Below are 144,179 nucleotides of genomic sequence, written 5' to 3'. Positions count from 1 at the left end.
ACAAAAAGAAAGGAAGTATAATGTCCGAGTTTCTAACTTTCACTGAAATGGAGGTTCAGACAAGCCAGTTAAACCTCAGAGACCCTGACATTCTCAGCGAATAGCCCAGCATCCTTATTATAATCCTCAGGTCCTCCTCATTGGTATTCTGTCTGAGGAACTGGATCTGAGGTCCAGATTGATATCCTGACATTTAAATCTTACCCCGTGACATTTTCTCGATGCTCTGTGTAGCTATAAGGTCGTCTCAAGGGTGCGGAAGTGGCTGGGGTGGGGCGGAGCACCAATCATGTGGTCCTGGTCCTGACTGAGCATATCTGCTGCTGGTCTGTGGATTCACTAAAGATATTAAGAAATACGAGGGACTACTGAAGAAAGTGCCTCTTCAGCTCTGACATGAACTACAGCTTGGCCTGGTGGGAAAGAATGCTGAGTCAGTGTCAGATCTGTATTCTGACTTCTTCCCTGAGAAGGTTGCATGGCCTTGAACTGACTTGCCTCACTGGTCAGCAGGTCATTTTGAGAACCGATGAAAAATACATAAAAAAGTACTTTAATATTTGAGGTCACCGAAGCCACTTAATTATTTCTCATTGATACATTGTTGTTCATTCTCTCAGTAGTGTTTAACTCTTTGTGACCCCATGGGCTGCAGCATGCCAGACTTCCCGGTCCTTCAGTCTCCCAGAGCTTGCTCAAACTTATGTCCATTGAGTCGGTGATGCCATCCAACCTTCTCATCCTCTGTCGCCCCCTTCTTCTCCTGCCCTTCTCCTTTCCCAGCATCAGGGTCTTTCCCAGTGAGTCAGCTCTTCGCATAAGGTTATTGATGTGCACATAGTTGATTTATAATGTTGTGTTAATTTCTGCTATACAGCAAAGTGACTCAGTTATACACATACATACATTCTTTTTTTAAATATTCTTTTTTCCATTGTGGTTGATTATAGGATACTGAAGATAGCCCCCTGTGCTATACAGTAGGATCTTGATGTGTATCCATTCTACATATAGTAGCTTCCACCTGCTAACTCCAAGCTCCCTCTCCACCCCTCCCCCAAACCCCTCTTCTTGGCAACCACGTCTGGTCTCTGTGTTGTGAATCCAAAGCCCTTTAAATGATCACAGTGGAAACAGTTCCCCTGCTCGCAAACCACCTGCCGTATGCTTTGGAGCTGTGCCTCGGTCAGAATTGCTTCTCCTGACAAGAGGCCTCTTTTGTGGTCACTTGCTGATTCACTTTGGTGAAACTGGAGGCATCAGAATTACCCCTCTGGCCTCCTGTAGAAACTGGTCCTGGATTCTCAGCCCCTGCCTCTGTCCAGCTATAACACTGATTCATCCCTGAGGACAGGTGATCTGATGGTTGGTCTCCACCCAGGGCCTTCTCGTGAAGGACCTGCAGTTCATGGAGTGGACATATCACAGAGGGCTCACTCTGTTTGTGATTCTCTTCTGTGGAGGCTTGAAGGGCCCCGTGGTGGTCTTCTGATCATCAAAGTCCAGGCTAGGATTGGATGCTCCCTGATTCCAGGACCACATCTCCTATAACTCTGCATCTCAAGTGTGTGAGTCGGGGCTGGCCTTAGCATAATAGAAGCTCTTCTCTGGTTTACCTAACAGTCCCAGGGAGGATGGTGGGGTCTCTTAGGAGCCTAGGCTGAATGAAGCAAGATCTATCATCCTTACCACATGGCCACAGCTGCCATGGTTGTTCCCATTCCAGCCAACTAGAAGGGAGAAAGGGCAGGAGGAGAGCGAGGCCTGAGAGAGGCACACCTTCATCTTCACATCCCCTGGGCTAGAGCCAGGCCTGAGGCCTCGGTCCCCGGAGGGAGGCCGGGGAACGCAGCCCACTGGTGTGCGCAGGAGGGAGATGCAGTATGTCCCGAGGAGCAGCTCTTTGCTATGTCTGGGGTCCAGTGGAGATTAGGTCCCCAACAGATGCTGCTGAATGAGTGGTTCCAGTCAAGAATTTAAGAAGTTTCTCTTTTTTGTAAATATTTTTTTAGATATTTATTTATCTGCAGTGGGTCTTAATTGCAGCACAAAGGATCTTTAGTTGCAGCATGCAAGATTTAGTCCCTTGATCAGAGATTGAACTTGGGCCTCTGCACTGGGGATGCAGTCTTAGCTGGTCTTAGGCCTGGACCACCAGGGAAGTCTTAAGAACCTAAGAAGTTTCTGCAGTGCCAGCAGGAATGTGATATTCAAGATATCCATCCAATGTTGTTGGTTTTCTGCCCACAGATCCTGTGTATCTCACCAGCCACAAAAGTATTTCATTTAACCCTTATTGCATTTGGGGCACTGAGCTACACATTAGAGATCTCTTTCGAATAACACCAGGTTCCTGCCTTCAAGGGCGCTTACAGCCTATGTTACTAAGTGTATCTGGTGTCTTTATACTAAAGTAGCTACATGGTCAGGGGCTTCCCAGGTGGCAGTAGTGGTAAAGAACCCTCCTGCCAATGCAGAAAACAGAAGAGACTTGGGTTTGATCCCCAGGTCAGATACCCTGGAGTAGGGCATGGCAACCCACTCCAGAATTCTTGTCTGAAGAATCCTGTGACAGAGGAACCTGGCGGGCTACAGTCCACGGGCTCACAAAGAGTTGGACATGACTGAAATGACTTAGCACACACACATTCAGCTACATTGTCATGAAAGAGCAGATACTCTTATAACCAGAGTTGCAGTTCCTCAATGAATGGATTCATCTAAAATCCTTTAAACAAAGAACCATATGTTGAAGCCCTCAATGGAATATCAATCAACATTTTTTTCTGAGATCTGCACCCCTGATTGAAAATGCATATGCACAAGTGGCCTTTTTAGAAAATTACATATCTTACAAAACAAGCAATCCAATCTTGCCCCTCCTCACAATGGAAAAGCAGAGAGGACAGCTAATCCAAGTGAAAAATAGGAGGATTTTAGTCTAATGAGAATGCCGAGCTGGATCAATTACAGACAAGTGAGCAAAGTTAGTTCTTGGGGTTTTCTTATTTCTATTTTGGGAAAGAGAATATCTTCACGTTTTCTTGCTGCCTTGTGAGGATCAGAAACGGCTCTTAATGCACTTGAATGTAATTGTGAGCCCATCTTACAGGATGTTTCCACTTAAAAAAAGATCTATTCTCAGGAACAGTGAAGACTTGAAATTTGAGAGTCCTGTGGAGAAGCAATACACAGAGGTGGAAACCCGGATGACAGAGACGGTATAGGATGAGGTCACCCAGAACATCGCCTCTCTGCACAGACACCCCTTTGGGTTGTTGTTGCTGTTCAGTCGCTCAGTCGTGTCTGACTCTTTGCGACCCCATGGACTGCAGCACACCAGGACTTCCTGTCCTTTACTATCTCCCTGAGTTTGCTCTAACTCATGTGCATCGTGTCAGTGATGCCATCCAACCATCTCATCCTCTGTGGTCCCCTTCTCCTCCTGCCCTCGATCTTTCCCAGCATCAGGGTCTTTTCCCATGAGTCAGCTCTTCACATCAGGTGGCCAAAGGATTAGAGCTTCAGGTTTAGCATCAGTCCTTTCAGTGAATATTCAGGGTTGATTTCCTTTAAGATTGGCTGGTTTGATCTCCTTTCTGTCCAAGAGGCTCTCAAGAGTTTTCTCTGGTACTACAGTTCAGCACAAAGCTTAATTTAGCCAAGAACTTGAAGGCTGATGGAAGAGAATTCCACAATCTCAGCTATACTCGCTAAGCTTTATTAAGAATAAAGCTGGTTCACATTTACACCTTCCTTGGCATCCATCTTAGAATATACAACTGCCCATCTAGCTGGTCAGTTGTAGGAGCTGGTTTAGAACTTCCCCTTTTAACTTTGGCCTGTACAAGACAATACAAGACTGGGCAGACACCTAAAATTTTTGGATCTCCTCCTCACCAAAATAGTTTTTTCTCTTTGCTTTTAAATCAGGGAGCCAGTTCAGCTTTGCCCAAGGATTATAAATTGTTACACCTCATTTTCATAACAAATTTACTTCCTTGGCTGGAGGAGAGGGACAGTAAGTAGGGAAAGAGTATTTCGTGTATAAACTGCATAATATTCTAGCATCCGAGAAATGTGTTGGCCAGAACTGAGCGTGAAGCCAAGTATAATAAACTATTTCAGGACCCTGGTGTAAAGGAAGTCCTGAATAAAAGTTGTTGAGTGACCGAATAATTTGAAGATCTTTGGAAATTTAAGTAATTTTTCCTTAGAATTCTGGGAAGAAGCTTGTAAGACATTCAGAACGTCTCATTCTCTTAAAAAAAAAAAAAAAAAGATATCTCAGCATTTGCATGTTTTCTGATGATACCCTAAGTGGTTAAGCATTGATGATAGATGCTATTCATCAGGGTTTATTTACTCATAAGTTGTTGCCATAGAAACAACTAAATTAGATACTGAAGTCTTCTATTGCCAGGAATTCATCATCCCTTGGAAGTTTTAGAAACAACCCATCTAAATAATATCAGTGCTAGTTATATTCAGGCAAATTGCACTACTCACTCCCCACAGTTCCATTTTCTTGACAATTCATGCATTTACATGTAGAATTCTGCCTAAAGAAGGCTACCCCTTTTCTTCATTGCTTTCATAAATAAACTATGTACTAAAGCTCTCTCATTTCACTCTCATGACCATTCAAAGACATCACATCAAGGTCAGCAAATAAATGTGGATCATTAATTCATACTTTTCTCTATGGTTATATTATTGTTGAATGTTCCATATCTTTGATGAGAATATAAATTACACAAAATATGAAATTTATATCTTTCCATTTGAAGCATTCCTAGAACAGAATCATCAGCAACATGTGTGCAAATACCTTGCCTATCAAATTAGGTAAAGTTTAAGACACCATCCCCATGGTTGGTGAGGATACAAAGAAACTAGGACTTTCTTACAGAGTTAGGAGCTGCTGGGCTGCACCACAGCCTCGGAAAGAGTCCAGAGTCAGCCCCAGAGACATCAACAGTTTAATGAGTGGGGGATCTGAAGCAGGGATACTCATCTGAAGCAAGGTCCTGGAGCGACGCCCCACCATGTGTGGCAGACAGCAGGCAGGACGTGGCAGCGGTCTTCCCTCTCAGAGGGAGAGGGAGGTTACAAGTTATACAGGGAGTTGACATCAGGTTGGCTCACAGGTTGCCAGGGAAACCAGGAGAGAAGTCCTCCCCGTTTGATAAACTATCATAGTAAAGATATTCTGATCTAGAGATTAAAACAATCTCTAGCTGAGATCAAGGGTAAGTGTGTAGGCATTTACTGATTAGGCTTAATGATGAAGAGGGATCAGCCAGGAGAGTGGAGTACAGAAGACACAGGGACTGGCCCAGTAGGGGGCTATACAGAGAGCAAGAGAACAGCCATCTTGAGTGGCCTGGTCATACAAGAGTGTACATCTTTACAGATCTTCAGAGAATGACTTTGTATAAAAAAAACTTTGAAGCATGTAAATTTGGAAGAATTTTACTTCTAGGAATTATCCTATATGAGGAACCATGAATCTGCACACAGATTTTAGCTGGTTTCTACAAAATAGTGAAAAATGAAAAATACAAAACATTTAACAGCTGGGAGGGAAACCTTAGGTGTCATTTTCAGGGACTCTGAAGAACTCTGTTCTTTACATCTCAGCACAGAAAAGAATTCTGTGAGAGGCAAAGTGATAGATAAGTGATAGATAAAAAGTGACTTTTTAGACTAGGTTTACAAGTGGATGGGTGAGAAATGCCATGCCATGCCCTGAGAACTCAGCGGCATGTTTTATAATCAGAGCAGAGAAGGGGAGAAGACCTTCTTTGTCTTTCTTGAGCAAACACCATTCTCCCATCATCAGCTCCTCCTCCAGGTTGAGCAGAGTTTTCTTGTCCCTACATGGTCAAGCTAGGTCCACAAATTGTCGTTTTTCATGTTTTCATGTGTGCAGAGAACATATCCTAAGGATCTTTAACTGCTGAGCTCTCAGGGCAGGCTGTGGGTCCCACGCAGCCACCGTTTTCTTGTTCTGGGGCAGGTCTTGTGCTTCTGCTGCCTGGTTTTGTTGCTAAGTAAGCCTGCTTGGTTTTGTGGTTAAGGAAACCTGTTCTCTTAGTAATCATTAACTTATAGGGGTCTCTCATATTTTTCATCCTTACAGTCCCCTTTGGGGATTAACTATTTAATCACCTACTTTGTCCCTTTACGCTGTCCCTATCAGAGGGTTAGGATAAAATGTAGCAATCCACAGAATGGAACAATTAAAAAATATCCATCAATTAAAAAACAATTCTAAATACATAATGTCATGGAAAATTTCATCAAATATTCATTGCAAAACATAGGTCTCAAACAGTATGATTCTATTTCTGAGAAAAAATTTTCTCTAAGACTAAGATATTCAATAAAATGTTAATAGTACTTGATCTTGTAGGATTCTCAAGGATTTTGATTACTTGCTTTTTTCTTGAATTTTCTATGAAAAAATGGAATTTGCATGTAATTCACATAACTCTTAATTAAACAATTTAAATAAAAATATGCATTCCCAATGGAAGTGAAAAGTTGGATGGAAGATAGTGCTGTGGGTCTGTCTCCTGGTGAGAGATACCCTGGGGACAAGAGGGGCCAAGGTAGACTGGACTAGAGTCTCCTGAAGTCTTAGACTTTGAATCTATACATACGGCTCTGTTGGGTCTATTTGAAGTTTAAATGTGGTTAGTGAAAAATGCTGTCTGATTTTTTAGAGGAAACAGTATATATCTGTATGTGTGAATGTGCATGCCCCAGAGTTAGTGTTAATATTTTAATTGTATAAAGGATTAATTTATTGAAATGTATTTTCTGCCCTTGATGTGTGCTGGCTTAGCAGCAGCTAATTCATTTTTTAAGATGCCAAGACTGAATTTTCCTAAGGGAGGATGGGCCTGCATCTTCAAAAGTGTCAACTTCTAACTACAGAGATTTTAAAAGAAAAAGGGCTGTGATGCTTTTAGTGTTTATCTAAAAGCATTTGTTTTGCATTTCAAGTAACTAAGAGATTCACACTGCCTCTTCCCACCCCTTTTTTCCTATTGATGGCTAAGGAACATGAAACCCCCAAAGTATTCCAGAGAGAGAGAGAGAGAAGTGGAACTTATTTGCCATAAACCTTTCAAATGCAGAGGAAAAGGCTGTGTTTGGGGATAAAACAAGAGCAGAGACTGCCCATGTGGTCACGCCTCACCAAACCAGGCAAAGACCACAGGAATGGGTGCATTTTACCTGTCCACGATCATTTTGACTCATTGGAAAAGACCCTGGTGCTGGAAAAGATTGAAGGCAAAAGGAGAAGGGGACGGCAGAGGAGGAGATGGTTAGGTAGCATCACTGACTCAATGGACATCAATTTGAGCAAACCCCAGGAGACAGTGAAGGACAGGGGAGCCTGGTGTGCTGCAGTCCACGGGGTCCCAAAAAGAGTCAGACACGACTGAGGGACCGGACAATGACAACAGCATTCCTGCTTCCATGACTGCCCGCCCCAGTCCCTGAATTTGCAATAGTGAAGCCCGAATTAAAGAGACCTGCTGGGCCAGTGCAGATGCTGGAGTCCCACAGGAGGGAGGGAAGGAGGGCGTTTGTGAACAAGATTCCCACCATCCCGGAGAGAGAGGATTCCTTGGGGAGCTGCCTAACCCGCCCCTGCTCACTGACACATTACTCCAGCCACCTGGTGAAGACTTCCATGTGCTGCTACAGACTTTGCAAACTTGAAATTCTGGTGCGTGTTGTAAAGTTACCTTGTGGAAGGTGTGAACCAGTTAAAATTGCTCACACCAAAACAGAGCATTATCATAAAAAAAAAAAAAATTGGTTCATACAGTAGGTAAGACAGAGGAGCTTGGTGTGCTACAACCCATGGGGTCACAAACAGCTGGGCACAGCTTAGAGACTAAACAATAACCAAAGCTCCTTTCGTGTTTATGGTTTTATCCAACTATTTTCCCAAAGTGTCTGGTTTTGTCCCTTGTAGGTTCACTCTTGCGGTGATAGTCTCTTGGTTATTGATTTGTAAACTTTTCTTATATAAGAAGAATATTAACTTTTGTCCCTTTTGTTATAAATAATGAACCATTGATCTTTCAACCATGAACTCTGAGATAGTTTGGTCAGAAATGATTACTATTGAGCTGTTTATGTTTTTAAACATATCCAGCAGGGGTTTCCTTTAAGAGTTTTTGGTTTGGTAGTTATACTCAAAAATTTATCTTACTCTAAAATTATAGAATTATTCACTTAAACTTTCCCCTGATGGTTTCATGGTTTTATCTTTTTGAATACGTAAGTTCAGTTTGTTACTGTCAATGGGCATGAGTTAGTTTAGAATCTAAACTTTTTATTTTTCCTTAAATGATTTTTTAATTTTCCTAATACTGGATTTCTTTCTCATTTTCTTGTTGATTTAAATTCATATGGATGTTTGGGCCTATTAGAGGTCCTTCTGTTTGTTTGAGTATTAATAGTGTGTGCACTAAGTCATCTCAGTTCAGTTCAGTTGAATTGCTCAGTCGTGTCCGACTCTTTGTGACCCCATGAACCGCAGCATGCCAGGCCTCCCTGTCCATCACCAACTCCCGGAGCCTACCCAAACTCACGTCTATTGAGTCGGTGATGCCATCCAACCATCTCATCCTCTGTCGTCCCCTTCTCCTCCTGCCCTCAATCTTTCCCAGCATCAGGGTCTTTTCAAATGAGTCAGCTCTTCGCATCAGGTGGCCAAAGTATTGGAGTTTCAGCTTCAACATCAGTCCTTCCAATGAATATCCAGGACTGATCTCCTTTAGGATGGACTGGTTGGATCTCCTTGCAGTCCAAGGGACTCTCAAGAGTCTTCTCCAGCACCACCAGTCAAAAGCATCAATTATTCAGTGCTCAGCCTTCTTTATAATCCAACTCTCACATCCATACATGGCCACTGGAAAAATCATAGCCTTGACTAGACAGACTTTTGTTGGCAAAGTAATGTCTCTGCTTTTGAATATGCTGTCTAGGTTGGTCATAACTTTCCTTCCAAGGAGTAAGTCGTGCCCAGCTCTTTGTGACCCTGTGGCTGTAGTCCACCAGGCTCCTCTGTCCATGGGATTTTCCAGGCAAGACTACTGGAGTGGGTTGCCATGCCCTCCGTCAGTGCATCTTCCAGACCCAGGGATCGAACCCACGTCTCTTTATGTCTCTTGCATTGGCAGGTGGGTTCTTTACCATTAGCACCACCTGGGAAACCCCATTAATAGTACTGTAGCTCTCCGATTATTTTAGAGATTGTTACAGCATGCCCCAATCACTGCTTTTCTGTTTTGAAATTTGTTTGACTGTTATGTTTTCTTCCAACTTAAATTTAAATTTATATGATCTTTACTTGTTTTCAAGAAGGGCCCTGTTTAGTATATGCTGCTGCTGCTGCTGCTGAGTCACTTCAGTCGTGTCCGACTCTGTGCGACCCCATAGACGGCAGCCCACCAGGCTCGCCCGTCCCTGGGATTCTCCAGGCAAGAACACTGGAGTGGGTAATAGGTGCTAAACAGAATAATGCGCCCCCAACTCCAAAAAATGTCCGTGTAAATCTTCAGAGCCTGTGAACACAGTAACTTACATGGCAAAAGGCTTTTTGTAGATGAAATCAAGTTAAAATCTAGATACAGAGAGATTATGGATTGTTTTGGGGGACGCAATGTAATCACAAGGGTCTTTTTAGATGGAAAAGAGGCAGACAAGGAGAGTCAGAGCAACTGTAATGACAAAAGATGATCAGAGAGATATAACTTTGCTGGCTTTGACGGGGGCAGGGGGGGGGTGGAAAAATCACAAGACCTGGAGTGCAGATGAGTTCTAGGAATTTGAAAATGCAAGGAAAAGGAATCTTCTCTAGACACTCCAGAAGGAATGCAGCCCTGCTGACACCTTGATTTTAGGTCTTGTGATTTATAGGACTGAAAAAGAGGAAATCTGTGTTGTTTTGGCCACTGAGTTTGCAGTAACTTGTTAAAGCAGCAATAGGAAGCTAAAACAATAGGAAGCTAAAACAATATACCTTCTTGCTGTTCAGTCCCTAAGTCATGTCTGACTCATTGCAACCCCATGGACTGCAGCATGCTAGGCTTCCCTGTCCTTCACTATCTCCCGGAGTTTGCTCAAACTCATGTCCATTGAGTCGGTGATGCCATCCAACCATCTCATCCTCTGTCATCCCCTTTTCCTCCTGCTCTCAATCTTTCCCAGGATCAGAGTCTTTTCCAATGAATCAGCTCTTCACATCAGGTGGCCGAAGGATTGGCGCTTCAGCTTTAGCATCAGTCCTTCCAATGAATATTCTTTCTCAATTCTGTATCTGAGAATTTATATGTTACTCTCAAAAATAAGCAATAGCTTAAGTTATAGAATACTTGGGTTATAATACTTTGCTTTCAAAATTGTAGATATTGATGTGTTGGTTTTTAGCACTTTGTATCAGGAAAGATAAGGTTGATGCTAATCTGACTATGTGATCACTTTTCAAATGTTTTTCTGGATGCACAAAATAAATGCTCTTTACTCTTGAAATACATCATCACTGGGTGTGGATCTCCTTTCATTTATTTTTCTTGGTGTTAGTGGGCCTTACAATTTGAGGATTTGCAACTATCTTCAGCTAAGAGATTTCTTGTATTATTTCTATGAGAATTGCTTCTATGCTCTCAACATTTTCTGCTTCTAAGAACTTCTTTTATGTTTAGAGTTGATTTCTTATCTCTATTGTTTAAATTTTATTTTATAATGAACTGCTATAGTATTTTATTACAGTTTAGCTCTGATTAACCATGTCTTCCTATACTTTTCAGGGCAAAATGAAGCAAGAAACCACAGAAATAAGAAGCACATAGAGATCACGATTCATGAATTCATAGTACAGATGCTGCAATTTAAGAGATATTAGGCTATTCTCTTACTTTTATACCATCTAAAATTCACTTCATATTTGTGTTATTTTGTATGGACTTATTTCTTATATTTAATTAATATGATTACTAGAAAACTAATTTCATAATTTGCATTTAATAGCTAAGTGAAAACAAAGATAAATATGATAAAGCTGATTGAGCTATTTTTGCTTTCTGCTTTGGGAACTTCCACCTAAAAGCATTTATAATAAATCATATGTTCAAGTAAAAAGTGAAAGTGTTAGTCATTTTCAGTTATGTTCGACTCTTTGTGACCCCATTGACTGTATCCCACCAAATTTTTCTGTCCATGGGGTACCCCGGGCAAGAATCCTGGAGTTGGTTGCCATTCCCTCCTCCAGGGGATCTTCCTGACCCAAGGATGGAACACAGGTATCCTGCACTGAGCCACAAAGGAAGCCGTGTCTAAATACACAGCCAAATGAAGGGAGATAGTTAGAAACGAAGACCACCAAAGGTATCAGGACTTCCACAGAAAGGACTCACAAAAGGCTTCTTTATATTACAGAGGTCTTCATTACAAAGACAGTGTTGATATGACTCCTGACTTCCCAGGTGGTGCTAGTGGTAAAGACCTGCCAGCCAACGCAGGAGAACTAAGAGACTCGGGTTCAATCCCTGGGCTGGGAAGATCCCCTGGAGAAGGAAATGGCAGCCCACTCCAGTATTCTTGCCTGGAGAATCCCATGACAGAGGAGCCTGGTGGGCTACAGTCCACGGGGCTACAAAGAGTAAGACACGACTGAGCGACTTAGCACACAGCACACCAACAAGAACAACCAGCCCATGCCTAAGCTTGTTTTGAACCAGACTTAAACACTTACATGATCAGCAGTGTGACTTTCTCGATTCAAATGGTTGCAATTTCTCATCTGGCTTATTATGAGAGACCACTACATGAAAAATTGGTGAATGATTTCAATAGGCAGTTCACCAAAGAAGACAGACCATGACCATTAAGCTCATGAAAAGATGCTCAACATCATTAGTGCTCAAGACAATGAAAATTGAAGCCACAAAAAACCACTTCAGACTCAAAAGTGAAAAATACTGACAGCACTCGATGCTGACCAGTCTGTGAAGGAACTGGAATTCTGACATGCCACTGGTGAGAGTGTAAATCAATACAACCACTTTGTAGAACTGCGCAGCTTCTTACAAAGTTGAACATAAACTTGCCCTGTTTCAGCGAATCCTCTCCTAGGTATTTACCCAAGAGAAATGAAAACATATGTCTCCAAGAATCCTTGCACAAGGATCTTCATAGCAACTTTATTTATTACAGCCCAAACCTGGAAAAAATCCAAATGTTCATTAGCAAGAGAAATGACAAACAGATTGTTGTTTATTCATACAATGGAATATGTCTCAGCAATGGAAAGAAATAAGCCACTGATGAATTGTGAAGACATATGGTGAGCAGAAGAAGCCAGACAGTTACTTACTGTATAGTTCCATTTAGATGAAGTTCGAGTACAAGCAAAATTAATTTATGATGAGAGTAATCAGGATGGTTTCCTCTGGAGCAGGGATTGACTAGAAAGGAATACAAAAGAACTTACTAGGGTTTTGGAATTCTTTTCTATCCACTTGTAGGTCAAAACTCATAGACCCCCAAACACTAAAGACTTGTGCATTTCCTTGCAGTTCAGTAAAAATAAAGACATTTATACAGAACACACTGTTTAATTTATTGTTTATATTTTTTTGGCAATTTTACTCTGTACTTAGCAAAACTTTTCAAGGCGCAGACTCAGATTTTTCTGAAATACAAATCTTTTTCTCTCATATATTATTACTTCTTTCCCATGGATTCAGACCTCTTCCGCAGAAAATCCAATTTCCCATACAGCTTTCACAGTCTCCAGTGTTTGATTTTTTTTTTTTTTTGTCCTTCTCATTTGCATTCCGTGAGAACTTCTCAGTTGGTTCTTCACATCACAGATGTTGATTCTTTTTACTGCTTTGATGTACAGATTTTAATTCTGAAATTTTATCTAGAGTCTCTAATAAAACTCTCTCAGTGCAGGCAGCTCCTATTCTATTTCTCTTGCTGAGACAGAAGCTAAAAGTACAGGCTTTGAAATCTGACTCTTGTTTGTCAATATGGGCTTCAGACTGTATGTGTAACTTTGGGCAAGTTAATTCAATTTAATAAGGCTCTTCTTTTCCTCATCTGCAAAATGAGGACCTTAGTTGTAACAACTTCACAGTGTTCTTGTAACAATTTGGTAGATGATTCTTGTACAACAGCACAACTCAAGGCACAGAACACTGAATAGCTACTAGCCTTCACCATTATCTGAAGCATCAGCATGGCTACCTTTCTCCTGGCAACCACGTTTTGGTCCCAAGCTATTAACTACTCACTTAATATGTGTTTAACACATTGGTTGACACATGATAGCTGTCCAGTGAACATCTGTTGACAAAAATAGATAAATTTGCTCCTTCACTTTACCATATACCCTTATATTATACTGTAGAGTTACCAAGTTTGGTTGTCAGTGAAACTCAATAAAGTAATGCAAAATCTATTCCTGAAACAAGTTTCACAATAACGAAACGATTTCTTTACCCAGGAAAATATAGTGACCATGTTGACTTGACAGTGCTTGAATAATTAACCCATCAGGGATGGAAGACAAATTCCACGTTACATTTTTTTTCAGACATATATACATTTTAACAGTACCACATTAGAATTAATTGTCATGAGATTGGGTGGTGGGAAGCTTTGTGTCAATAAGTTATTAAAATTTTATTTCTTTCTTTCAGATTTTTTATATTTTCCAGCTCATTTCATTTTTTTTTATTAAATCTCAAAATAAATGGTTGAAGACATAATAAAGAAAGGCCCCTCATATCGTAAAGTTTAAGTAAATCCCAATCTCAAAAGGACAGGTACATCTCAGGTTTTAATTTTCAAATTCCAACTCAAATATCCAGTTGTGAGCTTTCGTCTCTGTGGGCAGGAGAAATCAAGATCTCTCCCTATAGACTGATCCATCAGTTGAAGCCCAAAGCATTGATTGGCCAACACCTTTACAAGCTCTCATCTTTACACCCTAAGTGCCAATAACCCCAACACTTGGTCTGCTTGGCAGTGTCTACTGAAGGCCAAGCTTTGGTGGGGCCCACTGGGGTCTTTCCAGTTCCTGCTGACTACCGTATGTACCATCACCAGCTAGCCAAAGCTAACGTTGGCACTCAGGATTGTCCACACCTCTACCACACCAGGGTCTTTCTCTCCTGGAGCAGAGGAGACCGTCCTCAAGGACACATTTACCAGCACCACCTTCACCTCCGACATGTTGCCAACTCCATTGCTGTGTCCACGTGGTCAGGATCATACCTTCTGTCTTCCTTCCATAGAGTCCTGAGCAGCAGATTCCATTCCTGTATCTTGAAAGCATCTCTCTATCCTTGGCACCTCCCCAGTGATTCATCCATCTGATGCAAAGGATTTCCTTTTCCCCACCAGCCCAGTACAGTGCCAGAAGTGTGGAACAGATACTTACCAGGGATGATTTTGTCACGGCTTCCCTAAGCCCTAAGCAGCTCTGATCACTGGGTATACCAGTTATCTATTGCTGCATATGGAATATCCCCCAAATTTATTAACTCACTTTCTGAGGGTCAGAAAGCCAGGAAAAGCTTGGCTGGGTGGTTTTGGCTCAGGATAGCATCCCTCCACTTCCCGCACCATGTGGCTGTTGCAGGAGGATTCAATTTCTTGCTGTGTGGACCTCTTCTTGGGGTTCTTATGACATGGCTTCCCCTAAAGGAAGAGATGTAAGAGATAGGTGAGCACACCCAAAATGGAAGCCACAGAGTCTTCTATATCTCATCTCTGAAATTACATCCCTTGACTTTTGCCATATTCTGTTTATTAGGTATGAGTTATTGAGTCCAACCCATACTCACAGGAAGGATAATTAAGCTCCATTTTGTGAAGAGAGGAATATCTCGAATTTTTGGACACATTTTAAAAATCACCATCTTGGGTTAACACATGTATCTCCTCAGCTGTATGAAAATACTGCCACGTGAACTCATAATGTGTGCCTGCTAAGTTGCTTCGGTCGTGTCCAACTCTTTGCAGCCCTGTGGACTGTAGTCTGCCAAATTCCTCTGTCCATGGACTTCTTCAAGCAAGAATACTGGAAAGGATTGCCATGCCTTCCTTTAGGAGATCTTCCTGACCCAGGGATTGAACCCATGTCCTCTGTAGCTTCTGCATCACAGGTGGATTCTTTACCACTGAGCCACCAAGGAAGCCCCACAACGTGTGAGCTTATGTCATATCCTAGAATGTGAGATTCTTGCGTGGAAAAACCCACTCCTCAGAGCTGGCCCTTCCCAGAGGGGGTCCACTGCTTTTTCAGCCTGTGATCCATTTGGGGTCCTCTTTAACATTATACTAATGGGTCCCTGATAGTAGAACTAAATAATTATTTCAGTGCAAAAGGGAGAGACCATGAAAAAGACCAAGAACCAGGCAAAAATAGTGTATTGCTCCAGCGACATAATGGATTAGCTCTTGGTCTACAGAGTGATTCATCGCCCTGTCATGGCCTCACTGATCTGGAAAGAAAGTCAAGTCTCTAAACTGTCTAGAAAGTGAGCTGTTTTGGATGCGGGTCAAACCCAGAAGAGACAGGCTGTCCTGACAAGTCTGAGGAGCAGTTGAAAGGATTGTACAGCAAATCTCAGAGTTTTGATGGGGACTAGAGCAGCTGGAGTGTTTTTGAAAAATGAACACAATTTAAAGTATTCCTATTTTCGAATGTCTTCTTCCTGTTGAAACGATTCTTTCCTGGTCATCATAACGTGCTGTATGGAGTCTTGCTCCTCTCATCAGGAGCATCAATTCATGGTTTTATTAGATACATCCTGGGAGACGTCCTAACCCGCCTTGCAGTTGCTAGGATAAAGTAAATAGGGTTAATAAAAGAGATGGTTTATATGAAGTATGTCTGGGCTTCCCTGGTGGCTCAGTGGTAAAGAATCTACCTGCAATGCGGAAGTCGCTGGAGATGCAGGTTCTATCTCTGCGTTGGGAAGATCCCCTGGAGGAGGGCATGGCAATCCACTCCAGTATTCCTGCCTGGAGAATTCCATGGACAGAGGAGCCTTTTGGGCTACAGTCCATGAGATCATAGAGTTAGACACGACTGAAGTGACTTAGCAGGCGCAGACGCACATGAAGTATGTCCAGGGGTTGCTGTGGAGAAATGTTTCCTAAAGCATGTTCCACAGAACACTGGTCCCATGCATTACTCCGTGAGTAGAAAATTGTTTGGTACAATAAACACATGAAACATTGCATAAAGCATCTTCTCTTAGAAATGTTTGATCTCATTACCATATTAAGGCATATGGTTACTCTAACAGCAAAAAAACTCCTTCTCCTCTTCTTTGTTATTGTTATTACTGTCATTAAACTTTGTTTTAACCCAGTATTTCTCAAAAATTTTTTTTCAATGAAACCACCTTATCTGTGGAATACATGGAACTGCATATTAAAAAAAATGCATATGTTTAAATTCATTTTGAACTGATTACATTGTTGTCAGAAAACATGCTCTGTCAGATGTGGAATGTTTTTGTTTTGAGATTTTCTTTTGGGCCTACAACATGTTCAATTTTTGTAGATATTCCATCTGTACATGAGAAGAATGCCTATTTCCTCCTTGTTGAATGCTAGGAAGAATGTATATTTCCCCAATGCTGAATGCTTTTGAGCTGGGTTTATTAACCAGCATTGAATAGATGTTATACACCTGTACTAATGTTTCTGCCTTTCTGACATATCAGTAATTGAGAAGGATATGTTGAAATCTTCATCCCTGGTGTAGAGTGTGTCCATTTCTTCTGGTAGTTCTACCTATTATTGCCTTATATATTTTGTAACTATTTCAGTTCAGTTCAGTTGCTCAGTCATGTCCGACTCTTTGCGACTCCAGAAATCGCAGCACGCCAGGCCTCCCTGTCCATCACCAACTCCCGAAGTTCACTCAGACTCACATCCATCGAGTCGATGATGCCATCCAGCCATCTTATCCTCTGCTGTCTCCTTCTCCTCCTGCCCCCAATCTCTCCCATCATCAGAGTCTTTTCCAATGAGTCAACTCTTCCCATGAGGTGGCCAAAGTACTGGAGTTTCAGCTTTAGCATCATTCCTTCCAAAAAATCCCAGGGCTGATCTCCTTTAGAATGGACTGGTTGGATCTCCTTGCAGTCCAAGGGACTCTCAAGAGTCTTCTCCAACACCACAGTTCAAAAGCATCAATTCTTTGGCGCTCAGCCTTCTTCACAATCCAACTCTCACATCCATACATGACCACAGGAAAAACCATAGCCTTGACTAGACGAGCCTTTGTTGGCAAAGTAATGTCTCTGCTTTTGAACATGCTATCTAGGTTGGTCATCACTTTCCTTCCAAGGAGTAAGCATCTTTTAATTTCATGGCTGCAGTCACCATCTGTAGTGATTTTGGAGCCCAGAAAAATAAAGTCTGACACTGTTTCCCCATCTATTTCCCATGAAGTGATGGAACCGGATGCCATGATCTTCGTTTTCTGAATGTTGAGCTTTAAGCCAACTTTTTCACTCTCCACTTTCACTTTCATCAAGAGGCTTTTGAGTTCCTCTTCACTTTCTGCCATAAGGGTGGTGTCATCTGTATATCTGAGGTTATTGATATTTCTCCCGGCAATCTTGATTCCAGCTTGCGTTTCTTCCAGTCCAACATTTCTCATGATGTACTCTGCATAGAAGTTAAATAAACAGCATGACAATATACAGCCTTGACGAACTCCTTTTCCTATTTGGAACCAGTCTGTTGTTCCATGTCCAGTTCTAACTGTTGCTTCCTGACCTGCATACAAATTTCTCAAGAGGCAGATCAGGTGGTCTGGTATTCCCATCTCTTTCAGAATTTTCTACAGTTTATTGTGATCCACACAGTCAAAGGCTTTGGCATAGTCAATAAAGCAGTAAGTCTCATTTAAATAGGCCATAGTAGATTTTGTTTACTTACTGAAACACTTTGTATTTTCAATGGAAAGTTTATTTTTATCTTCTGTGATTATTATGTATGAAGGCTTCTTTTTCCTCTTTCCTCTTCCTCTTCTCCTTCTTCTCCCCTCCCTCACTTTCTTCTTTCATTTTTCCCCTCTTCCAGTTTGAAAGTGCTACTCTTTACTATGTTTTTAGCAGTAATATTTTTAATTCAGGCCTATGAACTTCACATCTGGAGAATTTATTCTGTAGTTTGTTGCTTGCTGCTTCACTCACAGTGGCTTATTTCTTTGCCTTTATGTAACTGATTCTGAATTTATTTTCATGTGCACATAATCTGAGGCAATCCCAGGGATTTCTGTTGGAGATGTTTTTGTCCAAAGAGGACGCTTGGCAGGGAGCTAAGGGCATCACCACTTGGGACCTTGTACCTTCCCACTCACCACTCCTTCCTGAGTCCCAGGCTTGCTCTGCCTCCCTCCCCAATCTTGCAGAATGAATTTCACTGAAAAGAAGCTGAGAACATGAGGGGAGGGGGAAGTCAGTTGTTTCATTGACCAAATCTCCCCCAGTGTGTTCAGTGGTTATAGTGGGTTTTCCAAGACTTTGATGGATTTGGTGCTCAGATGACTTTGCATCTTGGCTAAGACATGATGAGTGAATTACTGTTTTCCTAAGAAAGCCACACTTTCAAGAAGAGCCTGAAAGAATGGGGGGGAAAAGCCATATGTATGGTGAAACCTTCTTTATGTGTGATGATGTATTAACAGGATGACTCACAAACTATGTTTTTTCCAGGAATGTTCCTCAAAGAAGCCAATATCCAGTGGAAAGTCTCAACAGTTTCAATGTGGATTTAAAATAAAGATGTTAAACTAACCATTATCTAACCACTCAAGAGGATCTCAAAAATTTATTATAAATCACTTTAATCTGGGAGACAATGTTATGCTCAATGCATGTTTAAATTCAATCACAACAGATTTAACAATACGTCACAAGATGAAATAACCTAATGTAATTTCTGTTTATGCTGAGTAGCTTGATAAGAAAGACCATTTTCCCCCCTATTTGAATAATGAACACAGGAGAGATGAGAAATTAAATAGCAACCTTAATTTTGTCATTCTTGCTAAATTTAAGTGTGTTTCTTAATGAACCAAGTTCAGACATGAGAGTGGCAAAATCAAATAAACCCACATCACGGATTGAAGCCTGTAATCTGATCTCAGCTTTGCCACAGCCTTCTCACGTGACTTAGGAAAGTGGCCTCTGTTTCCGGATACCAGCCGAAGAATGGCAAGATTGTTATGATAAGTATGCATTGATTATTACACATAAGGAGTGATCAAGAATGATCCAAAACCTTTAATTTTATACCTGATGAAATCCAGACTTTAAAAAGTAGAGAGAGTGATTTGTTCAAAGTTTCTCAGCTAGTGTTAACCAAATCTTGCAGTGGTTGAGGCTATTTTGTTGAAAGAAAGAAAGGGAGAATGAACAGAGAGAGGGAAGCACAGCAGCCATCTTGTGATCATGAGACTGAAAGGCACAGGCTGATGATGAAAAAGCATGATAATGAAAATAGCCTGGATTCTCTGAAGCAGCCATAATATTCTTGGATGTCTTACCCTCCATCTTTTCATTACCTGAAAAAAATTCACCCAAGCCTCTACTAAACAGATTTCATTTATTGTATCTAAACAGAATTTCTAATTGATATCTAAAGTCTGCCTTGTGTAGACATGTGTTTGTTATACTGTTTTAAAGATCACTATATGTGGTCGGTCAATTAGTATTTTATTTATAGTGCAGAATAATGGTTAGGAGGCAATTGGCATTCCCATGGTGGTGCAGTGAATGATCTCAAAATCCTTTTCTCATGTTAACTCTGCTTGAGAATTTTTCCAAGAAAAAATCCTATCATAGTTAAAACTTATGTATAAATATATTTATTACAAAGCCGCTTAAGTCACTAAATTTTTGGAAACAGTTTAATATGTAAAGATAAGACAGTATGGTGTCTCAGTAGAGTGGAATGGGCTATAGTCATTAAGCACTGTGCTTTCAAAAGAGGTTCCTAATGGCAAAGAAAGATGCATGTGTTGCATTATTAAGTCAAACATACACAGTGCAAACTATGGTTTTAATGTGATGACAACTGTTACTGAGCAAACTTGGGTCCGCTCGCCCACACCCTGTAGAACCAATCTACTGACTCTGGTTGTGGTGAAGAGAAGTGCAGGGGTTACTGCATGTGCCAAGCAAGGCGTCCAGAGCTTCAAAGGCCCAAACTCCCCGAAGGCTTTCAGGGACAGATTTTCAAAGACAAGGAGGGACTTGTATTATGTATCAGTTCAGTTCAGTCGCTCAGTCGTGTCCAACTCTTTGCGACCCCGTGGACTGCAGCACGCCAGGCTTTCCTGTCCATCACCAACTCCCCAGAGTTTGCTCAAACTCATGTCCTTTGGGCCAGTGATGCCATCCAACCATTGCATCCTCTGTCATTTCCTTATGTATTATGCATAATCAGCTCATAGACGTTCTTCTGATTGGTTGTTGGTGAGGTAATTAGGAGTCAACTTTATCAGCCTTCTAGCTCCAACCACCCTGGGGTCTAGGTCCTGGTAATCAGCATACAGTTAACTTCTTCCATATGGTAGGGGGTTCCAGTAGCTGCAAAACAGCTCAGAGGATAATGTTCAGAATATTATCGATAGCCCTAGAGGAGGAACCAAAAGTCCTAGACTTTGTTTAATGGCTCAGCTACTATTATTTTGTTTTGCTTAACTTTTTCTTTCTTTCTGCATTTTCTCATTTCTCTGATTAAATTTACTCTTTGGAACTTGAAGAGGGCTTAGGAGGCTGAAATTTTTCTACAGACAAGAGGTAGGGAACGTGATTTGGGGAGGGGGTAGTCTGTCCTCACAAGGCCCCATAGGTTTCTGCTCAATTACACAACCGTGTTAAAATTCACGAGACAAGTCATGAAAAATATAAAACTCACTGTCATCGGTTGGTGCATATGTGCCTGTTTTATAGTTCTTCTTTATGTTTTCCTATATTTTGCAAATTGTTTACAATAAGCGCAATTAGAAGGAAAAAGATCATTTTGTCCTTAAGATAGTTTCAATTTCTTCTTCATTTTTTTTCCTCCAGAAGTTCATCTTTAACAAAAACTCTCTAAATCGGTCTTAAACAGGGTAAAATGGACTGTTTTGCAACACATTTGGGAATTCAGAAGGGCACAAACTCTAAGAAGGGCACTAGTTAAGTCCTACACAACACTCACTATCCAGCCTTGCCTAAATAAGCAAGTGTCTTACTAGAGATCACAGCCAGTTTAAGCACCTGGGCCCAGATCCCTGTGTAGCCCCCTGAGACGTCAGAATCCCATCTAGTCCCATCTGCTTCCATCTCCCTTGCCTTCTGGTCTTCAGCAGAGCAGCTCTTTAGCACCCATCACCCTGGGTCTCTTGGACATTGTGGGTCTTGCTCCATCAAGTTTCACCTCCTGACTGTAAATAATGATGCTCTCCTTCCTGGTGCCAACTTCTTGGTCAATGGCTCCAAGTAACCCCAGCCTCTCTCATTCTCTCCCTGGGGCATATACTGGCTGTTTCATGGGTTTTTCACCAGCACAGAGGGTTTGGGGATGCTCATGGCTCTTGCTGGGATCATATCTAGAAGGCAATTTCACACAGATGTACAGAGAAGAAGCAGGGACTGGATGATCCCTGTGGTGGTGATGGTGGGGGAAGGGTTTACTGCAGAGCAGAGTCAACCTCAGGGCACTGACATATGAACTTGGACTTGAATTTGACATATGAACTTGGTGTGATGAGAGCTCACCTGCTGTATGTTACGTCTGCCTGGTTTATACATGGAAACTATCTCAGATTTTTCTTCCTCCCTTTGACCTGAAGACAGGAGATGCCACCGCATTTAAAAAAAAACGATGCCAGGCAATAGCAAGTTTACTCCTTAATCGTTTTTGAACTGACAGCTCATCCCTCACTTATTTAAAAGGTTCGGCCCTGACAAGTAAAAGACATTCAATAGTGAGAAACATTTCTAATAACGGGAAATGGAGAGTGAATCACATACCAGGGCCCCTAGGCTGATTGGCCATAGAAGCCTCAGAAGCATGTTTCAACTTTGTTATTCATTCAAACTGTCACTGTTCATCCCTTTTGTACCAATTCCAACTCCTATGTTTCAGGTTGATTGTTCTGATGCAGAAGGCTGGCCAGAACCAATAAGAGGCCTGACTTTGGATTCAGATGCCTGCTAAGGCTGGCCCGAAACACCATACTTTTGAGGCTTATTCACAAGTGAAACATACTTGGGGAAGCGACTTATGGAGAAGCACATTTCAGTGGCGATTAGGATTACAGGCTAACTTTGGTCAACTGGTTTCAACACATACCAAGGCAATAGACTTTCTAGAAGTATCATTTTCAGTATATTCACTTACCCCAGCGTCTGCCTTTGGCCATGGTTCCTCGTCCTAGAAAAGCTGTGGTGAAAAGGTTTCCTCAAGGGGTTGGAAGTGGGAAATGTGAGGACTCTGAGAGGTCACGGGATCTGAGAGAGAGAGTCATCAGTCCAAATGGTTCATCAGAGCGCGTTCAGCCTCCAGGGGGAACCGTGCCTCTTTTCTGTGAATCCTCTGTACCTCTTGGCCTCCAAGTCTTCCCAAGAGCCCATCTTCTGATCTAAGACTGGGTAGCACATGCCTGTAACCAAGGAAATAAAGCAGAGTTAATTAAACCACCACTAGAGGAAGTCTTTGTCAAGTGTGAGTCCATAGTTAACAAAACACTGCACTCAGTATGGCCAGCTTGGCTTAGAAACTGTAGATAGAAAACACTCCACATGAAAATCCAGAATGATTAGCTCTGGATGGTGATTTTTATGATATTTTATATTTATTTATTTGTTTGTTTATTTTGATGTAGACCACTTCTAGGGCTTCCCAGTTTGCACTAGTGGTAAAGAATCTGCCCTCAATGCGGACAGTTTGATCCCTGGGTTGGGGAGATCCCCTGGATAAGGAAATGGCAACCCACTCCAGTATTCTTGCCTTGAGAACACCATGGAAAGAGGAGCCTGGCGTGTTATGGTCCATGGGGTCTCAAAGAGTCAGACACGATTTAGCAACTTAGCAGGCACACACACAGATCATTCTTAAAGTCTTTATTGAATTTGTCACAATATTGATTCTGTTTTGGTTTTTTGACCGCAAGGCACGTGGGGCCTTAGCTTCCCGACCAGGGATCCCAGCATTGGCCGGTGTCCTAACCACTGGGCTGTCTGGAAAGTCCCTCTGATTTTGAAAATTGATCTGTGTTTGTTAACTATGTACAATACAATTAAAACACCAAATTCTTTAAAAAGGAGAAAACCTTATGGAAACTCACATCACATATGGAAACTCACATATGCAAAATAGATTGCCAAGGGGAATTTGCTGTGTGGCTCAGGAAACTCAAACAGGGGCTCTGTATCAACCTAGAGGGACGGGAGGGAGGTTCAAAAGGGAGGGGATATATGTATACCTATGGCTGACGCGTGCTGAGGTTTGACAGAAAACAACAAAATTCTGTAAAGCAATTATCCTTCAATTAGAAAATAAACGAATTTTTTTTTTAAAGGAGAAAACCAGGGCTTCCCTGGTGACTCAGTGGTAAAGAATCTCCCTTCCAGTGCATGGGACATGAGTTCAATCCCTGGTCCAGAAGATCCACATGCTGAGGGGAAACTAAGCCTGTGTGCCACAGCTGTTGCACCTGTGTCCCAGAGCCTGTGCTCTGCAACAAGAGAAGCCCCTGCAGTGAGAAGCCCGTGCACCGTGACTAGAGAGAGCCCCCGATCCTCGCGACTAGAGAGAGCCCCTGATCCTCGCAACTACAGGAAAGCCCGTGCAGCAATGAAGACCCAGCACAGCCAAAAATAAGTAAAGAAATGAAATTGTAGAAAAGGAGACAACCAAAAGAGAAAAGAATGCTTCCAGATCACCACTATCGACTTCTGTGCCAGAGCACACGCACGGCCCAAGCAACTGGCTGGATGCCTGAACGATCAAAAGCTCTCCCAGTTCCAGAACTGCATTTGTTCAGAAGGACAAAGGTGGCTCTCATCCCATCTGCGATGATTTGCCTCGGCTTGGCTTCAATTCCGCTTCAGGGCAATAGTGGGGAAAGCAGAGGTCTACAGCAGAGAGGAGGAAAGAGGGAAACACCAGAGGTCCTGGGGGGGGGGGGTCCAGTGACCATCTGACACCCCTAAATGATCACAGGGATGTTAAAGCTGCCATGTCGCAGGTGAAGGGGTGATGACAGCTTGGTGGCCACGAGCCTGCCACCTCTCACGACAACAGGCAGCTCTGCACTTAGTGGGCACCATGGGGAAGCTTTCTGTGAAATCCTGGCCCCATCAAAGAGCCAAGGATGAAGCTCTGAGTCCAGGGTCACCCCCAGCTTTCAGGCCCTGAGCTGACTGGTAATGTCCAATTTTTCCTCATCCCCACTGCCCCCCAACCTCCACCTTCCTTGGACTGACCTGGAGCCCCTTCTTGAAGGACTTTGTCAGAACCTACAGCGACCTCTGGCAGAGTCTAGCTGAATGCCTACCAGTCTGTAAGTCGAGGCTGTTCAAGCAAAGAACTTGGTCTGACAAGTTGGGCAAGGATCCTCAAGCCAAGATAACTCAGCACCATAGCAGAAAGAGAGACTAGTGGGTCCTGGCAGACCCAGAAGGCCTGCCTTCCTCTGAAGTAATATTTCTTCAAAAGGAAGAAAAAGAACAAGCATAGAGAAAACGCGATTTGTGCTGTCAATCAGATTCAAGAAAGATAACACTTAATAAATTATAAGAAATCTCTCTTAAAAGTGCTAAAATACAAAACAAGGAGTGATGGTGTGAAATGGGCAGCCTGATTCTGAACTGGAAGCTTGAGCATCACTGTGGAAAGTGAACCTGGTCTGGCTCCCTTATGATGTGTGGCACTGAGGCTGCTTTTATGAGCTGTGTCTCTGTGGCAAGTACAATCCACTTACTTTACTGTAATGCATGAGATACAAACGTCTGCTTGCTTTTGAAAGGAGAGCATAGTGTGCAGTGATGAGCAAGGTAACTTCTGTTTGGTGTTTCTGAAATTCAGAAAAACCCCTCCCAGCCCTCATCTCTCAATCAGTGGTTCCCCCCAGGAAAATGCCAACATGTGACTACCTTATTTCCTTTGATTCCTTCCTGTGCCCATCACCCACCGAGCACACCCCCTGTGCAGGAAGAGGTTGGATGAAGAAATCGCTGAGGGATGAGTGGATCCCATGTTGCTTCTGCTCATTCCCTACTCACCGGCATCACTCAGGTGGACTTCCCACCCTCTTTTCAACATCATCTTGCCCTTGACGCTCATTATTCTCTTTTGAACACACATTTGTATTCCAGGGGGGCATCCCAGGTGGCACTACTGGTAAAGAATCCACCTGCTAATACAGAAAACCTAAGAGAACCTGGGTCAGGAAGATCCCCTGGAGGAGGGCCTGGCAACCCACTCCAGTATTCTTTTCTGGAGAATCCCATGGACAGAGGAACCTGGAGGGCTACAGTCCATTGGGTCGCAAAGAGCTGGACAAGACAGAAGCGATTTAGCACTCACTCACGCAGTGTTCTGGGAGAAGAGAGGGCAGGGAGGGAGTAGTAGAATTCCTAAGTCACATGTTCAGAGATTTGAAATGAACTTGCAACAGGATCTGTAATCCCAAGGGATGGTCAGGTGTGGACAGACAGACTAGCCTGCTCACAGCACTGGGTTAGGGAAGACAAGCAGCCCTCCCCCAGTGCCTCCAGCCTCCCCTCCTCTCCCAGCCCTGGGGAACCACATCCTGCCGAGAAAAAAAAAAATCCCATTGTTTTAGTCTAGCCTCATTCTTGGCAGACGAACATGTGAAAATAGACGTGTCAGTCATTTTCATGATTTCCAGGGTGGCTGCCAAGTTACCAGCAGGACCGCGCATGGGAACGACGCGGTAAGCAAGCACCTGCTGGCCCCCATTAACGTCCCGTGTGGGGGCTGCAGCTCTGCCAACTCATCAGAAGACCTTATCTGTTCGTATTATAACACGTGAAATTCATGTTTTCATTGTGAAAGGAAAAGAAAAACACAGATAAGCCCCCTTGATTTTATGGTTTCTGTATTCTTCTGAATGTGCATATCTAATGGCAGGAATGTATGATGGGGGTTGGTGACACATTTCAGCCTCACAGTTCAAGCCTGTGCTCGTCAATCTTCACCAGAGCAGACAGCTTGGCCAATCTGACAGTCATCCTCCTCTCTGCCCGTCAGGTTTTAAATCAGTAAAAATCTTGGGTGGGGATTTGCTACTATCATCTCCATTTTACAGATGAAAACTCTGAGGCCCCGAGAGGTTTTTGCTGGGGTTTTGAAGCCTGTAAGTAGTGGGGTCAGAGTGCAGGCAGGGTGTACCAGGGGCCTGCCTTGCTGAGATGGTTCACATGCCATCCCAGGCATTCAAGGGTAAAGTGATTAGCAGAAATGAAGAAACAAACAAAATAAACAGGATGTCCATTTAAATTTGAATGTCACATGGACGACTAATTTTTTTGGTTATAACCATGTCCTGTGAAATCTTGTGGACATATTTTTCCTTTAACATTCTTGTTGTTTATCTGAAGTTCAAATTTAACTGGGCATCCTATATTTTGTCCAGCAGCCCTAAGTGAGAGAAGGGTTGGTAGTGGATTGTCAGTTCTGGGGCCCAGAAGTCTGGTGGTTCCGCTTGCCAGAGTCGGACACGGGGCTCAGCCAGGAGGTTCGTCTCATCCTGACCCTGGTTTGGATCCCTAGAGAGACATTGGTGTGAAGGAAAGTGCTCATGGCCACTACACAGATGGGCTTGCACACACACACACACACACACACACACACACACCCTGGGTCCTCTGCCTGGGATGCCAGTGCATCAGTAGCAGGCTCCATGACTGACAGGGTTTCAGCCCTCTGCTGAGCACAAGGGAAGCAAAATCAAGTTAGGGGACTTTGGAGAACCCAGGCTGCTGTGTAGCCCATCCTCCAAGATCCTACGTCATGTTTTAATTTAATTTTTGTTTTAATTTTCTTTTTTTGGCTGCACTGCACGGTATGTGTGATCTTAGATTCCCAACCAGGGATCAAACCCGTGTCCCCTGTTGGGGAAGCACAGTCTTAACCACTGGGCCACCAGGAAAGTCCCTGAGACCCCACACTTTAAATTGGGACCTAGCATACTTCCTTCACAGGCATATTTACCTCTGAACCTGAAGCATTTCTCAGAAGTCAGTGGTTTTTTTCTCTCTGGTCCTGTCAACACTGTATTTGCAGAAATGCCCCACAGGTTCTGGGAGGTGGCTAATTTTTAACTCCATTCTGCAATTAGGGCATGTAGTGTTTGCATGTACCTATGGACACACAACAAAGGGATACAGAAGGATGCTTGTTTCAAAAATGACTCAAGGCAACTTATGTCAGTTCAGTTCAGTTCAGTTCAGTTGCTCAGTCGTGTCCGACTCTTTGTGACCCCATGAATCGCAGCACGCCAGGCCTCCCTGTCCATCACCATCTCCCAGAGTTCACTCAGACTCACGTCCATTGAGTCGGTGATGCCATCCAGCCATCTCATTCTCTGTCGTCCCCTTCTCCTCCTGCCCCCAATCCCTCCCAGCATCAGAGTCTTTCCCAACTTATGTAGTGGTTGTTAAGTGTGAGTCATGGCCCACCATCTTGCTCAGAAAAGCCATGTCACGTGTCATCAACTGGACTATAAGATTCTTAAACACAAGGACAGATGTCAGTCATCTAATGCCCAGTTTAGAGCCTTGCATACATTTATTTATTTTTCCACTAGTTTATTTGTGAAATCTGATTAAGCAAATACTGTTGGGTCAAACTAATTTATACTGCCCTAGGCAATGGTATTCCTCAGCCAATTAGCTGGATGATTAATAAGTATAACACGTAATTGAATACGAAGTCCCTCTTCACCGTTCCCCAAACAGATGAGGTTTCATTGTTTATTGTTATCGATGGAAAAAATTGAGCTACCTTGGCTAAATAAAAGAGGCTACAGATGGCATTGCCCTTTAACTACACAAAGTAGCCTGTTATATATGTTCACTGCATGCCAATTGTTCTCTTTCATATTTGGTGGAGAAACATTTATTAAAAACATTAAAGTAAACATCAACAAAGTAGCAATTTATACTTAACAGTAAAATTTGGTTTGGAGCACAGTCAGGATCCTGGGTCTGCTTGGGGCTTAGTAGAAATGTATTTGAGGCTAACATATGTACTTCTAGAACTTTCAAAGATACACTGAGTGAAAGAAAGATTAGGACATGATTATCAAGCAGCTGCAAAATCAAAATGATTAGGTTTGCTACAGCATACAATATAAAGAAAAAAATATATGTAACAAATGTAAACCAGGATTGTCTTCATGGTTAAATGTTAACAATTTTTCTGAGAGAGCTTTGGACTTAACCGGTTTAGCAGTTAATTATTGATACTCAGAAGAAAGACTTGTTTGAACAAAGAATCCAGAGTCACTCATTCAAAACAGAAGCATTGATAGGAATTGCATTAGCAGTGCTGGAGCTGCTCAAGTAGGGCGGCCTGGTGACCCCAGCCAAGGTCAAAGGGGAAAACTGTGTCCACAGCATTTGGTGCCAAACACCACCGGGAGTGGCCCTTACAGAGCCAATCAGAGACACCTCTCTATGCCAGACTATTTGGACAGACACTTGAGAAGCCATGATGTTTCTTGCTGAGGAGAGGAGACTCTGAATGCAAAGCAAACGTTGCTGTTAGAAGCAACGCCAGCCCACCAGCCATAGACCACGTGGGGATCGGAGGAGAGGAACGTTGGTCCAGGTGCTGAGGTTTGTTCCTAATCTGGTTGTTCCATGTGTGGATATTACTGACCTTCAATTATACTGGGCAAAGAACTCTGCGTTCAGTAGGGGTACTTGTGTGTGTGTATAATATCATATATATACACACATACATATTTAGGCTAGATAGGCACAGATACTCATCTGTGATAAAATTCATTTGGAAAAAGTCTTTATCTGAGTTGAGCCAAGAGACACAGAGATTGCCCACTTGGAGTTCAGAAGACCAAACGGCATGGGGTGTGGGGCACACTTACCCGCACCTGGTGCAGGCTGGGGTCTGGGCAGAGGAATCCCATGACTCCTGAGATGCCTGCACTTCAGTGATGGAGAGGACAGTCTGCGTTCCCATCGAGGTGAGGATCCGGTTCTCTGTGACCTGGTTTCCTGGAATAACTGCTCTTCGGTAGAGTCCTGGTCACGTCCTGTGAGACTGGGGGCTTCTCTATGATACTGCGGGGCTGTGTGGCTTAGATTGGCTGCCCTCATGGGTTTCTTTGTCATTGACTCAATGTCCCAGCAATCTTGATGTGATACCCCTGCATTCCGCCCTGCTGAAACTTGAATGAAATGTCACTTCTCTCTGGTCTCACATGTGTTAGTTGCTCAGCCGTGTCCAACTCTTTGTGACCCCATGGACTGTAGCCCACCAGGCTCCTCTGTCCATGGGCTTCTCCAGGCAAGAATACTGAAGTGGTTTGCCATTTCCTTCTCCACTTGGGTCACATTAAGGTGATTAATCTGACCTGTTGACACACACCTAGGGATGGATACAGCCTCTGCAGTCAGCAGGACCTAGGTTCAAATCCCTGCTCATCCACTTGTAGGCTGGAGAGCCCAGAATCTTAGTTTCATTGGTGGTAAAGATGCAAATAATAGCAATGCCAACACCATAGAGTCTTGCATGGATTCAGTGAGATGCTCCTATGTGAAACGTGTAACACTGTGTCTAGCATGTAAAACATTGCCATTGTTATCCTGCAGTGAGTCTATGGGTGACTCACTGGGGGAAGAAAACAGAGAAGGTCCATTACCTCCCTGAGCTCAGAACATTCTGACATCAATTTTGAAAAATCAGTCAATAAACCAAATATCTGTTGAGCTCAGCATGCGCCAAGCATGATTCAAGGAGTTGGGCCAGATAGTCAGCACTCTGCTTTCTAAAAGCTTGCATGCTAATACAGAAGAGAAAAGGAAAGAAAATAGAAAAAGACGTAAGGGAAAGGAAGAGAAATTTAATCTATGTAGAGGTACCAATTCTTGGGCACTGTGCCAAGAATATTTTCTGCAAATATGCTCTATTAACCAAGCAACTTATGGTTTATCTGGTGGCTCAGACGGTAAAGAATCTGCCTGAAGTGCAGAGACCTGGGTTCCATTCCTGGGTAGGGAAGATCCCTTGGAGAAGGAAATGGTAACCCACTTCAGTATTCTTGTCTGGAGAATCCCATGGACAGAGGAACCTGGCAGGCTACAGTCCATGTGGTCACAAAGAGGCAGACAGAACTTAGCGACTGAACACAGCACACTCAACCAAGTAGCTTAGGTTCCAATTTGTCAGAAATCATCAGCTTGTGAGGGTCTGTGAGACTTTTCACCATTGCAGCTGGACACGCGGAGGCAGTGTCTTCAGACCCTGACCAGGTAAGGAGGGGACCAGGAAAGGTTCACTGTGTTTGAAAAACAATCTAACACCCACAAGAGTTGTTCAATTGCAGGAAGTTCTGACTGCCTTCAGCTAGGAGGGTTGGTGTAAGGATGTCTCTCAACGGGGAAGAGAGAGCTTGGGCAAGGAGACAGCAGCTCTGAGGTCTCTCTCTGCCCAAGGCTTGCTGGGGCACGTCGTAAGGAGTGTGTGTGGGAGATGCCTCCTGACAAGAAGGGTACCTGGCCCTGGCCAAGCACACTCACTGCGGGGATCTCAGTGACTCACTTGCAGGTCCCGTGAGTCATAGGATGTGAAACAGAGGGGAGATGGAGGGCAGGGGTCTGGAGAGGCAGAGGGCGGGAGCAAAGAGAGAGGGGGTTATGTTTTTTCTTTCCATTTTCATCAGGCAACTTTCCAGTGACCGGGATGGGGTACCAAGTGGCTTTCCCTAGAGCTCTGAAGGCACTGAGATGGAAATTCACACGACAATGCTCATTTCAGCCTGTCATTTGTAATTTGTGGTAAGTGGTCTGGGTCGTTGATTCACGGCAAAAAGTGTCTACATATCAGGGAAGTTGAGTTTCCAGCAAAAGGAAAGGCGCCGTTTGGCAAAAACTTCACGCTCTTCAGAAAGATGTAATTCACCCAGAACCGTCCTTACCAGCAGGCAGGGCAACGTGTCGAAACAAGCCCTGGGCTCGGAGTCCGAACTCGCAGAGGTTAGACCTGCCTCAAAGCTTTATCTGGAACAGGAGCAAGTCGCACATCCCTTCCCTTCTGGAAATACCCTGGGGACCAGCTGACAGAGGTTCTCTGAGATCTGCAGGGCACAATAGGAGGGGGAAGGGACCATCATGTCTGAGATGTTGTAACCTCCGCTGCTGGCACTTTGGTAGGAGCACCTGAGTAGCTCCATAACAGGGACCCCAATACCATGGCTATTAGGGGCTGACACAGTGTTAGGGATTAATTTATGTCCCAAATGATAGGTTCAGATAAAAAGGTAAAGCTGGGCCTTTTGATCACAATAAAAATGAATACATTTGACTGCTAATTACATCTTCTGCATTACGTAAGGTGCTGGGCTGTGTCCTCTGGGGGAGCAGAAACAGGTCCGGTGGTCAAGGAACTCAGGACTTTGTAAGGACTGTAATTTACACCTACAAATGTCTATAACAAAGCAGTGTGACCCAGTTCACTCAAGGCATCACAATTAGGCGATAAAAACTATCACGAGAGGGGTACCTCTAAATTGTGAGATCTCTGCCTTTGCAACTTCCTCCCACTTGGCTCCGGTAGCCTCCTGCGCTCAGGAAACATGGCCCCTGGTCTCCTTGGGGAGATCCACCACGATTCTTCTCTCCCAATGGGGTCCCAGGGATGTCTCCACTGCAGCTCTGCTCCCAGTGCCCTTGAAAACACCTCCATAGAGCACTGCCCTCCTTGGGTAGTCAGATCATCATTTCCTATGGGAAACACTTCCTCCTCTACTACAACCAGCTCACTGCCATGTGACTACCCATTTATATTCCTGATTCATTCCACTGGCCTCTTTGATTAGTCTGTGGGTGGGCACAGGGGTTCTCCCCAAGCCCAATCCACCTTTGCAGGTACTGAGGTGTGCTCCGGGTAACCAAGTTGGGATGACAGTAGGCAATGCCAACGATGGCTAGGACTATGGCTGCATAAGGGTGAACCCACTGCACATGAAGGGAACAAGCTCAGAGCAGAGAAGGAAGAGGTAGGGAGCAAAGTCACACCTGAGGGTGTCATCTCCACCCTGGGATCTGTGTTCCCAGAGGCCAACTCTGCCCTGGCCTTCTGGGATGTCAGTCAGGTCAGTTCAGTCACTCAGTCGTGTCCGACTCTTTGTGACCCCATGGACTGCAGCACACCAGGCTTTCCTGTCCATCACCAACTCCTGGAGCTTGCTCAAACTCACGTCCATTGAGTTGGTGATGCCATCTGATCATCTCATCCTCTGTCGTCTCCTTCTCCTCCTGCCTTCAATCTTTCCAGGATGTGTGAGCCAATACATACTCCTTCCTGACTTAGGTGGCTTCAAGTTCACATTCTTCCATTTGCCAACGTGGTCCCTGCTGCCGTCAGATGGCCTGGACATCCTCCCTGGAGCTGCCAACACTGATGCCCAGGCCTCTGAGATCTTATGCAGTCCCTGGGGCTGGTCTTCCCCCACAAGGTCAACCCCAGTGCTGATATCTGTATGGATTCTGGTGCCTAGATGGCTACTGTCTTCAAGTTCATTGTCACTGACCTCCTGCTGGCCTTGGTTTTGTTCCCTAAGGATGAGTTCTTGTCAAGAGGTGCATGGTCTCCCAGGTAAATTGATTCCTGAAAATTTCATCCCGGGCATCCTACAGACTTTCCAGGCTTGGCTGAGTTCCAAATGAAGTGATTTAGGCTCAAGATGGGGATCCTGGTGTTGAAAGAGGACACAAAGTAAGGGTGATGGCAGTTAGAGGAGAATGAAGGTAATTTCTGTGTATGGGAATCCAGATTGTGCTTTGTGGAGGAAGTGGCTTTTGCAATAAATTTGAAGGAAAGAGAGGATCCGACATTTAAGGCATGAACAAAGGAAGTGAGGGCAATATTCTAGCCCCCTAGAGAAAGAGTGTGATGGAAGATCCAGAAGTGTTACCTACAGCTCTGCAGCAGAAGCCCTGGAAAGCCACTGGGAGGGTTTGGGTGTGTTGCATGGGCACTGGAGAGCCATCAGAGGCCTTAGGGGAGGATGAGACTATCAGAGCTCTGTTTGAGCAGGTGTGTGGGGTTTCTGGTTGCAACTTGACCTGAGTCTACTTCCAGCTGGACTCCTTTCCTCCCATTGCTGGTCTGTGCATCCCAAGCCAGCCAGCTCAGCCCAAGCCAAGTCCAGAGAGCAGCCCAGCAGAGACAATTTACACATGGGAACTCAACATTGTTCCACTTCCTCCTGTAGGGTGATGGGGATGGGCAGGTGTAGAGGAGAGGGGCCCAGAGCTGGCATGTTTCCTTTTTTTTAGTTGGAGGACAATTGCTTTACAAGGTTGTGGTGGTCTCTGCCATACATCAATGTGAATCAGTTATAATTATATGTATATATGTATATGTATGTATGTATATATGTATATGTATGTATGTATATCCCTTCCCACTTAAGCCACCCTGCCCTACCATTCCATCCCTCTAATTCATCGCAGAGCACCAGGCTGGGATCCCTGTGTTATACAGCAGCTTCCTGCTAGTTATCTATTTCACCCACTGTGTGTTTAGTCGCTCAGTTCTGTCCAACTCTCATAGGGTATATATGGGCTTCCTTGATGGCTCAGCAGTAAAGAATCCGCTTGCAATGCAAGAGATGCATGGTCGATTGTTGGGTCAGGAAGATCCCCTGGAGAAGGAAATGACAATCCACTCCAGTATTCTTGCTTGGGAAATCCCATGGACAATGGGGCCTGGAGGGCTACAGTCCCTGGGGTCACAAGAGCTGGACACGACTTAGCAACCAAGCCAACCAACCAGTGTGCGCATGTCAATGCTACTTTCTCAGCTTGCCCCAGCCTCTTCTTCCCCGGCTATGTCCACAAGCCCATTCTCTACCTCCGAGCCTCTCTGGAGGCAGCCAAGGCAACATGCTCAGAATGACCGTGCATTTGAAAGGAGCCACCAGGGACAGTGCTCAATATTCCTATCCTCAGGGCCCGACTCTACTGGCATCTCTTCCCACTTCTATGCTATCTGTCAATGTTCCCTTCACTGGCTCTTCCCAATCAGCATTTACATGTGCTTAGCTCTTTCTAGTCTCAAGGAGACTCCCCTCCTGACTGCACACTCCTCTCCATCTGCTTCCTCCATGCTCCTTCCCTTTCTGTCTTAAAAGGGTCATCTATACCCATTGACTCTACTTCCTCACCATCCTATTATTTAGAAAATGGTCATAAGAATACTACATATCAAAATAACGTAATTCAGCCAAAGTCATCCCTAGAGATAACTTCATCGCCTTCCACATGTTGATTAATTTAAAAATGCATTAAACGCTACACGTGCAACTTAAGAAGTGAGAGCCTGGTAAAAGCAGAACAGAGAGGTTAATATAGAAAATAGAAAAGTAGAATTGGGGAATGTCTCTAAATGGTGCTTCTTTAAAAACAATCAAGAGTAGAAAAACCATTATTCGTTCTAACAGAGAATAAATGAAAGAAGAATATTTGGTGGTTATTAAGTTTTCTTGTCATTCTTTTTTTTAAATTAATTTGTTTTTGATCCTAATTACTTTACAATATTGTACTGGTTTTGCCATACATTGACATGAACACATACATGTGTTCCCCATCCTGAACCCCCCTCCCACCTCCCTCCCCATCCCATCCCTCTGGGTCATCCCAGTGCACCAGCCCTGAGCACCCTGTATCATACATCGAACCTGGACTGGCAATCTGTTTCACATATGGTAATATACATGTTTCAATGCCATTCTCCCAAATCATCTCTCCCTCGCTCTCTCCCACAGAGTCCAAAAGATTGTTCTATACATCTGTGTCTCTTTTGCTGTCTCGTATACAGGGTTATCATTACCATCTTTCTAAATTCCATATATATGCATTAGTATACTGTATTGGTGTTTTTCTTTCTGGCTTACTTCACTCTGTATAATCGCCTCCAGTTTCATCCACCTCATTAGAACTGATTCAAATGTATTCTTTTTAATGGCTGAGTAATATTCCATTGTGTATATGTACCACAGCTTTTTTATCCATTAGTCTGCTGATGGACATCTAGGTTGCTTCCATGTCCTGGCTATTATAAACAGTGCTGTGATGAACATTGGGGTACATGTGTCTCTTTCAATTCTGGTTTCCTCAATGTGTATGCCCAGCAGTGGGATTGCTGGGTCGTATGGCAGTTCTATTTCCAGAATAAATGAAAGAAGAATATATGGTGGTTTTAAGCTTTCTTGTCATTCTTAATTGTTTTATAAAGTATTACTTAAGTCTTGCATGATACTACTTCATCAGGAATGCAATGTTTATTTTTAAAATTTATTCATTCATTCTTTCTGTCCAAGAACAAAGAGAGAATGGGGCTTGCACAAAGTTGGAGCTTGGAAATCAAGATTTCAAGCAAAGGAGCACCTCCAACTACTACAGAGGGTGTCTCTGTGTGTAGTTGCTCAGGCGTGTTCGACTCTGTCCATGGGATTCTCCAGGCAAGACTCTGGAGTGGGTTGCCATGCCCTCCTCCAGAGGATCTTCTCAATCCAGGGATCGAACCCAGGTCTCCCACATTGCAAGTGGATCCTTTACTGTCTGAGCCACCAGGGAAGTCCAAGAATACTGGAGTGGGTAGCCTATCCCTTCTCCAGGGGAATCTTCCTGAGCCAGGAATCGAACCAGGGTCTCCTCCATTGCAGGTGAATTCTTTACCAGCTGAGCTATCAGAGAAGCCAACTATAGAGGGTAGTCAGTCTTAAATAAGACTTTTGCTTGAATGAGATGAGCACAGGCAGACAGTCTGCCTGCGCAGGGTGACCCGCTCTGTGGTGTCAGAGACATAGGCATCTACCAACCCCTTAGAGCAAGCAGAGGTGCTCAAATCGTAGCTCTCCCTAAGAGCCTAGAACGGGGCTAGGGTCCCAGGGAAAGTCTTTTCATCAAGAGGAAAACTAGGAAGACTAGGAATGTAATATTTAAATAAAATCTGCAAAATTATTTTCTAAAGAACACAAATTTAAACCTCAGTTAAGAGTATATAAGAATACCCATTTGTACAAGGTTTTACCACTACTGGCTATTATCAGTTTTTATTCTTTTTTTAAATAAAAGGTAGAAAAATAGTTCCTTCCTGAGTTTTCAATTTTCGTTTTCCTCATTAGCAGAGTTGAGCATCTTTTTCTAATGCGTTACGTCTCTGTACAATGTCTGTTAATTATTTGTTCGTATTCTTTTGGTTGAGATGTTTATCTTTGTCTAATAGGAAATCTTTACCTATTGAACACATTTGTTCTTCAGTTCAGTCGCTGAATCGTGTCTGACTCTTTGCAACCCCATGAACCACAGCATGCCAGGCCTCCCTGTCCATCACCAACTCCCAGAGTCCATCCAAACCTATGTCCGTAGAGTCAATGATGCCATCCAACCATTTCATCCTCTGTCGTCCCTTTCTCCTCCTGCCCCCCATCTTTCCCAGCATCAGAGTCTTTTCCAGTGAGTCAGCTCTTCGCATCAGGTGGCCAAAGTATTGGAGTTTCAGCTTCAACATCAGTCCTTCCAATGAACACCCAGGACTAATCTCCTTTAGGATGGACTGGTTGGATCTCCTTGCAGTCCAAGGGACTCTCAAGAGTCTTTTCCAACACCACAGTTCAAAAGCATCAATTCTTTTGCACTCAGCTTTCTTTATAGTCCAACTCTCATATCCATACATGACCACTGGAAAAACCATAGCCTTGACTAGATGGACCTTTGTTGGCAAAGTAATGTCTCTGCTTTTGAATATGCTATCTAGGTTGGTCATCACTTTCCTTCCAAGGAGTAAGCGTCTTTTAATTTCATGGCTGCAGTCACCATCTGTAGTGATTTTGGAGCCCAGAAAAATAAAGTCTGACACTGTTTCCACTGTTTCCCCATCTATTTCCCATGAAGTGATGGGACTGGATGCCATGATCTTCGTTTTCTGAATGTTGAGCTTTAAGCCAACTTTTTCACTCTCCACTTTCACTTTCATCAAGAGTCCTTCAAAGGACTCAAGTTCCTCTTCACTTTCTGCCATAAGGGTGGTGTCATCTGCATATCTGAGGTTATTGATATTTCTCCCAGCAATCTTGATTCCAGTTTGTGTTTCTTCCAGTCCAGCGTTTCTCATGATGTACTCTGCATAGAAGTTAAATAAACAGGGTGACAATATACAGCCTTGACGAACTCCTTTTCCTATTTGGAACCAGTCTGTTGTTCCATGTCCAGTTCTAACTGTTGCTTCCTGACCTGCATACAGGTTTCTCAAGAGGCACATCAGGTGGTCTGGTATTCCCATCTCTTTCAGAATTTTCCACAATTGATTGTGATCCACACAGTCAAAGGCTGTAGCATTGTCAATAAAGCAGAAATATTGCATTTGCTATTAAATATGCTAAATGATCAGTTTGTCATTTGCCTTTCACTTTGTATGTTTGTGTGTGTGATATGCACAGCATTAATTTTCGTGAAATCAAGTATGTCCATATTATTATGTGTGGTTTATAAGCTTTCTTCTTGTAAAGGCTGGCTTTCCACCCTGTTCCCATCTCCACCCCTCACTCCTCCTTGGTTAGGAAAATAAATCTTTTATATTTTCTGGTAATATTTAAATAGTTGTTATGTCATTTGGATCTCTAATCCACATGGAAATTACTTTGTATGCTGTCTGAGGAATATATCAAGTATATTTTTGCAAATATATGGTTAATTACAATGATATTTATTTGAATTTATACTTCCATTAGCATTTAAAAAATCTACATTTTCTTGATATTAAATTTCTCTGTATTAGATTTTTTATTTATTCTCTTCCATTTAATGTCTATTCTTAGGGTATCAACAACACCGTTTTGAATAGGCTAATGGAATACCATACGCTTTGACTCCATAATGACACTGCAGAGCATCCATACTATGGAAATAATAGCACAAATAATGTTCCAGGATGTTCGGTTTGTATTGCTAGAAAATAATTGGGGAAAATAGGGGAAAAGCTGGAAAAACACTTTCATTTGTAGCAAAATAGAATGATGGAATAAATCACTGTAGATTTGAATAGAGGAACTCTAAGAAGCCATTTGGAGAAGGCAATGGCAACCCACTCCAGTACTCTTGCCTGGAAAATCCCACGGGTGGAGGAGCCTCGTAGGCTGCAGTCCATGGGATCGCTAAGAGTCAGACATGATTGAAGCGACTTAGCATCAGCAGCAGCAGCAGGAAGCCATTAAAAATGAGGTAGTTATACATACTAATCTAGAAATATGTCCATGAGAGTTTTGTTTAAAAATTATATTTGTATAATAAGAGTTGACACACACACACGCGTGCACACACACACACACTGTTTTATATGAATGTGTCTGCCAATGAATATAAATAGCTCTAAATGAATTAGGAGGAATTCAGGAAGGTTACCCTTGTAAAGAATAGCTACGTACTAGATGACAGGCTGGAGGAGCTGAGTGATTTTTCTTATATTTCTTACCTTCTATAACTAAATATGAAAGCAAGAATGGGTAAAATTGGTGATCTTCAAAATAAAGAATAAACCAGAAGTAGATGAAGATGGGGTCAGGCTGGGTGAAGAGAGCCTAAAGGGTAAATGCTGCTAAACCCTATGACAGTCGTGGGGGCCACCATCCCTCTTCCTACCCATCAGAGGTGTAGCACTCACAACCCTCACCACCCTGGGCTCCCAGGAACCAAGTGTGGTTTCCCAAGTTGGCCTGGAATATGAGCCACTACAGACCCTCAGTCACAGCCGCGTCCAGAAGGGCCTCAGCCTGTGATCAGGAGAATGGAGGGACCACACCCACGGGCAGGGGCACCGGAACGGGCAGCACGTGAAACAGGACCTGTTCCCTCCTTAAGCTGCACGTGCACAGCCCCGCCCCCCAAGGTCCCGAAGCTTCCTTCCAGCTCCTGCTTTCAAGTCTCCAAGCATCCTGAACTCTAAGCAGAAGCAGATTTGGATTGTTGGTGAATGTCAGCAATTCTGGGCCTAAAAACCACACATATTTTCTTGGAGGAATTCAAAAACAGTGAAAATTTTAAAAGAGTCCTTTTTCTTATATGCTTTCATGTCACATATTATCACATGAAAAACCTAGAGTTTTCAACAACAGAAGGTTCTTTCTTGAAATTTTTTTTCCCCTCTCAAAAACTATCTTTAAATATCTCATAGCAGCACAAAAACAGAAGAGTAAACCCACACGCTCAGCAATTATGACTTTCCATCTTCTGGAAGAAAATGGAAGAAAGTGAAAATAAAACAATAGATGAAACTGTGTCTTTCCAGTAGAGCCCAGATGAGAGGTGTTGAGTGTTATCGTCATAGCAGTGAACCTTTTGCTTCTCAAAGAATCAGACTTGCAGGCTGTCTTATGAGCAGGGAGCACTGCTAGGTCAGGGATTCTGTCTGTTCAGGCACCACTGTTACCCCAGCTTCCCTGGAGGCTCCGACTATAAAGACTCTGCCTGCAATGCAGAAGACTCAGGTTCAATCCCTGGGTTGGGATGATCCCCTGGAGAAGGGAATGGCTATGCACTCTAGTATTCTTACCTGGAAAATCCCAGGGACAATTCTATGGACAGAGGAGCCTGGTGGGCTACAGTCCATGGGATCACAGAGTTGGACACGACCAAGGGGCTAACACTGTGCCCCAGCATCCAGGTTGAGTCTCTGATCATGACAGAGTTCAATCTCCTCAGTGTATTTATGTATCTTTGATCCTTTCACAATAAGAATGTATTCATGTATTGCACAGAGAAGGAAATGGCAACCCACTCCAGTGTTCTTGCCTGGAGAATCCCAGGGACGGGGGAGCCTGGTGGGCTGCTGTCTATGGGGTCACACAGAGTTGGACACAATTGAAGTGACTTAGCAGCAGCAGCAGCAGCAGCATGTATTGCACGCGTGCATGCTCAGTTATGTCCAACTTTTTGCAACCCTATGGACTGTATCCCGTCAGGCTCCTCCCTCCATGGGGATTCTCCAGGCAAGAAAACTGGAGTGGGTTCCATGCCCTCCTCCAAGTGATCTCCCCGACCCAGGGATTGAACCTGAGTCTCCTGCATCTCCTGTATTGCAGGTGGATTCTTCATGCACTGAGACACCTGGGAAGCCCATTCATGTATTACTCATGTATAATTTTAAAAACTAGTTTCTTCCCCCCAAATCAAAATCTATTTTCAACACACCCAGGCCAGCTGGGCTGTTTGACATTGATGGGTGAAACACATTGTCACCCCAAGGTCAAATATACATTGGCCCTAGTAAACAGTGGTTGATTATGTAAGTGGTTAAAGAGATGGTAATTACATTAGCAGAGGAGATTGAATTATGCCTCTAGACAGGTTACAAATACAGCTACTGAAATTTAATACAGAGCCCTTCCAGGCCCCAGCGGCCTCTGCTCTGTGTGATCAAAGATCCCTACATGGTTGGTGCCATGTGCCTGAGAAATGAAGGAACGGTGAGTAAACAGGGACTCTGGGGGTAAACCCCAGAAAAGAGCAACTATCAGAGAAATTGTATGGTTAATTAGCCTAAGGAGAATCAGACTTTTTTTTTCCCATGGTGCTTTGCCTGAATCTCATATTCAAAACTTCAGTGCTTACAAAACTACTGTTACCTTTGTGAAGCCATCTAGAGCACCAGGTATAGACTATATCTATTATTCCCCTCGCCTTTTTTATGGTTAAGTTATGCTGTTTCATTTCCATAGCATGATGACAGCAATTCAGAGTAGTGCTGAGGTCTTCTACTCACTCAGTTATGACAGTTTACCAGTTTTATTTTTCTTAATTTTCACATTAAGTTGCATGCTTAGTCGCTTCAGTCATGTCCAACTCTCTGCGACCCTACAGACCATGGCCTGCCAGGCTCCTCTGCCTATGGGATTCTCCAGGCAAGAATACTGGAGTGGGTTGTCCCTTCCTTCTCCATCCACATTAAGCTATTAATCACATAAATATATTTTATGATGTAGCTTAGCCATGGATTTTATCTGAATATAAAATGATTTGGGGACTTCCTTGGTGGCGCAGTGGATAAGAATCTGCCTGCCAATGCAGAGGACATGGGCTCAGTCCCTGATCCAGGAAGATTCCACTTGTCTCAGAGCAACTAAGCCCATGTGCCACAGCTACCAAAGCCCACGTGCTATAACTTCCACCGAAGCCCAGGGGTCTAGAGTTTGTTCTCCAAAACAAGGGAAGCCACCACAATGAGAAGCCCACGAACTACAAGGAAGGTAGCCCCTTCTTGCCGCAACGAGAGAAAGCCCTCTTGCACCAATGAAGATCTAGTGCTATCAAAAATAATAACTAACTAAATAAAATGACTTTGGGTCCTGCTTTGTGTTTATTTCCTAAAATTGTCTGATATTAATCTTGCCATACTTATATACATATTTTTAAATTGCTGTTATTGTTGTTTTTGCCCAGAATTTATTTTATATTTAATCATCTATTTCTCTTGCATAGATTTCTTGTAGAAATCTAGTTAATGAATTTTTCAACATATAATACAGACCGTGCTTTTTGATAAGAGATCCAAAACACTTTTATTGGCATAGTATTTTGCTACATCTTATATATCTTCTTGTTTCACCCTCTCATTTCTTTCTCTCTTTTGTTATAAACACTGGCTTTTATTTCCTTTCACTTCTTGAGAAATTGGAGGTTTAAAATCTGAGTTCAGCTTTTACTAGTTTTTATGCTACAATTTCTCGAAAAGTCTTGAACCTATGTTTAATTATTTTCATGCTAAAAAAAAATTAAGTGTGTTTTACTTTTTATTGGAGATGAAGATTACCAATTGATTTATTATTCCAACATCATCCAATCTTCTGCAATTTTATCAGAGATTGTAAACCATATCACATCATTATTTTCATTATTAGTTTTCATATTAGTTTCATTTATTATTATTTGTTATGATTTCAAATTCATGTGCAAATTTAAAAGAATTATTGTGATTATTTGTAGGTTTAACTAATTTAAATCCTTATCACCTACTCAATTTCTTTCAACAAAACTTAGTCATTCTTAAATATGGTTCTGTATATGAAATCTCAAGAATATTTATAAATTATTATGTTAGAAGGAGTTATGATCTTGTATTACAAGGGAAATTATGCATTAAAAATGTTCTTCAGCTTCTTGCTTGCAAATATTAATTACAAATCCTTTAAATAAAAAATTGCTAGGGGCTACATTTTATTGCTTTTTTCAAAGCAAATTAATTTTCTTAGATTGAACTTCTAAAGAAGTTTGTGTTCAATCTGGTTTTTAATTCTTTGAAGGTAACACATTACACATTTGGAGTTATTTTTTATCTTCTGGAAAAATTATTTTTATAGAGTCTGACTGTTTTAAAAATGTAATTCAGGAGATTCACTGGCGGTCTAGTGCTTAGGACTCCATGCTTTCACTGCAGAGGGCAGGGGTTCAGTCCCTGGGGGTGGGGCACTAAGATCCCAAGAGCTGCACGGCTCAGCCAAACAGGGGAAATGTAATTCAGATCAGGGTCAGGTATGGCCAGATTTTAATTATGTTTGCTAAGAGTTTGGCCACATTTTTTTTTTTACACTGAAGTCTCCATTTCCCTGCAGAAGGAAATGGTAACCCACTCCAGTATTCTTGCCTGGAAAATCCCATGGACAGAGGAGGAGCCTGGCAGGCTACAGTCCATGGGGTCACAAAGAGTCGGACATAATTGAGCGATTGAGCACTTATTAGGTCTGAAAGTTGCTTTTTTCAAAATTCTTTCCTATGTTCAGATAATGTTTCTGCATTATTTTCCCTTTTGGGAGAATATTGTTAGATGGTTGGATTTATTTTTCCATTAAATTCTCTCACATTTGTTATCTATCATCTTTTAACTTCTTTATCCCTTATTCTATGTTCTGAGGCTATTTCTCAAGATTTTGCTCCATGTGAATAGATACGATTTTTTCATAGGGAAATCTGCTCATTGTCTTTGAAGTACATTTTTGTTTAGCTACCAAGCTTTGATTCACATGCAGGTCCAATACCTATCTTTTTATCATCATTGTACTGGATTAACATAAAAGTCAAATTTTCTTTAAATTTCTTTTAAATTAACATATGTATGCTAAGAGGATGCCCTTTTCTTTGAGAGCTTTGCAGGTGCTACATAGTCACTGTGACTCAGCTTTATCAGGGGCCCCCGATTAAATCACTCCCCACATTCATACCTGCAGGCGAACTACAGAATGGCGGGACCAGACACTCCTGGTCTATTGTCACGGCCCCGTTATAAATGATGTAGTAATTGCAGAGCTCTCAGTTTCGTGTTTTACAATTAATACTTACAGTGCAGGTTTCACAGGCTGTGTTTCCTCCAGCTATTTGTGCTTCTATTTTCGCCTGTGCGCATGAAGAGGACACTGAAATGCAGATGGGGAAATACTTACATGACCTCTACCTGCGCTCACAGCTCCCATGAAGGAGGCTCGCGCACTCTTCAGTTCTTCCTGATCTTTCCTCCTTTACTCAGAAAGCACTTTTCTGTTGTCCAAGCACTAGAAACATCTTGCTGTCCCCAACTGCTATATCAAGGGTTAAAACCCTTTGCCCTTCGGCACTGATTCCAGAGAAATGAAAATGTAACTGAATATTCATGAGGGTGAGATGGTTGGATGGCATCACCAATTCAGTGGTCATGAGTTTGAGCAAACTCTGGGAGACAGTGAAGGACAGGGAGGCCTGGCGTGCTGCAGTCTATGGGGTCGCAGTCAGACACGACTTAGTGATGGAACAACAGCAGCTGCACATGAGTGTCCACAGCAGCTTTATTCAAAATAGCAAGAAACCACACAACCCAAATGCCCTTCAAAGAGCAGATGATTAAACACCCCAAGACACCCACACAGTGAAACACTGCTCAGCCATGGAAAGGAAAGAACAACAGATACACTGGACTTCTCAGGAGGCTCGGATGGTAAAGAGTCCACTTGCTGAGATGAGGGTTCAATCCCTGGGTCGGGAAGATCCCCTGGAGAAGGGAATGTCAAACTCGCTCCAGTATTCTTGCCTGGAGAATTCCATGCACAGAGTAGTCTGGCAGGCTGCAGTCATGGGGTCGCAAGAGTTGATTGATACGTTAACAACCTGGATAAGTCTCCAGAGAATGTAGCTGAGTATCTTTTTTATGACATAAAATGCTCATTTTGCTTACTTGGTTCTTGGTGGAAGGTTGCTGACCACAGGCCTCCGCGAGGTCACTGACCAGCAAACCCAGGGACAGTACAAATCCCGGCGCTCTCAGCAGCCCTGTCTCAGGAGGTGACCTGGGCTCACATTCAAAACATGCAGGTTCCTTCTTGCTGCTGCCTTGGCCTTGGAACTAGGGTAGGGTGAGCGAGGTGCCAGATTTAGGGAGGCAGTCAGTCCCTAGCCCAAGAGTAAGCACCTTCTTAAAAGTGGTGCCCCAGGGGCCTCACTCCCCCTCCCCGGTCCCAGCCCAGTTTGTTAGCACGTGTTCCTGTGCCCAGAGGCACAGTGAAGCCAAACAAGCCGAAATGTCTGAGTCTGGAGCAGAGTTTACTGCAGGACCCTGCAAGAGACGGGAGGCTCCTGCCCCCCAAACCTCAAAGTCCCCTAAGGGTTTCTGCAAAGCCTTTTAAAAGACAGCTGGGGAGGAGCAGGGGTCACGGGGTAGGTGACTAGCTGGTGCACGGTTCTTTGACTGACCGATGGTGAAGCAACAGGGCAGGGTCACAAGGGTGAGCATTATGGGTCCTTAGGCGCCAGGAAGCCTGGGGCTACGTGCTCAGGGTCATCAAGGAGTTAACACCTGCCATTGGGGTGGGTGTGTGCTTAGTCACTCAGTTGTGTCCGACTCTTTGTGAGCCCCTGGACTGTAGCCTGCCAGGCACCTTTGTCCATGGGATTTCCCAGGTAAGGATACTGGAGTGGGTTGCCATGTCTTTTTCCAAGGGATCTTCTCAACCAGGGATCAAACCCAGGTCTCCTGCATTGCAGGGGGATTCTTTACCACTGAGCCACCAGGGAAGCTCCCCCACCCCAGCAACAGACAGACACCCCAAAGGCGGCCATGACCATCTGCCCCTACTGGGCTCTGCTAGACCCAGTCCCCTCTGCAGTTCTGGGGAGCCTTATCTCCCCCGTGAGTCTGGCTGGGTGTGTGATTCACAGACTTCACTCAAAGTGATGCATGACTTGGAGGTCAAGTCTGGAAAGAGAATGCAAGTTCTCCCTTGCTCGCTGGACCACTCCTCAGAGCCCACGTGGTGGAGGTCTAGACTGTCCTTGGCTCTAGGGTCACACAGCTACCTGGTCAGGAGCACGTGTCTTCCCAATTGCCCTGCAGGGAGACAGAGAGACTGAAGAGCCTCTCACAGGTGTTTCCTGCTTCTATGTGGAGGCACCCACATCGCAAACGGCACTTTGGTCAGGTCAGGTGATGCTCAAAATATTTGCAGAATGAATAAATGAATTTTCACTTCATTCATGTTAATTTATGAAAAGATTTACTCTTTGATAATTTTTCTTTTTCAGAAATGACCAGCTATTCTACATATATTTTTCCTACAACTAAAGCCTAGAATTACTTGATTACATTTCAAAAATTCTGTTGGACTACAGATTGGATCATATCTAACATAAATGAGTATGAGAATAATAAACAGTTTTTATAATGATGGGTTTGGTCTGGATCTCTTCCCAGGTGGCTCAGTGGTAAAGAATCCACTTGCCAATGCAGAAGCTGCAGGTTTGATCCCTGGGTCAGGAAGATCCCCTGGAGGAGGGCATGGCAACCCACTCTAGTACTCTTGCCTGGGAAATCTCAGAGACAGAGGAGACAGGTGGGCTACAGTCCACGGGGTCATTAAAGAGTTGGGTGTGACTTCGTGACTAAACAACAACAACAGAACAATGGGTTTTGCCTGTATCTCTTTGTATCGTATTTTTCTTTTGAATACTCATCAGCAGAATTTATATGTGGTTGTTTTCACATGTCTTGCACATTTTTCTGATTTATCTTGTTCCTAATTATTCTGCTTCTTTTGCTACTGTGCCTAGAATTATCTTCTTAATATTTTCTGCCGAGATTCTGAGCTCAGTAGTAAGCTATTGACTTTTGTGCCTATAAGTGTTGCTTGAAATAAGCACATACAGGAGCTGTAATTACAACACACTTTTATTCTTGTCTCTCCCTGCCCTTTAATATCCATTTAGTGGGGGAAGTTTTTCCTTTGCCTGTGAATAAAAACCTGCATGTTACATGCTCACTCTTCTGTGAAGACAGCCCTGTGGCTGCCTTTAGTCACAAAACATAGCATTAATCCAGAATTTAAAGCAACCAGTCACCTGGAAAAGCCAAATCAACTTGACTTAGAGGTAATATCCCCTCGTGTAAGCAGGGTGAACTCTGGGTGGGTTTTCTGTTCTGCCATGGGCTGGCTTTGTTCTCTGTCTCATGGGCATTTAATGTTGGCCCTCTCTTGACTATTTTTCCTGAGTTCCCTTGACCAGGGCAACTCTACTGTCAACTTAAAAAATAGTCGCAATCTATAAGTTGAGAGCTATGTTTATTTGGTGGGAAGCTTTTGGACTTCAAGCCCAAGAGATCACATCTCAGTAACCCTGAGAGAGCTGCTCTGAGGAAGTGAGTGGAGGAGCCAGGTTATATAGAAGTTTTACAAAAAACGAGCAGGGAGTCTTAACATCAAAAGATTATTGTTTAAAGAAATCCAGATATTCCAAGTTGAAGAATTTAGTGCTTTTCTATGTATGAGAAGATGCAAGAGTCTGGGCTCACTGAAATCATTCCTTTCATGCATCCCAGCTATCCTGGGTCAGTATCCTGCATTTTTTCACAACCTGAGCTCCCTTGGGGGTCCCTGTAGAGAGTGGCTGCAATCTTATGGGTGCTAGATGGGCAGGTATTTTTCTCCTTCCTGAGTGCTCTTAGGGCTCACCAGCTCACGTTGGAGGGCTGGACCACTGATGACTCTGACGTTCTTGTTTTCTGATGTGGCAGGAAACACTCTCTTTCTCTCTCCTCTCTTGCCGGTAGTCACTTGTATCTGCTGTTGTTCAGTTGCTAAGTCGTGTCCAATCCTTGCAACCTCATGGACTGCAGCACACCAGGTGCCCCTGTCCCTCACCATCTCTTGGAGTTCACCCCAAGTTCATGTCCATTGAGCTGGTTCATGTCCACTTGTATCTAGGAAGCCGGTATCGTCCCAGCTTCCTGCTGCTGGGGTCCTTGCACCCCTCTGTGTACCCTGTCAGGCAGGACTCATGCTGACTCTCCCTCACAGTCAAGTGAGGCTATTTCTCATGCGTAGACATACCTACACATTCTTGGCTTCTCCACAGCCTAGAAATGAAGTTGAGTGCACTGCAGTAGCAACTCTTAGAGCAGAGAGGCAGCCTGTGTCTTACCATGCAGTCCACAGTCCCATGGGTCCCCCAGCTGCAGTGGTCTCATAAATAGAGCCTGTGGTTAGTCTGGTTGAAAGCCCCCTCTCTGCTTGAGGTGAGGGCTCGGGCCCTCCTCCACCTCCCTCTCTCTTGGTGAGGGACGGAGAAGCAAAGCACACAGTAGGGTTTTCTCCAAAACCGTCACACGTAGCCTGACCCCCTCCACACTCTCACCACTCCTTGGTTTGGATATTGGCCCCAGAAATCATGGAGTTCTTTCTCAAGGATTGACTATTATGGATTATTATGTATTTTTTGTAGCACTGAGCTTCTCTGGTGGCTCAGTCCATAAAGAATCCAAGGAAATGGCAACCCACTCCAGTATTCTTGCCTGGGAAATCCCAAGGACAGAGGAGCCTGGTGGGCTACAATCCATGAGGTTGCAAAGAGCCAGATGTGACTTAGCAACTAAACCACCACCACCATATACTATTTCTTGGTGACTCAGTCATAATTTCAATTTTCACATCCTTTGCTTGTTCTAGTTTTGCATTTTGTGTAATTTTTATAACCAGTAGTGGACTTGGAAGTGAGGCAGGCAGCATATTTATTGACCAAGGTACAAGAAACACCAATTTGGCCTCAGAATTCAGAAGGATCCAGAGAATAACACCTGAGTGGGCATCAGAAAGACATTAGATAAGCCTGAAACTGCTGTATGCAGCTGTAATAAGCTTGGGGACATATAGTCACACCTCCAGATTTTGAAATCATAAGGCAAAGGGGACAGCTCTCTGGAAAAGACATCATAAACAAGATTAATAACCACACATGGTCTAGAAGAAAATGTTTGCAGGACATATGGCAGATAAGTTAATATCTCACATAGAAATAATGCTTTCTTTAATGAATAGAAATGAAAATAAACTCAACTCTGAAAATGGGGCAAATTATATACACAAAGTTTTGGGCAGAGTGCAGTCAGAAACTATTCTAGATGTTTCAAGCTTAGGGAATGTAAGGTGGCTGCAAAGGTTTTGGAAGGGCTGGGAGAGCAAAGAAGAAGGGGGAAGGAAATGATGAGAAAAGGGAGGTGGGGGTGAAGACCAGAGGTCAGAGGCTGGAGCCCGCCTGTTGCTCCTACTCCACGGCTGTTTGAAACTCTGATGGGTGGATTCTGGACCCACCAGAGATGCTGCCTGGACCAAAGATGGAGACGTCCAAGGCCCCTGCCTGGATCAGTGGAATGTGGAATCACCCACTTTTCCACCAGCTCAGAAGCAAAAGCATCTGTCAACTCTGGGTCTTTCTCTACAAGTCAGCTGCAGAGACCTTCCCTCCCCCATCCTCCTGATCTGCTTCCAGCATCTCCCAGTGGCTGAATCCAACAGAAAACTGGTCAGCAAGGAGCTGGGAAGCAGATTTTCCAAAATCCCAGAGCAGGGAGGAGAAGAACAAACGTCAGGTTGCACAGGGCAGGTGAACAACCAGCACGATGAAAAGTAGGTGTGTGAAGACGGTCCCCTCACCACTGGCTGTGAGAGTGAAATGAAAACGTTAGTCACTCAGTCGTGTTCAATTCTTTGTGACCCCATGGACTGTAGCCCGCCAGGCTCCTCCATCCATGGGATTCTCCAGGCATGAATACTGCAGTGGGTTGCCATTCCCTTCTCCAGGGGATCTTCCTGACCCAGGGATTGAACTCAGGTCTTTCAAACTGCAGGTAGATTCTCTACCATCTGAGCAAATGGTACAAATAAAAACAACACAACAGCCAAATTCTCAACCATAGATCTGCAAAATCTGAAAATATTGATAACAGCCAATGCTAATGAGGTCTTCCCTGGTGGCTCAGATGGTAAAGAATCTGCCTGCATTGCAGGAGACCTGGGTTCAATCCCTGGGTTGGGAAGATCCCCTGCAGAAAGGAAAGGCTATCCATGCCAGTGTTCTGATAAGGATGTGGGGAGATGCAAAGCCATTTTTACATACTCACTTAGTGGAATTGTGTCTATTTTTGTGAAATAAATGAGAGTTTAGTTGTTTGCCTTTTTCTTTGGATCTCAGGTGCACAGCTTTGGAATAGTAATAATCTTTAATTCAGACGATGAGATGTTTTCATCATTGGTTTAAGAATAGTCTATTTGTAATTAGTTATTTTACTATATCAATTTATTACTATCATTTTTGTTATACAGACTGGCTAGGAACACAGTGTTAAATAGAAATCATGACAGAGCATCCTTGATTCATATTTTTCAATTAAAAAAATGCTTTTAACATTCTTCATCAAGGAAGACATTTGTCCTACTTTTCTTATAGATACAGTTTACCATTCAAGGAAATTCTGTTTCCAAATTTTGAACTTCTAAAAAATTGTGATTGGGCATTTCTTTTTATCTTATGCTTTTTCTGAATTTACTGAGCTTATTATATTGTTTTTCTCTTTTGACTGATTAATGTAGTAAATTTTATATCATCAAACAATCCTTGCACAACTGGCACAAATGCAAAATGTGTCACCTCATCTTTATTTATACTCTGGGGCTATGTTTTCTAATATTTTATATCTATATGCATGAATTACATAGGACCAAATATTTCATTTCTGTGATGTCATGGCATTGTATTATATAAAGGTTATGAGTTCATATAATGAGTTTGAAAGTAATCCCTCTTTTCTCTTGTCTGACAGAATTTGTTTAAAATTAAAAAGACTTGTTCCTTAAAAGTCTGGTAGAAATAGCTTATGGCCACATGAGACTGATGTGTTAAAATTTTAAATATGCAAGGCTGTTGACACAGCAATTCCAATGTTAGTCATCTAGTCTTTTGATGTAAAAAGCACATTATTTTGATGTAAAAAGCATGAAGTTTTGTGTGTAAGGATACATATTTCGGCATTTATTTCAAGAGAAAACAAATGGAAACAGCCTATGAGTGGTGAAGAGGTTAAATACAGAATATGCAATCACAGACTGTAAGACAACTACTATAAAAGATTCACTGGGTTCTCTGCTTCCATCTGATATGATACCCAAGTATATTGTCAAGGAAAACAAGTGACTTTGCTACAAAGAAAAGAAGAGAAGAAAGACAAGGTGGTGATCTGACCTACATAATGTTCCTCCGTGTTTATCTAAGCAAAGAACATTAACATATGCACCATTTTTGCCGAGGATGGACAGAGTAGAGTAGCTAAGACCATGGCCTCTGGAGCCAAACATTAATGTGGAAGCCCAGCTCTGGCTGTGGGACCCTATGTAACTTACTAAGCTCTCTGAACCTCAGTTTCTTGCCTGTGAAACAAGAATAAGGGTAGCATTTACCTTAACTTGGATGCTAGGGTAGCATTTACTCGTTCTGCTGAGTAAATGAATGATGCTATATTCCTGGTACAAAAGAAGCATTGCATGAGTGGTGGTTCTCATTATTATTGAATTATTAGTTATTTAAGTAATATTATTCCAGTTATTTATTATTCAAGAATTTATCATTTAAACATTATTATTTTAAAAGGTTGATAGAGGAGATAGTGGGCTATTAACTATTTTTAGATACCTTACTGCAGTTTTTGAATAATTTCAATGAATATAATTTATGCATATAAATGAAAAAAAAAATGGAAAGAAAGGGGCCACCAACTGTATGAAGTCTGAGACAAGTATGAAAGGATAAGCTTTCCGGGAACAGCTGTGTTTCCAGGCAGACAGATAAATCTGCGGTAGCTTTGATGTTTCTCAAAACACAGTATTAAAATGAGTCACAGCCTCTCCCTGGTCTTTTATCATTCCTACACTGGAATCTGTATCATCCCTACCAAAAATTATCCGTGAAGACAGGCTCACTTCCTGGCATAGGAATTAGGAGCCTTAATGAAAATGAGCATTTTCATTTCCCAAAAGCTCTGAGCCCTGAGCCACCGCGCCTGACTCCAGGTCGACCTGGCCTTTATGGACACAGCAGCTGGCGTCCGATCACCCTGGCCCTACCACGCCCGCGTTACTGGCGGTTCACTGCACCTGGCAAACCTCGGCTTGGAGAATCGCTTCTTCCCCACGGGGGCTGCTGTGAAGATTTCAGGTGGTACATGCACAGGTCTGAGCAGAATGCCTGGCCCAGGGGACTCTCCCAAATGTGGTAGAGATGGGGGTGGCCGATTCCTCGGATGGAAATGATAGATCTGGCTAAAAAATAACGTAAAACTTTCATAGCTCGAAAACACTTTACTTCAGAGGAAAAGACAAAGTAGAAAAAAAGGACTCGACAAGACACTGGTACAAGTCAACCCAGATGGAAATATGCTGACAAATAAATACTAATAGGAGAAAACACCATTGGCAGATAAAAGCAAAAGAGAAAGGGCTCATTGCCACTCTCCAAACATCCCAATTGGGGGACTTTTCCCCAAATTTACTGATCTCCCTGCAGCTTCTTCTTTACTTTCTCCTAAGAGGAGTGTGTGTATGTGCTCAGTCCACTCAGTCATGTCCAAGTCTATGACTCTTCTGTCCGTGGGATTCCCCAGGCAAAAATACTGGAGTGGGTTGCCATTTCCTCCTCCAGGGGATCTGCCCAACCCAGGGATTGAACCTGAGTCTCCTGGGGCTCCTGCATTGGCAGGTGGATTCTATACCACTGAGTCACTTGGGGAGCCTCTCCTAAGAGAAGAGGGCCTTTCAGAAAAGTAAATAGGGATGCTCACTCCTCACTTCCATTTCCCTTCCGAGAGCCAGATGCCTGCAAGGGTGACCCTCCTCTGCTCCCCTAAGCTGGGACTCACGAGGAAGTACCCACATCAGGGAGGGACTGTCCTTGCCAACTGTCCAACCTGCACCACTCCAGAGGCAGAGAAAGGATACAAAGAAAAGATTCAGAGAAAGGATGATACTGAACTCTTACTTCAGTTCATAGGCATTTTGGCTCTCACATGAAGCTGCGTCCTCCGTCTTCATTTTTATTAGGAATAGAGGTGATGTTTCAGCCCTCCGTCCCTCTTTGGTCTGACTTCTGAAATTACTGGACCAAAGCCAGGGGAAAGAACTGTCATTCATTGTCCCCTTCAGAGATTTTAGCCATCCCCATGGTGAAGATGCTGACTTGACTGATAATCAGACAAATGCATGTTGAAACAGAAGTGAAAGGTCACGGCCACGCGGCCGCTTGATCCAGGGTGAGCAGGAGAAGTGAGAGAGGTCACACCTGCAAAAGTGAGGGTTCAGCTGGGCGGGACTGTCAGGAGCCTTCAAGCTGCTGGGACCCTCTGACTGGTGCTTTCACTTTGGGGATTCTACCCCATGGACAGAAATTCACTGACAAGCTATTATCTATAGCATTGTCCCCAAAAGTAAACTTCAAAGCAGTCAGAATATCCAGCAAGGGAGATTTGTTGTTCAGTCGCCAAGTTAAGACTCCATAGACTGCAGTACACCAGGCTTCCCTGACCCTTACCATCTTCCGGAATTTGCCCAAATTCATATTCATTCTATTGGTGACACTGTCCAGCCATCACATCCTCTGCCCTCTTCTCCTTCTGCCTTCAATCTTTTCCAGCATCAGGGTTGATTTTTTTTTTCCCAGTGAGTCAGTTGTTCGCATCAGGCGGCCAAAGTATTGGAGCTTCAGCTTCAGTATCAGTCTATCCAAAGAATATTCAGGGTTGATTTCCCATAGGATTGAGTGATTTGATCTCCTTGCAGTCCAAGGGACTCTCAAGAGTCTTCTCCAGCACCACAGTACAATATAAATCATGGACCAGTCACAGGATGGAATGTGATAAAGCCATTAAAAAGAGTATTGGAAAACGTTTCGACACACCTGCAGTTACTGCTAAGCAACAAAATAAATTACAAGATTATTTGTAAAGTGTCAATCTAATTATATACTTAAGATTTAGAAGGAAATAACACAAGCTATCAGGCTTCCCTGGTGGCTCAGAAGGTAAGAATCTGCCTGCAATGCAAGAGACCCCAGTTTAATCCCTGGGTTGTGAAGATCCCCTGGAGAAGGGAATGGCAACCCACATCAACGTTCTTGCCTGCAGAATCCAATAGACAGAGGAGCCTGGCGGGCTACAGTCCATGGGGTTGCAAAGAGTCAGACATAACTGAGTGACTAAGCACACACAATATAAACTATAATGGGATTTATATCGTGGGGGCTGGATTGCAGGTGATGTCTATTTTTGCCTCTGTGTTTTTCTACATTCTCTGCATTCTCCATAAATATACTCTTTTAATAAAAAAGAAAAAATCATGAGCTGGTCTAAAATGAGTCTGGTATGGAATGTAGGATAATAAAGGGCTGAAGAAACACAGAAGATAGAACAGCTGGCCAGGGTTGGTGGCCAGGGAGAAAGACACGTGAACACAAAAAGAGGCAAGTTTTCCAAAAAAGAACTGGTTCGGAAAAAACACACAGAGATGCCCACGGAGCAGCTGTGTGGGAGGACTAGATCTCTGGCACCTTTGGTGACAGAATGGTGCCCAGAGGTTCAGACACTAGTGCTCTGTCGCTGTGGTCAGGGTCTGCCTGTTAGAATGTCTCTTTCACTTTCACCCCACTTCTCTCCCACGTGGCCTGAGTCAGGTGCCCACCCTGACCTGCTCCTTTCATCCTTCTGGGAACCGAAGAATTGATGCTTTGAACTGTGGTATTGGAGAAGACTCTCGGGAGTCTCTTGGACTGCAAGGAGATCCAACCAGCCCGCCCTAAAGGAAATCAGTCCTGAATATTCATTGGAAGGACTGATGCTGAAGCTGAAACTCCAATACTTTGACTACCTGATGCGAACAGCTGGCTCATTGGAAAAGACCCTGATGCTGGGAAAGATTGAAGGCAGGAGAAGGGGAGGACAGAGGATGATATGGTTGGATGGCATCACTGACTCGACGGACATGAGTTTGAGTAAGCTCTGGGAGTTGGTGATGGACAGGGAGGCCTGGCGTGCTGCAGTCCATGGAAAGAGTTGGACACGACTGAGCGACTGAACTGAACTGAACTAAGCCCCAGAACGGAAGTTTCCAGTCTGGCCAGAAGGGAGCGCTGTGGCTCAGGCCGGGCACCTGGAACCAGACTCTTCTGTTCAAGTTCTTCGTCTGTCCTTACCTGTAACTTGCGAAATACACTTGGAGCATGGGGGCGGGGGGGGGGCGGACCATGAGCCCCGCGTCTCAGGGATTAAGTAAAACAGGTATCCACACATGTCTGTAACCTGAAAAAGGCCTGCGAATCTGAGGGTCACTAATCCTTTGGAGCTTACTGTCTACATATAAATGCCTCGCAACGGCTCTGACTTTCCCCAGGCTGGCACCACCGGCAGAGGTGTTGCCATCCGCCTGCGAGTGTGCGCCGCGACCTCTGCCCGTGTGCTCCTTCTGGGCGCCGGGCCTGTTAGTGCAAAGGGCTGCTGGACGTCGCTCCTGACTTGGTTTGACCCCTGGGCTGGGACCCTGGATCCCCGGCCCAGTGTGCATGGGCTCAGGGGTTAGCATCTTGGACCCATCAAAGCTCCCCTCAAGACTAAATGCCCAAGGAGCTCTCTGTCTCCGGGAAGGGCCTTGCTGTCAGCTGGCTGCACTCCACCTGCTTTCATTCTCGCTGCCGACCCAGCCGAGTGACGAGGCCTCGTGTCGCTCCCGATCCTCACCCTGACTCTGGCTCTCAGCCTCTCTGTACAGTTGTGTGGTCTGTGCACTGCACACGCCTCGGCGGTGCTGCTTATACTATAGTCTGTAAGGAACAAGCCTAGGCCTGAACAGTTACGAAGAGCAGGCCTGCCCCGGTGTAGTGATCAAGCTGTGATTCAGGCCTGCTGGCCCTGGCTGGTTCACAAAGGTTCCTGCCTGTTCTAGCTGCAAGAGGGGCAGGCCTCAGAATCTCTCTGAACCTCAGTTTCCTCAGTTGTAAAGGGAGGAGCTGGACTGGCTGATGTCCAAGCTGAATTAGCTAGACATGCCAAACTGCACTACTTAGCTGTTCTTGGTAGCTCAGCTGGTAAAAAATCCGCCTGCAGTGCAGGAGACCCCGGTTCAATTCCTGGGTCAGGAAGATCAGCTGGAGAAGGGATAGGCTACCCCTCCAGTATTCTTGGGTTTCCCTGGTGGCTCAGTTGGTAAAGAATCTGTCTGCAACACAGGAGACCTGGGTTGGGAAGATCCCCTAGAGGAGGACACAGCAACCCACTCTAGTATTCTTGCCTGGAGAATCCCTATGGACAGAGGAACCTGGTGGGCTACAGTCCATGGGGTTGCAAAGAGACACAACTGAGCGACTAAGCACAGCACAGCACAGTACCCCAGTATGTATGGATTCTGGGCAGTGTCCATGATATTACCAGACATGTATCTGCTCAGGTTTGGGATCCAGCATCCTGGTTCAGTCCTTGTCCTGATGCAATCTTTTTTTTTTTTTTTTTTTTCACTTTTTGACTGCACCCCAAGGCACATGGGATCTTAGTTCCCTGAGCAGGGATCGAGCCCACCCCCCATCCCTCCGCCATGCATTGGAAGCTTGGAGTCTTGACTGTTGGACCACCAGCGAAGTCCCCAAATGCAGTCTCCAGCCTCCTGTTGCTCTCGGTCCTGCTCCAGCACCGCCCTTCCCGCTCACAGGAAGAGGGAGGCTTTGTGGATGGCTGCGGAGGTTCGAGAATGCCCAACCAGACTGAATCAGAAAACCCATGAAGAGGATTAGTGGGTATTACAGCTAGAAATCTGTGTTAGGACCACAGAGTGGCTGTTTGCTCTTGTCAAGGTACTTTCTGGACTCGTAGGTCAGGAGGTGAAGCTCTTTGGGGCAGGTGGCCTCTTGGTGCCCTGCAGTCACACATGGGACCTGCCTCGCCAACCCCACAAAGATGCTGACTATCTAAGGTCAACTGTGAAGCCAGGCACACTGCCGTCTAGCAGATATAAGCCCCAGACAGTTTAGGAGGAAGTGGAGTCAGAGCGCAGACACTCTCAAAGTCATGGGACTCTGGCTGGGACCCCAAACCCAGCTGCTCCCAGTTAGGAACCCCTGGGCTCCTAGGTGCCTACAGTTGCTTTGTGGGGCCCTTTAAGTGGGGCCACCCTTCAATGCCTTGTACATAGAGCTGGAGGGTGGCCTGCAGAGCTGGGTGGGTGAGCATAATCAGGTCAGGGACGTCTGTGTGCACCATATTTCATATTTACCCAGAGGTGCTCTGGAGTCCCAGGGACACTAAGCAAGAGAGTAATATTTTAGAGATAGTTCTGGCTGACCACAGAGTTGGACAAGGGCCAAATGGACACTTAGGGAGCACAGTCTGGGAGGCTGTGCAGTGGTTCCAAAGATGGATGGGTGACTAATGGAGACAAAAGACAGGTCATGGGGCAACAAGAAACTTGAGCCAGCCAGCCAGCATGTGCAGAGTGCCTCCCTTGTATCCAATGCCTGGGGATGGAAAAAGGTTGGGGCTACAAGAGCCTTGAGACCAGAGACATCCTGAGAGTCAAGAAGAGGAGAGTGAGAGAGAGGAAAGCCTGGGTGAGGCTTCTCTCTGTCCCTCAGCTCTCTGCCGTCTCCCACCCCTCAGCTCACCACAAACACACACACAGCCAGGGCTGTGCCTCTGCAGGTGTTGACTGCAATCAGGGGACCACGTTGATTGAACCAGAGCCCTCTTCAAGGGGTCTGGACTGAACCATCTCGAGATAAGCAACGCGGTACCATGCCAGTGCATAGAGCACTCAGAAATGATTCATTTTTGCTCCTTTGAAATGGTGGCAAGTCTTCTACAGAACAAACCACATCCTGAGTGGAAGTGATAAAGCTCAGAAGAGCGGAAGGATAACCATGGTGACACTCTCACAGTTTGGGGGCTGTAAATAAGAGGTGTGTTTACTCTGGAATTGCCACTGAAAACAGAAAAGCTGCAAATACAACAGCCAAGCAACACTCTTCTCTTCTGGGCTCATCGACAGAGAAAGTACAGATAACTCACATTTTCCAGAGGCTGTACGCAAATCCAAGATTTTCTTTTGGCATTGCTGTGGAAAAATCCTCAGAGAGGAAGATGAGCCTTTCAAGGATGAGTTCTTTTTTTTTTTTATTTTAAAATAAAATATTCACCTGCAGTTGTAAGAAAGAACAGAGAGATCCCCCTAGACTCTTCACCCACTTTCTCCCATGGATACATTTTGCATGACTGTAGCAGAATATCACAGCTAGGAAACTGGCACTGACACCAATGGTTCTGTGCTGGGGAACTCTGAGTGACGTCTTGTACTTTTCAAAATATAAAAATGCAAAATTTCTGTATTAAAAAAAACTAAAATTAAATTATAAGACAATAAGGCAAGGAGAAAATGTTTTTTCTGTGAATCCTAGCAAAGGGCTTATGTCCACAGAATGGGTCTGTTCCCTTTTAGAAGAAAAACAGTTAAGTGGCCCTTGAAAAAATTTTGATGGTCTGTAGAATTATAACTAAAATTACTATAATACAATAATATCTCAGGAAGCCTATAAGGCAACATTGGATGAATTTGCTTCTTGACATGATTGTTTGGAGGAATTATTGTTTGATTTCAACCTTTCCTAAAGTTCTCTAGCATTATTTCTTACATCTGGAAATTCACCAGTTCTCTCTAGTATTATATTCTAAATATCTAGTGTCTTTTTACTGATTCACTTATACATTCAACAAACATTTATTGATTGTCTGCTATTAGCCAATTATTTTTCTAAGGGGAGGAAACCAGGAGTAATCACAAAAGTCCTTTGAGGAGCTGTCATTCCAAACAGTCCCCCCGCCCCCCTGCAACATTTCAACTTAACTATGACTGTTCTTGTTTAGGATTCCATCGTCTTCCAGAAGGAGGGTTCTAGAAGCTTCTGAATCCATCGCCCTCTGTACAGTATCTCCCCTGCCCCCTGTTTATTCTCTGCACTGCTGATCTTCCCCACAGACACACCTGATTATGTGACGTTCAAGTACAAAATCCATCCAATGCCCCATCACTCCTATCTCCCTCTATACAGCACAAGTTCAAGATGTTCTTAATGGTCCAGCCTCTCTCTTCCCTACAGTATCCGTCATTCATCCTTTATCGTCCTGCCCACACTTTCGGCTTCGGTTGGGTCCGACTCTGTGTGACCGTATGGACTGTACTCTGCCAGGCTCCTCTGTCTTGGGATTCTCCAGGCAAGAATACTGGAGTTACTGAAGTGGGTTGCCATGCCCTCCTCCAGGGGATCTCCCTGACCCATGGGTTGAACCCGAGTCTCCTGTGTCTCCTGCATTGCAGATGGATTCTTTACTGCTGAGTCGCTGGGGAAGCCCAATTTATATACACACACACATATATATACACACATATATACGTACACACACAATTCAAACCTTTGTGTTTTTTCCACTTAAAGTATATTAGAATGTTTTCAGCTTTTGACACAAACTGCTAAACTGATTTTCAAAAAGACTGAATAAATTCAAAAATTTATTCTCTCATCATTAGATGTGAAAATGCACAGCTTATCCAACACACCTTCACAAACGCTAGTGAAAGCAAAAATTGGTCCTTTTCTTCAACTTTACTTTTCTTCATTCTTAGCAAGATTGACTATATTGTCATTTGTTTATAAAGTTCTTCCATTTCATCTTTCTTGAATTTTTAAAGCTTTTTCTTTGCCTATTTCATTAATAGAACATTTCAGTTTTTCTCACTGATGCTTTGGAACTATCTATTGACATTTAAATTCTTTCTCAGTCATCTTCATCAAAAAATTTTTTTTCAGCCTATAATTTGACTTTCATGTTTTTTGTGATATTTGGCATAAAATTTTTATGTGAATGCCAATATACCATTTCCCTCTTACTGCCTTCCATTGGTTTTAAACTTAGAAGTCCTTTCTCCATACAGAAGCCAAGGAGTTTTTCCCCCTCTCTCTTTTCTATTTTTTTTTTTTTATAACTGAGCTCTGATCAATCTACAGTTTATTCTGGTGTGTGGTAAAGTTAGAAGCAGGTATTTTCCTCAAATATCTTGACAATTACTGGGTCATCCTTGATTGAGAAATCTTTCATTTTCTGTTCATGAGTGATGCCTCATTTAACATATGTTAAATGCAGACCTGGTTCTGGCTGATCTCTGGTCATTGACACACAGCTGCTTCTTGTGCCTGCGGCGCTCAGAAGCACTTGGTGTAGATCGGCACAGCGTACAAACCCGGGGAAGCCCGTATGCCCTCACTTCTCTTCGTGGGGACAGTTTTCTTCAGTGTTTCTACTTACTTACTCTGTCAGCTTCATTTGGGAAGGCTATTCACTTTCAAATAGAGCATTTTCCATTCTGACACATAGCTGCTATGTGTCAGATATACATGTCAAAACTAACTATGTTTTTAGACATAGTTTTAACTATGTTTTAAAAACTAAGTTATTTTTCAGCTTAATTTTTACTTTTAGTTATTTGCCCCCTCATATTTATTAGGAAAGATATCTTTAGCTCTTCTTTTTGTGGGTGCTATTAGAAACAGGATTTAAAACATTTTAAACTGGTTCCCCTCCCCCAAGCATGCTAAGTGACGTCTGAGTCTTGCGACTTCATGGACTGTAGCCCACCAAGCTCATCTGTCCATGGGATTTCCCAGGCAGGAACACTGGAGTGGGTTGCCATTTCCTCCTCCATTTAACTGGTTGCTACTGCTGCTGCTGCTAAGTCACTTCAGTCGTGTCCAACTCTGTGCGACCCCATAGACGGCAGCCCACCAGGCTCCCCTGTCCCTGGGATTCTCCAGGCAAGAACACTGGAGTGGGTTGCCATTTCCTTCTCCAATGCATGAAAGTGAAAAGTGAAAGTGAAGTCTCTCAGTTACATATCTCTAAATAAAAAAGCGACTTACTTTGGTGGGCTTATTGTAAGTTTGGTCATTTTATTAACTCCTGTGCTTATTTCTTCTCCTGTTAGGTGGCTCTCTTGAGATTCTAGGTATACTGCCAGAAGAAACTGAGACAGTAGAGCTGGTGTTCTCTCCAGTGCTGGGCACACAGCATTCCACCTACATGAAGTTCAAATGCGAGCAGAGCCAGTGGAGTGATGGAGGTCAGAATGGAGACTGACTCTGGGGAGGAGGGAAGGGGCTGGCGGAGAGGAGGTGTCGGGGGGTCTCTGCAGTTCTGGTGTCATTCTAGGCGGTTGTCACATAGGGGTGTTCAGTGTGTAAAAGTTCATTGAATTATCCACTTATGGTCGGTGGACTTTTATATTTGGATGCCTATACTGGGGTAAATGGTGATCCTCCAAAAGATTTATCTGAGTCCTAACCCCAGGTAGCTATGAATGTGACCTTTATTTGAAAAATGTGTCTTTGTTGATTTACTTAAGTTAAAGATCTTGAGGTGAGATCTTTCTGGATTAGTTGTTTAGTTGCTAAGCCATGTCAGACTCTTTATGACCCATGGACTGCAGCACACCAGACTTCCCTGTTGTTCACTATCTCCTGGAGTTTGCTCAAATTCATATCCACTGAGTCAGTGATGCCATCCAACCATCTTACCCTCTGTCATCCCCTTCTTCTCTTGCCCTCAATCTTTCCCAGCTTCAGAGTCTTTTCCAGTGAGTCAGCTGTTTGTATCAGGTGGCCAAAGGAATGGAGCTTTAGCTTTAGCATGAGTTCTTCCAATGAATATTCAGGGTTGATTTCTTTTAGGATTGACTGGTTTGATCTCCTTGCTGTCCAAGGGACTCTCAAGAGTCTTCTCCAGCACTATAGCTTGAAAGCATCAATTCTTCAATTCTTCAATATTCAGCTTTCTTTTTTTTTTTTTTTTTTAATTGCCGGGTGAGGCTGGACAGAGCGGCCCAGCTCTTCCTGCTAACTGACATGCCGAAAGACCGCCGCGCGTCCCGTCGGCTCTGCACCGCTCCGCGCCGCCCCGCGCCCCTCCTGCCTATTCAGCTTTCTTTATAGTCCAACTCTCACATCCGTACATGACTACTGGAAAAACCATAGCCTTGACTAGATGGACCTTTGTCGGCAAAGTAATGTCTCTGCTTTTTAATATGCTGTCTAGGTTGGTCATAGCTTTTCTTCCAAGGAGCAAGGGTCTCTTAATTTCATGGCTGTAGTCACCATCTGCAGTGATTTTGGAGCCCAAGAAAAGAAAATCTGTCACCGTTTCCGTTTTTTCCCCATCTATTTGCATGAAGTGATGGGAACAGATGCCATGATCTTAGTTTTTTGAATGTTGAGTAATTAAGTGTGGGCTCTAAATCCAATAACAAGTGTCCCTATAAAAACAGGGAAAATGCAGACACACAGAAGAGAGGGTAATGTGATGATATAGAAGTTGGAGTGATGTGTCCACAAGCCAGGGAATTCAGGGAATGACAACAGTAGAGCTGGAAAGAGGCAGAGCTGTGGCAGGAAGCAAAGTGGGCCACCCCAAAATGTGTCTCTTTGATGTGGGGATTATTTTAGGCTGATTATTTTTAAGAACCGGATGACTCAGGAAGTCTTACTTTTTACCTTTCCCTTGGCTGCCTAAAGAATTTAGACAAAGGGTCTTTTTGCAGAAGAGAGCTATCACCAATGATGCTGGCAAAGAATATGGGCCAGGTGAGGTGGGGACACTGGCAGGGCCTGGCGATCAGAGTCCATCTGTGTCCATTGTCCCTGCAGGCTCAGAAAACACATGTTTACCAGACATTTGCTTTTCTATCTCTACGAGAATCACTTTCTTCCTCTTTGAAACCCCATATACTTCCCCAACCTCCTCTCTTATCCTTAGCTGAAGATAGCCTTTAAGGGAAGGACTTCAGCCATGTTAGTGAGTTACTCAGTTTTCCAGGGTCTCTCCCATGGAGATATTAAACTTTTGTTTGCTTTCTCTTGTTAATCTGTCTCATGTCAATTTAATTCTTAAACCAGTCAGAAGAACCTAGCAGAGGAAAATGTCTTCCTCCACAGCAAAAAGGTCTTCCCCCAGAGCAGCGGTCCCCAAGCTTTTTGACATCAAGTTCTGGCTTTGTGGAAGACAATTTTTTCATGGACTGGGCAGGAGTTGGGTGAGGGGTTGGGGATGATTCAAGTGCATTAGATTTATTGTGCACTTTATTTCTAATATATTAAATCAGCTCCATCTCAGATCATCCAGGCATTGGATCCTGGAGGTTGGGGAACCCTGCCCTAAAGCTTTAGGAGGGAGCATGGCTCTGCCAAAGTCTGTTTCAGGCCTCAAGAACTGTGAGAGAACACACATCTGCTTGGAGCAAATAATAGCATTCCTAGGAAACTAACACAATGCCATATTTCAATACAAATTTTACTTAAACAAACACAGACAGACAAAAAATCAACTAAAACTTGTGTTGGCAGGACTGCGTGATCTTCTACATGGTGGCTGAGAGCTCTTTGGAAAGCTATGAAGTTACTGATCTAAATCATTAAACACATACTTTTGTTTTACCCCATTCACAGAACTATTACCTAAGGAGTAATTGTAGGTGTCCACGACAATGTTCACTCCAACAGATTATTCCCAGGCCTTTAAGGATACCCATCTGACACCATTTTTCACTTGTCAACAAAACAAAATTATAAAAGTCATTGCTGGTGAAGATATGGTGCATGCGTACTCAGCTGTGTCTCCCTCTTTGTGACCTCGTGGACTGTAGCACACCAGGCTCCTTTGTCCCTAGGATTCTCCAGGCAAGAATACTATAGTAGGTTGCCATTTCTTACTCCAAGGGATCTTCCTGACCTAGGGATTGAACCTGAGTCTCTGGATTGTCCTGCATTGGCAGGCGGATTCTCTGCCAATGAGCCACCTGGGAAGCCCAAAGATATAGTAGTTAAAGCAATTTCTCTCCCCTGTAGGAGAGCAAGTATCAGTGCAGCTGTGGCAGGCTGCTTCAGCGAGATAGTAATGTGTGTTCTTTCCTTCTAAACTTTCCCTTTCTCCTTCAAAGAAAGTAGACAGGCTATATGAGTGTCATGCTGCTGCTGCTGCTGCTGCTAAGTCACTTCAGCCGTGTCTGACTCTGTGCGACCCCATAGACCGCAGCCCATCTGGCTCCGCCGTCCCTGGGATTCTCCAGGCAAGAACACTGGAGTGCGTTGCCATTTCCTTCTCCAATGCACGAAAATGAAAAGTGAAAGCGAGGTCGCTCAGTCATGTCCGATTCTTCACGATCCCGTGGACTGCATCCTACCAGGCTCCTCCATCCATGGGATTTTCCAGGCAAGAGTACTGGAATGGGTTATGAGTGTCCTACTGCTATGTAATAAATACCACCAACTTAGTGACTTGAGACAAAATTTATTTATAGCTTATGGTTCTAGATTTCTGGTTCAGAAATCCAGGCAGGGCTCAACTCATTTCTGTGCTCAAGGTTTCACAAGATTTAAATCACAGTGGTCAGCAGCCTACTTTCATTGCTGGTGGCTCTAGGGGCAAATCTACTTGCAAGCTCATTCTGATTGGTGGCAGAGTTCAATTTCTTGGGACTGAAGTCCCTGTTTCTTGAGGATCATCAGCTACGGGTCATTCTCCACCCATGGAGACCCTCACTTTCCTTGTCTTGTGGACCCTCCATCTCCAAAGCCAGCATTTGGCCCCTTTCCAATCCAGCCCATTTCACACTGTCTCCAGGAAGGCCTCAGTCCCTTGTGAGGGCTTGTCTTATTGGGTCAGACCCAAATTGCTGAAAATAATAAACTAATTTAATAAAAGAAATATGTGGAATAAGTAAAGCACCCAGTTTGGGCATGATATTTGCACTGTATTTTTGTGGCAGAGGAGAACAGATACAGCCGTCTCCCTATAAGTGAGGAGAAGACAACCTGGCCCCCAAACTCTTGACCTAAATGAAAAGCTTGCAAAGATGGTGGCAGGAGGACTTTTAGTAACGTGAGGATATGGAATTGTTGTCTTGTTGTCATTTCTTCATCCTTCTGCCTGTCTCCTGAAAGGTAATCCCATCTGTGTCCGTCAGTTTCTCCCCCTTCTCCACACACACACGTACATGCACTCTTGCCCAGACAGAACACCGAGGACTGCAAATCCCGAAGGCCATGAGCAAACAAGCCAGAGACCTAGCATGGGTCAGCACACTCTGGTCTCAGAGGTTAAACTCTTAGATCAGAAAGATGCAGGGACTTTGGGGAAAGGGGAAGTCTGGGGACTGAGGCCTCAAATGGGGAGCCCAGACGGGAAGTTATTTAGGAAAGGAGCTCAGAGCTGAACCTGCACCTGCTCTCACTTCCTCGTGAGGAAAAGAACCACACTGACCACGTGGCACTGGAGCCAGGGCTGTGGTTCCAGCAAATGTCGCAGCAAGAAAATGAAAGACATGTTTTGCTTTGGAATCTAGCATTTTCCTCCCGGAGTGCCTTGCTCTGATGTCCACTTCTGACATGAGCCTTCTGAACGGTGAATTTCTTTATGGTTCTTTTTTTTTCTTCTGGCCACACCCTGCATGCCATGCACCCACCCCTAGGACATGTCTGCCTCTACAGGGGCACACAGAGATATACACCTTATTACACACACACACACGCACACACACACACAAAGTCAGATACACACACAAACACATAGACACTCACGTACATACCTACTCACAGGCACACATACTCATATAAAGCTAAGCATGCTCAGTCGCTCCGTCATGTCTGACAATTTGCGACCCTATGGACTGGAGTCCACAAAGCTCCTCTGTCCATGGGATTCTCCAAGCAATAAGACTAGAGTGGGTTGCCATTTCCTCATTCAGGGGATCTCCCCGACCCAGGGATCGAATCTGTGTCTCCCAGTTTTCTGCATTGGCAGGTGGAGTCTTTACCACTGAGCCACCTGGGAAGCCCTTAAAGGTAAGCACATACTCTCAAACACACACACACACATGAACACATGCAGTGTTCAAATGCACACACACGCACATGACTTTTGGGCAGAAACTTTGCCCAGAGTCTGGAAGGCTTCTTTGGAGTGTTTGCTCCCTCAGCAAACATCTACTGGACACCTATGTGTGGTTAATCATCGTGTGGGACGTCAGAGGGGAAGTTGCTGGAATACAGAGGCCTGGCTCGTGGACCCGGAACACAGGGCCGATAAGGAGTCAGCAGCTTGCAGCTCTGGAGGTTGCAGCAGAAGACTGCTGCCACAGAGGTGAGCACAGGGGTGGAGGTCCACCCCAGCCTGTGATGGTGGCCTTCCTGAGAGGAGGCTGCGTCTTTAAGCAGAGACGAAACAGTGCAGCCTGAAGCTGCAGCATTTCATTCACCTGGGCTGCCTGGGCTGTGTGACTCACCTTTACGTTCCCACCTCCTGGCATCTTCAGAATCACGGGGCGCCCTTCCCACTCCCAAGGCTACACAGGCAGATTGACAGAGCCACGAGCATGAACCACCACGGGACCAGACATGTTTTGTTTGGGGGTTCTACACACTCAGAGCCAGAAAAAATGAAACTGAGGATAACTGCTTAAAGGAACCAGAGTGAGACTTTAAGCCTAGGAAGGCAAGGACTAGAGAGGACTGAGAAAGAGGGGGCATGCTGTGACACATAAAAGGAATCATCCCTTTGTTCTGTGGGACAATTCAGCCAGTCTTCCCAACCTGCTGCTGTCAAATGTAAGATCAAGCAACCACAACAAGCTTATTACATAAATCCATTCTCCACCCTCTCCACTCCTGACTCTGACTGCAGTGCTCATAGACATGGGAGGATATCTTGATGTATTAAGGTCTCCTTTACTTCACTGGCCCCATGTACCACCAGGGCAGCCAACCATGGGCTAGTGGTGACCTGGAAACTTCTGGATCAGTGATTCTCAAACTTGAACATGCATCACAATCACCTGAGGGCTTGTGAGGCCACAGGGCTGGACCCCATTTGCAGAGTTTCTGATTCAGTAGGTGTGGGGTGGAGCTCAAATAATGGAGTGATGCTGATGCTCTGGGGACCCCACTTTGAGAACTGTTATAGCAATTCCTGAGGGTACAGGCGATCCACCTTCACAATCTCCCTGACACCCACATAGTTAGAACAGGTGTTTGGATGTAAAGGAGGTCAAGACCAACAGAATCCGTAAATGCACCCACTGATATGTGATTCACTCCTCTCTATGATGTCACATCCACAGCCAGTAGTTTTGGGGAGTCTTTTATTAACCTAGAGGAGTCAGGGTATAGGGAAGAGAATTCTAAATCAGACTCCAGAGACTGGTTTTAATCTGGGCTCTGCTGTTTGCTTGTTGGTTGGGGTGATCTGTTACACAGCAGTAGCTGACTAATACAAGTGGCTGCTATGTCAGGTTTGGGAACTCTAGGATGAATTTAGAAAAATATCTATCTGCCAGGAATTTGCAATCTAGTAGAAGAGGCAGTTACAGTATGATGTGCTGAGTAACATGGAAGGAAGCAAAGAGGTATTGTAAGAACTCTAAGCACAGGGACCTCAATCTACTTTGGAGGTTTTGGGGAGGAAACTTCCTTAGAAATAACTTGTGAGCCAAGCAGTGGGAGGGAAGGCAGATGGACAGCCCTGAGTGTGCCCTACACCAAACTCAAGCAGATGCTCACAGGCAGAATAGCACAGGGCTGAGATCAAATCCAGGGATGGACGCACAGATGAATGAGTTGACTTGCAGGGCTCCAGGGCCACAGAATGCTGCCTCGACTCCAACCCAGCACCTTATAGATGGGGGGCTTCCCTGGTGGTCCAGTGGTTAACACTTCACCTTCCAATGCAGGGGGTGCAGGTTCAATCCCTGGTCAGGAAGATACAATCCCACATGTCTCATGGCCAAAAAACCAGGACATAACCAACAGTAGCAGTATTGTAACAAATTCAATAGACTTTAAAAACAGTTCACATCAAAGCAAAACAAAACAAACAAACAAAACGGCAACTTACGAGCAGAAGTCATGATTCCTCTACAAGTGTGGATGAATTGATCCACATCCACCCACCACTCTCCTGCTCATGCCAAGATCCCAAACTTCATCCCTGAGCAGATATCTCCTTGCCCAATGACCAGGACTGACATCACTAAGACCCACTGTACTTTGTAAGAGTAAAACAATTTTTCTCTAGAGAAATGATTAAGTTCTGATCCATTTTTTCCAATAGTCCTTTACAAGTCCTCTGTACATGTTAAACTGTACATAATTCAGTCTTTGTTTGCCAACAATTCTATCTGACATGGGCTTCCCAGGTAGACTAGTGGTAAAGAATCTGCTTGACAATACAGGAGACACAAGAGATGCAGGTTTGATCCCTGGATCGGGAAGATTTTCTGGGGGAGAAAAATGGCACCCCACTCCAGTATTCTCGCCAGGAGAATCCCATGGACAGAGCAGCCTGGTGGACTGCAGTCCATGGCGTTGCGAAGAGTCAGACATGACTGAGTGAGCAACTGAGCCCTCACTGAGCATATCTGACACAGGACTAGTGACAGAAGCACTCATCTGGAAAATGAAGCAAAGGAGAAGAGTCTGCCATTTCTAAGTAACTGACACCTCTCTGCAGTTTTATTTGAGCCCCCCAAAGTAGAGGAGTTTAGGCATAAGCGTCAAAATCAAGCCACTGCTGTGCTCAGCCTGCCGTCTTGGGAAGCAGCCAACTATGTTATGTGCAAGCTTATTGTTCTAACAGCTTCTTGGGTTGAGTTACAGCTTCTTAGCCAGAGGGGCAGGAGGGGCTCGTGCAGATAAACCAGGACTGTCCTGGATGTGCTGGCCTGTCCTCACCCCGTGGTCCATCTGCAAGTTCAGCTCCCAATCTGAAAAGCCCATAGACAGATCTCCCCAGAAAACTGATGCTGTTTTACAAAATCCTTTTCTAGAAGGAGACACAGCAAACTGCTTAATTTTACCCAGTATTGATTTGAACCCTATAACTTTTACAGACATTTCTCAGGGAGTTACTACCGGTCACAATAATATGACTCAGGGGACAGCTGGTTTCCCTTTTTTAAAAAAATGGAAAAACCACAGCCCAGACGAACAAGGCAGCTTCCCCTAGGGCCATGTGGAATTATCTGCGTCAGAGGCTGCTCAAGGTCGCTTAGGGTCCTAACCAGAAATGGGAACCTCTCCACAAAGCCTGACACAGTCAAAACCCCTGAGGAAGCACAAGAGCTTCAAGGCTCTCACTAGGGAGCCAGCGTCACAGAAGTCCTGGAGTTGGCAGCATCACAGAGAAGGAACCTGTATTGTCTGCTAAAAGATAAAGCAGTGGGTGACATGGCTTGTATAAAAGTGTGCTGCCTTTCTCATCACTGGTTCACAAGTTTCATGGTAATTAACCAGAATAAAGTCATAAGATGTCCTTCCTGGGGAGTCTCCAAATGCCAGCCTCATGTGACAGCTTCTAGACATTCTGGCCTCCATTGTGCAGATGAAAGGGTGGAACGTGTTAGGATTCTGATATATATTTAAGGCAAAGCAGACATCATTGGAAGACTAGAGATCTCTTCAAGAAAATTAAAGATACCAAGGGAACATTTCATGCAAAAATGGGTACAAAGGACATAAAAGGTATGGACCTAACAGAAGCAGAAGATATTAAGAAGAGGTGGCAACAATACACAGAAGAACTATACAAAAAAGATCTTAATTACCCAGATAACCATGATGGTGCGATCAGTCATCTAGAACCAGACAACCTGGAGTGCAAAGTCAAGTGGGCTTCAGGAAGCATCACTACGAACAAAGCTAGTGGAGGTGCTAGAATTCCAGTTGAACTATTTTAAATCCTAAAAGATGATGCTGTGAAAGTGCTGCACTCAATATGCCAGCAAATAAGGAAAACTCAACAGTGGCCACAGGACTGGAAAAGGTTAGTTTTCATTCCAATCACAAAGAAGGGCAATGACAAAGAATGTTTAAATTACTGCACCATTGCACTCATCTCACATGATAGCAAAGTAAAGCTCAAAATTCTCCAAGAGAGGTTTCAACAGTCTGTGAAACGACAACTTCCAGGTGTTCAAGCTGTATTTAGCACAGGAACCAGAGATCAAATTGCCAACATCTGTTGGATCATAGGAAAAGCAAGAGAATTCCAGAAAAACATCTACTTCTGCTTTATTTGACTATGCCAAAGCCTTTGACTGTGTGGATCACAACAAACTGTGGAAATTTCTGAAAGAGATGGGAATACCAGACTGCTTGATCTGCCTCTTGAGAAATCTGTATGCAGGTCAGGAAGCAACAGTTAGAACTGGACATGGAACAACAGACTGGTTCCAAATAGGAAAAGGAGTTCGTCAAGGCTGTATATTGTCACCCTGCTTATTTAACTTCTATGCAGAGTACATCATGAGAAACGCTGGACTGGAAGAAACACAAGCTGGAATCAAGATTACCAGGAGAAATGTCAATAACCTCAGATATGCAGATGACACCACCCTTATGGCAGAAAGTGAAGATGAACTAAAGAGCCTCCTGATGAAAGTGAAAGTGGAGAGTGAAAAAGTAGGCTTAAAGCTCAATGTTCAGAAAATTAAGATCATGGCATCCGGTCCCATCACTTCATGGCAAATAGATGGGGAAACAGAGGAAACAGTGAAAATAGTGACGACTTTATTTTTGGGGTCTCCAAAATCACTGCAGATGGTGACTGCAGCCATGAAATTAAAAGATGCTTACTCCTTGGAAGGAAAGTTATGACCAACCTAGATAGCATATTAAAAAGCAGAGACATTACTTTGTCAACAAAGGTCCATCGAGTCTAAACTATGGTTTTTCCAGTAGCCACGTATGGATGTGAGAGTTGGACCATAAAGAAAGCTGAGTGCCAAGGAATTGATGCTTTTGAACTGTGGTGTTGGAGAAGACTCTTGAGAGTCCCTTGGACTGCAAGGAGATCCAACGAGTCCATCCGAAAGGAAATCAGTCCTGAATATTCATTGGAAGGACTAATGTTGAAGCTGAAACTCCAATACTTTGGCCACCTGATACAAAGAACTGACTCATTTGAAAAGGCCCTGATGCTGGGAACGATTGAGAGCAGGAGGAGAAGGGGATGACAGAGGATGAGATGGTTGGACGGCATCACCAACTCAATGGATATGAGTTTGAGCAAGCTCCAGGATTTGGTGATGGACAGGGAGGCCTGGCTTGTGGCAGTCCATGGGGTTGCAAAGAACTGGACATGACTGAGTGAGTGAACTGACTGAAATGGAATGAGAATAAGACAGTCCTTGCCACAGCCATACACACCCTAGACGGGAGCACAGGTCCCCTGGAAGACACAGTGGCTGGGAGCTGGAGTTTGGGGATAGTGGAGCAATCCCAGGGCGAGGGCTGCTGTTGACTGTGGACAGATTGAGGGGATGTGAGGAGGATATTGCGGTGGGAAGTGACTGTGAAAGAAAGCCAGGCAGCCATGGAAGCAAGATGATACTGCTGAGTCACACGTAGAGGGTGGAGCCATCACCATAGCCTCTCTCTCCCCACACGCCAACACTGGCAGCTGAACAGTAGAAAGGCTAGCCCATCAAAAGCCTGATGTTCTGAACTACAGAGTAGGACCCCAGCCAGGGGGGCCCCTCTATGTGCCTGATGCCCCGATCTATAGAGTAGGACCCCACCCAGGGTGCCCCTTTAAGTGCCTGATGCACCAAACAACAGAGAAGGACCCTAGGCAAGGGAGCCCTCTAAGTGCCTGAAAGGGCGGAACTATGGAGAAAGACTGCCCGAAGAGACCTTCTGATCGGCAGCTACAAAAGGCTCAAAAAAAGACTGATAGGGCAGTCCTGCAGCAGAGTCAGTCCTTATCCCTGCACAGTGGGCGCCGCCAGGGTTCCCGCAAGCCAAGCATCTGCCCCATCTTCACACTCAGCTCTCACTGGGGCAGAGACACCACAGGAAAAGAAAGTCGAGTTTATTGCCACTTTGAAATCTAGTTAAGCTTTTGAGTATTTAGTTTTTCTCAGTCACATTTTTTATTGTTATAAACCTCTGCCTCTACATTGGGCTTTTGTAGTTCTGTGAAATTTTCTTTTCTCTCTCTTTTTTTTAAATTTTAGTTTTTAATTTTTTTTAAACCTGTTATTATTTTTTCTACATTTATTCCTTTGTTTGCTTTTCCTACTGTCCTTTCCCCCTTGCATTTAATCTTTAATGTATATAAATCTTCTTTATCTACCTCTATTTAACTTTGCATATCTATTCTTTCTTTCCTTTCCTCACAACATATTTGTTAGTTTTATTTTCATTGCTTTATTCCCCAATTTGCACCTTGCTTTAGCTTTGTTTTTCAGTTTGTGGTTTATTTAGTTTTGTTCTTAACGGGTAGATATAAGTTTTGGTTTCCTCTGTTCTCTGGGTCAATCTATTGTACTTTATTTTTGTTGGGCTGTTTTGATTTTGCTTATGGGTGTATATGTGTGTGTGTGTGTGTGTGTGTGTGTATTCAGTCACACTTTTTATTGTTGGCATAAACCTCTGCCTCTACATTGGGTTTCTGCAGTTCTGTGGAGTTTTCTTTTTTTTTTCTCCTGTTTTTCTTTCTTCTTCCTTTTTCCACTTTTTGTTCTTTTCTCCTTTTTGTAATTTTAATTTCTAACTTTTAAAACCTATTATATTTTTTCTACATTTATTCCTTTGTTTGCCTTTCCTACTGCACTTTTCTCCTTGCAGATAATCTTTAATGTAGATAAATCTTCATCTACCTCTATTTAACTTTGCATATCTATTCTTTCTCTCTTTCCTTTCCTCTCAACATATTTGTTGGTTTTGTTTTCATTGCTTTATCCCCCACTTGGCACCTTGCTTCAGTTGTGTTTTCCACTTTGTGCTTTAGTTAGCATTGTTCTTAACTGGTAAATATGATTTTTTATTTCCTTTGTTCACCAGGTCAATCTACTGTACTTTATTTTTGTTGGACTGTTTTGACTTTGCTTATAGGTATATATGTATATGTGTATATTCCATTATTTTAAGTATTATTTGCCTGTTTTTTTAACTGCCCTTTGCCTGGGGTTCATCTTTGGTTTCTCATTTTGGGGTATTTGTTTTGATCTCACTTAATGTCATAGCAAATCAACTGTGGAATCTTCATTCCTGACCAGAGATAAAGCCCTGAGCCTTTGGAGTGGGAGCACTGACTCCAAAACCCCAGACTACCAGAGAACTAACCCTAAGGAGTATCAGATAGTGAGAACTCACACAAAAGAAAGCACTTGAATACAAGACTGGGCATCACCCAACCACCAGTAGCAGCCTGTGCAGCGTGCCTCATCTGAACGACAAACAAAACAGACGGTCATCAGCAGACAGGATTACCATGGCTTCCCTAGTGGCTCAGAGGTTAAAGCGTCTGCCTGCAATGCGGGGGACGTGGGTTCGATCCCTGGGTCGGGAAGATCCCCTGGGGAAGGAAATGGCAATCCAATCCAGCACTCTTGCCTGGAGAATCCCACGGAGGGAGGAGTCTGGTAGGCTACAGTCCATGGGGTCACAAAGAGTTGGACATGACTGAGTGACTTCACTTCACTTCAGACTTGCCCATCAGAGGAAAAACAAACAAACAAGCAAAAAACAAACAAACTCAGCGTATATATAGAGCTTACACAAACCACTGGACCAACCTTAGGAGGGCAGAAACCAAAAGGAAGAAAGAATTCAACCTTGAAGCCTGGGGAAAGGAGACCTCAAACACAATAAATTAAAAAAAAAATAGTGAAAAGGCAGAGAAATGCTAGACAAATGAAGGAACAAACTAGAAACACAGATGTCCAAATAAATGAAGAGGAAATAGGCACACTACCTGAAAAAGAATTCAGAATAATGATAGTAGAGATGATAAAAAACCTTGAAAACAAAAAGGAGAAAATGCAAGAATCAATTAACAAAGACCTAGAAGAATTAAAGCATAAACATACATAGACAAACAACACATTTACTGAAATAAAAAATACTCTAGAAGGAATAAATAGCAGAATATCTGCAACAGAAGAATGAATCAGGGAGCTGGAAGATAGTTGGTGGAAATAACTTCTGAAGAGCAGAATAAAGTAAAAAGAATGAAAAGAACCGAGGATAATTTCAGAGACATCTGGGGCAATATCAAACACATCAACATTTGAATTATAGGGGTCCCAGAAGAAGAAGAAAAAAAGAAAGGGTATGAGAAAAATTTTGAAGAGATTATAACTTAAATTTTCCCCACCATGGAAAATGAAATAGTCAAGTCCAAGAGGCACAAAGAGTCCTATATAGGATAAACCCAAGGAGAAACATGCCAAGACACATACTAATCAAACTAACAAAGACTAAACACAAAGAAAGAATATTAAAAGCAGCAAGGGAGAAGCAACAAGTAACATACAAGGGAAAGCCAATATGGTTAACAGCTGATCTTTCAGCAGAAACTCTGCAGGCTGAAAGGGAATAGCAGGATATATTCAAAGTACTGAAAAGAAAAAATCTACAGTCAAGATTACTGTATCCAGCAAGGATCTCATTCAAAATTGATGGACAAATCAAAAGCTTTTCAGACAACACAAGTTAAGAGAATTCATTACCACCAAGCCAGCTTTACAACAAATTTAAAGGGACTTATATAGTCAAGAAATGCAAGAGAAGAAAAAAGATCTACATAATCAACCCCAAACAATTAAGAAAATGGCAATAGGAACATATGTATTAACAATTAATTTAAATGTAAATGGATTAAATCCTCCAATCAAAAGACACAGACTGGCTGAATAGATACAAAAATAAGACCCATATATATGCTGTCTACAAGAAACCCACTTCAGACCTAAAGACACATATAGACTGAAAGTGAGAGGATAGAAAAATTTATTTCATGCAAATGGGAAGCAAAAGAAAGCTGGAGTAGCAATCCTAATAGCAGACAAAATAGACCTTAAAATAAAGATGACAAGAGATAAGGAAGGACACTATATAATGATCAAGGGATCAATCCAAGAGGAAGACATAACAATTCTAAATATCTATTCACCCAACACAGGAGCACCTTGATACATAAGACAAACACTAACAGACATTCAGATCAGATCAGGTCAGATCAGTTGCTCAGTCGTGTCCAACTCTTTGTGACCCCATGAAGTGCAGCACGCCAGGCCTCCCTGTCCATCACCAACTCCTGGAGTTCACTCAGACTCACGTCCATCGAGTCAGTGATGCCATCCAGCCATCTCATCCTCTGTCGTCCCCTTCTCCTCTTGCCCCAAATCCCTCCCAGCATCAGAGTCTTTTCCAGTGAGTCAACTCTTCGCATGAGGTGGCCAAAGGACTGGAGTTTCAGCTTTAGCATCATTCCTTCCAAAGAAATCCCAGGGCTCATCTCCTTCAGAATGGACTGGTTGGATCTCCTTGCAGTCCAAGGGACTCTCAAGAGTCTTCTCCAACACCACAGTTCAAAAGCATCAATTCTCTGGCACTCAGCCTTCTTCACAGTCTAACTCTCACATCCATACATGACCACAGGAAAAACCATAGCCTTGACTAGACGAACCTTTGTTGGCAAAGTAATGTCTCTGCTTTTGAATATGCTATCTAGGTTGGTCATCACTTTCCTTCCAAGGAGTAAGCGTCTTTTAATTTCATGGCTGCAGTCACCATCTGCAGTGATTTTGGAGCCCAGAAAAATAAAGTCTGACACTGTTTCCACTGTTTCCCCATCTAGTTCCCATGAAGTGATGGGACCAGATGCCATGATCTTCATTTTCTGAATGTTGAGCTCTAGGCCAACTTTTTCACTCTCCACTTTCACTTTCATCAAGAGGCTTTTGAGTTCCTCTTCATTTTCTGCCATAAGGGTGGTGTCATCTGCATATCTGAGGTGATTGACATTTCTCCCGGCAATCTTGATTCCAGCTTGTGCTTCTTCTAGTCCAGCGTTTCTCATGATGTACTCTGCATAGAAGCTAAATAAGCAGGGTGACAATATACAGCCTTGACGTACTCCTTTTCCTATTTGGAACCAGTCTGTTGGTCCATGTCCAGTTCTAACTGTTGCTTCCTGACCTGCATAAGATTTCTCAAGAGGCAGATCAAGTGGTCTGGTATTCCCATCTCTTTCAGAATTTTCCACAGTTTCTTGTGATCCACATAGTCAAAGGCTTTGGCATAGTCAATAAAGCAGAAATAGATGTTTTTCTGGAACTCTCTTGCTTTTTCCATGATCCAGCGGATGTTGGCAATTTGATCTCTGGTTCCTCTGCCTTTTCTAAAACCAGCTTGAACATCAGGAAGTTCACGGTTCACATATTGCTGAAGCCTGGCTTGGAGAATTCTGAGGATTACTTTACTAGCGTGTGAGATGAGTGCAATTGTGTGGTAGTGGGAGCATTCTTTGGTATTGCCTTTCTTTGGGATTGGAATGAAAACTGACCTTTTCCAGTCCTGTTGCCACTGCTGAGTTTTCCAAATTTGCTGGCATATGAGTGCAGCACTTTCACAGCATCATCTTTCAGGATTTGGAATAGCTCAACTGGAATTCCATCACCTCCACTAGGTTTGTTCATAGTAATACTTTCTAAGGCCCACTTGACTTCACATTCCAAGATGTCTGGCTCTAGGTCAGCGATCACACCATCGTGATTATCTGGGTCGTGAAGATCTTTTTTGTACAGTTCTTCTGTGTATTGTTGCCATCTCTTCTTAATATCTTCTGCTTCTGTTAGGTCCATACCATTTCTGTCTTTTATCGAGCTCATCTTTGCATGAAATGTTCCTTTGGTATCTCTGATTTTCTTGAAGAGATCTCTAGTCTTTCCCATTCTGTTGTTTTCCTCTATTTCTTTGCATTGATCACTGAGGAAGGCTTTCTTATCTCTTCTTGCTATTCTTTAGAACTCTGCATTCAGGTGTTTATATCTTTCCTTTTCTCCTTTGCTTTTCACTTCCCTTCTTTTCACAGCTATTTGTAAGGCCTCCTCAGACAGCCATTTTGCTTTTTTGCATTTCTTTTCCATGGGGATGGTCTTGATCCCTGTCTCCTGTACAGTGTTACGAACCTCATTCCATAGCTCATCAGGCACTCTATCTATCAGATCTAGGCCCTTAAATCTACTTCTCACTTCCACTGTATAATCATAAGGGATTTGATTTAGGTCATACCTGAATGGTCTAGTGGTTTTCCCTACTTTCCTCAATTTAAGTCTGAATTTGGCAATAAGGAGTTCATGGTCTGAGCCATAGTCAGCTCCTGGTCTTGTTTTTGCTGACTGTATAGAGCTTCTCCATCTTTGGCTGCAAAGAATATAATCAATCTGATTTCAGTGTTGGCCATCTGGTGATGTCCATGTATAGAGTCTTCTCTTGTGTTGTTGGAAGAGGGTGTTTGTTATGACCAGTGCATTTTCTTGGCAAAAGTCTATTAGTCTTTGTCCTGCTTCATTCTGTATTCCAAGGCCAAATTTGCCTGTTACTCCAGGTGTTTCTTGACTTCCTACTTTTGCATAACAGACATTAAAAGGAGAAATAACACAATATTGACAGTAACACAATAATAATAGGAGACTTTAACACCCCACTCACACCAATGGACAGATCATCAAAACAGAAAATTAATAAGGAAGCACAAGTCTTAAATGATACATTAGATGAGATGAATCTCATTGATATCTTCAGGACATTCCATCCAAATGCAGAAGAATACACCTTCTTCTCAAGTGCACATGGAACATTTTCCAGGATAGATCACAATATTGGGTCACAAATCAAACCTCAGTAAATTTAAGAAAATTGAAATCATATCAAGCATCTTCTCTGACCACAACGCTATGAGACTAGATATCAATTACAAGGAAAAGACTGTAAGAAACACAAACACGTGGAGATTAAACAACACGTTTCTAAATAACCAACAGGTTATTGAAGAAATAAAAAAGGAAATAAAAAAATTCTAGAAACAAATGACAATGAAAACACAACAACTCAAAACCTATGGGATGCAGCAAAAGCAGTTCTGAGAGGGAAGTTTATAGCAACACAATCCTGCCTCAAGAAGCAAGAAAAACATCGAATAGACAACCTAAATTTACACCTAAAACAACTGGAAAAAGCAGAATTGAAAAAAACACAAAATTAGTAGAAGGAAAGAAATCATAAAGATCAGAGCAAAAATAAGTGAAAAAGAAATGAAAGAAACAATAGTAAAGATTAATAAAGCTAAAAGTTGGTTCTTTGAGAGGGTAAACAAAACTGACAAACCTTTAGCCAGACTCATCAAGAAAAAAAGAGAGAAGAATCAAACTAGCAAAATGAAAAATGAAAAAGGAGGGGTTACAACAGACAATGCAGAAATACAAAGGATTATAAGAGACTATTATAGACAACCATATGGCAATAAAATGGATAACCTGGAAGAAATGGATAGATTCTTCGAAAAGTTCAATCTTCCAAGACTGAACCAGAAAGAAATAGAAAATATGAACAACCCAATTACAAGCACTGAAATTGAAGCTGTGATCAAAAAGCTCCTGAAAAACAAAAGCCCAGGACCAGATGGCTCGTCACAGAATTCTATCAAACATTTAGAGAAGAGCTAATGCCTATCCTTCTAAAACTCTTTCAAAAAGTTGCAGAGGAAGGAACACTTCCAAACTCATTCTACAAGGCCACCATCACCCTGATACTAAAACCAGACAGACAACCCCAAAAAGAAAACTACAGCCCAATACCACTGATGCAAAAATCCTCAACAAAATTTTAGCAAATAGAATTCAGCAGAGCATCAAAAAGCTCATACACCATGATCAAACTGGATTTATTCCAGGGATGCAAGGATTCTTCAATATATACAAATCAATCAATGTCATACACCATAGTAACAAATTAAAAGATAAAAAACCATATGATAATCTCAATAGATGCAGGAAAAGCCTTTGACAAAATTCAGCACCCATTTATGATTAAAACTCTTAAAAAATGGGCATAGAAGGAACCTACCTCCACACAGTAAAGGCTATATATGATAAACCTACAGTAAACATTATTCTCAATGGTGAAAAACTGAAAGCATTCCCCCTAAGATCAGGAACAAGACAAGGATGTCCACTTTCACCACTATTATTCAACATAGTTCTGGAAGTCCTAGCTACAGTAATCAGAGAAGAAAAAGAAATAAAAGGAATCCAGGTCATAAAAGAAGTAAAGCTCTCACTGTTTGCAGATGACATGATACTGTGCATAGAAAACCCTAAAGATAGTATAAGAAAGTTACTAGAGCTAATCAGTGAATTTAGCAAAGTTTCAGGATACAAAATCAATACACAGAAATCACTTGCATTTCTATATACTAACAATGAAAAATCAAAAAAAGAAATTAAGGAATAAATCCATTCACCATTGCAACAAAAAGAATTAAATGTCTAGGAATAAGCTTACCTAAGGAGACAAAACAGAGAAGGGAATGGCACCCCACTCCAGTACTCTTGCCTGGAAAATCCCATGGAAGGAGGAGCCTGGTGGGCTGCAGTCCATGGGGTCGCAAAGAGTCAGACACGACTGAGTGACTTCACTTTCACTCTTTCACTTTCATGCATTGGAGAAGGAACTGGCAACCCACTCCAGTGTTCTTGCCTGGAGAATCCCAGAGACGGGGGAGCCTGGTGGGCTGACGTCTATGGGGTCACACAGAGTTGGACACGACTGAAGTGACTTAGCAGCAGCAGCAAGGAGACAAAAGAACTGTACACAGAAAATTATAAAACACTGATGCATGAAATCAAAGATGATATAAACAGATAGAGAGATATTCCATGTTCCTGGGTAGGAAGAATCAATATTATGAAAATGACTATATTACTGAACACAGTCTACAGATTCAATGCAATCCCTATCAAATTACCAATGACATTTTTTCACAGAACTAGAACAAAAAATTTCACAATTGATATGGAAACACAAAGACCCCGAATACCCAAAGCAGTCTTGAGAAAGAAGAATGAAACTGGAGGAATCAACCTTCCTAATTTCAGATTATACTACAAAGCTGCAGTCATCAAGACAGTATGGTACTAATGTAAAAACAGAAATACAGACCAATGGGACAAGATAGAAAGCCCAGAAATAAACCCATGCACCTATGGGCACCTTATTTTTGAAAAAGGAGGCAAGAATATACAATGGGGCAAAGATGGCCTCTTCAATAAATGATGCTAGGAAAACTGCACAGCTGCATGTAAAAGAATAAAATTAGAACACTTCCTAATATCAAGGTAATACACAAAGATAAACTCAAAATGCATTAAAGACCTAAATGTAAGACCAGAAACTATAAAACTCTTAGAGGAAAACATAGGCTGAACACTCGACGACATAAATCAAAGCAAGATCTTCTATGACCCACCTCCTGGAGTAATGGAAATAAAAACCAAAGTAAGCAAGTGGGACCTGATTAAATTTAAAAGCTTTTGCACAGCAAAGGAAACTCTAAGTAAGGTGAAAAGACAACCCTCACAATGGGAGAAAATAATAGCAAATGAAATAACTGACAAAGGATTAATTTCCAAAATATACAAGCAGCTCATACAACTCAATACCAGAAAAACAAACAACCCAATCAAAAAGTGAGAAAAAGGTATAAATAGACATTTCTCCAAAGAAAACATACAGATGGCTAACAAACACATGAAAAGATGCTCAACATCGCTCATTATTAAAGAAATGCAAATCAAAACTACAATGAGATATCACTTCACACCAGTCAGAATGGCCATCATCATAAAGTCTATAAACAATGAATGCTGGAGAGGGTGAGGAGAAGAGGGAACGCTCTTGCACTGTTGGTGGGAATGTAAATTGATACAGCTACTATGGAAGATGGTATGGAGATTCCTTAAAAAACTAGGAATAAAACCACTATATGACCCAGCAATCCCACTCCTAGGCGTATACCCTGAAGAAACCAAAATTGAAAAAGACACATGTATCCCATTTGTCATTGCAGCACTATTTACAATAGCTAGAACATGGAACAGAAAAACATCTATTTCTGCTGTATTGACTATGCCAAAGTCTTTGACTGTGTGGATCACAAGAAACTGTGGAAAATTCTCAAAGAGATGGGAATACCACACCACCTGACCTGCCTCTTGAGAAATCTGCGTGCAGGTCAGGAAGCAACAGTTAGAACTGGACATGGAACAACAGACTGGTTCCAAATAGGAAAAGGAGTACATCAAAGCTGTATATTGTCACCCTGCTTATTTAACTTATATGCAGAGTACATCATGAGAAATGCTGGACTGGAAGAAACACAAGCTGGAATCAAGATTGCCAGGAGAAATATCAATAACCTCAGATATGCAGATGACACCACCCTTATGGCAGAAAGTGAAGAGGAACTCAAAAGCCTCTTGATGAAAGTGAAAGTGGAGAGTGAAAAAGTTGGCCTAGAGCTCAACATTCAGAAAATGAAGATCATGGCATCTGGTCCCACCACTTCATGGGAACTAGATGGGGAAACAGTGGAAACAGTGTCAGACTTTATTTTTCTGGGCTCCAAAATCACTGCGATGGTGACTGCAGCCATGAAATTAAAAGACGCTTACTCCTTGGAAGGAAATGATGACCAACCTAGATAGCATATTCAAAAGCAGAGACATTACTTTGCCAACAAAGGTCCATCTAGTCAAGGCTATGGTTTTTCCAATGGTCATGTATGGATGTGAGAGTTGGACTGTGAAGAAGGCTGAGCACCAAAGAATTGATGCTTTTGAACTGTGGTGTTGGAGAAGACTCTTGAGAGTCCCTTGGACTGCAAGGAGATCCAACCAGTCCATTCTGAAGGAGATGAGCCCTGGGATTTCTTTGGAAGGAATGATGCTAAAGCTGAAACTCCAGTCTTTTGGCCACCTCATGCAAAGAGTTGACTCATTGGAAAAGCCTCCGATGCTGGGAGGGATTGGGGGCAGGAGGAGAAGGGGACGACAGAGGATGAGATGGCTGGATGGCATCACTGACTTGATGGACGTGAGTCTCAGTGAACTCCGGGAGTTGGTGATGGACAGGGATGCCTGGTGTGCTGCGCTTCCTGGGGTCGCAAAGAGTCGGACACGACTGAGCAACTGAACTGAACTGAGAACATGGAAGCAACCTACATGTCCATTGACAGATGAATGGATAAAGAAGTTATGGTACATATACACAATGGAATACTTCTCAGCCATAAAAAGGAACACATCTGAGTCAGTTCTAATGAGGTGGATGAACCTAGAACCTATAACACAGAGTGAAGTAAGTCAGAAAGAGAAAGATAAATATCATATTCTAATGCATATATACAGAACCTAGAAAGATGGTACTGAAGAATTTATTTGCAGGGCAGCAATGGAGAAACAGACATAGAGAATAGACTTATGGACATGGGGAGAGGGGAGGAAAGGGTGAGATGTATGGAAAGAATAACATGGAAACTTACATCACCATATGTAAAATAGATAGTCAACGGGAATTTCCTGTATGACTCAGGAAACTCAAACAGGGTCTCTGTATCAACCTAAAGGGATGGGATGGGGAGGGAGATGGGAGAGAGGTTCAAAAAGGGAGGGGATAAATGCATGCTGCTGCTAAGTCACTTCAGTCATGTCCGACTCTGTGCGACCCCATAGACGTCAGCCTACCAGGCTCCCCCGTCCCTGGGATTGTCCAGGCAAGAACACTGGAGTGGGTTGCCATTTCATTCTCCAGGATAAATGCATACCTATGACTGATTCATGTTGAGGTTTGACAGAAAACAGCAAAATTCTGTAAAGCAATTATCCTTCAATTAAAAAAAAAAGAAACAAAAACTAAATCATGGCATCTGGTCCCATCACTTCATGGCAAATAGATGGGGAAACAATGGACACAGTGACAGACTTTATTTCCTTAGGCTCCAAAATCACTGCAGATGGTGACTGCAGCAACGAAATTAAAAGACTCTTGCTTCTTGGATGAAAAGCTAGCATATTAAAAAGCAGAGACGTTACTTTGCCAACAAATGTCCATCTAGTCAAAGCTATGTTTTTTCCAGTAGCCCTCTATGGATGTGAGAATTGGACCATAAAGAAGGCTGAGCACTGAAGATTTGATGCTTTTCAACTGTGGTGTTGGAGAAGTCCAAGGGACTCTTGAGAGTCCCTTGGGTAGTAAGGAGATCCAGCCAGTCCATCCTAGAGGAAATCAGTCCTGAATATTCATTAGAAGGACTGATGCTGAAGCTGCAATCCTTTGGCCACCTGATGTGACCTGACTTATCTGAAAAAACCGTTATGCTGGGAAAGATTGAAGGCAGGAGTAGAAGGGGATGACAGAGGATGAGCTGGTTGGATGTCATCACCAACTCAATGGACATGAGTTTGAGCAAGTTCTGGAATTTGGTGAAGAACAGGCAAGCCTGGTGTGCTGCAGTCCATGAGGCGCAAAGAGTTGGACACAGCTGAGCGACTGAACAACACCAGACATCATTTGCATACAGTTTAGAAGCAGAGATGAGAGAGGAACGGAAGGCAAGTACGATGCCAAGGGCTTGGCTGGAGCAACTTTGTATCTCCAGGTACGTAGGGAAGTGTTTGCCTTCATGCTCACAGCATCCTGCTTCCTACATTGCTGGTAACTCCTTTCCCAGGAGCCCCTTATCTATAGGGGTTTGATCAGTTCTTCCTCCAAAACCAAGGCAAAGGATGCTTGCAACCCCCAATGTGAATACTTTTCCATCATGTCGGCCCACACACTCACAACTGAGACCGGTGTGTTACAGAAGAGCACTGCTCTCGCTGTCTGTGAAATCAGCCAGCGTTCTGAATTCTCTTCTCTTCCATTCAGTTTCATTTTTCAAATGATGCTGCTCAACACCCACCAAATAGATTCTCTATCCTCTACTGGATCATGGCCCACAGTTTTGAAAATCACTCTTTCAGACAACAGTGGACAAGAATAGATTTCCTGCCTGAAACCAAGAAAGCAATACTCTGCTCCCCACCCCAGCCATGCGACTGGTCCTCTGATGCTTGGACAGGGGAAGCAGGACCAGCATCAGGTTGCCTCCTGTAGGAGAAGCTCATCTCGGGATGTTACTGAGCTTGCCTAGAGCCATGCAGGAGGAACGCCCAGGACATCTCCTGGACTTTTCCCCTGCTGAGCCACTGGGACCAGCCCTTGGGCTCAGGCCTCACCCCCAACCCTCTGCAGTGGCCCTCCACTCAGGGGGGCCACACAAAATGCTTTTTGGGATTAGTGTTCTGGGGGCCAAGCAAGACACTTCTTGCCTTGATCTCTTCTTGGGGTGACCAGACCATTTTCTTTTCTTTTAGAGGAGATCATCTCTATGGAACCGCAGACAGAGGGCAACAAAACAGCCAACAGAGAGAAAGGTTTCAAATTATGACCAAGGTTTCAACTGTTAGAGTTCATACTGTCTTGGGCTCAGGGCTTCCCTGGTGGCTCAACTGGTAAAGAACCCACCTGCCAATGCAGGAGTTGCAAGAAACATGGGTTTAATCCCTGGATCAGGAAGGTCCCCTGGAGAAGGAAATGGCAATCCACTCCACTATTCTTGCCTGGGAAATACCATGGACAGAGGAGCCTGGCAGGCTACAGTCCTGGTGGGCTCAAGGCCATCATGAAGTGACAATTTCAAGCTGCCACCCTCCCACAGTCCCTCCTGTTCATAGAGGTCCAGCAAGACCACATTCTAAACCTTGTTCATAAGCCACTCATAATCTTGAGAATCCTCAATTTAGGCTGTTTTTGTAAGTCAGACTTAGTGTATTTTATAATCATTGATTTGTGTTCATTGTTGAAATCCAGCCTTTTTATGGGCTCTCCTATTAGCTGTGATAGTTTAAAATTTGTGGCTGATGAGTGTTCTAAGTAAGCGATCATATCTCAAAGATAATATTGTCCTCTGCGGTCTTTTTAATAAAAGCTATGCCTCATATTATTGCTAGATTTTCTTGAGCAACGTTAGGTAGTAGAATATGATAGAATTCCATTTTAGATTTTATTGGAGATGCTTCTGGTTCTTCAGTCTTAAAGCACGGTATTGTCTATTTGGTATAAGATATAGTCTTCTAGTACTTAGTTACTTGACAGGTTTTATCTGCCCCCCGCCAATAAGAATGATTGTTGAACTTTATTAAATGTTTCTCCAGCATCGATTGCTAGTTTTCTGTTTTTATCTTTTAATCTGAAATTTGTGTTAACAGATTTTCTACAATTATGTTGCTTCTGACTCTCTGGAATAAGACTTACCTGACAAACTGAAATATTGTATGTATCTGTGAATTTATTTGCAGGTACTTTAGGATATTTGAAACTCTATTAGTAACATGCTACCTTTGACAAAAGTATTAATATTAGAAAATAGCTTACTTACATAAAAAGAAAAGTGTCATTTTCTTTGCCTGGAAAAATCTATGAAGGGAGACTCATTTCCTTGAAAATTTAAATGAATTCCCCAGTGAATTTGGGGGTGAGGCAATACTTAAAAAATATTTTTCTATTGTTTGATTTTTGTTTAAAATTGTTTTATCTTTAAAAAATCTATTCATGTTTCTCCTTGGATTAACATTTTTCATTTAACACATGAGCGAGAATGAGATGCCTCTTTACTGACACTTTAAAGTTTATTTGCATGTGATTGTGCCCAGTCCAAATCCTGTTTCCAAATTTTCATCTTTCCAAATCCTGAAAGATGATGCTGTGAAAGTGCTGCACTCAATATGCCAGCAAATATGGAAAACTCAACAGTGGCCACAGGACTGGAAAAGGTCAGTTTTCATTCCAATCCCAAAGAAAGGCAATGCCAAAGAATGCTCAAACTACCGCACAATTGCACTCATCTCACACGCTAGTAAAGAAATGCTCAAAATTCTCCAAGCCAGGCTTGAGCAATATGTGAACCGTGAATGTTCAAGCTGGTTTTAGAAAAGGCAGAGGAACCAGAGATCAAATTGCCAACATCCGCTGGATCATGGAAAAAGCAAGAGAGTTCCAGAAAAACATCTATTTCTGCTTTATTGACTATGCCAAAGCCTTTGACTGTGTGGATCACAAGAAACTGTGGAAAATTCTGAAAGAGATGGGAATACCAGACCACCTGATCTGCCTCTTGAGAAATTTGTATGTAGGTCAGGAAGCAACAGTTAGAACTGGACATGGAACAACAGACTGGTTCCAAATAGGAAAAGGAGTTCGTCAAGGCTGTATATTGTCACCCTGCTTATTTAGCTTCTATGCAGAGTACATCATGAGAAATGTTGGACTGGAAGAAACACAAGCTGGAATCAAGATTGCCAGGAGAAATATCAATAACCTCAGATATGCAGATGACACCACCCTTATGGCAGAAAGTGAAGAGGAACTCAAAGGACTCTTGATGAAAGGGAAAGTGGAGAGTGAAAAAGTTGGCTTAAAGCTCAACATTCAGAAAACGAAGATCATGGCATCCGGTCCCACCACTTCATGGGAACTAGATGGGGAAACAGTGGAAACAGTGTCAGACTTTATTTTTCTGGGCTCCAAAATCACAGCAGATGGTGACTGCAGCCATGAAATTAAAAGACGCTTACTCCTTGGAAGGAAAGTGATGACCAACCTAGATAGCATATTCAAAAGCAGAGACATTACTTTGCCAACAAAGGTTCGTCTAGTCAAGGCTGTGGTTTTTCCAGTGGTCATGTATGGATGTGAGAGTTGGACTGTGAAGCAGGCTGAGCACCAAAGAATTGATGCTTTTGAACTGTGGTGTTGGAGAAGACTCTTGAGAGTCCCTTGGACTGCAAGGAGATCCAACCAGTCCATTCTGAAGGAGATGAGCCCTGGGATTTCTTTGGAAGGAATGATGCTAAAGCTGAAACTCCAGTCCTTTGGCCACCTCATGCGAAGAGTTGACTCATTGGAAAAGCCTCTGATGCTGGGAGGGATTGGGGGCAGGAGGAGAAGGGGACGACAGAGGATGAGATGGCTGGATGGCATCACTGACTTGATGGACGTGAGTCTGAGTGAACTCCGGGAGTTGGTGATGGACAGGGAGGCCTGGCGTGCTGCGATTCATGGGGTCGCAAAGAGTCGGACACGACTGAGTGACTGAACTGATCTGATCTGTGCCCAGTCTTCTCATGTAATGTAATATTCACAGATTTTTTTTTTTCATTTCTGGTTTTCAAGTATAACTTTTATTGAGGAAGTTACTAGAGCTCTCTCCAGCCCATCCTTAGAGAACCAGCTTTGAGTTTTATGTATTCATTTTCTTTTATTCTCTTTATCATTTTTGTCTTTAAAAAATACATGGATGGAAACATTCTTGTTGGAAAATATTGAAAGACTCAGGAGTATTCTGAACAGGAAGGGACCGTCCCTCTCCACTTTCCCCCCCTCTCCACCCATCCTGATCCTCCTCTTCTTCCAGGGCGGGAGGTAGGGGTGCCTCACTCCCGCCCTCTACTGAGATAGCAACCCACTCTAGTATTCTTGCCTGGGAAATCCCATGGACAGAGGAACCTGGCAGGCTACAGTCCATGGGGTCACAAAAGGGTCAGACATGACTTAGGAACCAAAAAATAACAACAACCTTATGGATGGTATCTGGATTCCCCCAAGGTTTTTACTGTCACACATAAGACTCCAATGACTATCCTAGAGACATACATCCTGCTGAATGGACAAATATTTCTGAAGGTTGGTGACTCAGAAACAAATATGTTGGAATTAACACAATACTGTAAATCAACTAAATTTCAAAACTAAATATTTAAAAAAAAGAAACTGATTTGCTGGGTATAGTGTCAGTATATTGTTAATTTTGATAAAGATTCACAAACTGCTATTTAGGGGACTTCTAAAAAAATTTCACAACAGTCAGGATGTTTTCTAATGTTATTAATTTTTGACTTAAGGCCCTGGGGTAGAGAACTCTGCCTTCCTGTGTCAGTTTGTTTCTTTGTAAAAGGAATGTCTAAGCTTCTTGGCTGAATGAGTAATAAGCTATTTGTTCTCTGCGACATCCCCCCACCCTCAAACCCTTCAGGTGGGAAGAGATTGCTATGGACTGTAGCCCTCCAGGTTCCTCTATCCATGGAATTTCCCAAACAAGAACACTGGAATGGGTTGCCATGCCCTCCTCCAGGGGGCCTTCCCAAACCAGGGATCCAACCCGTTGTCTCCTGAGGCTCCTACATTGCAGGTGGATTCTTTATCTCTGAGCCACCAGGGGAGGAGCTTACTTTCTGCAACTGTTTCTATCTTTCTGACACTTCCATCAGCATCTATGGATTGCCTTTGACCTGTCCACTGCAGGGGCAGGGAGGATCTTTCCTCTCCCCAATCAGCGGAGAAAGGATGATGGAGAACTCTCTTCTATTTGTATCTGTCTCGAGACAAGCAGTCAACTGCATTTTCCTTTGTTACTGTTTTTCTTTATTTGCTTTCTTAAGTTCAACGTTTTCTCCCTCAGAAATAGTAAATAGCCTTATGTTTCTCTTTCAAACTTTACCACACAGCATTTTCTAGTAATTTTGGAAACCATTTCATAGATTTTCACAGAGTTGTGTTTTCTTTTGATGGAATCTAAAATTCTCAACTATAAATGCTACAAAATTACATTTTACTACCTGTTTCCTGTGTATCTCCAGGAGATATCTTTTGCGATCTGTCACTGATTTTTTGGTGGCACTAGTTGTAAAGAACCAGCCTGCCAATGCAGGAGTCATAAGAGACCTGGGTTCAATCCCTGGGTCGGGAAGATCCTTTGGAGGAGGGCATGGCAACCCACTCTGGTATTCTTGCCTGGAGAATCCCAGACAGAAGAACCTGGCAGGCTACAGTCCATAGGGTTGCACAGAGTCAGACACAATTGTAGCGACTGAGCACTTCTAGAAGTGCTCATAGAAGGTTATTAATGGCAAGTATCAAGATTTCTGGGGTCTGATTGCTTGAATTTAAACCCTGATCCACCACTCACTACTAAGTTCTTGATTTGATTCAACCTGGTGACTGTTTGTTGTGTGCTTACGACGTGACATGCATCACTGTAGGTATTGAGACCAGAGTAATAAGCAGAAGGTACAAGGTACCTGCTTTACTGAGCTCACACTGGGGGCCCAGGATGAACTGGAAGAGGGAGTCACTGGGGAACAACGAAGTGCTCGTGGCAGTGAGAATGGCCATCACCAGCAAGTCTGCAAACAACACACGCTGGAGAGAGCACGGAGAAAAGGAGCCCTCCTACACTGCTGGTGGGAATGTAAATTGGTGCAGCCACTGCGGAGAATCATACTGAAAACAGAGTTCCTAAACGACCCAGCAACCCCTCTCCTGGCATATATCTGAAATGACAAAATCTCTAATTTGAAGAGATACATGCACACCATGTTCACAACAGCACTATTTAAATAGTCAAGACGTAGAAACAAGCTAAGTGTCCATTAACAGATGAACGGGTAAAGAAGTTGTGGTATATACACAATGGAATATTACTCAGCCATAAAAAGGAATGAAATAATGCCATTTGCAGCAACATGGATGGACCTAGAGATTGTCACACTAAGTGAAGTCAGTCAGAGAAAAGCACATACCCCACTGTATCACTTACATGTAGAATCTAAAAAAATGATACAAATGAACTTATTTACAAAACAGGAATGGACTCGCAGACATAGGAAACAAACTTATGGCTACCCAAGGGGAAAAGGAGGGGAGGGAAGAATTTGGAGTTTGAGATTAATAGATACACGCTACTATATATAAAATAGATATAACAATAAGGGTCTACTGTACAACATAGGAAACTATATTCAATGTCTTATAACAACCTATAATGGAAATGAATCTGAAAAAAATATATATATGTATAATTGAATTGATTGATTATATTCTTGGCAGCCAAAGATGGAGAAGCTCTATACGGTCAGCAAAAACAAGACCGGGAGCTGACTGTGGCTCAGATCATGAAGTCCTTATTGCCAAATTCAGACTTAAATTGAAGAAAGCACAGAAAGCCACTACACCATTCAGGTATGACCTAAATCAAATCCTTTATGATTATACAGTGGAAGTGGGAAATAGATTCAAAGGATTAGATCTGGTAGACAGAGTGCCTGAAGAACTATGGACGTAGGTTCACGACATTGTACAGGAGGCAGTGATCATGACCATCCCCAATAAAAAGAAATGCAAAAAGGCAAAATGGTTATCCGAGGAGGCCTTACAAATAGCTGAGAAAAGAAAAGATGTGAAAAGCAAAGGAGAAAAAGAAAGATATACCCATTTGAATGCAGTGTTCCAAAGAATAGCAAGGAGAGATAATAAGATGGGTTGAGGATGAGATGGTTGGATGGCATGACTGACTCAATGGACATGAGTTTGAGCAAGCTCCAGGAGTTGGGGATGGACAGGGAGGCCTGGTGTGGTGCAGTCCATGGGGTTGCAAAGAGTTGGATACGACTGTGCGACTGAACTGAACTGAACTGAATTGAATTATTTCATTGTACACCTGAGACTAACATAATATTTTAAATCAACTATACTTAAATTAAAAAAAAAGTTCTAGTAGGTCAGATGGTGAGAAATTATATAGAGAGATGGAAAGAACATGGGGAATAAGAGGTATGGGAGCTACAGTTTTATGTACGGTGGTCAGAATTATACTTGAGCAAAGATGCTATCAAGTCATATAAATAGCTTGGGCAAAGTGTTCCAAGCCAGTTCAGTTCAGTTCAGTTCAGTCACTCAGTCGTGTCTGACTCTTTGCAACCCCATGAATCGCAGCACGCCAGGCCTCCCTGTCCATCACCAACTCCCGGAGTTCACTCAAACTCATGTCCATCGAGTCGGTGATGCCATCCAGTCATCTCATTCTCTGTCGTCCCCTTCTCCTCCTGCCCCCAATCCCTCCCAGTGTCGGAGTCTTTTCCAATGAGTCAACTCTTCGCATGAGGTGGCCAAAGGACTGGAGTTTCAGCTTTAGCATCAAGGCAATCCCAAATGCAAAGCCACTCCTATGCCAAACTCAATGGAAAGCACAGAAGGAAAACTGTAAGATTAACATGATCAGGTTTGTGTTTATTTAAAATATCACATAGTTTGTTAGGTTGAGATAAGTAAGGAAGGTCTGAAAAGCCTACTAGGAGGCAATCATAGTAATTTTGCTGAGACATGAACATGGGTGGTGCCTGGAGTCAGAAAAATGTGGAGCAGGTTTGAGAATGTCCCAGAGGCAGACCAAGTGTTTGATCCCATGGAAGACAGAGCCTTGAAGAAGTGGAAACTGAAAAAGGTGACCCCCCTGTCCTCGTGTTTCTGATTTGAGAAGCTGAGTGATGGGGGTGCTGTTGTAGAAAGACACTTGGAGAACAATTCAGAACACCAGTGATGGCCAGTGAGCTTCTGAGTCTCAGGCCTGGGAGGCCAGTTAATTATAATCTCACCTCAATACAACAAAGGACATGTGGTTGGGCATCTCAGCAAGTGTTCTGCCTCTCGCAGAATTCAGCACTGGGGCAGGGCCAATTCTGCAGGTGCGGCTTATTAGCAGTCCCAGATACACGGAGGTGGGAATAACAGATACGCGGAGGTGGGAATAACAGAGGCAAAATCCAAACACGGCAGGGACAGGGGATAGGTAAGCTTCCCAGTCTCTCTCTTTCCAAATAGATGCCAAATTTACTTTGGCTAAGGCAACGGCAACCCACTTCAGTACTCTTCCCTGGAAAATCCCATGGATGGAGGAGCCTGGTAGGCTACAGTCCATCGGGTCGCTAAGAGTCGGACACGATTGAGCGACTTCACTTTCACTTTTCACTTTCACACATTGGAGAAGGAAATGGCAACCCACTCCAGTGTTCTTGCCTAGAGAATCCCAGGGGCGGGGGAGCCTGGTGGGCTTCCGTCTATGGGGTCGCACAGAGTTGGACCCGACTGAAACGACTTAGCAGCAGCAGCAGCAAAGCTTAACTGTGGAGCTGGCAGTGACAAAATGAACTGTAAAAAACAAGGGAGCAAGCAGAGTGCTTTGTTATCCACAACTATAAGGGCCTCCAGGACAATGCTCCTGACAAACAGCAAGCAGGTGAGCTGAGCCCCTGGACCTGTTTGGACGCACGGGTTCAGAGATGGAGCAGGGATGAGGGAGAGAAGCCTCAGTTTCCACTGGATGGAGAAGGGAAGAAGGACAAGAAAGAAGGACCAGAAAGATGGCCATGTGTGGGTCACCAGTGGGTCCTCACAGGGCCATTGCCTCCTTGGTAATATCTCCAACACTCCCAGGCTTAGAGAGAGAGAGGGTTCTTGAAGGAAGGGTCCGAGTTTCAAGACTGGGTGACATGTAGTAGGTAGCTCAGGCCCGGAGGTAGAAAGGGCCGGAAGAATGCAAAAATGGGGGCTTCCCTGGTGGTCCAATGCCTAAAACCCGCGTTCCCAGTTCCAGGGGCCCTGGTTAAATTATTCTTGGTCAGAGAACTAGATCCCACATGCTACAACTAAGACCCAGTCCAGCTAAAAAAATAAATATTTTTTTAAAAAAAGATTGCAAAAGTGTTTTGGTTTGAATGCCAGGTTTGTGGGATTCTTGATTTTTTTTTCACCCCAACTCTGCAAAAATTTCACATGCCATGGCGTTTTAGCAGTAGCCAAGAGGGTTATGTTTGAGACAATATTTTCACTTTTCCTAGGGGTGACCACGCCTCACTGTTTCTTGCTTTCCCCCCCCCTTTTTTTTTTTTTTTGACTTTTTATCTTCTGCTTCTGCGTCTTTGCTTTAGTACTAATACCTCTGATCCATGTCTGGCAGTAAAACACTTCCTTCTGGAACCACATACCTGCCTCTGCCCAGAACCACATTGAGAGCCGTGGTTGAAGGAGCGATGTAACCTCCACACCCCCTCTGCCTGCCTGTGTGCTAAGTCTCTTCAGTCGTGTCAGACTCTGCGGTGCCATGATCTGTAGCCCTCCAGGCTCCTCTGTCCGTGGGATTCTCCCCGCAAGAACACTGGAGTGGGTTGCCATACCCTCATCCATGGGATCTTCCCAACCCAGGGATCGAACTCACGTGTCTTACTCCTCCTGCGTTGGCAGGCTGGTTCTTTACCACTAGCAGAAGCCCCCACCCTCCCTCTACAGATGAAGAAGCCAAGGAAGCTGAGCTCAAGAGATTTCTTCTTCCTCTCTCTCTCTTTTTTTTAAACCATGATGTAAGCCTTGAAAATATCCTCTGCTGTTTCATCAGTTGATTCTTCTATAGTTTTTCACAGAAATATTTGATCTAAGAACATCTGCTACTTACTGTTGGGAACATATTTCTTTCCTTCGTGCTTGGCTTTGCACTTCCCAGAGCTGTCAGATAAGCGTCGTCTCACAGACTCTGTGACAGGGCTTGGTTTTCCCGCACAAACATCAGGGACACTCGCGGCTGGAAGCGCGTCAATCTGAACGCACAATGTGCCAGCTGTGTGCCTTGCTCAGACTTCTTAACGATGCTGGCTCAGTTATGCTGATACTGCAAGTAATACAGTTCGTTGCCGCTTTGGAAATCAAAACGATGTCGTGAGGTGACTTCTAAGGCTTTTACTCATTGCTCGAGCTTTGGCAGATTCAAAATATTAAGGTGCAAGAATTCTGAGCCCCTCCCCCACAGGGCCCCACTCCAGTACTCTTGCCTGGAAAATCCCATGGGCAGAGGAACCTGGTGGGCTGCAGTCCATGGAGTCAGGAAGAGTGGACACGACTGAGCGAATTCACTTTCACTTTTCACTTTCATGCGTTGGAGAAGGAAATGGCAACCCTCTCCAATGTTCTTGCCTGGAGAATCCCAGGGACTGCGGAGCCTGGTGGGCTGCCATCTATGGGGTCGCACAGAGTTGGACACGACAAGCGACTTAGCAGCAGCAGCCGCCCCCACAGGGTACTGCTGTTCCAGTGGTCTCCCTACATCCGACCTCACCTCTGGGAGCTTCAGTTGGCAGGTCCTTCCCAACTGAATTGTTGGCTTGATTAATTCTGTTGTCAAGGTTCCTTTCGTTAAAACAGGGTTATGGAGCTATGTCTGAGAGGTTGCATTTGAAGAACTTGGTGTGCAACAAAATTGTTTTCAGTGTTTCTCTCTTTGATGTAATTGCTGCTGTTTAAAACCTCTGTGACTGGTGCTTAAAAATGGCTTCATCTGAGCCTTGTATTTATATTTGCCTCCATCACTGTTTTGACAAACAATATCTCTCTCTCCCCCTCTTTATCTCTTTCTAAAAAATGTTTAATTCAAGATTGATTTCAACCCCCCAAATATCTAAACACACATAAATATTCCTAGAAAATCCTTTTTTTGATGACAATGAAAATAATATTATCGAAGTATTATTATTTACAATTGTGGTCACAAGGCACCCAGATTGTGATCCTTGTTTTATGTGGGATGCATCATTTGCCACAACAAATGAGATGATAGTGGTTTTTGGTTTTGTTTTTTTTCCCTACAGATCACACCTGGCGAAACCAGCCTTTGGGCACAGGATTATTCTAAGATGATCAACTAATGATAGAGAAGATATTGCATTATTTATGTCCATAGACAGATGAAGGGTTGAAGAAGATGTGGTGCATACATACAATGGAATACTACTCAGCCATAAACAGAATGAAATAATGTCATTTGTAGCAACCTGGATAGACCTAGAGATTATCCAACTAAGTGAAGTAAGTCAGATAGAGAAAGACGAATACCACATGACATCACTTGCATGTAGAATCTAAAATATGACACAATGAACCTGTCTACAAAGTAGAAACAGACTCACAGATGCAGAGCGCAGACTTTTGGTTGCCAAGGGACTGCAGGGTTGGGAGAGGGATGGACTGGAAGTTTGGGGTTAGCAGATGCAAGCTATTTTATATAGACAGTGGATAAACAACAAGATCCTGCTGTAGAGCACGGGGAACTATATTCAATGTCCTGGGATAAACCATAATGGCAAAGAGAATAAAAACAAAAGTATCTGCATAACTGAGTCACTTTGCTATAATGCAGAAATTAGCACAGCACTGTAAGTCAACCATACTCCAATGAAAGAAGAAAGAGAGAGAGAAAAAGAAAGACACCATGTTATTTAACACTAAGAACTTTGATTTTCTGTAGGTCCTGAACTCCATGTCCGTCACCCATTTGTCCTCACTGGGGACAGAACTGGAGTGATCGTGGTCCCACCTATTCCTTGCCGCTTGGGGCCTGAACCCTCCAAGCTTGTCGTGGACACACAAGCTGGCAGATTTGGTCTCTTCTCTAACCACGACTGGTCTCAGAGGAGGGGTGAATACGCTGTTTCCCCAGCTGGTCCTTCAGGGAGAGGGTACCTCATCCCAGAGGACAGAAGGGAAGCAAACCTCTCAGGTGCATCCTGGGAAAATGGCCAGCTTCCCTCAACTCCCTGCCGCCACCCTCGCGTTCTTCCTCCTCACCTCCATAGACCCCCACTGTGTGCATGCTAAGTAACTTCAGTCACGTCTGACTCTCTGCGACTCCATGCACTGTAGCCCGCTAGGTTTCTCCATCCATGGGATTTTCCGGGCAAGAATACTGGAGTAGGCTGCCATGCCCTCCTTCAGGGGATCTTCCTGACCCGGACATCAAACCTGAGTCTCTTATGTCTCCTGCATTGGCAGGCAGGTTCTTTACTACTGAGCCACCTGGGAAGCCCCCATAGACCCATAACCAATGGGGCTAAAAGCAATATAGGGGGCCAAAAGCCTGGGGGTGGGGGACAAAAATTTCCAACCTTGGCTAGCAATCCCCCTTCCATCTCCTGATGGATCCAGCCAGGGCTCCAAAATGGCTAAAGCAGTAGAATAGTGGCCAAGAAGGTGAAATAATATGCACCTATTACAAATGAGAATTATGCAGACTCTAGTAAAACAGAAATGGCCTTGATATCACATCATTATAAAAAGAAAATATGAAATTCACTGTGCACTCTGTTGGCTGTTTAAAAAGAGTGCATAATTGTAATAACAGGATTTTTTATTTTCTCATGATAAGGCTTAGGACTAATGTGCTAATGTGAATGTGCTTCATCACTTCAGTCATGCCTGACTCTTTGAGACCCTAAGGACTGAGCCCACCAGGCTCTTCTGTTCCATGGGATTCTCCACAGACCACCCTCAAATATGGCACATATTTGAATATTGGCATATTGAATACTTTAAGGTGATGAAGGGATTTGAGGAAACAGCAGGTTCAGGAAGAACTCTGGGACCTTCCCCAAGAGCCGATCATGGACCCTCCTGAGAGAGGTGCCCTTCCTCTACCTGGAGGAGAAGAGCATCATTATCGCCAAGACTGAGGGACGCCGAGAAGATTCCACACACACAGCCCTTGCTGTTTCTCCCACTTACTTACTCTTAGCTCGTAGCCTTTGTCCTGGCGTGTTTCCATGCTGCCCATTCTTCATTAAACCCGGCATAGAAACACTCAAGTTAAATCGTTCTTTTGGGCCTTAATTTCCTTATAAAGGTTGCCCAGTCATGTAAAACTTACATTAAATAAATTGATATGCTTTGCTTCTATTGATCTGTCTTTGTCAATTTGATTTTCACATCCAATCAGGGACTCTAGGAAGGGCCAGGAAAGCTTTTTCCTCCCCTACACTTGTGTGGTGCAATATTTAGGCTAAAAAGGAAACTGCTTTGTGACGTTTTCTGTAGCATTTGTAATGAGTCACATCATCAAAGAGAATGCTTTTACATCCTTACATGTCTCGTTCCAGACCATAGAAAGTCATGATATGTAAGAATATCTCCAACATGACAACTGCATACAGAGTGTAGAGCTTACAGGGGACTCTGATTGGAACAAACTGGCTGTAAAAAGAGATTTTTGTGAAAACTAGAGACATTTGATTATCGAATGACTATTGTTGTTGTTCACTTGTGTCTGACTCTTTGCGATCCTATGGATGGCAGCACATCAGATTTCCCTGTCCTTCACCATCTCCCTGAGTTTGCTCAAACTTGTGTCCATTGAGTCAGTGATGCTAACCAACCATCTCATTCTCTGTTACCCCTTTCTTCTCCTGCCCTCAGTCTTTCCCAGCATCAGTGTCTTTTCCAATAAGATGATATTAAAAAATATTTTTAGTTTTTAAAGATGTGCTAATGACATGGTGGTTATGCTAAAAATATATGTATGTAAGTATGTTACAAACATGATTTAGAAATTCGCTTTAAACTGTTTTTAAATGTGTGGAGAAGACTCTTGAGAGTCCCCTAGATGGCAAGAAGACCAAACTAGTCAATCCTAAAGAAAATCAATCTTGAATATTCATTGGAAAGACATGCTCCAATACTTTGGTCACCTGATGTGAAGAGCTGACTCATTAGGAAAGATCCTGATGCTGGGAAAGATTGAAGACAGGAGGAGAAGGGGGCGACAGAGAATGGGATGGTTGGATGGCATCACCGACTCAGTGGACATGAGTTTGAGCAAAGTCTGGGAGATGGTGAAGAAGGGGAGCTTGGCGTGCTGCAGTCCATGGGGTCACAGAGTCAGACATGACTGAGCAACTGAACAATAGAAACCAACACGAAACGTGACACAATATTAGGAAAACGCTGATGATTTGAACTTTAAGCTGGCAAATGGGCCCAGGGAGGTTTTCAACTTTGGGTATGTTTGAGACTTTCATAGTAAAAAGAAAAAAACTGGCTATAGTTATGGAAATGAACATCAGAATAATCTTGGAGCTTAAAGTATTAAATCAGAATAATTCAAGATTTTGTTGACCCTGAAAAATAGACCTTTTTCTTTGTTAACATTACTGTTTGTACTCTTGATTCATGAGTTCATGACACTTGTTTCTAGTGTCTGGACTGGGAAATGTTAGATTTATCTTGACTTCCTTTTCACAAAGAATACATGAAGATAGAGACTGTGACTACTACTCGGTTCCAAAGGGATTCTTAATGGTATAAGAAATAGTCATAAAGTAGAACAGGAGAATTGAGGATTTAAAAGTTCAGAGGTTACAAACTCATGGAAACCTGGGGTAGCGTGATAGCTGCCAGGGCGGGGGTGGGTGGGAATTGAGTGAAGGTGGTCCGAGAGTACAGATCTCCAGTTAGAAGATAGCTAAGCTCCGGGGATCTAAAGCATAGCACGGTGACTGTAGTTAACAGTACTGTATCATACACTTGAAAGTTGCTAGGAGAGTAGACCTTAAAGTTCCCATCACACGTAAATACAAAAGTGGTTACTACGGGAGGCAACAGACACCTAATCTTATCGTGGTCATCTTTTCACACTATGTCAAATCATTACTTTGTACAACTTAGGCTTACACAGTACAATATGTCAGTTACATATTAATAAAGCTGGGGAAAAAAATCAGAGATTATGCCAAATGAACAGAGAAATCCGGTATTTCCAGACAACAGTGAGAAAGTAACTTAGAGAAAGAACACTGTATTTGTTTGAGTTTCCTGGTAACCAAGGCCAAGAGAAAAACACAGATGACCCTCAACAGTTGAAAAGGGAATGAGACACATTTATCTGTGTTTATGATGAAACTGTACTTGTGATGAAATATACCTCCAAAGATTATATTTGCCTATTGAGTAACATAGAAGTCAGCATTTTCAGTTGCTGTTTGAAAACATACTGTTAATTATAAGTCAGTAACACTGGTTCTGTGGAAGGTTAAGAAAACACGCTCTAGGTATATTGGTGTCTGGAGAGCTAACGAATTTGAAAAATTTAGAAGCATCAACAAGCTATGTGCCCTTAGCTAGGCTCCCAGACCAGAGCTTTGGTAAAACTGGGCAGTGGCTAGAGGAGACGGGCTGCCTTCCCACCGTGGGCAGACTCTCTCATGCCCACACTGACCACAGATCCCCACATGTATTCTGGAAATCAACAGTTCTTTTTTTTTTTCAAAGTAATCTTTATATTTTAAATTGAAGTATAGCTGATTTGAGCTTCCCGGGTGGCTCAGAGGTAAAGAATTTGCCTGCCAGTGCAGGAGCTGCTGGAGACGTGTGTTCAATCCCTGGGTTGGGAAGATCCCCTGGAGGCAGAAATGGTAATCCACTCCAGTGTTCTTGCCCAGAGAATCCCACAGACAGAGGAGCCTGACGGGCTGCCGTCTGTGGGGTCACAAGCAGTCAGAAATGACTGAGCGTGGACAGGCATTGGACATAGTTGATTTACAGTGTTAGTTTCTGGTGTACAGAAAAGAGTTTCAGTGTCTATATGTAAATATACATATTCTCTTTCGGATTATTTCCCCTTATAAGTTATTGCAATGTATTGACTCTACTTCCCTGTGCTATACAGTAGACCCTTGTTGCTTATCTATTTTGTATACAGTAGTATGTATCTGATAATCCCAGACTCCTGATTTATCCCTTTCCCCTTTGATAGCCATAAGTTTGTTTTCCATGTCTGTGGGTGTATTTCTGGTTTGCATATCAACTTATTCGTATCTTGTTTTAGATTTCACATATAAACGATATCATATGGTATTTGAATTTCTCCATCTGGCTCATTTTACTTAATATGATAATCTCTAGGTCCATCCAGGTTGCTGTAAATGGCGTTTTCATTCTTTTTTATGACTAGGTAATATCCCATTGTGTATATGTATCACATATTCTACATCCTTTCATTCCTGGATGGACACTTAAGTTACGTCTGTGCCTTGGCCATTGTAAACAGTGCTGCAATAAACATTGGGGAAAAACACCAGTTCTGTTAGACATTACCAGGTGCCCTACCAAAAAGGTTTCAAAGCCCAAACTTGAGATGCGCTGGTCTCGATAAAGTGAAATCAGTTTGCTGCAGAATAGCATTAGCCTTTAAGACACTGAGGTATGTCTTGAATGTCCAAGGAACATAGACCATACTGATTCCCCAGGAAGGTTGACCGTGGAAGCTCTCTCCCTCCCCTGCTTTAATTCTTTTCCAAATGCAGCGTGCTTTATTATCTCTTTCCCCTCAACATGTACTTTGGGAAACGCTGAACTGCGGTATCTGCTGAAATGAGCACCATTAGCTTTTGGAGCAAACATTTACAACGTCATGGCTCACTCTGTCACTCAGAGCCAAACCTGAAGACTCCTGGTTGACACGGGAGTTCAGAGCAGGTTCCTGATTTTCCTGATTGCCTGATTCACCCTCTCCCGTCCTCCCACTGAAAGACGCATGAAGGCACGTGCACAAAATCGCAACTGCACCAGAAGCTAAGAATACCCATGAAGCCTGGCCCCAGTTGAGGAGGGATTTCTGCCAATGATGGTGCAGATGAGGACAGATTGAGGAATGCTCATTAGCTGATGCACAATGAGGCTTCTGAAACAGAGCTCTGAGTCAGACCAAAGGGAGCCAGGCCCTTCCCAGACATTGCTCCCCAGGTGAAGGTGATCACTTCTCTCAACCACCAACAGTTCTGCCAGTCTATATTTTTTAAATTCACCACGAATGAGGCTGCCTGAAACTCCTGGTTCTCTGGAAATACTTCTCCTATTCCATGTGGGAAGGACCTCATCAAACATCTACTGACCCCAGAATTGTGGTTGATGGCCTTCCCTTCCCCTGAGGCTCCAAGAAGTTTCTGTCAGCACCAGGGCAGTCAGGAAAGGAGTCAGGGGGGTGGATCCTCAGCTTCCACAGCCTGGTTCTAAATGCAGGCAAAAAATGTCATTTTAGTAGATACGAAGTCAGCAAAGAGATGTCAGCTTTGGGCAAAGGGTAAAGCATCTCACAACTTAGAGGTAAAGTTAGTAGAATTTAAATAGGGGCACGAGGTGTTAGCTAAAGCTATTATTGTCATCATCTTGTGATGTATAAATAGATCACCACAAACTTACACAGATAATGTATCAATTATCTCTCAGTTTTAAGGAAGCCTCGGAGAAGGCGATGGTACCCCACTCCAGTACTCTTGCCTGGAAAATCCCATGGATGGTGGAGCCTGGTGGGCTGCAGTCCATGGGGTCGCAAAGAGTCGGACACGACTGAGCGACTTCATTTTCACTTTTCACTTTCATGCATTGGAGAAGGAAATGACAACCCGCTCCAGTGTTCTTGCCTGGAGAATCCCAGGGACGGGGGATCCTGGTGGGCTGCCATCTATGGGGTCGCACAGAGTCGGACACAACTGAAGCAACTTAGCAGCAGCAGCAGCTGGGGCAGGAAGGATAGGATATATATCTTCCAAATTATAATAAGAAAAAAAAAGATACTCCATAGAGCAAAAGACAGAAAAGGGATATCAAGTGTGCATTTTTAAAAAAGCAAGCAAAAGCATAAAAATAAGATGGCAAAAGTAAGAGCAAACATCCTTTTTGAGACAATTAACAAAATAAAGTTTCCTTTTAAGAGACTCTAAGACTGGATCAAAAGCAAAATTTTAATGTGTTTCGTTATGCTTCTGCTTCTGCTGCTGCTGCTAAGTTGAGTCAGTCGTGTCTGACTCTGTGCGACCCCATAGACAGTAGCCCACCAGGCTCCCCAATCCCTGGGATTCTCCAGGCAAGAACACTGGAGTGGGTTGCCATTTCCTTCTCCAATGCATGAAAGTGAAAAGTGAAAGTGAAGTCGCTCAGTCGTGCCCGGCTCTTAGCAATCCCATGGACTGCAGCCTACCAGGCTCCTCCTTCCATGGGATTTTCCAGGCAAGAGTACTGGAGTGGGTTGTCATTGCCTTCTCCAGTTTTGTTATGAGGCTCACCCCCAAACAAAAGGACAGAACAGATTTTTTTTTTTTTAAAGTTGGACAAAGATATATTAGGCACACATAAGTACAATGAAGCAGAATTTTCAAATCTTTTATCAGATAAAATAGGATGCAGGGGAAATTATTAAACAAAAAAGGTTATTTCAGGTTGCTAAAGATATAATTATGATGAAACTAGTGATCTTGAATCCTAATGTGCCAAATAAAACAGCACTGACATATTTAAGGAAGAAACTTAAAAATCTAAGATGAAATTCAATACAAAAAATTTTGTAACTGAAAATTTTAACAAACCAAGATAAGATTTCATTTGCAAGTTATGGAATTAACAGAAAATTTTAAGAAGCATAGAAATTTTGGATAATAAAATAATATAATTGATTAAAGGATAATTATTAAAAAGATTTACTTGCAAAAAAAAAGTAACTTCTTTCAAACATCCATGGGATATTTACAAAAGTGACTATTAAATAGCACACAGGAAAACTGACTTACAAAAGTGGCTCTTTTGTATGAACTTAGCAATTAAATTGAAATTAGTAACTAAAATTTGAAAACACAACAAAAATAATCAGGAAATTTTAAACACATTTTTAATCAACTCTGTCTAGAAAGAAATGATTAATTCCTTGAAAATGCCAAGATTTGTAAAATGTTGTTAGTGATGTCAATGCTCTGAGACCATTCATTGCCATCTGCAAGGTAGGACCCTATGTTCATGAAAATCACATTTTCAGAGACTCTAAAATGGCACTGGGAAATGCGAGATTTACAGCTTAGGTGCAAAAACAGGCTACAGAACAACATGGAGCAAATACTCCTATTTTTAAGCTAACGAAACAACGACATGAACCAATTGGCAGGGACTGTGAGGTGAAATTATAGGGGATTTAAATTTGCTTATTTCTATTCTGTACATTTCTCAAAATTTGGGCAACAAATACATAGTTATACAGTAAACAAATAATAAACAATTTTTCAAGAAAAAAGTTTAAAATTACAATTAAGCCCAGGATGTGCTCACTCTGATCTGGATCCTAGGTGCCTGCCCAGGTGGGATCTGCCCAGGCATGACCTGCTCAGGTGTCCATTTGCTCAACTCTCATCTCGAGGGACCACCTTCTGCTCACTGGTTACCGATTACTTCATCAGTCACTGACATGGAGGACTCCTCCCTACTTAGCAAGTCAGACAGAATTAATGTTTCTTTCCTTCCAAAACTGTATCTGGACTGAAACCAAATTAATGCATGAGGATTCACTAATAGCCTTCTCTTTGGTACACGCCCCAGGCGAACTTTTGAGCATTTCCAAGGCTCTTCTTTGGAGAGCCTGCCTCCTGCCTCTGCCCTCCCTCCATCCACGAACATGCAAGAAACCAGGGGCTTCTCTCAATGGGGGATGGAGCACAGGTATACGAATGAGCATGATGCTGGAAAAACAGCTCAGGTATTAAGTGAGGGAGAGAGGGGCCTGAATGGAGGAGAAGCCGGAGTTGTAAGACTGTCTGAAACTTAAAGACCAGCGCAGCTGAAACGAAGGGTGTAAGACAAGATGGGGCTGGGGATACACGTGCACTTCACGAACAGGGATGTGTGGGCCTTGTGGAATATTTGGGGCTTTGTCTTAAGAGTAACAAGAACCACGGACATATTTTCAGCAGAGGGTGACATGACCGGACTTCTTTTGAGAAAATGTCGACATTGCTGCAGTAGGAATAATAAAATGTAGACACACTAGATGGCAACCGTAGTGACCATCTGGGAGACCAGACAGGGTGACAAAGGCAGAGATAAAGGGAAGTGGGCAGACTAAGGAGAGAAAAATAATGCAGTGCTTCTCAACTAGGGATGATTTAGACCCTCAAAGGATGGCTGACAAATCCCTCCTCCAGCCTCAGGTCTGAGAAAGCACTTCTCTGCCTCTTTGGGCCCAGCCCAGCACAGCGTCCTGTCCCATTCATCCTCACGGAGTGTATGGATCACAACTTGGAGGGAGGCACTGACTGGCATCTTAGTGGCCAAGGATGTTACTCAGTATCCTACCTGCTCAGGATGGCCCCTCTACAAAAAGTGATGCGAAAGGTCAATAGTGCTGCCGTGGAGAAACCTGGATGAGCAGAACTGAGGTGGGAGAGGCTGCAGGGGAATCCCCTTTCTTGCAACTGACCGACGGTGGTGCTGGCCCCCGAGTGAGGAGACCAGGATGCAGGGAAGGCAGCGAGGGCACCCGCGCCCTCCCGGTGGACCCACTGCTGTCAGGAGTCCCCACTGACACGGTGCACCAGCGCCCCCTCCTCCTCCAGCCTCGGGTCTGAGAGAGCGCTTCTCTGCCTCTTTGGGCCCAGCCCAGCACAGTGTCCTGTCCCATTCATCCTCACGGAGTGTATGGCTGAGCGGGTTTACCTGTGCCTGCTGGGATTCGTGAGACACCAGTGCTGTGTTCACACTGGGGAGGGACAGGACCAGACGGCCAGGCCCCCATCAAAAGTCTTACCTTTTTGCACTGCTCAGGTCTCCCCAGCCCCCACTACACTGCTCAGTTTTGATGGACTTTTTAGAACCACAGTCCTCAACCTTTTTGGCACCAGGGACCAGTTCTGTGGGAGACAACTCTTCCAAAGACTGGGGTGGGGAGGAGCTGGTGGAAGAGTGGAGAGGGGTAGGGGTTTACGGGAGGCCGGCGGGTGAGGGGGTAGGGGAATGGGAGGGGGAAGGGGGGATGGGGAGCTGGGCGATGGCGGGCAGGGGGGTAGGGGCGCAGGGGCTAGGGGTGTGGTTTTTGTTTCACTTACTGTTCACCTCCTGCCCTGCTGCCTGGTTCCTAACAGACCACGGACCTGTACTGGTCAGGGGCCCAGGGGTTGGGGACCCCTGTTTTAGAACACACTTTTATTCCTTTTTCAAATCTATACATCAAAATATCAAATTGAAAAATAAAGACTTCATATTCTGGCTCCAAACCTACCACAAAAATTTGGGACAACTCAAATCGGTCTCTGATGCGAAAGCTTAGGCACCTGGCCAGGGTCTCCATGTGAACCGAGGCCACGTGCGTGGAGCTGGTCACCCACAAAACTCATGCTTAAGGTGCCAGCCATGCAGGTCTGGTGAATAATGATGGGACTGAAAATGTGTGATAGCTGACATTTAATAAAAGCCTTGAGGTCAGTGATATGGAGAAAAGAGATGGAACTCCTAACTCTGGGCTTTCTTGCACATGTTTTATGGTTTGGTGCTGTGTGTATCATAAAGAGCATTCTGGGACAAAGGGGTGTTTGGGACCCTCCGAGGGCTAGACTGGACTTGGGGTCCATCCCATAGGGGAAAAGACCTGTGGATTCTAGGAGCTCCTGAAGGGAGGCCAGCTGGGCTGTTCACACAATGAACTAACACCCCCTCGGAAGGCTCAGGAGGTGGGACAGTCCTTTAATCCACAGCCCTGAGGGGAAGGGCCGTTTTGAGCATGGTCTGCCCCGTAACTCACGCTCAGCCCCTTCCTAAGGAAGGACGAGGGAGGCAGGGAGCCATGGTAGCTGCCTCTCTGTAGGGGGTGGGGAAGCAGCGTGCTGAGGTCTTGATGAACCCAGCATGAAGGTGAGTCCCCCTGCCCGAACACCCCATTTCCTATCTGCCTCTCACCCAGATGACTCATCACCCATGCTCACATTCCAGACTCTCTTCTGGGGAGCGTGGGACCCCAGAGCTGCTGTGGACACTCCTCTGATTGATTCTATCAAAGCACTGGTGCCACCACATGGGAAATGCTCCTGGGTCCTGAGAGGCCCTTGAGGGTGGGGCTGTGCTTGGAGCTCCACACGGGGCAGTGCCTGCGCTAAGGAGTGGCTGGATGACCCGGAGGCACAGAGCGCCGCCTGCAGCTCATCTGGTACCCGAGAGTGATGGAGGGCTTTGCCCCCAGGGACCTCAGGCAGCCCAGGGCACCCAGCACTGGTGCTGGCAGCCTCAATTCAGGCGTGGTGGGAGGAGAGTAGCCCCCATGCTTCCAGCTTCTCAGCCCCGGTGACGGCTCATAGCTTAGGACCTGGCAGGGAGGGGAGCCCCCAGGATTGCTGATGGCAGCAGCCTAGAAAGCATGGGGGTCCTCTCAAAAGAGCTGGGTAGGGAGACTTCTAGAATGTGGGAATGATGTTCCCAGAACAGCAAGTGTCAGCAGCGCCCTAGGAAGACTGCCCATGACCGCTATCCTGACCCTGGTTTTCCCCTGGTCACATGGAAAGCAGGGATCACACCCAAATCGCCTATTAGTCATGTTTCTAGGAAAGAGGCCCTCCATGAGATAAACTGGGTGTTGATCGTAAGAGTGGGATGTTTCCTATATCTCAGCAAGAAGTTAAGTGTCAGTCAATAAAAGTAGGCATTCATTAATGATCAGACATCTGGTTTTGATTTTAAAGCTTGGACAAGTGCTTTGTTTTGTGTTTGCATTTTTTTTTTTTTTTTGCTTTGTCATTTTATCTTACACAGCTGGTTTGTGACAGATTCAGAAGTCAGCACTCAAGAGAAGGTCAGGACAACGGCCTCCGGCTCACTGTGGATCAAGACAACAGTGTCAGGGGCTCCGGCCTCCTCAGCAACCTGAAAAGTCCTTCCTTTCTGAAAGATGTGGGAGCCTGTTTGCTGAGCCTCGGCCTGGTGGGCCAGACCCCTTGGCAGGCTTTGCTGGGGGCTTCATCAATTCCCTCTGCACCTGGAATTATACTAGGCCTCCTATGGGATGTGTTTGTAGCTTCAGGGTCTGCTTATCCAAGCCCCGCCCATCTGTTCCTGAAGCCAGAAGCCGCATGAGTAGAGACCCACTAGTGGAGGTGTGTGGGGACTCCTTCCGGGATGGAAGGCAGTGAGGGTGGCGGGGGCGAAGCTGGGGCTTTGATTCTCAGGGAAGCCTCAATGGACTCCACGGAGAGGACTGAAGATGAGATGATTTCTAGAACATTCCATAGACAAAACAGACTCCTGCTTACTCTGGATGGAGAGGAGAACCACAGAGATACAAGGAGCCGTGCAAACAGGAACAGACTGTCTCAGGAAAATGAACTGACACGGGCTCTGGGCAGTGAGGTCTGGAGGAGCTAGAAGTCTGTGCAATCACAGGCCCCCTAAATCTGCCCACCTCCGGCTTTCCAGTTCATTTGACAGTTCCTCTGGGCACCTTTGTACTCATGGTTAAGACCACTAACAGCCTTTGCCTCTTCCCCTCCTTCTCCAAATCCAATCTTCTGGCCAGTCTCGTTGGCTCTAACATCAAAAACAAGTTTTAATTTCAAAAGGTCAAGGGCCAATTACTTTAAAATGTACACACATTTTGTCTCCAGTCACCCCACTGATACAGGCATCATCGTCCCCACTTTGGGGGATGCAGGCTCCTGGAGGAGAGTAGCCAACAGAGCCTGGATGTGGCCTGGGGTCTCTGAAGCCACATCTGCATCCTCTTTGAATTACCTGCTCAAGAGGTGTGACGTCTGAGTGGGACAACCCTGCGTTCACATGATGAAGTGAGGGAGCTGAGTCATGTCCAACTCTTTGCAACCCCATGGACTGCAGCACACCAGGCCTCTCTGTCCATCACCAACTCCTGGAGTTTACTCAAACTCATGTCCATTGAGTCAGTGATGCCATCCAACTGTCTCGTCCTCTGTCGTCCCCTTCTCCTGCCTTCAGTCTTTACCAGCATCAGGGTCTTCTCCAATGAGTCAGTTCTTCCCATCAGGTGGCCAAAGGATTGGAGTTTCAGCTTCAGCATAATCCTTCCAATGAATATTCAGGACTGATTTCCTTTAGGATGGCTGGTTGGATCTCTTATAGTCTAAGGGACTCTTAAGAGTCTTCTTCAACACCACAGTTAAAAAACATCTGTTCTTCAGTGCTCAGCTTTTTTTATAGTCCAAGTCTCACATCCATATATGACTACTGGAAAAACCATAGCCTTGACTAGATGGTCTTTAGCTGCAGGTTTACTCCAGGGAATCCCCTCCCCATGTGACATTCCTCCAGGACACTCAGGACCTCCTGTTCCCTCTCCTGTCCTTCATCACTGCACCAAGCTGTGCCCTTCATCCACCAAGCATGCAAAACAGGTTATTCCCAGTTGTGTGGGGTAAGTGTCCTGGGCTAGGAGTCGGGGGTTTTGGGTCCTGGATCGACGTCTCCACTTCAGTGGCCTCCATGTTCTGCTTGTTCCTGTCCTGCTTATGCTCTAGAAATGTGGAGGTGAGGGAGCAATTTGCCATCAATGGCTTTGGCTGAGAAAAAACATACTTCCTGCTTGGTTCCAAGCTCATTCACTTATAAATCAGATTAATGAAAAATTGGGGAGCAAGAACTGTATGCCAAACACAGTGCACGTAAGCAATGTCTTCAAGGAACGCCAGCCTAAATGGTGAGAAGGAGGAAAGTATGACTGGAGAGCAGCGTTCCTCATGAAAGCTTATGTGCTGTAAAGCCTGGGGTGTTAACAGAGGGGGAGAATCCAAAATGAGCCTTGAATGACAAAGGCTTGCTCCACCCAATCTCAGAACCACCAGCACTGCGTCCGTGCAGTGTCATTATATGAGATGTTTCCTGGAAGCCACTTTTCCGTGGCCAGAAGGAGCACACCCTCACCCTGGCTTTCAGCAGCATGCGACAGTGGCTTGGAGACCTGAGAACTAAGTGGGGCTGGAAGGACCAGTGTTTGGAGGCGGGTTACTGGGCTGCATCTCAGCATCTTCTGTAAAGACAAGGGAACAAGCAGAGGGGGGAGAAACAAGCTGGGCATGGCCGCAGAGCCAGGATATGCCATCTGCAGTCTGACACCAGTGCCCGAAGCTCACAAACTATCCAGAACTGGTCCCCGAGTTGCTCTCCTCTGCGGGGAGGAGAACACTTGCGTCACTGACTCCCTAAGTCAAGGCTTCTAAGGCCTCAAACCCAGGCAGTTGGAGAGGAAAGGAGCTTACACAGGTTTCTCCAGACTGATGGCAGTTTGGTTGCCCTATTTCTTCAAAAGGAAGAAAGGCGGGATGCTTTGAAGGAGATGTGGAGGAAAAAGTCACCGGTGGACAAGGAGGGATTGGGGAGGGCAGATTTCTAAGAAGAGAAGCTCTTCTCCAGCAATGCTTCTGGAGCTGCAGTGAAAGCACCTGGAGACTTACCAGGGAGGCTGGGTGGTCCCTGCAGCGGGACACCCAGAGTGACATCGTAAGAGGGTCACCAAAGCCCTGAGCTGCTCCTTAAATGTTCAGGTCAGAACCTCAATCACACAGGGACTCTGAACTGGTCCTCCCTGGGGGAATTAATAGCACTGGCTGAGCTCTCAGCAGAGAGAGAGTGTGTGTGTGTGTGTGAAATAAATACAAACATTGAAAGCCAGTAATAAAACAAACACCCGTGCATCTGCCTTCGTGATAAAAAGTAAGGCATCAGCAGTCCTGCAGGGCTGCCTGGTGCCTCTCACCAAGAACTTCCTTCCAGTACTTTCAGGCTAGACACACCCTTGCTTTCTTTATTGTTTTACCACCTATGTATATATTTCTGAGCAACGTGTTGTTTGGTTTAGAGAAACGGGTAATAAGCACAAATTTAGTGCTTATGGCAAAGAAAAGATTGTAACCCTGCTTGGAAATGAAAGCTCCCAGGAGAGTAAATGGAACCATCTCTATTGTAGAGCCTGGCTTCCACTTTCCTGAGAGTTTACAAGAGCCCCTCCTGGGGAAGCCATAAGCAAGATCTTGAGTGGGTTCTGGGGGCCACAGGGACCATCCTAGCTGGGGTATCAGGCAGATGGGACGGGTGGACTGGGGACCACAGGAGGAACAAGGTCAGGGAGCTGGTCACGCTTTCCAAGCTTCTAAGCTTGCTGGCTCACCTCCAGCGGTCAAGGAGGCCAAGTGTGAACACTTTTATAGGGTAAAATTAGGGACCTCAGGTGGACCAGGGGCCAGTGTATTGAGGGGAGAATAGAAACCCCATCAACACACAAGGAAGACAAGCCCAGATGGGTCAGGCTGACCCAGGAGTTCCGTCCTCAAGTAAAAGACAGTGACTCCGGGACACAGACCTCACCCGGTGGGTCTCCAGAGTCACAAGGTTCCAGCCTGAAAGTACTGTCCTGTGTCAGCACACACAGGCTGCCCTGGGTTCACCACCAGCTCCACAGGTACCTAGAGCTGACTCTTCCCAGGGCCTTTCAGAGTCAGATTGGTTCTCAGCTTCCTTCCTGAAAGTGAAGTCAACTTTTTAAGCTCTTCAGTCATCACTGCACCCATCTTCTTTCCAGTTCTCCCAAAGTCGTTGCAGTCATGTTGTCATCTTTGCTCCTGCTCACCCAGGGCCCTGTCTCCATCTCCCTCCTCTAATTCCTCCCCAGTCTTTCATTGATTTAGCAAAATGAGACTAGGTGTTGTTTGGAGAGAACAAAACTAGACTCTGATGGTCAGTCTGCCATCTTAGCCTGGAGCCTCTTTGATTTTTCTTGACTATGGTTCCTGATTCAGGTGGTCAGTAGCCCTGTTGACCAGAGGTCTTCAGCCAGGGGACCACACACCCGCAGAAATGAGAAGAGTTTCCAGTGGGGATCAGGCAGGAGGAACTGAGTCATCTGGACAGTCTCAGTGTCCTCAACGGGTGATGAAGTTGGGGTTCCCCTCTCGCACTCCCTGTTTGGTATATTTCAAAAAGGAACTGCCTCCTACTCACCTACAGGACTCTTTGCGCAAAGACATTCTAATGTTGGTTGTTGTTTAGTTGCTAAGTCATATCTGACTCTTTGTGACCCCATGGAATGTTGCCCACCAGCCTCCTCTGTCCATAGGATTTTCCAGTCAAAAATTATTGGAATGAGTTGCCATTTCCTTCTCCATTTAATGTCAGGGATGGTCTTGAAAATATTGAAAGGCTTTAATGGCTAGATAAAAATCCTTTCACACATCAGGTGGCAGTTTTTATGTTTGCTTTCCAAAAAGTCAACAGTTGATTATCATTAAAATTATTCTCTTTCTTGATGAAAAAGCAGTGCATGTTTTTGGCACATAGCTCAGAAAATTCAAAGAATTGAGTGACACTGACTGATTAAAAAATTAAATTTAAAAAACCAACTTCTGCATGCAAAAGAAAAAACCTTAGTGCTGGTAGTTATAAAAATGAAAAACATAGAAGTAGTTTAATTGTGAATTCTAACTTATTCTAAAAGGAGAATATTCCTACTCATGAAACGATTGAAAATTGAGATAGCATCATTCATCTCATGAAGAGATAAATTTCTGCTAACATTTCCCCTTTAATATTTATCCATCAAAATATGAAATCTACTTGTATTTTGGTCAGTTCTTTGCTACTAATAATTGTAATGGTAATGTGATCCAGAGGTAATTTTTAGCATCACAATGCATATGGACATGGGATATTAGAAACACATTTTAGCTCCTGCTTATGGGCACATTCATTTTTGATTCAGAGACATATAATAAATGGAATACTTTCAAACAAAAAATGTTTCACATCAGATTAAATTCTATAGGAATGGAAATATGAATTCAAAGAGAAAGGGAAGCATGCAAAATTTTCAATGGCTAAAGAATTTTTTCTTGCTGGTTGTCTTTTAATGGATGATCATTTCAGTTCAGTTCAGTCACTCAGTCATGTCTGACTCTTTGCGACCCCATGAATCGCAGCACCCCAGGCCTCCCTGTCCATCATCAACTCCCGGAGTTCACCCAGACTCATGTCCATCATGTTGGTGATGCCATCCAGCCATCTCATCCTCTGTCGTCCACTTCTCTTCCTGCCCCCAATCCCCCCCAGCATCAGGGTATTTTCCAATGAGTCAACTCTTCGCATGAGGTGGCCAAAGTATTGGAGTTTCAGCTTCAGCATCAGTCTTTCCAATGAACACCCAGGACTGATCTCCTTTAGGATTAACTGGTTGGACCTCAGTGCAGTCCAAGGGACTCTCAAGAGTCTTCTCCAACACCACAGTTCAAAAGCATCAACTCTACGGCCCTCAGTCTTCTTCACAGTTGAACTCTCTCATCCATACATGACTGGAAAAACCAGAGCCTTGACTAGATGGACCTTTGTTGGCAAAGTAATGGCTCTGCTTTTGAATATGCTATCTAGGTTGGTCTAACTTTCCAAGGAGTAAGCATCTTTTAATTTCATGGCTACAATTACCATCTGCAGTGATTTTGGAGCCCAAAAAATAAAGTCTGACACTGTTTCCACTGTCTCCCCATCTATTTCCCATAAGGTGATGGGACCAGATGCCAAGATCTTCGTTTTCTGAATGTGAGCTTTAAGCCAACTTTTTCACTCTCCTCTTTCACTTTCATCAAGAGGCTTTTTCATTCCTCTTCATTTTCTGCCATAAGGGTGGTGTCATCTACATATCTGAGGTTATTGATATTTCTCCCAGCAATCTTGATTCCAGCTTGTGCTTCTTCCAGCCCAGCATTTCTCATGATGTACTCTGCATATAACTTAAATAAGCAGGGTGACAATATACAGCCTTGACGTACTCCTTTTCCTATTTGGAACCAGTCTGTTGTTCCATGTCCAGTTCTAACTGTTGCTTCCTGATCTGCATACAGGTTTCTCAAGAGGCAGGTCAGGTAGTCTGGTAGTCCCATCTCTTTCAGAATTTTCCACAGTTTCTTGTGATCCACACAGTCAAAGGCTTTGGCATAGTCAATAAAGCAGAAATAGATGCTTTTCTGGAACTCTCTTGCTTTTTCCATGATCCAGCGCATGTTGGCAATTTGATCTCTGGTTCCTCTGCCTTTTCTAAAACCAGCTTGAACATCTGGAAGTTCACGGTTCATGTATTGCTGAAGCCTGGCTTGGAGAATTTTGAGCATTACTTTACTAGCATGTGAGATGAGTGCAATTGTGCGGTAGTTTGAGCATTCTTTGGCATTGCCTTTCTTTGGGATTGGAATGAAAACTGACCTTTTCTAGTCCTGTGGCCACTGCTGAGTTTTCCAAATTTGCTGGCATATTGAGTGCAGCACTTTCACAGCATCATCTTTCAGGATTTGGAATAGCTCAACTGGAATTCCATCATCTCCACTAGCTTTGTTGGTAGTGATGCTTTCTAAGGCCCACTTGACTTCACATTCCAGGATGTCTGGCTCTAGGTCAGTGATCACACCATCGTGATTATCTGGATCATGAAGATCTTTTTTGTACAGTTTCTGTGTATTCTTGCCACCTCTTCTTAATATCTTCTGCTTCTGTTAGGTCCATACCATTTCTGTCTTTTATCGAGCCCATCTTTGCATGAGATGTTCCTTTGGTATCTCCAATTTTCTTGAAAAGATCTCTAGTCTTTCCCATTCTGTTGGTTTCCTCTATTTCCTTGCATTGATTCCTGACGAAGGCTTTCTTATCTCTCTTTGCTATTCTTTGGAACTCTGCATTCAGATGCTTATATCTTTCCTTTTCTCCTTTGCTTTTCACTTCCCTTCTTTTCACAGCTATTTGTAAGGCCTCCCCAGACAGCCATTTTGCTTTTTTGCATTTCTTTTCCATGGGGATGGTCTTGATCCCTGTCTCCTGTACAATGTCACGAACCTCATTCCGTAGCTCATCAGGCACTCTATCTATCAGATCTAGGCCCTTAAATCTATTTCTCACTTCCACTGTATAATCATAAGGGATTTGCTTTAAGTCATACCTGAATGGTCTAGTGGTTTTCTCTACTTTCTTCAATTTAAGTCTGAATTTGGCAATAAGGAGTTCATGATCTGAGCTACAGTCAGCTCCTGGTCTTGTTTTTGCTGACTGTATAGAGCTTCTCCATCTTTGGCTGCAAAGGATATAATCAATCTGATTTCAGTGTTGACCATCTGGTGATGTCCATGTGTAGAGTCTTCTCTGTGTTGTTGGAAGAGGGTGTTTGGATGACAGTGTATATTAATTCATTCTGATATCTAAAGTCTATTGGATAGTTTAAAGGACTTCCTAGGTGGCTCAGTGGTAAAGAATTCACCTGCCAATTCAGGAGAGGCAGGAGACACAGTTTCACTCCTTGAATTGGGAAGATTCCCTGGAGAAAGAGATTCCACTCCAGTACTCTTGCCTGGGAAATCCCATGGACAGAGGAGCCTGGCAGGCTACAGTCCATAGAGTTGCAGAGTCGGATATGATTGAAATGACTTAGAACACATGCATGGATATTAATAATTAAAGGAATGATGCTATTACTTTATTTTACAATAAAAATATTTTTGTTGAGGAAGCTGGGTTTTCCTGAAACAAACTTCTGGAGTACTTCTTAGCTTCCCCAAATCTTTTCCCTGTGGCTTTGTCCTCAAAACCATTCTCTGCTCTGTTTGGAGAGTTACAGACCAACATTTGATGCAGTCTGAAGATTATTGTTATAAGAAGAAGGCGATTATTCTCAGTCATTTGCTAACCAGCCTAAGTTACCGATCCAACCTCGGGGTTTGCATGACCCATGTAATTTCTAAGATCCATCTCTAGTATCCTAACATGGTAGAGACCATGTGGACCAGACCTCCAGAGACCTGGGCTCAGTCCAAGCTCCTGCTCAATTAGCCCAAGGGTTTCAAGTATGTTCTATAACTTGCCTGAGATATTTATCATTTTTGAAGCTTTGTAATGGGCATTATAATCTTACCACCAAGAGGTTTTCTGAGAATTAAATGAGAAAATGAAATTGAAAACACTTCGAAGAATTTATATCAACAAAATATCAGACATGGTTCCATATTTGTGAGCATAAACAATGCTAAAATGAACATCTTTGGTGCAACCTGGGTATACTCTGGTTATCCCAAGAAGAGACATTACATATTGGATAAAGAGTATTATTCCAAAAAGTGGGATTTAGAATTTGATAGATTTGAATATTTTTAAGACTTTTGAGCATATTACCAAATCATCCTCTACAGAAGTTATTCAAATTTGCCTCCAACTAGCCTTATATGTGAGTACTATTTCCTACAACCCTGGTCAAAACTGGGTATTATCTTTTCTTTTCATGTTTGCAAATTTGATCTTGTTTAATATTTTTAAGCCCCTAATGATCACTTCATGGGAAATAGATGGGGAAATAGTGGAAACAGTGTCAGACTTTATTTTTTTGGGCTCCAAAATCACTGCAGATGATGACTGCAGCCATGAAATTAAAAGACGCTTACTCCTTGGAAGAAAAGTTATGACCAACCTAGATAGCGTATTCAAAAGCAGAGCCATTACTTTGCCAACAAAGGTCCATCTAGTCAAGACTATGGTTTTTCCAGTGGTCATGTATGGATGTGAGAGTTGGACTGTGAAGAAGGCTGAGCACCGAAGAAGAATTGATGCTTTTGAACTGTGGTGTTGGAGAAGATGCTTGAGAGTCCCTTGGATTGCAAGGAGATCCAACCAGTCCATTCTGAAGGAGATCAGCCCTGGGATTTCTTTGGAAGGAATGATGCTAAAGCTGAAACTCCAGTACTTTGGCCACCTCATGCGAAGAGTTGACTCATTGGAAAAGCCTCTGATGCTGGGAGGGATTGGGGGCAGGAGGAGAAGGGGACAACAGAGGATGAGATGGCTGGATGGCATCATCGACTCGATGGATGTGAGTTTGAGTGAACTCCGGGAGTTGGTGATGGACAGGGAGGCCTGGCGTGCTGTGATTCATGGGGTCGCAAAGAGTCGGACACGACTGAGTGACTGAACTGAACTGAACTGAATGATGCTGATATTTAAACAATGTTTATAATCTATTTGCGTCTCTTCTTTTGTTGCATATATTCACTTAGTGAGAGAACATACAGGGTCAGGAATATACTTTGCTTTCTCTAATTATCTCTTGGCATGACCAGTGTTTTTCCAAGTCTGTTACTTTACTCATCATTCTTTATGACATTTCTTGACATATAAAAATATTTTAAATGTTTTGATAGCCAAAACATTTTAAGCATGAGATGTGAGACGGCTAATATTTATAATATTATAAATATGTTCTTCCTCAGTTTATAGCTTGAGTTGTCCTTCCCTTCCTTCTTGCCTCCACACACACTTTTAAAAACTAAATTTTGGAACAGTTTACACTGCACGGATATTGTAGGTTTTTCTGATTTTAAAGTAATAGTCACAGATTCAATTGTCTGGCCTTAGATTCTTATTTGGAGATATTTTAAACAAGTTTCTCATGGATTTTACTTTAGGGTTTTTTTTTTTTTTTCTTGTTGGCTTCCACTGTTTTCTATTTCATAGAGATTTTTAAATTTATGGAAATATTTAAATTTTTAACTTCCCTATCATGCTATGTCCACATTTTTCTTAATTTTCTATGATTAGGTTTTCTGTCATCTTTTCACTATACTTTTAAGTTGTATATCTATTTTTATTCTTTCAAAGGTGGTTTTTGTTGACTTACTAAATTGTAGGCAATCTTTTATGTGTTGAGGATCCCAAGGTCAATGAAATGTGTAGGATTCCTACCCTCATGATACAAGCAGTCTAATGTCATCTGTTTTGTTAATTGCTTCTTAAAGAAGGATTTATTTGTCAAAAGCTGCCTTTAGCTTATTAATACGTGTATTTGTTTCATTATTTTCTTTTTACTATTTTCTCCAATTAGTTTTTTTCTGAATTTTGTTATAATTTCCCTTTCTAAATGTTTAGTATCTTTATTTCAATTTTTTCTTAGTTAATTATAATAGAACTTAAGGCTATAAATTTGACCCTGACTATAACATTAGTTCTCATATATATGTTTAATTTGTAACATTCTCATTATCAAAACTTATATGTTTAAAATTTTCTGATTATAGAAGTATTGATCTTTAAATTTGTAAACCCTTGCATTGCACTTGTTCCTAAAAGTTTCTCCTAATGCAGACCAAGAAAGCAGATGTTTTTCATTTTTGTTTTTAAAATTCTTTAACTTGTTACTTTAGTTTTTAGACTACATTAGGTAAGCATTGAATTTCATTTGTTTATTCTTAAGATGCTAACCATGTTCTCAGCACTATTTATTAAATGATCCTTCTTTTTCCACCAATGTATTGTGTCACTGTTTCCACATTAAGTTGTGACTGAGCTGTCTCCTTTATTTAGATGTATTCGTATTTTAATTACTTTATGTTTATAATATGTTTTAAGGCCTTTATCATTACTCATCTTTAAAAGAAATTATTAGGACTTCCACCTGTTTATTCTTTCAGATTATCTTTAGAATCACTTTGTCATTATATTAAAGAGAAAAGTGGAAACTCACTGGTCTCTCATTGAACCTATAGCCAATTTGGGGTAAAAGCGTTATATTTACAACACTGAAGAGATTTTCCATCCAAGAACACAGTAGGTTTCTCCAAGCCTCTTCAGTTATTTATTGTTAGATGTCTTTTATAGTTTTCTTTTTTCCTTGAATGGATTCTTACACTTTTATGCTAAGTTTATTCCTGGATATACATAAGGCATATTTGTACATATATACATAATCTACAAGGTTGTATATAGTTCCAAGACCTCTGTGGATGGTATGACAATGCTCAAGTCCCATATATAAAATGACATAGTATTTACATATAACTTGTGCACATCTCTTGAATAAGTTAAATGATCTCTGCTGCTGCTGCAGCTCAGTCGCTTCAGTCGTGTCCAACTCTGTGCAACCCCATAGATGGCAGCCCACCAGGCTCCTCTGTCCCTGGGATTCTCCAGGCAATAATACTGGAGTGGTTTGCCATTTCCTTCTTCAATTCATTAAAGTGAAAAGTGAAAGTCAAGTTGCTCAGTCATGTCCGACTCTTCCTGACCCCCGTGGACTGTGGCCTACCAGGCTCCTCCGTCCATGGGATTTTCCAGGCAAGAGTACTGGAATGGGGTGCCATTTCCTTCTCCAAAATGATCTCTAGACTACTTAAATACCTAATACAATGTAAAAGCTATATAAATAGTTATAAACACAATGTAAATACTATGTAAATAGTTCTCAGTGCATAGCAAACTGAAGTTTTGCTTTTTGAAAGCCTCCAGCAATTCTTTTCAACCCTCAGTTTGTTGGATACACAGATACAGTGAATTTTTCTTCCTACTAGATATTGCCATTCATAAGGAGGTTCTCATTTGTTTAGGTACATCTCACAAGCTATTGAGTTCTTTTTAAAATATAGAGCTTATTTTTTAGGGCAGTTTCAGGCTCACAGCAACATTGAGCAGAAAGTCAAGAAAAAGATCTTAAATTTTCCCTGCTCCAACACATGCACAGCCAGCCCAATTGTCAATATCCCAGCCCAGTGCTGTATTTGTTACAAATGACACAGTACGATCAGCCAAAGTCCATAGGTTACATTAGAGATCATTCTTGGTGTTGTCTACTTTATGGGTTTGGATAAATTTGTAGTGATGTGTGAAACTGAGCAACTTCATTTTCACTTTTCACTTTCATGTGTTGGAGAAGGAGATGGCAACCTACTCCAGTATTCTGGCCTGGAAAATCCTATAGACAGAGGAGCCTGGCGGGCTACAGTCCTTGGGGTCATGAGAGTTGAACACGACTTGGCAACTAAACAACTTCCCTATGTAGGCTTTTGTGTGAACACAGCTTTTCAACTCCTTTGGATAAATACCAAAGTGTGGGATTGCTGGATTATATGGTGAGAATATGCTTAGTTTTATAAAAAAAAAAATTGTCAGACTTTCGAAGTGGCTGTATCATTCTTCATTCCAGCAATGAATGAGAGTCCCTGTTACTACACATTCAGCACTTGGTGGTGTCGACCTTCTGAATTTGGGCCATTCTAACAGGTATGTAGTGCTATCTCATTTTAATTTTCATTTTCTTATTGGTACACGATATGGAGTATCTTTCTATGTTTGCTATTTGCAATTCATTTTTGGTGGGGTGTTTGTTAAAGCCTTCAGCCCATTTCTAAAATCAGATTGTTTGTTTCCTTATTGTTGAATTTTAAGAGTCATTAGTATATTTCGGATAACGATCGGTAACATATATGTCTTTCTAAGTTCTACTTTTTTAAGTTATAATTCTATTTTTTTGTTGTTGGCTATTTTTGTTCGTTATTTCGGGATTTCTAGATAGACAATTATGTAGTCTTCTGGCAATAGGCATTTTCTCTCTCTAAAAAAGCTATTTCTCTCACATGTCTTATTGCATTGGCTATAATTTCTAGAATAAAGTTAAAGAGGAGTGGTGATAAGAGCATCCTTTCCTGTCTTATCTTAAACAGATCTTTCTGGAGCGTTTCAGCTTTAAATATGATTCTAGTTGTTTCTTTGAGATTTATATTAAGTGTTCTCTAAAGAAAGTAGCCTTTCTCCCTTCCAGTAAAACTATCATTCCCTATTTAAGACCTCCAAGTTGTTGAGGTCCCAGTATGTGCTGACATTATACTGTAAAGGAAAGAGCCGAGGTGCAGAAAAGTGAGGCTACTGGCCTGCTTCAAGCTAGAGCTAATACTCTCATTTCCTGGGAAAATGAGGTCTACACTTTTCTTTTTTTCTCTAAATTGAAGCCAACTTTGCTGTAATTTTGCCTTCCTTAAAGCTGTCTTCTCTTAATTTTATCTTCACTCAGTTTGCAAAATTTAGCATTGCTCTAATGACCCCTATTTATCACACTTCATTGACCAAGATTATAAATTTGCCAAATCATTGCCTATAAAAAGGAAAGAAAAATGGAAAAGAAGAAGAAAAAAGGAAAGTACAAGGTATTCTTGTCTGTGCCCGTTTTGTCTCCCTTCTCTGACCTCTCTGGACACCGCCCCGACCCCAGGCTCCTGCTGTTGTGGGTGAAGCAGAGCAGTTTGTGCTCTCCTGAGAAGGGGCTGCCTTGCTCTGTGGGGTCCAATTGCTGCTGGCATGACTGTGTCTGATTCCTTGAGGCCCAGTACATCAGAATTTGGACGTCGCAGAGGGCCACTGCATTTATTTTTCCTTCATTGAGACTTGCCATTTACTAAACGGGGTCTTTTCTTCTCTTGAGGTAGTGTAATTTCTTTTTGTAATGTGTACACTACAAATGCACTTGAGTAGGTTTTCATTTTGACTCTTGAGGACACACATAGGTGATTTTCTTTTCTACCTGATATGCTTTCTGGAGAGGCAATTATTTTGTGAGAGGTATGTATGGATTTTTTAACGTTTAGTGTTTCATTTTGCGCACCAGCTGCCTGCAGGGTTTTGGACAGCCATCTCTCTTCCCGCTGCGCTCACAGCGGCATTTGTGGGCTTTCCCATGTCTCACTTCTCTGTGGGCTGCGGGTTGTAAGAGCCAGAGGAGACACTTGGAGCTGTGTGGCCCAGCATTTCCCAGAACCAGTCCAGGAGATACTAATTTTGAAAGATGATCTTTGCCAAAGGGGTCTAGTAGTCAAACCCACAGATCCGCAATGAACAGAGAGAAGTCTTGCCATAAAAAACAAAATCATATTCCACTTATTTTAACCCAGAGTCTTACAAACATTTTATCCTATAGTCCTTTCCTTGCCTAATAACAGTATCAGGTCTGCAAAACACTTTGAAAACACTCCGCCCCCTCCCCACTTCTCACAGAAGAGTCTCACCACTTCCCTGGTGAGTAGTGAACTGCACAATATCTCAAAGCCTCAAGTTGACTACTTGAAGTTATTTATAACTGTGAATCCGTTTAGGTTTATGGTGCCATCTCTGTGTAAATATGATCCCATAGACCTCATAATATCTATAGAGATGTGTCTCTTTCCTTAGTGTGATTTCAGCCCACCTCGGCTTTTGTTGTTTTCATTAACCATGAATCTTTCCAGTTACTCTTGTATCTTTGAACTCACGTTGCCTGTGGACACCTGTGCCGTGTGCACCTTACTTGACTCCTCAGCCCAGGTGGGGAGCCTGTCAGCGGCCATCCTGTAAGGCTGTTTGCATCTGGGGGTGGGTTAAACACTGCCCAAGGACCCTGTGGCCATGGTCCTGAGCCACTTACTATGTGGACTGATTCCATTTCCTCCTTCCCAATATCCCAGGCCTCAACCCAGCTGGTCAATATGCCAAAGTGCTTGGAGCTATTTTTCCAGGAAGAATGAAAAGGTTCTGCTCCTCTTTTATCCTTGGTGCAATCTTCCCTGGTACAGTCCCCAGAGGCCTCAGGGGGCGAGGAATCCAGAGCAAAGTAATCATCGCACTCAATGAAGTTACCAGCTGTCTGTGACTTTTGTGTTGTGTTAAGTGAGCCTTCCCAAGGCACCTTGCCGGGCCTCCGAGGGGCCTAGGTTAGAATGCATACTCCTACAGGTGTACAGAATGAGCAGTTCCCCTTGGGATGGGCCTTGTAAACCAATTGTGTTTTTAATTTAAAAATTTATGTATATATTTGACTGTGCCAGGTCTTGGCTGTGGCATGTGAGTTCCTAGTTCCCTGACCAAGAATTGAACCCAGGCCCCCTGCATTGGGAGTGTGGAGTCTTGACCACTGAACCACCAGGGAAGCCCTGTGAATCAGCTTTTTAAAGAAACCCATCCAGGTGATTGGTTCATCTGAGAAAGTGTGAGATGATTTATTCCCAGAGGTACAAGCCATCTTTTTCTTTACCAAGGTTTTGAATTCAAGTGTCAGTTAATCTCTCTTACCATAATAAATACAATACCAATTATTTTTTTATCTCCTCTCTCTTTTCACTGTTTCTCAGAAAGCATCATTGTCCACTCACCAACTTCATCCTCCCTTGAATTGTTTAGGACTCTGCTGACCTCATCTTCTGTTCCCAAGAAAGACACTCCAGCTTTGAAGCAATTGGAGCAAACAAAACAAAGAAACAATAAAGAGCCCCTTGAAGCTGTTTAAAATAAACCATAATAAAGAGACAAATCCTTTACCCTTAATGTCTCCCCTATGCCTGCAGAGAGCCCCAAACAGCAACCACAAAACAAAGAGACAGCAGGCTCTTCTCCCTGCCTCTGAAAAAGTCTGCCAACCAGAGGTCTAGTCTTGCCTCCCCCTGGCTGTGTTCACAGGGCGGACAGATCCCCAGGCTCTGCTGTGCTGATGCAGCTGGACACTGGGCTATGCACTCATCAGTTATTCAAGGGTCGTATAAACAACAGAGTAAGTAAGCATAACACTAAGTTCAATGCTGGCTTCCTAAGGGAAAAAGGAGAAAGGATCATTTCATCCATTCATAAGTTAGAAAAACAGAAGTATCTCCCCAAGACAAACAGACCTTCTTTGTGGTTAAACTTATTGGTAAGATGGCTGGGAGAGGATTTTGGCTCCTAGTATCTTTCTAAAGGGCTTGCCTGGTGGCTTACTGGTAAAGAACCCGCAGTCCAATGCAGGAGACAGCGGTTCAATCCCTGGGTCAGGAAGACCCCCTGGAGAAGGAAATGGCAACTCACTCCAGTATTCTTGCCTGGGAAATCCCATGAACAAAGGAGCCTGGTGGGCTACAGTCCATGGGATCGCAAGAGAGTTGGACACGACTTAGCAACTAAATAATAACAACAACAATCTTTCTAAAAAAGTATGAGCATTATCTCACTTACAAACACATAGAAATAAGCATTTGTTGAAGACCTACTCTGTGTCCAATATTTTGGCCACCTGATACGAAGAGCTGACTCATTTGAAAAGACCCTGATGTTGGGAAGGATTGAAGGCAGGAGGAGAAGGGGACGACAGAGGATGGGATGGTTGGATGGCATCACCGACTCAATGGACATGAGTTTGGGTAAACTCCGGGAGTTGGTGATGGACAGGGAGGCCTGGCGTGCTGCAGTTCATGGGGTCACAAAGAGTTGGACACGACTGAGCCACTGAACTGAACTGAAGTGTGTCATATACACAGTATTTCTGCAACACTTACACAATAGTTTACATTTAGTAACACTTATTAGGGGACAAGCACTTCTTACTCTAAAATAGTTTATTTATCTCATTTAATTCTTACAACAACCAGAGGAGAAACAAGTGTAAGAGAATATCCTTTAAAAAAAAAAAGAAATAAAGTCACAGATATAGAAAAACTTATGGTTATAGGGAAGAAAGCAGGGATGGGAGGGCAGGGATCAACCGGGAGACTGGGAATGACATATAAACAGTACTATATATGAAATAGACAACTAATAAGGATTTACTTCATAGCACAGGGCATTCTACTTAATAATCTGTAAAGACCTATATGGGAAAAGAATCTAAAAAGAGTGGATATATGCATACGTAGAACTACAGCATTGTAAATCAAGTATACTCCAATAAAAAAACTGTTTTAAAAAAAGAATACTCATCTTAAAGTTTAGAAAACTGAAGCTTACAGTGTTTTGAAGTCATAGATTTATAAGCTCTGAATTGGAAATAAAAACCAAGCCTAAATCAAGACTCTTTTTAAAATCCTGTTTATTATAAATGATTTCTTATAATTTTCCTAAGTAGGGCCTGTTTTCATACCAAGACATTCTGTGGCCTTCGAAAGGGGAAGCAGGCTCCAGGAAACCCTGTCCTGGATATTCCCAACAGAGCTGGGGCTTCTGTCTACCCGTCAGAACAGCTCCCGCTCAGACAAGGCCCCCTGGAGAAGAGCCCAGTAACTCAGTTCCGGGAAGACAAGGAAGCATCCCAGCCCTGGTGGCCTCTATCTGCCTGGGTCTTTGAAAGTGAAGTTGGATTGACTCTTCCATAAAATTTACCTCTGCTTAATTTTTTCTTTTCATTGGGAGAATCCCCAATAACAATTACTTTCAAATTTAAGGGTCACCACGTGTCGCCGGACAGTGCTAATCCAGAAACCACCTAAGTCCATTTTCACGAGATCACAGAATGCCTCCGGGGAGACAGTGGCTTTGAGGAATTTGCTGTTACTCCAAACAGGCCGAGGGATGAGAAACCTTAGCCTCTGGACACGGGTAGCCTGCACTGCAGTGAGAAAGGCATGAGGCAGTCGACAGAGTTTTGATTAAGGATCCCTGGTCTGTGCTTATGGAAGGAAGTGCAAATAGAAATAGCCGAGTCTTGATGAACAGAGAGTTTCTTCCCCATCCCCTTCCAAAAGCCTTCCCCCACAAACTTCTTCTTCTTTCTGAGAAACTTTAAACAAAAATAATTGCTTTAATCTTTTTCTTTTAATTCTGAGCTCAGATCAAGTGTAGAAACCTTCATAAAGATCCACAGTAAAATCTTTTCATCATTGCTCAGAACTGATTAGCCTTTGATACACACACACACACACACACACACACACACACACACTCACTCCATCAATAAGTCCTCAGTTACCCACTGTCACCTTTACACACAGGCAGGCACACACACACACACACACACACACTCCTTATTGTTTTAAATTATCCTTTTGCTTCTCAGAAATATAGAGATCATGCATTAGGGACACCAAGAGATCTTTTGATGCTCAGATTTGGCTATTTTCATCATCGACAATTGCTTTAATCTTTATGCAAAGAATCATCTTCTCATCCTAGGACATATTAGCAATCCCATCACTGTGTCCTTTTCTGCCCCCTGGGAACCCCCCTCTCTTGGATCTACCAGGCACAGAAGGCACCGAGCTGCCCAAGCCCCTGGGTTGCCTTTATCTGTCTGAGGGGGAGGTCTACTTGACTGCTCTTCCCCCCTGCTGCCATCCTAAATCACACTGCCTTTCCAACCTATGGGGCTGGAAACTTCAAAGGCCTGGGTCACGGCCCTACTTAGCATCTGTGAATGTCCAGCAACCCAGAAACCTGAAAGAGAATGTCATCAGCTCCCTTAAGAAATCACGATTAATTTTGTAGCTGATGGTCCTGCCTGCAAAGCCTGGGGCAGTGTGTGTGTGTGTGTGTGTGTGCGTGCGTGTGTGCTGTTCTTCACTTCTGCTTAGGTTCTAGCAAACACTGGAAACAGCACTAATGAATTTGACATTCTGGAAAGGCTGCAGTGAATATCGAATTTTGTCCTTGGAGTCAACCTATATATAGTTAAGGAAGGAATCTGGTCCCAAAGGGTGGGGGTGGGGAGCAACTCAGGAAAGACTACCACGGAAAAGAATCAGTGTGAACTCTCTCAGAATCCCAGGTGAAAATGTGTTTCTTTTATTGTCTAGGCAGCACAGCAGAAATCTTCAGCAGGTTTAATATACAGTTTTGGGTGATAAGTTTAATGGACAAAACCTCAGGTTTTCTGTGTGATGGAAAACTTTGTTTTAAGCTCTGTTTCAGTGTGGAAGGGGCTTTTCCTTTCACAGGAAGGATGCAGCCCCATCAGATATCTCATTCCCTAAGGAGGCCGAGGTGAGAGCTCCATGCTTGCAGAATAGAAACCTCTGAGCTGCACTCACTGCTTGGAGGAGACCAGCTTCTCCAACATGGCTGGTGAGGCTCTGCTCTTTGAAGTCTCTGTTGCTGAAAAGCTGACGTCTGGGCAACAGCAGGTCAGGATGGAGCACAGGGAGAAAGCCCAGCCATCAGTGATAAGGCCTGGGTCTTGAGAAGGTCCAGACCAGTGCTGCCTGCCCGGCCCACTCCGGGCGCAGGTGAGGAACACTGGTGTTTATCTTTCAAGTCTCTTGATGCAAATTCTTGTCTCCGTGTGAAGATGATCCATCAAGGGGGACAAGGGGCTTTGACTGCTTTAGGGCAATCTCAAGGACTTTATCTCAAGAAGTGTGGCCGGAGGTGAGTGCAGGGAGAAAACAGGCATGGGTCCTGCCAGCTCACCTCCCCATCCTGGAGGTGTCAGGGCCCTTATTGGTGAGGGGAGTGAAATTCACAGAGTATTCACAGAGTTCCCAGAGCTGAACCCAGGGAGCGTTTACACCAGAGTTTAAGATATCCGCTCAGGCCTTTCTTAACTTCTCATGTTAACCCTCACTTATAGGTGAAGTTTTTCTTTCAGCTTTATTGAGATAATAATTGACTATACAGTACTGTGTAAAGAATACAGCATAATGATTTTTTAAACATTTTTTATTAAAATGTAGTTGATTTACAAAGCTGTGTTAGTTTTCACTGTACAGCACAGTAAATCAGTTATATATATATCTCCTCTCTTTTTAAGATTCTTTTGGTTATTACAGAATACTGAATAGTGCTCCCTGTGCTATGCAGTAGTTCTTGATAATTAACTATTTTATATATAATAGTGTTGCTGATAAAGGTCCATATAGTCAAAGCTGTAGTTTTCCGGTAATCATGTACAGATATGAGATCTGGACCATAAAGAAGGCTGATCACTGAAGAATTGATGCTTTCGAATTGTGATGCTGGAGAAGACTCTTGAGAGTCCCTTGGACAGCAAGGAGATAAAACCAGTAAATCCCAAAGGAAATCAGTCCTGAATATTCTTTAGAAGAACTGATGCTGAAGCTGAATCTCCAATTCTTTGGCCACCTGATGGGAAGAGCTGACTCATTTGAAAAGACCCTGATGCTGGGAAAGATTGAAGGCAAAAAGAGAAGGGGGCATGAGGATGAGATGATTGGATGGCATCACTGACTCAATGGACATGAGTTTGAGCAAATTCTGGGAGACAGTGAAGGACAGGGAAGCCTGGTGTGCTGCAGTCCTTGGGGTCTCATAGAGTTGGACACCACTGAGCAACTGAACAATAACAGTTCAGTAGTATATATATGTCAATCCCAATCCCCCAACTTTTTCTTCCCCCTTTGTTTCCCTACTGGTAACTGTAAGTTTGTTTTCTACATTTGTGACTGTTTGTAAATAAGTTCATTGGTACCATTTTTTAGCTTACATACATTATGAAACAATTACCATAATCATTTCAGTGGAAATCCATCATCTGATATAACATCAAATAAATAGAAGGCATTTTTCCTTTGTGATGAGAATGCTCAGCATTTACTCCCTTATCTTCCCCATGTAGCATACAGCAGTGTTATTATCCTTTTCAAGTTGCACATACTTTTGTAGTGCTTGATTATTTTATAACTGGGAGTTTGTACTCTTAGACTGCTTTCGTCCATTTCCCCCTCCCTGCAACCCCTGCTTCTGGTGACCACAAACCTCATCTCTTTTTCTGTGAGTTTGTCAGTTTGTTTTGAAGTATAATTGATTTACAGTACTGTGTATGCGACATAGGGATTTGATATTTCAAAATGATCACCATGATAAGTCTAGTTGTCACGTGTCACCATATAAAAATATTACATAATTATTGACTACATTCCCCACACTGTACCTTTTACACCTGTGACTCATTTCTTTTGTTACTGAGTATTTGTGCCTCTTAATCTCTTTCCTCTATTTCTCTCCTCTCCCAAACCCCTTTCACTCTGGCAGCCTCCTCTCCATTCTCTGTATCTATGATTCTTCCTGTTTGTTCATTTGCTTCATTTTTTAGGCTTCACATATAAGGGAAATCACACAGTATTCGTCTTTTTCTGACTTATTTCATTTAGCGTAATACCCTGTAGGTCCATCCAAGTTGTCACAAATGGCAAGATTCCATTCTTTTTTATAGCTGAGTAATATTCCACCATGTGTGTATATACATATGCCACATCGTCTTTAACTGTTCATCTATTGGTGGGCACTTTGGTTGCTTCCATATCCCAGTCATTGTAAATAATGCTGCAATGAACACAGGGGTGCATATAACTTCTCTAATTCATGCTCTTGTTTTCTTCAGATAAATACCCAGGATTGAAATTGCTATGCCATACAGTAGTTTTATTATTAATTTTTGGAGGCATCTCCTTACTGTTTTCCATAATGGCTGCACCAGTTTACATTCCCACCAACCGTGCACCAGGGTCCCTCTTCTCTACACCGATTTGCTGTCTTTTTACAGCCATTCTGACAGGCATGGGGTGCCATCTCACTGTAGTTTTGATCTGCATTTCCCTCATGGTTAATGATACTGAGCATATTTTCATGTATCTGTTGGCCTCCATGTCTTCTTTGGAAAAAAGTCTACTCAGGCCCTGAATATTCAATTTTTAATTGTGAGTTTTAAGTATACGATTTTATTTTCTAAGAAGTTTTTATTTTTTCATTAAGTCCTTTTATAAACAACCCTGTAAAAATATCCCACTTAAACGGTTCCAGTCATGAATTTTTATTATTGTTATTCTAGCAGGGGACTACAATGTTTTATTTAGTATTATAAAATGCAAGAACATACAAATCAGAAAAAGAATCCTTCTGAATTTCATCCTTCTGAGATAACCACCATTAATCACTGGCAGATAGACCTCATTCCAAAAAGTTTTTCTATGCCTGTGGAATCTTTTGTGTTTGTGAAAACAATCTAGGCAAAGTACATTAGAACTGACTTTAGGTAAGTAAACAATACACACATATTAAAACACACACAGTCAAACTAGTCAGTTTTAAGGGAAATCAACCCTGAATACTCATTGGAAGGACTGATGCTGAAGCCGAAGCTCCAATATTTTTGACTACCTGATTCAAACAGCTGACTCATTGGAAAAGTCCCTGGTGCTGGGAAAGACTGAGGGCATGAGGAGAAAAGGGCATCAGAGGATGAGATGGTGGGAGGGCAACACCAATGCAGTGTACATGAACTTGGGCAAACTGCGGGAGATGGTGAGGGACAGGGAGGCCTGGTGTGCTGCAGTCCATGGGATCGCAAAGAGTCAGACATGACTAGGCAACTGAACAACACCTACACACACACACACACTCAGTACTGCAGACTGAGCCACACTATATACTCTAAAATGCAGCTTGTCTTCTTGTTGACAACTTCATAGGCATCTCACTGATGTCTGACTTAACTAATCCCCAGCTGATGGACTTTTGGGTGGCTTCTAATTTTTAAAAACAAAGTAATGCAAAAAGCACCAATAAATTTATTATAGAAATAAAGATTGCTGTGAAAAGTTGTTGTTGTTCAGTTGCTCAGTTGCATCCGACTCTTTGTGATCCCATGGACTGCAACACACCAGGCTTCCCCGTCCTTCACTATCTCCCTGAGTTTTCTCAGACTCAGGTCCATTGAGTTGGTGATGCCATCCAACCTTAGCCTCTGTCATCCCCTTCTCCTCCCGCCTTCAATCTTTCCCAGCATCAGGGTCTTTTCAAATGAGTCAGCTCTTCCCATCAGGTGGCCAAAGTATTGGAGCTTCAGCTTTAGCATCAGTCCTTCCAATGAATATTCAGGACTGATTTCCTTTTGGATTGACTCGTTTGATCTCCTTGCAGTCCAAGGCACTCTCAAGAGTCTTCTCCAGCACCACAGTTCCAAAGCATCAGTCCTTGGCCCTCAACCTTCTTTACGGTTAACTCTCATATCCATACGTGACCACCGGAGAAACCATAGCTTTGACTAGACAGACCTTTGTTGTCAAAGTAATGTCTCTGCTCCTTAATACACTGTCTAGGCTTGTCATAGCTTTTCTTTTAAGGAGTAAGTGTTTTCAAATTCATGGCTGCAGTCAACATCTGCAGTGATTTTGGAGCCCAAGAAAATTAAGTCTGTCACTGTTTCCATTTTTTGTCATCTACGTGCCATGAAGTGATGGGACAGATGCCATGATCTTGGTTTTTTGAATATTGAGCTTTTAATTTCTTAACTTAAAAAAAAAATGGCAGGTACCCTGACCTTGAAATTCCCAGTCTCCAGGGCTATGAGACATCAACTTCTGTTTGCTTATACACTGTCCAGTTGATGGCACTTTTTTTATAGTGGCTTGAGTGACTAAAGACAAACATTTCTTAGTACAACTTAGAATATTAATGATATTTCCATTTTTTTTGCAATTAAAAATAATGATGCAATGAGATTTCTCCAACTAGTACCTTTGCATATTTATGCCATTATTTCTGTAGGATAAATTCTGAGGAGCAGGGTTGCTAGGTCAAAGAATATGGGTATCTTTCAATTTTGATTTCTTTAAATTTTTTGCTTCCTTGTCGCCTTCCAACGTGCCATTTACCCAATGTACAAATCCAACTCCTTGATAGTTTTTACTTCTTACCCTTCATGCATGTGTGCTAAGTCGCTTCAGTCATGTCCGACTCATCATCCTGACCCTTGTCTTCCATCTACACGTGGAGTTCTCCCTATCTGTATATATGCCTCCAAATTTCCTCCTTTGTGAAAACACCTGTCAAACTGGGTTTGGATTCCCTTTCATGACCTCATTTTCACTTGATGACCTCTATAAAGACCCTTTCTTCAAATATGGTCACATTCTGAGGGTCTGGGGGCTAGGGCTTCAGTGTATCCATGGGGTGCGTGTGGCGTGCTAAGTTGCTTCAGTCGTGTCCAACTCTTTGTGACCCCATGGACTGTAGCCCACCAGGCTCCTCTGTCCATGGAACTCTCCAGGCAAGAATACTGGAGTGGGTTGATGTTTCCTCCTCCAGGGGATCTTCCCAATCCAGTGGTTGAACCAGCATCTCTTATGTCTCCTGAATTGGCAGGTGGGTTCTTTATCAGTAGCGCCACCTGGGAAGTCCTCTCACTCCTGTGCCTACCCTAGAGATTAGCATTCTTTTTAGTCCTTATCAATTATCTGGGGAAAATTCACTAAATGATCACAGTGATTGTCCCCTGAGGGGCAGTTATGTTTCTGAATTTTCATTTTCTCCACAATTCCCTTAAATATCCAGATTTTCTACCTTGATTGTCAATAATCTTATAATTTATTATTATACTAAAGGTGAAGTGCTAAATTAACTTTCGTGGCTGAGAGAAATCACCTATGATTAGAGACTAGAAAAGGTTTAGGAAGATTGCAGTGTAGGAAAAGGCCTGGCTCCTGATGAATGGGTAGAATTTCTGATTGGGCAGGAAAGCTGGAGAGAACTGTTGAGACTCAGGAAAGGAGGTGGAGGTGTTGGTAGACAATAGGGAGCAAGGATTTTCATCCGAGGAAGACTCTGGTGGGGTGAGGTTTAGGAAGAAGACTCTAGTCATGGTCTTTAGGAGAAACAGGGCCTGGAGAAGGACCAGCCCAAAAGCAGTTTCCCAAGTCCAGATAGGAGGTAATGAAGGTGTAAATTCAAGTGCTGGGAGGTGCTGGAGAGGGAGACCATGGCAGCTCACGCTGGACTGAAGTGTCAGTCCTTCCCAGGTCAGCCTCTCTCCCAAAGCAGCAAAGGAAGCTCTCGTTGCCATTCGCAGGAGCAGCTGCAGGTGAAATGCAGCAGGGCCCTCCCATCCTTCCCCCACCATGCCCTCCACCTGCCTTTTGTCTGTAGAAAAACTTCAGTCAAAGAATAACTTTAATCAGGGGAATGAGAAAATACAGACGCAAAGGAAAACTGTCAAACAGCACAAGATAATCATAGTTTAGTCATTAAGCAAAGTCAAGGACATTTACTTCTTCCTCGACTTCCCTAGTGGCTCAGACGGCAAAGCATCTGCCTACAATGTGGGAGACCCGGGTTGGATCCCTGGGCCGGGAAGATCCTCTGGAGAAGGAAATGGCAACCCACTCCAGTATTATTGCCCGGAAAATCCCATGGACAGAGGAGCCTGGTAAACTACAGTCCATGGGGTTGCAAAGAGTCAGACACAAATGAGCGACCTCACTTCCTCACTTCAAGGGTTATCGATAATATTCTGAGTCATTTCCTTTGAGCTGTCCTGTCGATACTAAAACCTCCACCAGGTAGAAGACATTAACTACATGATGACCAGACTGTAAGCATGACTTGTTGTTGTTTGTTGTTGTTTTAGTTGTTAAGCCATATCTAACTCTTTTGCGACCCCATGGACTATAGCTTGCCAGGGTTTTTGGTCCATGGGAAGTGCCAGGCAAGAATATTGGAGTGGATTGTCATTTCCTTCTCCAGGGGATCTTCCCAACCAGGGGTTGAACCTGTGTCTCCTTCATTGGCAGGCAGATTCTTTACCACTGAGCCACCAGGGAAGCCTGTGGCCACAGTTCCAAGAGTTGGCCTCAAATAAAATATTGTAAAGTTTAAAAATAAAATAAAATTAAAAAAGGAAAAAAAAAAAGAAATGGGAACAAATTGACCCTGGAACTGAAGAATAAGTGTACTTAAAACAATCAAGATGACCCTGATCAGACCACGGCAAGACCAGTTTCGAGGTGATTGTCAGAGCTGACTTTGCTGCTCTGTATGTAGCCCCTTCCCTCCACTCTATACACCCCTAAAATTCCCCTTGAAAAACCCTTGCCCCTGATTGTCAAGGGGACTTGGCCTTTGGACACCAGTCCACCCCCTATCCTGGTTGCTGATCTCCAAAATAAAGCTAACTTTCCTTTCCACCAGCCTTGCCTCTCCAGTATTGGCTTTAGAGCGGTGAGCAGTCTGATCCCACTTTCAGTAACATAGGGACATAAGCAGGTTTTCCTAGCTCAGCTATTTGAGAAAAATAAATCTGAGTTTAGAGGCCTGGAAGCATTTTGCAATTTTTCATTCACAAGAGGTCACGCTCAGGCTAGCAAAAAGAGGGTAATTTCAACCACAATGAATGTCTTTTCCCTTGAGAACATTGCATTTCTCCAAAACATCAAAAAAAATGCATGTGTTTGACCAGTTTCATTTTTAGATCAATATTTTTCAAGGCACAAAAGAAATTTCAATTCACGGGAAAACAATACAGAAGTCGTGGAAACTCTCGCCACTGACCCCTCTTTCAATCACCAGAACAGAGTGTCCAGGAGAAGGCACGGTTCTTATCTCACCTTCATTTCTTTGTTTTAAATGCAGTCCCACCATTCCCCTGTTCATCTTCCAAAGAGCCATAGAAAACAGCCCATAAAATGCACTGTCAGGGGTTAAGTAACTGGCTTATGGGGATTGAATCTTAAAAGTAACTCTTTGGCAAAAATAATAGTAATAATAATAACTGCACAACCCCTTTTAACCACAAAGTGGGCTTCCCAGGTGGCACTAGTTGTAAAGAACCCACCTACTAATGCAGGACACATAAGAGACGTTGATTTAATCTCTGGGTTGGGAAGATCCCCTGGAGGAGGGTATGGCAACCCACTCCCGTATTCTAGCCTGAAGGAGCCCTTGGACAGAGGAGCCTGGTGGGCAGCAGTCCATAGGATCACAAAGAGTCAGACACCACTGAAGCACCTTAGCTCACACCCACACAACCACACAGCTTTGTTTCTCGCATAAGTTACACTTTGGCAGAAGGTTGGCTCTGGCTCTATCCTCCCTTGTCCAGAAACACATCCAAGGGGCAGCTGATCTGGGGGCCAAGGTCTTCTTCTCATGGTGAAGGGAAATAGCCAGAAAGCTTAAACAAAACAAAAGAAAAGCAAGCAACAGCCACGGCAATAATCCTGACAATGGATCTTAAAATACCACCTGGTCAGCTGGGGACAGACAGGCTACGTCACTTTTGCTCACATTTCATTGGCCAAAGCAAGTCCCACCCCCAAACTCAGCCAGTGGGATAGGAAGTAGACTCTGCCCAACAAAGGCACCACAGTCACAGGCCAACTGGGCCACCATATAAGCTCCTGGGGGGCGGGGAAACAGGGCAGGCTGTGCCATGGCCAGTGGTTGAGGGGCTGGCATTAGACACCACCTTGTGGGTCCTAACACTTTGACTGTCCCTACTACTATGCACTTCCTCTCAATGCGCTTCATGGGCTCATTGATTGGAGCTCTGCTCCCAGACCTGTGCCTTAGATGAGAATTCTGTTTCATGCTGTAAAGGGACCATTTGTATGTGTGCATGCTCAGTCGCTCAGTTGTGTCTGACTCTTTGCGACCCCGTGGACCATAACCCACTAGGCTCTTCTGTTCATGGAATTTTCTAGGCAAGAATACTGGAGTGGGTAGCCATTCCCTACTCCAGGAGATCTTCCCAACCCAAGGATCAATCCACGTCTCTTGCATTGGCAGGTGGATTCTTTACCACTGCGCCATCTGGGAAGCCCAAAGGACCACTTAGGACCACCAAATTTCCCCCCAAACCGTGACCTCTGGACTGTGCCCCAGTGGTGTAAAAGATGATTCAAGTCTAGTTCAAGCTCAACTTTCTTTCATGATACATGAGTTTTACTTGTTGACTTTCATCCTTCCTGTGGACCTACCCCAGTCTAGTCTCTCCTACCGTGGTCCTCACTCTTCCCAGCTTCTTCTAATTCTCCATGGCCCCACTGTGAGGTTCCAACAAACTATGCTGCCAAATAGCAAAGACAGGAAAGAAAAGAGGGCGGGTCACTGCCACTAAGGGTGTCTGTCTCACCAGAGTCTTACATAAAGGGATGTGTGCTGGAGGAGAAATCGCCCTCCTCATCCCCGGAGGACCTGCAGGGGTGAGAGATCATTTCCAATCCTGCTCCATCTGGGCTTGTACTTTTTCCAGGTCAAATTAGCAAGAGTCAGTTTTAGGAGTTGCAACAGGGAGGTCTGTGCAAGCGAATTTTCTAAGTGATGATAACCAGCCTAGTTTACAGAAGAACAAACAGTGCTTTGCAATTGATACAAATCAGTCAAGCTTGCAGAAGGCTTCCTGCGGGTGAGTAGAAGTCTGGGCTGACTGTCAAGCGACCTGGTCGTTTAACTCTTTGACCCAACAGCGGAGATTAACAAAACAAACAAACCAAACAGGGATTACTTAAAACAAGCAAGGCAATTTAGACAAGTCAGAAGCCAAGAGCAGGAAGAGGAAAAGCAGCCACCACTATTATTATTTTAACCATTTTCTCCAGTTTTTTTTTTTTCATATGCATATAAAATCTCAATGCCAGTCTCCATAAACTTTGGTACCCAGGTTTTAAAAATTAACATCAATAAATGTTCTTCACAGTTGTTTCTCCTGATGGCTGAATAATTTTCTATTACTAAGTGGGTGCTTTGTATTTTCTGTAGTTTTCTTTTGATTTCAATTTTTCCATTTTTATTGAATCTTAATCAATAATCAATATATTTAATTATCTGCTCTCGCATGCATGCTCAGTCATGTCTGACTCATTGTGACCCCATAAACTGTAACCCACCAGGCCCCTCTGTTCATGGGATTATCCCTGCAAGAATACTGGAGTGGGTTGCCATTTCCTTCTCCAGGGGATCTTCCTGACCCAGGGATTGAACCCACGTTTCCTGTGGCTCCTGCATTGGCAGGCAGATTTCTTTACCACTGAGCTACCTTAGCCAACCTGCTTAATGCCGAGCTGTGGGGTGATTTTTATTTGCATACATTGGCAATTATAAAGGACATTCCTGTGAAAATATTTATACATTCGCATTTGTGTGCTGTTAAAGGATAAATTGAGAGTTTGAGTAAAAATTGATTTGTGTGGGGTAACCCCAAACCAGAAGTGCTTGGAAACACTCTACTCCTAGGAGCTGGGAAGACAGTTCTATAGAGAAAAGGCAGAAGCAAAGTGAGACAGTGATTGATTGGCTCTGGCTTATAGCTTACCTGGCTGTTGTGATTGGTCATCCTCGGTGTTGAGATTTTGGAAGCTTGGGGCATTTACAGATCCAGATTCTGTTTGCATACATTGCAGCCCTGGCATCAGAACCACATCATTCTGATGGCTTCCTTGTTTAATTAGCCGCATCACTATGAGCTCGTGACCATCTGATCTTTTAGGCACAGAAGCTGGACTTCCATGAGTAAGGACAGAAAGGGGTTCCAGATATATACAAGAAACCTAAGAAAAGCGATGCCCATTTCCTCATATGCTTTGGCAACTGTAGGAAAGATTCACCTCAAGAGCTCATGATACAGCCTACAGTGGGGGAGTTATAAGAATAAAACTTGGATGAAGTGTCTTCCTATCCTTCTGAGCATGCTGAGTGCTAAGCCACTTCATTAGAGTCCTCTTTGTGACCTTATGGACTGTGGCCGCCAGGCTCCTCCGTCCATGGGATTCTCCAGCCAAGAATACTGGAGTGGGTTGCCAGGCCCTGCCCCAAGGGATCTCTTGAGGCTCCTGCATTGGCAGGCGGATTCTTTTGCCACCAGCGCTACCTGGGAAGCCCTCCTATCCTTTGTTCACAAGCTTAATTGTAGGATAAGCAGATCCTCCCTCAAAGGACTCTTGAAAGAAATTCTCCCTGGGGTATCAGTATGGTCCTGGTCTGAAAAGCATGTTATGTTTTATTTAATGAGCATCGTGGATCCTGCAAACTCGTACAGCTTATATTTTTGACTTCACACATTTGAGGCTCACCTCTGGCAAGTATTTAGGATCCTTCATTACACAATTCTCTGCTAAGCTCACCTTCACTTTCATTTCCAGTATGCTGTTGCTATTTAAGGTGATGTTTAAAGAGTTCTTAATGATGTGCAAAAAAAAAAAAAAAAGTGTACACTATACAAAATAGCATTTTTTAAAAACCAAAAAGAAATGTATCTGAGGTTAAAAGTGTTTGGCAGAGTAGAATTATGTATAACATTTTCCAAGCTAGTTTTTGTAAGGTTTTTTTTCTTTTGTTTTCAACATTCAGACTCTTATAAAGCAAATAGGAAGACCCATCAGCTTTGGAAATCACGAAAGAAATGCAAGTGAAGATCCCTCTGCACCATTTAATGACATCAGGAAATTGGAAACAGAAGCCTGAGAGCTCCAACAAGTTACTCATTTCCCTAATTTGCCGATTCCTGTCACACACCGGACTTTAACTCTTTTGTCCACAAAACATTAGCACTCCTTGATGTTGTTAATACAGCCACATTAAACATTTATATAGCATCTATATTCCCAGGGATGGTTTGTTTTCATTTTTCACTTGAGGAGCTGATGTGGTCCAAGTCCCTCGTGTGATGAGTAGGCAAAAAAAAAAAGCCTGCTTTGGTCAGAGAAGGCACGTGCCAAGAGTTGATGAAACTTCAGACAGAAAAGTTTGCCCGTTTAGTTTTTTTCCATTTCCTTTTCCATCCCCTCTGACTTGGCAGGGCTTTCCCTAGGTACTGGGCTCTCTTCTCATTTCGATGGGTGCTAATAGCGTCATGAAACTGTAGTTTCCCTCGGTTTACTTCAAAAGATGCTTGGATGTTGCGATGGCAGTGTTTCCAATTAGCACAACACTTTTCACTCCATATTGTCAGTACTTTTCGAGTGGAATGGTTAATTCATGGAAAATGAATTCAAAAGATTTAAGAAACAACTTCCTTCCAAACAGTTGTGCATTGAAACATCATCCAATTCTGAGCTTCTAAATCCACCTGTCATGGAAAATAGCTCCAGGAAACTTAATGGCCCCTCTCGTGCCTCCCTTTTAGAACTGCCAGATAAAATAGAAGAAGCCCAGTTAAATGTGAATTTCAGATAAACACAATTTGTTTAGTATAAGTATATCCCAAATATTGCACACCGATTTCTCCACTAGATGAAGCAATCCTTCACCTCCAGTTAGAAGAGTCTCCAGAAATGAAGCTTGGTCAATGTCTTATCACTGAAGTGGTTGGTATAGATGAGAAGAGGTTTGGCAGTTTGGACAAATAGCCCGTTAGATGCTTCTTCTGAAAAGACAGGATGTGGTTCACTCTTTTGAGGGTGTCTGGGACCCACAGAGAGATGGCAACCCTATATCCCAAGGCTCATCTTTCTCCACTTGGTAAACATGGAAAAGGGGTCTGAAGAAGAAGCCTGGTGGCTGAGCAGCGGGAGGGCCGGGGGGAAGAGGGAGAGAGAGGAAACGAGCTGAGACCCTAAATTTGATTTAGCTCATGACACTAAATCTGGCTGCTAGTCACCTAACTAAATCCACAAAATGCTTGGTGTGAAGAGATGTCTTACCTAATTGGAATGGCTGTTTCTCGGTGTTTCTGAATGATGGAACAGAAGCAGCTCACACAGACTCATAGGCACTTAGGCAGTAGAGATGATGAAGAGGGAACCCCCTGGGAACTGCAGGAGTGGTGGAAATCCAGAAGGTCTTCTGACATCTGGGGGACACGTTAAGAGCAGAAGGAGCTTTGATTTTGGTATTCAGTTGCCTCAGTTCGAATCCGGTATCTACAACCTACCAGCTGTGTGATCTTAGATAAATAACTTAACTTCTCTGATCCTCAGATTCCACATCTTTAAGAAGAGAATGGTAACAACTGCATCTGGAGGCTGGTCAATGAAAATAATCAATAAGCAATTTAGAGTAAGAGTTTGTTGCTCAGTTGCTAAGTTGTGTCTGACTCTTTGCAACCTCATGAGCTGCAACACGCCAGGCTTCCCTGTCCTTCACCATCTTCCAGAGTTTGCTCAAACTCATGTCCACTGAGTTGGTGATACCATCCAACCATCTCATTCTCTGCCACCTTCTCCTCCTGCTCTCAATCTTTCCCAGCATCAAGGTCTTTTCCAATGAGTCGGATCTTTGCATTAGGTGGCCAAAGTATTTGAGCTTCAGCTTTAGCATCAATTCTTCCAATTAATATTCAGGGTTGATTTCTTTTAGGATGGACTGGTTTTATCCCCTTGCAGGCCAAGGGACTCTCAAGAGTCTTCTCCAGCACCACAGTTTGAAAATATAAAATTGTTCAGTGCTCAACCTTCTTTATGGTCTAGCTCTTACATCCATACATGGCTACTGGAAACACCATAGCTTTGACTGCCCATAAAAGTTTTATTTGAGCTAAACTAAGGATCACAGCCCAGAAGACAGCCTCTCAGGTCACTCAGGAACTGCTCCATTGAAGTGTGGTTTTCAGCATAGCTTTTTATCTTGTCAGAACAAAGAACATTAAACCAAGGTCAGGGATGTATTCCTTCAGGATTTTATTGAGTCAGGATGGCTTTGGCACCTAGGAAGGGAGTCTTACGAAAGGAGGACCAACATTCAGCTCCCAGGGAGGCACTCAGTGTTTATTTTTAACATGGGCATTCTTTGCTTCTGTGCTTCCCATGCAGCACTAACGATAAAGAACCTGCCTGGCAATGCAGGAGACACGTGAGACATGAGTTTGATCCCTGGGTCAAGAAGATCTCCTGGAGGAGTAAATGGCAACCCTCTCCAGTTATTCTTGCCTGGAAAATTCCATGGACAGAAGAGCCTGGCGGGCTACAGTCTATGGGTCCTCAAAAAGTTGGACACGACTGAGCAACCAAACACACATTCTTTATTTCTGGTCAATGTGCCCTTTTCTTTAATAAAGCAGATGTGTAATGTATGTTTGAGAAGCCACAGACAGGCTGCTGTAGTTCGCATAAAACTTAACTTGTGGATAAACCAGAATGGCCTCCCACAGTCAATGTGTGAACATGTCTTTTATCAGGCTCTTTGAGAGTTAAATAAGACACAGAGATGACTCACTCAGTGTAAAGTAGGTGTTCCCAAAAGTGTGTTCTCCTTTTCTCTTATTTCCGTTATTTCTAGGAGATAAATATCCTAGAAAAAAGGTTCACAGAATTGAACAACAAATGACACCCTTGTCCTGCAGTGTGCCACCATTTCTGGCTTCTTCACTGCGTTCAGGTTACACACAAGAGAGAAGAGAGGGCAAGATGACATCATAAGGGCAGGTTCAGATACACAGGGAACTGAGGCCTTTTTTTTTTTCCTGCACAGCAAAACTGCCTTTACATACACACACACACACAAACACACACACACACGCCCAATTCAATCATCATAGCGACAACATTAAAAAAAGCAGTAATTGAGTTGTTTGGGTTGTTTGGAATTATTCCTAACAAGTCTTTTCTACATTTCTGGCATAATTGAATAATTCAACTACTTAATAAAGATCTAGTATTTTCAACTTCTTCAGAACTATAGCAAGGAGAAGGGTCCCTTCTATCCTTTGGGCTTCCCTGGTGGCTCAGAGGGTAAAACGTCTGCCCGCAATGCAGGAGACCTGGGTTCGATCCCCGGGTTGGGAAGATCCCTTGGAAAAGGGAATGGCCACCCACTGCAGTATTCTTGCCTGGGAAATCCCATGGACAGAGGACCCTGGTAGGCTACAGCCCATGGGATTACAAAGAGTCGGACATGACTGAACGACTTCATTTCACTTCACTTATATCCTCGGAGGTTCTGTGGTTAATCAAAGAATTAAATTGATTAAGACAGATGAACAAGAGAAAATAAATGACTTGAAATATGTGTCTAAACACAGGAGTTCACAAAAATATGAGATTCGGGGTGATTCTCAGATGACTGAGGCTTATATAACATCCCGAGTTGAGGAAAGAGACAGAGAAGGTGGCATTGGGACTTGGGGTCGGGGGGAAGGAGCCCCAGTTAGGGGGCAGGTGAGGAGAGGACATGGATGTAAATACTGATAAGGTGCTGATAACAGGCTCACATGGACATTTTCTCTCTGGAAGTAGATCTTTTCTGGGTATGCTTGTTAGTGGAAATTTCCATCTAAATGTCCATTTCCTCTCCCTTCTCTCCCCTCTGCCCCCCCTCTTAGGGGAAGGTAAAGAGTTTTTCCTGTGTCTGCTTGTTCTCCCACTGCTTTTAACTTGAAATAATCCATAATCCAAAGTGGCATACTCGGGAGTGGCAAGTTCAGAACTCTTCAAATCCTTCAAAATAAAGCAATACAAGATGATAATTTTAACCAAACTTTACCCAGAAATAGCAGCAGGATTGAAATAAAGACTTCCTCACAAATCCAAAAAAGAAGGGATATATGTAAACATATAGCTGATTCACCAGGGCTTCCCTGGTGGCTCAGACAGTAAAGCGTCTGTCTATAATGCAGGCGACCTGGGTTCAATTCCTGGTTTGGGAAGATCCCCTGGAGAAGGAAATGGCAGCCCACTCCAGTATTCTTGCCTGGAAAATCCCATGGACGGCGGAGCCTGGTAGGCTACCGTCCATGGGGTTGCAAAGAGTCAGACACGACTGAGCGACTTCATTTTCACTTTCACTTTCTATAGTTGATTCACTTTGCTGTACAGAAGAAACTGACTCAACGTTGTAAAGCAACCGTTGTTCTCGTTCAGTGGCTCATTCGTGTCCAACTCTTTGCGACCCCATGGACTGTAGCACACCAGGCTTTCCTGTCCATCACCATCTCCCTGGGAGCTTGCTTAAACTCATGTCCACTGAATCAATGATACCATCTAACCATCTCATCCTCTGTCATCCCCTTCTCCTTCTGCCTTCAAACTTTCTCAGCATCAGGATGTTTTCAACCAGACTCCGATAAAAAGAAGAAAGAAAGAAAGAAAAAAAAAAAGACTTCCTCAGGATGACCTATTAAGTTCACAGCCTCTTCAGACCCCGCAGGGAGACCCGAGAACAGCGTTTCAGTCTATACTGTGAGTGTCAGGACAGCAGGAGAGGCTGGAAGAAAATGTCATTCAACCTGCTTTAATCTGAATGCCAAAAAGCCAGAACATCTCTGACCTCTCACCCTGGTGAGAGGCTGCCATGAGAACAGGCCTGACAAGGAAGACCAGTGCACCTGTCTATCTCAGCACCAATGGGTGATGTCCACAGGGAGTCATCTGCATCCCCAGATGCCGAGAGATGGGGAGAACTCGGTGGGGGCCGGATGTGTGTACACAGCAAACGCTCCCTCTCCGGAGACCAGGGTGTGGCAGTGGGCACAGTGGACAGGACAGCTTGGACCCCTCTCCCCTCCCCAGAGAACTAGGAACCTGTAGGAGAGCATTGTCATCCCCTAAAGGGAAAAAGAGGGCTTCCCTGGTGGTCCAGTGGTTAAGAATCCACCTTGTAATGCAGAGGACATGGGTTCCATTCCTGGTCTGGGAAGATCCCACTGCAGAGCAAATAAGCCAGTGCCCCGTGACTACTGAGCCTGTGCTCTGGAGCCTTAGAGCCAAAACTACTGAGTCCACGTGTCGCCACCACTAAAGCTGGTGCTCCGCAAATACTGAGCCAGCACTCTGGAGCCCAGGGGTCACGACTACTGAGCCCATGCACCCTAGACCCCACGCTCTGTAACAAGAAAAGCCAGTGCAATGAGAAGCCCCCACACCACAAGAAGAGTAGCCCTGCTTTCTGCAGCTGGAGAGAAGCCCGTGTGCAGCAACAAAGACCCAGCACAGCCAAAGTAAATAAATAATAAAAAGAAATGTTTAAAAAACAAACAAGGAAAGAGGAGTGGATGGTGGATCTCAGGTCTGGCCGTGGCTGGGTGATCTGGGTAGCTGATCAAGACATTTGGATTCTAAGAACAACTTTCCGAGCCCGCTGCAGACAAGAGTGCTCCACAAGCAGATTCCACCCAGAAATTAGGACTGCAGACGACTCTTTGTGTTCTCAGCGGTTCTGGCCAGAAACGATTACCCACTTGGCTCATTTAAACAAGTAACAAATGCTAATTGTCCTCACAATTAGCCAAGGACTGTTACAGCGATTTGTGCCTACCAGCTCAGAATTGGGAAGAGTGGTCGGCAGGGACAGAAAAGGAGTGAAAATTCAGCCTCAATGGGTAGTCCATCCCTTCATTCTGCATTTCTTTCCTTTCCATGTGAAGTGAGGGGTGCAGGGTGTAAAAAGAGGGAGATTGGGCAAGGTGAAAGAAAAGAAAGTGAAGTTGCTCAGTCATGTCTGACTCGTTGTGACCCCATGGACCGTAGCCCACCAGGCTCCTCTGTCCATGGGATTCTCCAGGCAAGAATACTGGAGTGGGTTTCCATTTTCTTTTCCAGGGGATCTTCCTGACCCAAGGACCATGGAACCCGCATGCTGAACTGTAAATGTACAGAATCCTAGGGGACCTGTGGTCCATTTCCAATCCTTATTATCATGCTATGCCCTGGAGGGGACAGGGGAGGGGAGTAAAGGAGGAGGAGGGAGACGAGGAGGGGAGAGGCGCTCCCTACATAACACAACATTCCCCCAGTTCTGGAAGTCTCCCAAGGCCCTGCCTGGCTTCTCTGAGGGGTAGATGAGACCCCAGGGAAGACAGCCAGCCTTGCAGAGTAAAGCTCCATCTTTGAAGACTCCAGCAGAGGGAAGAAGGAGCAGGGGTGTTAGCCCGGGGGCAGTGAAGGGCTGGTTCTCACCTTCCTTCTGAAGTTGTTCACAGGAGGAACTGGAGCCCTGTCTGAGCATCACTCTTTCTATTTGCATTCTTCCGTGTTTATATCTAGCTTTATGCTTTATTTTCCCCAGATTCTCTGAGGACCTTATGCAGCTTTTGCTCAGAAAGGATAGTGCTTATTTATCCTCCACTAGGGACGGCAGGTGGACTCAAGCCCTCTGTCTTTTGGAGCGAAGTTAATAAAAAAAACAAAGCAAGGAATAATAAAGCTTTAAAGGAGCTTAGGATTAATAGCTACACACAACTATATATAAACTAGATTATCAACAAGAACCTACTGTATGGCACAGGGAACTCTGCTTAATATTCTGTAATGGCCTATATAGGAAAAGAACCTGAAAAAGAATGGATGTGTGTGTGTGTAACGGAACCACTTTGCTAGACACCTGAAACTAACCCAATGCTGTAAACCAACGATACTCCAATATAAAATAAAAGTAAGTTTAAAAACTTTAAAAAGAAATGGTACAGAAAGAAAGAAAGGAGACTGAAGGTTGCTGCTCTGTGAAGTCTCCCTGCAGGCAAACACCCCCCCCCCCCCATTTACTTTTCTCCATTGCAGGTTTCCCACATTCCAACAGATCTGACTGACAAATTTATTCTGCTATCCTGGTGACTGATGAAAGTTGAAATATTCATCAGCCCCAAGGCATTTATATTACAAAAATGGATACTTGAAAAGTTTCCCGATTACTCTCCCCAAAGAAATTCACAGTAGCAGGCATTTTAGACAATCCAGGGATTGTTAGTGTCTCCACGTCAGTAACACATGAACAATATAAATATCGAATTCGCGCATATATATTATTGATGAGTTTTATGTTTCATGTTATTTTTATCAGGAAATGTATTGGGTGAAATGCACATTTTCTGTTCATATACATCTTAAAACTTTTCGTGGGCAAATTTTTGCCACTCACATTTGTTTGAAGAATCCAGATTTCTCTGTAATTGTTTAAGGTTTTTCAGATCTTGGTTGGCAACTGAGAAACCCATTAGGGTTATCAAGAGATCCTTCCCCTGCTATCAGTGAATTCTTGAACGACACTTGAACTCTGGAGAAGACAGATGGTCTCAGTGCTAGAGTGCCTGTGTATGGTGAGGGTCCACTCTGAAAAGAAAAGACAGCAGACACACGGCCAAGGAGGAGATGAGAAATGAAAATAGCTCCTGCCATATCAGTAAACAAGAAATGCCACAGCCATCAATGATTTCTGGCCTCCAAATGTGAATGAGGGCTCCCCAAACTGCGATCCAGCGGATGCTGCCAACTCCTGCGGTGATTGCTGAGGAGCTGGGGAATGCAAGAAACCATGTGAACAAGAAAACAGGATGGGCCCCAGAAAGCTGAGGTGCTTATGAAAGGAATTAATTCAGTGAGCCCAGAGGCCTGCATCTTCCCAAACACAGAATGTTAAATTCCTTAACTTAATACCCGATCTTTGATGTTCAGGCTGTCTGCTCCCTTTGTTGCAAACTTGTATATAGCCTGACTCTCCTTCCTCTTTGGAGCAGTTTTCTCAGAGCTTCTGAAATGCTGTCGCCCGAGCTAAGGGTCCTAAACTTTCCCACCAAATAAAATCACTCTCCACTCTCAGGTTGTGACTATATGGTTTCAGTCGACAGAGGAAAAGTCAGTGGTGTGTCAGAAAATGCGTGTCATCCAAGGTTTTAGGACGGGAGTGTTATATGTTCGAATGTATGTGTTTTGTCGATGCTAACACTGTCAAATCCACAGATGCAGAAGCCCTGAACTCTGCTGGGCTTTTAATCCTAGCAATGCCCAGCAGCACAGACATTTCACAGGCTTTCTCAACACTGATTAACAGGGCTCAGACTGACCCTCTTTGGAACAGCGTTCCTACCTGGAACGGTGGCCCTCCCAGGCCATAAGCAAGGGTGAGCAAATGTGACCAGCTTATTTGGCTTCTCTCCTGGAGCAGAAGAGAAAA

At 43.5% G+C, this 144,179-nt stretch overlaps 1 long non-coding RNA gene, 1 other non-coding gene and 1 pseudogene across 6 annotated transcripts; 1 reads left to right on the top strand and 2 right to left on the bottom strand.

Moving 5' to 3' along the window:
- The first annotated feature begins 28,653 nt into the window (after window positions 1-28,653).
- Window positions 28,654-96,231, top strand: LOC147374907 (uncharacterized). Of its 5 annotated transcripts, XR_015155052.1 has the most exons (5): window positions 28,655-28,931; window positions 30,998-31,112; window positions 60,677-60,811; window positions 94,148-94,364; window positions 94,804-96,231. It is a non-coding gene; the product is annotated as an uncharacterized LOC147374907 (long non-coding RNA). The 5 variants fall into 5 exon arrangements; XR_015155068.1 differs by having other exon boundaries at window positions 28,654-28,923; window positions 94,148-96,211; XR_015155045.1 differs by having other exon boundaries at window positions 28,660-28,931; window positions 94,148-96,211.
- Window positions 96,232-123,459: 27,228 nt separating this feature from the next.
- On the bottom strand, window positions 123,460-123,523 carry LOC147374906 (small nucleolar RNA U2-30; annotated as a pseudogene).
- A 164-nt stretch (window positions 123,524-123,687) lies between these two features.
- LOC147374905 (small nucleolar RNA U2-19) lies at window positions 123,688-123,767 on the bottom strand. Its single transcript, XR_015161744.1, has one exon. It is a non-coding gene; the product is annotated as a small nucleolar RNA U2-19 (small nucleolar RNA).
- Between the last annotated feature and the right edge of the window lie 20,412 nt (window positions 123,768-144,179).

Source organism: Bos grunniens, chromosome 3, assembly GCF_055505025.1.
Source record: "Bos grunniens cultivar Pamir isolate PY7600 chromosome 3, Bosgru_T2T1.0, whole genome shotgun sequence".
NCBI lineage: Eukaryota > Metazoa > Chordata > Mammalia > Artiodactyla > Bovidae > Bos > Bos grunniens.
This window is presented reverse-complemented; position numbering and strand designations above follow the sequence as displayed.